The sequence below is a fragment of the Hyperoodon ampullatus genome (assembly GCF_949752795.1).
Source record: "Hyperoodon ampullatus genome assembly, chromosome: 12".
Classification (NCBI taxonomy): Eukaryota; Metazoa; Chordata; class Mammalia; order Artiodactyla; family Ziphiidae; genus Hyperoodon; species Hyperoodon ampullatus.
In genome coordinates, this window is record NC_136925.1 from 13,941,134 (window position 1) to 14,085,312 (window position 144,179).

Here is a 144,179-nt window from a genome sequence, read left to right on the forward strand (position 1 = left end):
CAACTTTGCCTTTATGAGCATCCTTGCAATGTGCCTAGAGCTGGGCAGGAGTATGGCAGAGAAAAATATAAAGTTGACATTCAGTGGCATCTCAACATCTGCTAGTGCATAATCATATTTCTTTTATTTTTAAGAACTAAATTCAGCAAACCACTAATGGAAGGAAGAGAGTGTTGATTTAACTCCTTCCTCTGATTTTCCTCTTTTGGGTTTGTGTTCTGTCCTGTTGATTTGCTGTAGTAATAGTTTGTAGGACAAGGGACAATAGCTGTCTGCATCTTCTTCCCACTTGTTGGTAGTAGTTACACCTCTGCCTAATACTGATGACCTGTCAGTTTCATCTGTGCTACTGACATACAAATGCTGGCAATATAGTGGGGGGGTGCATTTGCTGGGTTTTGTGGGAACTCTTCAAACACTCCTTGCCCATGCAGACACCTGGTGTGAGGGATGAAGGCAAGCTACTTCTTTGCCATCCAAAGCAACCCCAGACTATGATACACCTCATGCAACAGACTCTTAGCTGCAATGCTTTTCCCCTCGTATGGATGATCCCTTTGAAAAGTTGAAAAGGCATTTTAAGATCTGGATGCCTCCCACAGATTCTTCTCAATCCATTTGAACTCATGAAATTTTTGTACGTCAAATGGCATAAATATTCCTTGTTGCCATACATAAAATTTTCTAATTTACACTCTCTAAGTTCTATTGTTTATATGGCCTAGAGATATTCAGATAAGTGACAAATTATAAACTGTAAATTAGAGGGAGGGCAAAAGAGGGAAGGAAAATATTCTAATTCCCTGGCAAGATACTTCGCTCTTTATATAAACAAGGGAGTGATTGAAGATGGTGGGCAGGTATTCAGTTTCTCCTGGAATGCCACTGATTGCAAATCCTCCACTGGGTTTGCTTTCGGTATTTCAAATTAGAAAGTTAGACATATTCTGCTTTTCATATTTTAGCTGTGAGCTAACTACATACTTGTTCTGTATTACTCTGTAACAAGAAAATTTGGGAGGGTTACAAAGTAAGTAAAACAACTCTATGTCTCAAGTTTTTTTAACACAAGTAAACACTTCCATCACCAAATTGCAAAAGTAAACAAAATCTGAATCACCATAGTCTAAAGTAAAATGTAGAGTTAAAATGAAGAAGAATGAGTTTTCACTCATAAAAAGTAGCAGAAAATTATTAATGTATTTTAACATCTTGAGGACACTTTTTGTAATGATTTTAAGAATATTGACTAAAGAAACTAAACATGTTAGATTAGACTGAATTTACCTGTATAGGTACATTTACTAGAAATCCTGTGGTTCCTTATTTATTTTAATTAAAGTAGATTTACAAAATTATGTTAGTTTCAGGTGTACAAAATGGTGATTCAATATTTTTATAAATTTACTATATTTAAAGTTATTATAAAATATTGGCTTTTCCCCATGCTGTAAAATATATCGTAGTACCTTATTTATTTTATGCATATTATTTTGTACCTCTTAATCCTTTACCCTATCTTCCCCTTCCCCCATCTCTTTCATTACTGGTAACCATTAGTTTGTTCTCCAGATCTGTGAGTCTCTTTCCGTTTTATTATATATATTCATTTGTTTTATTTTTTAGATTTAACTTATATGTGATAACATAGAGTATTTGTCTTTCTTTATTTGACATTTCACAAAGCATAATACTCTCTAAGTCCAACCATGTTGTTTCAAATAGCAGAACTTCATTCATTTATTGGCTGAGTAATATTTCATTGTGTGTGTGTGTGTGTGTGTGTGTGTGTGTGTACACATATATGTGAGATATATATATATATATATATATATATAGAGAGAGAGAGAGAGAATCAAATTTTCTTTATCCATTCGTCTGTTGATGGGCATTTAGGTTGTGTCCATATCTTGGCTGTTGTAAATAATGCTTCAATGAACATAGTGGTGCATGTATATTTTTGAATTAGTGTTTTCATTCTCTTCTGATATGTGCCCAGAGTGGAGTTACTGGATTATATGGTAGTTCTATTTTTGTTTTTTTGGGGGGAATTCCATACTGTTTTTCATAATGGCTGCACCAATCTACAATCCCATCAACAGTGCACAAGTGTTACCTTTTCTCCACATCCTCACCAACATTTGTTATTTGTGGTCTTTTTGATGTTAGCCATTCTGAGTGGTGTGAGGTGATATCTCATTGTAGTTTTGATTTGCATTTCCCTGAGGATACATGATGTTGAGCAGGTTTTCATATGTCTGTTGCCCATCTGTATTTCTTCTTTGGAAAAATGTCTATTCAGCTCTTCTGTCCACTTTTAACTGAGTTGTTTGTTTTATTGATATTGAGTTGTATGTGCTGTTTTTAAATTTTGCATATTAACCCCTTATCAGTCATATAATTTGCAAATATTTTCTCCCATTCAGTAGGTTGTCTTTTCCTTTGCTGTGCAAAAGCTTTTAAGTTGAATTAGGTCTCATTTGTTTATTTTTGCTTTTGTTTCATCTGCCTGAGGAGACAGTGCCAAAAAAAATATTGCTATAGCTTATGTAAGAGAGTGTTCTGTCTATATTTTCTTCTAGGAGTTTTAGGGTTTCCAGTCTTACATTTAGGTCTTAAATCCATTTTTGAGTTTTTGTATTTAGTGTGAGAAAATATTCCAATTTCATTCTTTTCCAGGTAGCTCTCCAGTTTTCCCAGCATCATTTATGGAGACAGTCCTTTCCCCAATATATATTTTGGTTTCTTTGTCAATTAGGTTAATTGACCATATATGTGTGGGTTTATTTCTGGGTGCTCTATTTTGTTCCACTGATCTATGTGTCTGTTTTTGTGCCAGTACCTTACTGCTTTGATTACCATAGCTTTGTAGCATAGTCACGGCATGTGATACCTCAAGTTATGTTTAGTTTTCTCAAGACTGTTTTGACTATTTTGGGTATTTTGTGTTTCCATATACATATTAGAACTATTCTAGCTCTGTGAAAAAACATCATGGGTATTTTGATAGGGATTGCATCAAATCTGTAGACTGTTTTGGGTAGTATGGGCATTTTAACAATATTAATTCTTCCAATCCATGAACATGGAATTTCTCTCCATTTCTTTGTATCATCTTCAATTTTCTTCATCAATGTTTTATAGTTTTCATAGTATAGGTATTTTACCTCCTTGGTTAAGTTTATTCCTAGGTATTTTATTCTTTTTGATGGGATTTTAAACAAGATTGTTTTCTTGCTTTCTCTTTCTGACAATTCACTATTAGTGTATAGAAAAATAACAGATTTCTGTATATTAATCTTGTGTCCTCCAACTTTACTGAATTCATTTATTTGTTATAATAGTATTTCGATGGAGACTTTAGGGTTTCTGTATATAATATCATGTGATCTGCAAATAGTAACAGTTTTACTTTCCTATCTATCTGGATGTTTCTATTTGTGTGTGTGTGTGTGTGTGTGTGTGTGTGTGTGTGTGTGTGTGTGCGCTTGATTTCTGGCTGGGTCTTCTCTTACTACGTTAAATAGAAATGGTGAGAGTGGTCATCTTTCTCTTTTTCCTGATTTTAGAGGAAAAGATTTTAGCTTTTCAACATAGAGTAGATGTTAGCTGTGGGTTTGTAATAAATGGTCTTTATTATGTTGAGATATGTTCCCTATATATCCACTATGATGAGAGTTTTTATCGTGAATTGATGTTGAGTTTTGTCAGATGATTTCTGTGAGTCTTTTGACATTATCATGTGGTTTTTGTCTTTCCTTTTGTTAATGTGGTGTATCACATCTATTGATTTGCAATTATTGAACCATCTATATGTCCCTGGAATAAATCACAATTGATCATGGGTATGATCCTTTTTATATATTGTTGAATTGAATTTGCTAATATTTTGTTGAGGAGTTATGTATCTATATTTGTCAGAGACCTTGGCCTCTAATTTTCTTTCTTTGTAGTGTCTTTGCCTGGTTTTGGTATCAGGGTAATGGTGGCCTTGTAGAATGTATTTGGGAGTATTCCCTTCTTTTCAATTATTTGGAATAGTCTGAGAAAGATGGATATTTATATGTCTGGTAGAATTCTCCTGTGAAGCTGTGTGGTCCTGGACTTTTGTTTTCTGGGAGTTTTTCAATTACTCATTCAACTTCACTACTAGTGATTGTTCTGCTCAGATTATATTTTTCTTCTTGATTCAGCCTTGGGAGATTGTATGTTTCTAAGAATTTATCCATTTCTTCTAGGTTTTCCAATTTGCTGGCCTATAACTCTTCATAGTATTATCTTATGAGTTTTTGTATCTTTGTGTTATTTGTTGTACTTTTTTCTCTTTCATTTCTTATTTTGTTTATTTGTGCCCTCTCTCTTTTTTTCTTATAACCTGGCTTATCAATTTTATTTATCTTGCCAAAAAATTAACCCTTGATTTCATTGATCTTTTCTATTGATATATTTGTCTCTATTTAATTTATTTCCCCTGTGATCTTTACTATTTCCTTACCCCTGCTGACTTTGGGCTTTGTTTGTTCTTCTTTTTCTAATTCTTTTAGATGGCATGTTACATTGTCTATTTGAGATTTTTCAATTTTCTTGAGGTAGGTCTTTATAGCTATAAACTTCCCTCTTAGAACTTTTTTTTTACTGTGTTCCTTAGAGATTTTGTTTTTATTCATTTTTCTCAAGATATTTTCTAATTTCCTGGTTGATTTCTTCATTTACCAATTGAGTATTTAGTAGCATGTTTTTTAGTCTTCACATGTTTGTGCTTTTCCTATTTTTCTTCCTGTAATTGATTTCTAGTTTCATATCATTGTGGTTGGAAAAAATGCTTGATATAATTTCTATCCTCTTAAATTTATTGAGACTTGTTTTATGGCTTAGCATATGACCTATCCTGGAGAATGTCCCCAGTGCACTTGAAAATAATATGTATTCTGCTGTTTTTAGATAGAATGTCCTGTAGATATTTATGAAGTCCAGGTGGTATAGTGTGTCACTTAAGGCCACTGTTGTCTTATTGATTTTCTGTCTGGATGATGTGTCCATTGAAGTGGGGTGTTAAAGTTCCCTACTATTATTGTATTATTGTTAATTTCCCTTTATGTGTGTTAATATTTGCTTTATGTATTTAGGTGGTCCTGTATTATATGCACATAAGTTAACCTACAGAGGTTGTAGCATCTTCCTGTATTGATCCCTTTATCATTATTTAATGCTCTTTGTTTTTGTTATAGGTTTTGTTTTAAAGTCTAATTCATATGATACAAGTATCGTTACACTAACTTTCTTTTTGTTTCCGTTTGCATGAAATATATTTCCATTCCCTTCCATTCAGTTTGTGTGTGTCTTTAGCTCTGAAGTGAGTCTCTTGTAGGCAGTATATATATATATATATATATATATATATAATTATTTATCTAATCAGCCACCTTATGTCTTTTCATTGGATTATTTAAAGTGATTACTGATAGGTATGTACTCATTGTCATTTTGTTATTTGTTTTCTGGTTGTTTTTGTAATTCTTCTTTGTTCTTTTCTTCTTTTTTTAGTCTCTTACATTGTGGTTTGATTATTTTCTTATTTTTAATTCCTTGTTAAAATTCTCACTGTGTTCATTTATTCTTTTCCCAAGTTCAGGTAATGTCCTTATTACTAATGCTTTGAACTCTGCATCTGGTAAATTCTTTATCTCTGTTTTTTTCAGGGATTTTTTTGGAGTTCTTTCTTTTTTTTTTTTTTTTGCTTTCATCTGAAACAAATTCCTGTTTCCTTTCATTTTGTTTAACTTTCTGTTTCTATGAAATTAGGTGAAACATTTAACTACCCCAACCTTGAAAGTGTATCCTTGCATGGGAGCATCCCTATGTAGTCTTCATGTGCCCATTGGCTTTCGTGGGAGAGCTAGATCTGAAGTAGTGATCATGGGTCACATCTTTCCCTGGGATGTGCTGGTAGCTATCACCTTGGTGGGAGGTGGGGCTGAAGTTGGAGAGACTAGAGCCAGAACCAGGTCTGAACAGGGGCTTCTCTTCTGCTTAATCACTGTCAGTGCCCTATCAGGGGTGGGGTTGGGCTCAAGGTGCTGGAGCAGAAATCCTGAGGGTTAGGCCAGAGCTTGTTATACTCCCTCTAAGTGCGTGCTCTCCCTCTGGCAATGGCATCTGCACCCTACTGGACAGCCACACTGGGACAAGAGGGGCTAGAGCAGGCACCCGGTGTGGACTGGGCTGTGCACTGGGATAGTCTGAGAAAGCCAGTCAGAGCCCCAGGCTGCTCCCTATCAGCTGCCTTCACATGAGCACTGCCAACGGCTGCCTTCACCCTGCTCAGAGGCAGGTCACGTCCGAGGCTCTGTTTTTTCTAATTGTGCACTATTCCCGTGCAACAGCAGCCTTTGTTCTAGTGGAGAGTTGTGCCAGAGCAAGAGAGGCTGTGGTGTATGCTGAAGCAGGTGTGGTAAACCAGACAGAGCCCCAGGTTTTTTCAATCTGTGTCCTTTGTCTTCTTCCCGGCAGTAAGCCAGGCTTGTGTGCACTCTCTTTATGAGCAGAGTCTCACTTGTCTACAGTCCTCCTGTCAGTCCCACTGTTTTTCAAAGCCTCATAATGGAGCTCTTTTTCCTGGTGTTGGACTCCAGAGCTGAGAGGCCCAATATGTGGTTTGAACCCCTCACTTCCCAGTGAAGATACCCACTCCCGTAATATCCCGTCCCTCTTCTGTGTCTCTGCAAGGAGTGAGAGTCCTGACCCAATCGCTTCTCCCTACTTCCTATCAGACCCTGTGTGGATCTTTCTTTACAGCCTTGGTTGTAAAAGAGCCTTTCTGCCCATCTCCAGATTGTTTTTAGTGAGAGTTGCTCCACATGTAGATGTGGTTTTGAGATGTTTGTGTGGGAAGGGGTGCTCAGGGCCCTCTTACTCCACCATCTTGAGCTCCCTCCATTTTGTGGTTCTTTAGATGACTCAGTTTTCTAGTGTAAACCTGTATACAAATTCAGTGACTAAATAACATTGAACAGACAGAAACCACATGGTAATTGAATATACTGGGATTCAAATTCCAGATTCAGAGAGACTGTGAAATGCTGGATATATTTTAGCATATTAATTGAAAATGCTGCCTGATAATATTCTCTGAGAGGTATTAGAATGAATTTTTTTCACCAAGACCTTTAGGACAAGATCTGCGAGAGAAGCACAGATTTCAAAAAATGCATCCATGAATGATATAGCAAGGAGTTTCAGTTGAAATGGGCTCCCTGATTTTAGTGTGGCTGGATGGATCACAAACATCAGAGTTCAGGTATAAGAAACATAGACATGTTTAAAAAGAAGCAAAGCTGATGTGATTAATATGTGGCAGCAAGAATATCACAGTCATCCAATCTCCAAAAACAGCCTAAACTTGGAAATCTCTGAGAGAATTCAATTAATCATGGATACATATGAAAGAAGTTATTAGGCCACCCTGTAAGAAACTATTTGGTTTATAAATCAAAGTAACTTTCATTATTAGGAGTATTTTTATATTTTATTATATAATATAGTTAACCAAGGCCTGACTTGATACATTACATTACAGAGTCACAATACTTCCCTAATTTCATGTATTTGAGTGATAGCTTATTTCCAAATCCTGAAATGAAGAGCAGTCCCTGCTCAAAAGCCACATGTTCATATTGTGATCTTTTCTTCAAAACTTGTCCAAAAGGACCAATGACCTTGTATTTATTACCTGCCTAATTAAGCTTTGGGGAAAGGAAAAATATACAGAATGGTTGAGAATTATTGGACACTGGGTCTAATCTAGCATTAATTTTTGGGTATCTAGAACTACACTGTGGCCTGCTGGTTTGAGTGGAGCTTATGAGTCTCAAGGGATAAGTGGAATTTACAGGGATGTTGTACTGTAGGCACAGGTGAACCCAAATCTCCATGGTAGCCACTTTACCTTATCTTAACTTCAAAGATAAAATGAATACACTCTCAATTGGTGAAAACTTTAACAATTTTTCTGATCTACAGATAAGATTTATATTTATGACATGTGTTAAATGGTAGGGATGGTACCCTTCTTTAAAAAAAAATAGTTAACTAATAGCCATATCTCATTCCTAAAAGAATTGCTCAGATATTCAACCATCAGAGCAACCTGAAAGATTGATTCCTAACATGCCTCTTTTCAATCCTGTAGTATTCAATATATAGTTCCAACAGAAAAGTCTGATAGTTTGGGGAAAATGACATGTGTTTACCATAAGCTTAATTAAGTTTTGACCTTAATTGAAGTATGTGTTAGAGAAAATAATATATTTCATCAAATTATTTTACTTTCCCCTTGAACATATAGGAAGATTGCTTTACCCTATCTCCCTCATATCCAGGATGGACTGTGTGGCCAACTGAGGGACGATATGAAGCATAATATATTTACGCCTGAATGTAAAACAGTCATTACAATCTCTTATATCCTTCTCTCTGCTTGCAGGGCTGGAGTGAAGTACTCCAAAATGGTGGGGCCACATGATGGAAGAACTTCAGATCCCTGAGTACATCAACTGGAATATAGCCACCTAAAAAATCCACTAAACCAGGATCATCTGCATCAAATTATGTGTGAGCAAGAAATAAATCTTTACCATGTAAAGTCACTGGGATTTGAGGATGTTTGTTAAATTAGATTATGTTGACACATGTAGAGCTACTTCTCAGTTTCTCATTATGGTTACTCAGTTCATCACCTAGTGACATTTTTGCTGCTATTAATTTTTCACCCTACTCATACTGAAAACAGCAAATATTAAAATTTATAGATTCTCAGGAGGGATATTTCCATCTTGCCTCAGAGGGTCGTCAGCTCTCCGGTTTGTTATGTATAATATAAGCATCAAAGAACTTGGCCATCTTACAATTTTAATAAGACATCACAATAGCCCATGTGATTGTTGAAATCATGCTGATGATTCTTAGAGATTGGGAAATAATCGCTACCTTATATGGCTTGGTGATACACAGAGCTTTCAGGAGATGGGGAATAAACCACATACATACACACACACACACACACTCTAAAACTTGCTACCTAAGTGGAGTTTCTCATACTTCAGTGATGTGGAATTTCAATAAAGTGCCACTGAATTGAAGGGAAAAATTAAAAATTTCTACAGTCTTGGACCAAAATTATTATTTTTAGCATACTTAATGAAGCCCTCAGATATTGTAGAAAGCATACACATATTTTTGCTCTCTTGTTTTACCTTATTTGCAGTCAAATAAAAATATACTTACTTTAAGTGCAGCCCAACTTGAGGGAAGACTCACTGGCTGCTTTTGACTGCGGGTCTAGTGGATTTGCCTTTTGACCTTTTAGGACCAGGAGTCCTGGTTAGGAGAACCCAAATCAGAGGACATTCTCATCACCGGTGTGCATTCTTTAAATAAAGCTTCCCTCCTTTTTCTCCGTGCCATGAATTCTGCCTCAGTTGGCCTGCTATGGTGAAGGCATCTCAGTTTATTGTACCAGTGTTTTCACAGTACAAGCTTCACCAGCAGAATTTATATTTCTCAGGGTGAGTCTATGTTACAGCTATAGAGAAAATATAGGGAAAACTAGCACGTGTAACATTGCCCCACAATCTCTCTTTTTCTTATTTCCAGTCTCACAATGGTGTCACTGCTTTTCAGGGAATGGGGATCCATATAAAATAGTGCATTTGTGATGCATAGAGTATTCCAAAGACCACAGTATGCCCATTAGATTTGAAAATACTAATAAAAATTGTCAAAATGTTCTTGTTTTATTTTTTTAGCATGCATATCAGTGTCTATACAATATTTAGGTTTGAATTCATTCTATTATTCAGTATCTGCCTTCCCCAAATGGAAAATAAACATACCTTGAACAGGGTCCTGTTTTATCTTTCTCACCATTCCCCTCATTGTTCTTAGAAAAGTGCCTGAGATATGCTAGGGGCCAATTAATATTTCTTGAATGAAGGTGAGTCGGTCTTCTATGTTTCTGGCAGATATATTTTTTCAAATTTGGTTGCATGTGTAGAAGTATTCTGTAATTTAAATGCTATTCAGTAATTTTCCTTAATTTTTTATCTTTCTTTCTTTTTCTTTCTTCCTTCCCTCCTCCTTACTCTTTACTTCAGCTCTCTCCTGTATATCAGGGGTCCCCAACCCCCAGGCCATGGATCAGTACTGGTCCTCAGTCTGTTAGGATCTGGGCCACACAGCAGGAGATGAGTGGCAGGTGAGCAAGCAAAGCTTCATCTACTGCTCCCCATTGCTCTCTGTCTCTCTCGCATTACCATCTGAACCGTCCCCCACATAGCTCGCATTACTGCCTGAAACATTCTGCTCCCCAATCCGTTGGAAAAATTGTCTTCACTAAACCGGTCCCTGGTGCCAAAAATGTTGGGGACCGTTGCTGTATATCCATTACTGATATGAAACTGTTGCTCGCCTATAGAGTATTCTAATCAGCATCCATTCTAATCAATCATTACCCAAGATGTACCAGTTGTTAAATAATTTTTACATTCTTCCCATGCATATCCAAATCCTTTAACCACATATTCACAACACGGAAATTTGCACAAGCAGCTCAAAATTAGCTTACTCTAAAGAACTTATCACATTTGTCCTAGTGATCTTATTTGGCTTATATTCTCAAATAATAACACCACAGAAATCCCCTCTTTCCAACTCCTTCATACCAAAGCAAGTATGAAATATATTCTATTCTCTTAAAACACTTCTCTGATTGCCCCCTACTCATTTCTTTCCCATTAGTTTAGGCACTGATTCCTCCCTACCTGAAATATTGTAATAGAATTCTTACTAGTTTCCCTGCTCACTGTCATGCAAACCTCTAAACAACCATTTCTCAGTTGAATTTTTCAGAGCTATGGTCCTAGGAAATGGCCTAAAAACTACACCTCTGAGTATTAAAGACTCTGAGATGAAGTGCAGTGAAGAATACCTATAGAATAGTACTAAAGAATAAACAATATATAGCACAATATATGTGCTTAATATATTTGTGGAATTGAAAATTGAATCCAATTATTAGATACATATTATGAAAATATTAAAGTTCTTAAATATTGTTTTCTAATCTTTCAAATCAGCTAATAATGTGTGGAACTACAGTTGCAGAAACTTAACAAAGAATAAAGTAACGGAAGAGCTGGATTACTTCATTCATGTAGAATGCCATCTAGAAGTAGGTACTTTGAAGTTTGACACAGATGGGTCATTATAAGCACAAGCTTCTAGTTTCCTGCTCTTCTATCTAAAAAATGTGTGACATCTCATTTTTGATGAAATCTTATTGCATCTCATCCATTCCCCAGGCAGAAAAATTCAGAGAAAATAAAGTGTAAAAAGATATTCATTTACATCAGGAAAACAGTAGCCTTCTTGGATGCCTCAACTACTAAACTCTGCTTGCTTCTCACTGGCCAGATCTAGGACACATAGTTACACCCAGTGTCAAAGAATCAAGGGAAATAGTATTTTATTAAAGGTACATGTGAATATTTTGCACTAAATTTATCATTCTGTTAGTAAGTTAGAAGAGAATAGACATATATGAGTACATCAACTTTTATTAATAAACCCGGATATTGCAGTTTAAATAATAATCATTTATTTATTGCTCACATGTCTATGGATTAACTAAGTAATTCTGCCTATCTGAACTAGGCCATGCTGAACTCAGACTGGGTCATGTCTTCTGAGGTCTGGATGGCCTGACAGTTGGCTCACTGTCAGCTCTGGTGAAAAAAGGGTGAGGGTGGTGACTGGACCACATATATCTAATTATCCAGCAGGCTAGTCTGGGCTTGTTCACAAGGCAGTAGACAGCATGGTTCTAAGAGCAGCGAGAGGGCAAAACCAATGTGCAAATCATTTTCACATTTTGGCTTGCCTAACTTTGCTACTGTACCTTTTGCCAAATTAAGTCATACAGTCAAGCTCAGAGTTAAGTGGAAAGATATTGCCAAGCAGCACAACTCCAAGGAGGCAGTAACATACTTGGGCCCTTGCTGTAACCAATTCAACATGGGGGACTGTGTCTGCCTTGAGGGAATCCATATGTTCGTTGGGAGAAATAAGTCAGATAACTCAACAAAGTGTTTTGAACATAGTCAGCATTCTATAAGATTTAGTTCTTATAATTAAACATTTCAAATAAGTTTTTTCTTACTTGATAATAGAAACTATTGTTATATGGAAAGATATATCTGACAAAATGCCACTGAGTTCCTCTGAACACTTCAGCCAAAGTAGTCTCTCCAAATGGAAATCTCACCCTGCCTTTCTCCTCACTAAACCCTTCAGTGACTTCCATTGCTTCCTAAAGTGCAAACCACTGGCTTAGCATGGAGGGCTATCTTCTCGACCATAAATATCTGTCAACTGAAAAACAAATGCACAGCCCAAAAGTTGAGAGTTATGTTTTATTTGCTGGACAAAACTGAGGATGTAACCCCAGGACATAGCATCTCCAATAACTCTGAGGGACTTCTCTGAAGAGGCAAGGGAAGGGAGCCAGGGTATACAGGAGTTTTTGCAACAAAGACCAGATAGTCAGAATATCAAAAGATTACTATTAATTAAAGAAAACCAGGCATCTCAAGTTAAGGAATTTAGTGTTTATCTGTGTACGGGAAGATGCAAACTCTGGGGCTCCTTGAAATAATTTCTTTGATATTCACCTCAGCTATCTGGGGCCAGCATCCTGTGCTTCTTATTCTGAGTTTCCTAAGGGTGCACCATCGCAGGTGGCTGCAGCGGCTGACTGCTAGATGGGGGGTGGGTGGCATCTTGACTCCCTCCTGAGTTCCCTCAGGGCTCACCATTAGGGCTGCTGTAATGTGATGGCTTGATGATTGCAAAATCTTTTGCTTACTGATAGGACAGGCAATATTTTTCATTCACATACTCTTCAACATATTAAGTACTTTTGGTATGAACACTTCTGCAATTAATATTTTTTAATTTAAAATTTTGAAACATCTTAATGATACTAACAATCATTAGAATAATATCAGCTTCTCCCTTGCTATCCTTCCAGAAACTAGATAACGTACTTTCTGATAAATATTCCTGCTTTTTTTTTTTTTTTTTTTTTTTTTTTTGCAATACACGAGCCTCTCACTGTTGTGGCCTCTCACATTGCAGAGCACAGGCTCCGGACCTGCAGGTTCAGCGGCCATGGCTCACAGGTCTAGCTGCCCCATGGCATGTGGGATCTTCCCGGACCGGGGCACAAACCCATGTCCCCTGCATCGGCAGGCGGACCCTCAACCACTGCGCCACCAGGGAAGCCCTCTTGGTATCTTAATATCACTAATATGACACATACCATTGAAACAAGATTTACATTGATACATATATATTTTTTATTTTTAATTGAAGTATATACTCATGCCTTTGAATTGATGACATATGTGTCATTTCTAAACTACATCAGGACATTAGTCAACCTAATTAAATGCAAAACAAAATTTTTTGAAAAACAAGTACCATGAACTAATCTCACCAGGGTCAAGATGGTCAAAACCTAGATTTTGAGCACTACCAATGAAAGAATTGCTTACATAGGTCAAGCACTAATAATATACAAAGCTGTCATTTCTCTCTTGGTGGTTAATCCACAGGGTTATGTTGCCTTTGTGACAAACTGTAAAGTGACCTATATGAAGTAAAAATAATTTTACTGTAAGTTTCTTTAGGATGACAGTGTCTTGAATAAAGGCATCTCAAGCAAAGAGACAGTGTTATGGTTTCTAGAGATCTAGAATAATCTTTAAACCACACGTAATAAAAAAAAAACTGTAATTTTCTTTTGTCCATTGAAAATAATACTATGTATATATGTAGTCTTCCTGGTTAAATTAAATCTTTTAAAATGTACATTATTTGAATATATTTGTATAGGTGACTGGGCACTAGTCTCATCCAATTAATACTTTTTATTTCATATTTTTTCATAATTAAGTAGATATATGTTACTTGAAGCACAAACACAGCATTCATGCAATGGCTTTTTGGACAAATGTTTAATTCATTCCACACTCAACAGTTTCTCGCATACAATTTAAAAGTAAAAATTATGCCAGGAAAATGCATATGTATATATTTTAGAAGAGATAAACATAAAAACTGGGATTATAGCACAACTAAAATAAATAAATAAAATTTGACATTTTAACAAAGAATTTTTTATGTAATATATTTGATACAAACTTTAAAAAATAACAAAGCTATATGAAACAATTTCGTTTCAAAATTAAACATGTTTACCATATAATTGTCAATTTTTATATATATATATATATATATATATATATATATATATATATATATATATATAGTCCTATAGTATAACTGATACAAGCATACATTTCAGGAAAAAAAAAAGTACAATTGGGTTTTATTGCTATTTGATGGTGTTTTTGGCTAGATGCAGAAATCTGATGTCCCTCTGATTATTACTCTGCCTCATCTCTGAAGCAAAACTATGTTAAATATTTAGTTTCACCACGAAAAAATTATTTTCACCACCCTAGTAGCACAAATGATTGCCATTTGTTCACCTTTCAACCCCATATTTTACTGGACAAAACTCAATTACATCGTCACACCTAACTGCAAGGGAGGCTGGTATATGTAGTCTAGATGGGTTCTCAGAGGATGACATCATGGTTGGGTGAACATGGTTTCTGCCATATGCAGAGATTTGCATTATCCACTTCCTGTCTAGTTCTCCTGCATCAACTCACATGTTTTCCCTCTGTTGCTCCTACTTGCAGGCATTCTGGTCTGTATTCCTCATACTAGACCAACTCCCACCTCAGGTTTTGATACATTCTGTTCCTTGGGACTTACACATTATCTCTACCTTCCGTCCTTCATCTGTTACCTATTATCTCAAATAGTGTTTACTGAGATAATTCTATTCTTTCCACCAATAGACCAGTTCTCCCTAAAATATTCTTGCATAGCACTTTGTATTTTTACCTGAGGCTTCTCTCCTTGGCTTACAGATGACCACTTACTCTCCATCACATGGTGTTTCCTCTGTGCATGCACACACCTGTTTCTTTCTGTATGTCCACACTTCTTCTTCTGGTACAGACACAGGTCATATTGGATTAGGGTCTATTCTAACAGCCTCATTTTAAGTTAATTACCTCTTTAATGGACCTATCTTGATATATAGTCACATTCTGAAGCACTGGGGTTTTTGGACCTCAACATATTAATTTGTGGGGGACACAATTCGATAAATGATAAACTCCATGATGGTGGAACCAGTGATTGGCTTCCAACTGGGTCTCTAGCACAAGTAGATCACTCAGCATATAGTAGGTACTCAATATACATGTGCCTAATTAATGAATGATGTGGTGCATAAATATTTGTAGTGTTCACCATTTTTAATATTGCACTTTCTTTTCTTTTCCCTTAGGTACTCACCAAAGTCAATACTAGGAATCCCTATTACAAGATACACAGAAAACAATGTTATAAAGTTTGTTAAGGTCAGAGAATTTTATAATTTAGTCACTAAATTGATGTGGCAAAGCAGAATACATATGGATAAAATTCTTTTTTGGAAATCATAGATTATTTTCATTACAAGTGATATCATAAAAGTTCCTGGTATGGTGGTAATTCCAAGGGAAAACAAACAACAAAAAAAACAGTGTGATGGAAAGAATCTCTGTAGCACAACAGGGGCAACAAACTTACTCTGGTAGTAATTGAAACCCTTCACCAAAAATCAGAATTTAGACAGTTGAGTAAAGAGAGCATTTCTGAAAATGAACATGCATTATATAGAAATATAAAATAATTATGTTGAACAGAAGTATTGATAGTGAATATCTTTGTCTCATTCTTGACCATGAGGAGGGAGCTTTCTTATTTTTTTTTATTCGTTCCTGCTTTATAACAAAGTGAATCACTCCTACATATACATCTGTTCCCACATCCCTTCCCTCATGCATCTCCCTCCCTCCCACCCTCCCCATCCCACCCCTCCAGGCGGTCACAAAGCACCGAGCTGATCTCCCTGTGCTCTGCAGCTGCTTCCCACTATATATCTACTTTACGTTTGGTAGTGTATATATGTCCATGCCTCTCTTTCGCTTTGTCACAGCTTACCCTTCCCCCTCCCCATATCCTCAAGTCCATGCTCAAGTAGGTCTGTGTCTTTATTCCCGTTTTACCCCGAGTTTCTTCATGAAATTTTTTTTTTTAATTCCATATATATGTGTTAGCATACGGTATTTGTCTTTCTCTTTCTGACTTACTTCACTCTGTATGACAGACTCTAGGTCTATCCACCTCATTACAAATAGCTCAGTTTCGTTTCTTTTTATGGCTGAGTAATATTCCATTGTATATATGTGCCACATCTTCTTTATCCATTCATCCGATGATGGACACTTAGGTTGTTTCCAGCTCCGGGCTATTGTGAATAGAGATACAATGAATATTTTGGTACATGTCTCTTTTTGAATTATGGTTTTCTCAGGGTATATGCCTAGTAGTGGGATTGCTGGGTCGTATGGTAGTTAAATTTGTAGTTTTTTAAGGAACCTCCATACTGTTCTCCATAGTGGCTGTACCAGTTCACATTCCCACCAGCAGTGCAAGAGTGTTCCCTTTTCTCCACACCCTCTCCAGCATTTATTGTTTCTAGATTTCTTGATGATGGCCATTCTGACTGGTGTGAGATGATATCTCATTGTAGTTTTGATTTACATTTCTCTAATGATTAATGATGTTGAGCATTCTTTCATGTGTATGTTGGCAGTCTGTATATCTTCTTTGGAGAAATGCCTATTTAAGTCTTCTGCCCATTTTTGGATTGGGTTGTTTGTTTTTTTGCTATTGAGCTGCATGAGCTGCTTATAAATTTTGGAGATTAATCCTTTGTCAGTTGCTTCATTTGCAAATATTTTCTCCCATTCTGAGGGTTGTCTTTTGGTCTTGTTTATGGTTTCCTTTGCTGTGCAAAAGCTTTGAAGTTTCATTAGGTCCCATTTGTTTATCTTTGTTTTTATTTCCATTTCTCTAGGAGGTGGGTCCAAAAGGATCTTGCTGTGATTTATGTCATAGAGTGTTCTACCTATGTTTTCCTCTAAGAGTTTGATAGTTTCTGGCCTTACATTTAGGTCTTTAATCCATTTTGAGCTTATTTTTGTGTATGTTGTTAGGGAATGATCTAATCTCAAACTTTTACATGTCCCTGTCCAGTTTTCCAGGCACCACTTATTAAAGAGGCGGTCCGTTCTCCACTGTACATTCCTGCCTCCTTTATCAAAGATAAGGTGACCATATGTGCGTGGGTTTATCTCTGGGCTTTCTATCCTGATCCACTGATCTATCTTTCTGTTTTTATGCCAGTACCACACTGTCTTAATTACTGTAGCTTTGTAGTATAGTCTGAAGTCAGGGAGGCTGATTCCTCCAGCTCCGTTTTTCGTTCTCAAGATTGCTTTGGCTATTCGGGGTCTTTTGTTTTTCCAAACAAATTGTGAAATTTTTTGTTCTAGTTCTGTGAAAAATGCCAGTGGTAGTTTGATAGGGATTGCATTGAATCTGTAGATTGCTTTGGGTAGAAGAGTCATTTTCACAATGTTGATTCTTCCAATCCAGGAGCATGGTATATCTCTCCATCTATTTGTATCATCTTTAATTTCTTTCATCAGTGTCTTATGATTTTCTGCATACAGGTCTTTTGTCTCCTTAGGTAGGTTTATTCCTAGATATTTTATTCTTTTTGTTGCAATGGTAAATGGGAGTGTTTTCTTGATTTCATTTTCAGATTTTTCATCATTAGTGTACAGGAATGCCAGAGATTTCTGTACATTAATTTTGTATCCTGCTACTTTACCAAATTCATTGATTAGCTCTAGTAGTTTTTCGGTAGCATCTTAAGGATTCTCTATGTATAGTATCATGTTATCTGCAAACAGTGACAGCTTTACTTCTTCTTTTCCAATTTGGAATCATTTTTTTTTCCTTTTCTTCTCTGATTGCTGTGGCTAAAACTTCCAAAACTATGTTGAATAAGAGTGGTGAGAGTGTGCAGCCTTGTCTTGTTCCTGATCTTAGTGGAAATGGTTTCAGTTTTTCACCATTGAGGACAATGTTGGCTGTGGCTTTGTCATATATGGCCTTTATTATGTTGAGGAAAGTTCCCTCTATGCCTACTTTCTGCAGGGTTTTTATCATAAATGGGTGTTGAATTTTGTCGAAAGCTTTCTCTGCATCTGTTGAGATGATCATATGGTTTTTCTCCTTCAACTTGTTAATATGGTGGTGTTAATATGGTTAATATGGTTAATAACATTGATTGATTTGCGTATATTGAAGAATCCTTGCATTCCTGGAATAAACCCCACTTGATCATGGTGTATGATCCTTTTAATGTGCTGTTGGATTCTGTTTGCTAGTATTTTGTTGAGGATTTTTGCATCTATGTTCATCAGTGATATTGGCCTGTAGTTTTCTTTCTTTGTGACATCCTTGCCTGGTTATGGTATCAAGGTGATGGTGGCCTCGTAGAATGAGTTTGGGAGTGTTCCTTCCTCTGATATTGTTTGGAAGAGTTTGAGAAGGATGGGTGTTAGCTCTTCTCTAAATGTTTGATAGAATTCGCCTGTGAAGCCATCTGGTCCTGGGCTTTTGTTTAATGGAAGATTATTAATCACAGTTTCAATTTCAGTGCTTGTGATTGGTCTATTCATATTTCTATTTCTTCCTGAGTCAGACTTGGCAGGTTGTGCATTTCTAAGAATTTGTCCATTTCTTCCAGGTTGTCCATTTTATTGGCATAGAGTTGCTGATAGTAATGTCTCATCATCTTTTGTATTTCTGCAGTGTCAGTTGTTACTCCTCCTTTTTCATTTCTAATTCTATTGATTTGAGTCTTCTCCCTTCTTTTCTTGATGAGTTTGGCTAATGGTTTGTCAATTTTGTTTATCTTCTCAAACAACCAGCTTTTAGTTTGGTTGATCTTTGCTATCATTTCCTTCATTTCTTTTTCATTTATTTCTGATCTGATCTTTATGATTTCTTTCCTTCTGCTAACATTGGGGGTTTTTTGTTCTTCTTTCTCTAATTGCTTTAAGTGCAGGGTCAGGTTGTTTACTCGAAATGTTTCCTGTTTCTTAAGGTGGGATTGTATTGCTATAAACTTCCCCCTTAAAACTGCTTTTGCTGCGTCCCATAGGTTTTGGGTCGTCGTGTCTCCATTGTCATTTGTTTCTAGGAATTTTTTAATTTCCTCTTTGATTTCTTTGGTGATCACTTCGTTATTGAGTAGTGTATTGTTTAGCCTCCATGTGTTTGTATTTTTTACAGATCTTTTCCTGTAATTGATGTCTAGTCTCATAGCATTGTGGTCAGAAAAGATACTTGATACAATTTCAATTTTCTTAAATTTACCAAGGCTTGATTTGTGACCCAAGATATGATCTATCCTGGAGAGTGTTCCATGAGCACTTGAGAAAAATGTGTATTCTGTTGTTTTTGGATGGAATGTCCTATAAATATCAACTAAGTCCATCTTGTTTAATGTATCATTTAAAGCTTGTGTTTCCTTATTTATTTTAATTTTGGATGATCTGTCCATTGGTGAAAGTGGGTGTTAAAGTCTCCTACTATGATTGTGTTACTGTCGATTTCCCCTTTTATGGCTGTTAGTATTTGCCTTATGTATTGGGGTGCTCCTATGTTGGGTGCATAAATATTTACAATTGTTATATCTTCTTCTTGGATCGATCCCTTTATCGTTATGTAGTGTCCTTCCTTGTCTCTTCTAGTAGTCTTTATTTTAAAGTCTATTTTGTCTGATATAAGAATTGCTACTCCAGCTTTCTTTTGTTTTCCATTTCCATGGAATATCTTTTTCCATCCCCTTACTTTCAATCTGTATGTGTCTCTAGGTCTGAAGTGGGTCTCTTGTAGACAGCATATATATGGGTCTTGTTTTTGTATCCATTCAGCCACTCTGTGTCTTTTGGTGGGAGCATTTAGTCCATTTACATTTAAGGTAATTATTGTTATGTATGTTCCTATTCCCATTTCCTTGTTTGCTTTGGGTTCGTTATTGTACGTATATTCCTTCTGCTGTGTTTCTTGCCTAGAGAAGTTCCTTTAGCATTGGTTGTAAAGCTGGTTTGGTGGTGCTGAACTCTCTCAGCTTTTGCTTATCTGTAAAGGTTTTAATTTCTCCATCAAATCTGAATGAGATCTTTGCTGGGTAGAGTAATCTTGGTTGCAGGTTTCTCTCCTTCATCACTTTAATTATGTCCTGCCACTCCCTTCTGGCTTGTAGAGTTTCTGCTGAGAGATCAGCTGTTAACCTCATGGGGATTCCCTTGTGTGTTATTTGTTGTTTTTCCCTTGCTGCTTTAATATGATTTCTTTGTGTTTCATTTTTGACAGTTTGATTAATATGTGTCTTGGCGTATTTCTCCTTGGATTTATTCTGTATGGGACTCTCTGTGCCTCCTGGACTTGATTAACTATTTCCTTTCCCATATTAGGGAAGTTTTCAACTATAATCTCTTCAAATATTTTCTCAGTCCCTTTCTTTTTCTCTTCTTCTTCTGGAACCCCTATAATTCAAATGTTTGTGCGTTTAATGTTGTCCCAGAGGTCTCTGAGACTGTCCTCTGTTCTTTTCATTCTTTTTTCTTTATTTTGCTCTGCATCAGTTATTTCCACTATTTTGTCTTCCACCTCACTTATCCATTCTTCTGCCTCAGTTATTCTGCTCTTGATCCCATCTAGAGTATTTTTCATTTCATTTATTGTGTTTTTAATCGATGCTTGATTCATCTTTAGTTCTTCTAGGTCTTTGTTAACTGTTTCTTGCATATTGTCTATTCTATTTCCAGGATTTTGGATCTTGGAAATAGAATCTTGGTTCAGCTTTACTATCATTATTCTGAATTCTTTTTCAGGTAGACTGCCTATTACCTCTTCATTTGTTAGGTCTGGTAGGTTTTTATCTTGCTCCTTCACCTGCTGTGTGTTTTTCTGTCTTCTCATTTTGCTTATGTTACTGTGTTTGGGGTCTCCTTTTTGCAGACTGCAGATTCGTAGTTCCTGTTGTTTTTGGTGTCTGTCCCCAGTGCCTAAGGTTGTTTCAGTAGGTTGTGTAGGCTTCCTGGTGGGGGGGACTAATGCCTGTGTTCTTGTGGTTGAGGCTCAATCTTGTCTTTCTGGTGGACAGGTCCACGTCTGGCGGTGTGTTATGGGGTGCCTATGGCCTTATTATGTTTTTAGGTAGCCTCTCTGCTAATGGTTGGGGTTGTGTTCCTGCCTTACTAGGTGCTTGGCATAGGGTGACCAGCACTGTAGTTTGCTGGTCGTTGACTGAAGCTGGGTGCTGGTGTTGAGATGGAGATCTCTGGGAGATTTTTGCTGCTTGATATTATGTGGAGCTGGGAGGTCTCTTGTGGACCCGTGTCCTGAAGTTGGCTCTCCCACTTCAGAGGCACAGCACTGACTCCTGGCTGCAGCACCAAGAGCCTTTCATCCACCCAGCTCAGAATAACATGGAGAAAAAGTAGAAAGAAAGAATTAGTAGAAGAAAGAAAGAGAGAGGGAAAGAAAGGACGAAGGGAAGAAAGGAAGGAAGAAAGAAAGAAAGGAGGGAGGGAGGGAGGAAGGATGGAAAGAAAGAAGGAAAGAAAGGAGGGAGGGAGGGAGGAATGAAAGCAAAAGGAAGAGTGAATGGAAGAAGGGAGGGAGGGATGGAGGAAGGAAAGAAAGAGAGAAAGACAGGAGGGAGGGAGGAAAGAAAAAGAAAGTGGAAAGAAGAAGGGTGGGAGGGAGGGAGGGAGGGAGGAAAGAAAAAGAAGGAAAGGAGGAGCGGAGGGAGGGAGGGAGGAAGGGAAGGTAGGAAGAAAAGAAAGAGCAGGTAAAGTAAAATAGAATAAAGTATGAAATATAGTAGCGTTATTAAAATTAAAAAGTAATTATTGAAAAAAAACATGGACCGATAGAACCCTGGGACATATGGTGGAAGCAAAGCTATACAGAGAGAATCTTAAACAGAAGATTACACATACACATTCACAAAAAGAGAGCAGGGGGAAAAATAAAAAATCTTGCTCTCCAAGTCCATCTCCTCGATTTGGGATAATTCGTTGTAAAAAGAGGAAAAGGGCGAAAAGTCTGAAATCTTGCTAAGTCCACCTCCTTAATTTGAGATAATTCGTTGTAAAAAGAGGGAAAAAAAGGGGGGGAAAGTCTTAAATCTTGTCCTCAAGGTCCACTTCCTCAATTTGGGATGATTCGCTGTCCATTCATGCACTCCACAGACGCAGGGCACATCAAATGGACCGTGGAGCTTTAATCCGCTGCCTCCGAGGCTGCACAGAGAGATTTCCCTGTCTCTGCTCTCACAACTCCCGGGTCTCAGCCTTGGACCTGGCCCCGCCTCTGGGCGTAGGTTGCCGGGGGGCGTCCGTTCTTCGCTCAGACAGGACGGGTTTAAAGGGGCCGCTGATTCGGGGGCTCTGGCTCACTCAGGCAGAGAGGAGGGAGGGGCGCGCAGTGTGGGGCGGGCCTGCGGCAGCAGAGGCCGGCATGACGTTGCAGCAGCCCGTGGCGCTCCGTGAGCTCTCCCGGGAAAGCCGTCCCTGGGTCCCGGGACCCCGGCAGTGTCGGGGTGCACAGGCCCCCCGGAAGGCGGGGCGGACAGTGACCCGCGCTCCCACACAGGCCCCGCGGCGGCGGCGGAGGCGGCGTCGGCGGTGGCGGTGGCGGCGGCGGCGGCGGCAGCCCTAGCGTCCCACGCCCGTCTCCGAGGTCCACGCCTTCCCTGTGGCTCGCGCCTGTCTCAGGCGCTTCCCCAAGCAGCCCTCTTAATGCCCTCTCCTCACGCACCAGGAAGCAAAAGGGAAAAAAGTCTCTTGCCTCTTCTGTAGCTCCAGACCCTTTCCCCGGACTCCCTCCGGGCTAGCCGTGGTGCACTAACCCCTTCAGGCTCTCTTCCTGCCGCCAGCCCCAGTCCTCTCCCTGCGATCTGACTGAAAGCCGATACCCGAGCCTCAGCTCCCAGCCCCGCCCGCCCCGGCGGCCGAGCAGACAACCCTCTCGGGCTGGTGTGTGCCTGAGGGCACCGATCCTCTGTGCCAGAATCTCTCCACTTTGCCCTCCGCACCCCTGTTGCTGTGCTTTCCTCCGCTACTCCGAAGCTTTCCCCCTCTGCCACCTGCAGTCTCTGCCCGCGAAGGGGCTTGTAGTGTGTGGAAACCTTTCCTCCTTCACGGCTCCCTCCCACTGGTGCAGGTCCCATCCCTATCCTATTGTCTCTGTTTATTCTTTTTTTCTTTTGCCTTACCCAGGTATGTGGGGAGTTTCTTGCCTTTTGGGGGGTCTGAGGTCTTCTGTCAGTGTTCAGTAGGTGTTCTGTAGGAGTTGTTCCACGTGTAGATGAATTTCTGATGTATCTGTGGGGAGGAAGGTGATCTCCGCGTCTTACTCTTCCGCCATCTTCCTCCGGGTCCAAGGTAGCTTTCAATATTTAACATTTAGCATTAAAGATTTTGAAGTTTTTTTTTTCCCCCCTTGGAGACACTTTGTATTTACAATATATACTTTATCATATTAATGATAAATTCTTGAAGTTCATTTTCTTTTTTAAACCATAATCATGTGGTGACTTTTAATCAATGCTTTTTCTATATATGATGATCGTATGCTTTTTTATGTTTGTTTTTATTCTGTTAAGACACTATAACATTGCTTTATCTTTCTAATATTAAGTGAAACTTGAATTTCTGGAATAATGCTGACTTGGTCTTGACATATCATGTTGGGAGATACCTGAGATTTTCTTGGGTTGAAGTTCTTCTTAGTAAACACCCCTTAATATTTATGAGAACATTCAAATTTTATTTTGATTTTTGTAAGTTTGATTAGTCAAGGAATTTGTCCATTTCATTTGACATCATTTTGTTTATAATATCTTAAATATTGTATATTTAATGTCTGTAGAATATTCCTCTCTTAGTTTTTAAATTGGTAATTGATTATTTGTATACTTAATATTGTTTTTCCTTCAGTAGCCATTATTGGAGTGTATACAAACATAAATGCATACATATATTTATATATTCAAAGAATCAACCTTTAGTTTCCTTAAATTTCTTAATATTATCGGTGTTTTCTATTTTGTTATTTTGTATATTTTAAAAATTATTTCCTAGCTTCTTCATATTGTACTTATATTAATGTATTTCATACTTTCCTTTTAGTAGTATTCAATATATACATTAGAGAAGATAAATTTCATTCTAATAGTAGGCTTCACTGCATTCCACAAGTTTTGATATGCTATATTTTATTATCACTCCATTCAAAATATTTTAAAATCTTATTTTGATTTTTCTTCATTGACTCATAGGTTCCTTACAAATGTGTGGATTAATATCAAAACACTTGGGGAATTTTGAACTTGAGAAATTTATAATTGTTTTTAATGTATCACCACATGGTTACCAGTGTGTAAGATTTCAATCACTTGAAATTAGTTGAGACATAATGTTAGTACTCAACATTTTAATTTTGGCACACATGTACATTTGAAAACATATGCAGCTGCAGCTGTTAGATTCAATATTCTATATATGTCATTTAAGTTATGGTTATTCATTGGTTTTCCAAATCTTCAATATTTTTATGGACTTTGTTGTATCTATAATTAAATAACTCTTTTAAACCTAACTCTCTACAATTATTAAATTTAACAATACGCAGTTTCTGCTGCATATATTTTGAGGTTTTGTTATTATGTACAAAAAATGACGGTTACATCATTCATTAGAAAGACTACCTTTCTGTTATGAAATATGCCTATATAACCCTTATCTTTCCTCTATTAAAGTTCACTTGGTTCAATGATTTGGGGGGGTTGATATTTGTTTGATATGTGTCTTTCCATGTTTGGTTTCTGCATTCTTATATTCAAGTATTTTCTCTTATAGGGACTATGTACAATTCTCTATGGATGACTAACAAATCTTTGTAGCAGAAAACAACATATATTTATTATCTCACTTTTTCTGTAGGTCATAAGTCTGGACATGCTCATCTAATTTTTCTACTTAGGACTCACTAGACTACTGTCAAGATTTTTGGCTGAGATGTATTCTAAAGTGAAAATTCAACTGAGAAAGAATCCACTTCCAAGTTCATTCATGTTTTTGATAGAATTCATTTCCTTGCAGCTGTAGGTCACAGGGCCCTAGATACTACCTGGTTGTTGATTGGAGATCACCATCAGCTCCTTGATGCTACCTGCAGTTTGTAGAGGCTGGCCACAATTCCTTGCTAAACTGAATTTCTCAACATGGTTGCTTACATCATCAAGCCAGCAAGAAGAGTGTCTAGAGTGAGTCAGCTAGGATGATGGAGATTTATATAATGAATATAATGAAATCAGGGAATTGTATCAATCACCTTTGTAATAATATGATGGTTAGAAATAAGACACAGGTCCTTACCACACTTGTGGGTGGGTAGAATAATGCAAAATAATAGAGACTAGAGGATCACGAGGCGTGGAACATGGGAGAATAAGTTAGTCTGTCATACAACCCATAGTTCATTTTCTTTTAAAATTTAGTTTGTTGATCACTGTCCTGTAATTGGATTATTTAGTTCATTTATATTTAATGCAATAATTGGTATATCTACAAAGTAATGTTCCATGTTTCTAGGTTTTTTGGCCAAAATTTTTTTATTATTTCCTGCTTTTTTCAGTTCTACTCAAGTTATTCTAATGTTTCTATCTTAATCTTGTTAATTGAACATTGTTTTATTATCCCCTTAATAGATATTCTATGGATTACATCAGGTATATTTGACTTATTAGATTCTACTAAATATTAGTAATTTTCTATTTCTTGGACAAATTAATGACTTTACAACACTAAATTTATTTACCATACTCCATCTTTTGTGGATTTTTTTTCACATTTTATATCTAAATGTATTTTATATATCACATAACAATATTCTTAGTATATATATTTACTATAGTTTATCCAGATGTTTATCTTTTCATTCCTGTTTTAAGGTGATTTTATTTGGAATTATTTTCCTTCTACATGCAAATAATTATCCTTTGGCATATGTTTTTGTGCAAGTTTGCTAGAGATAAATTCTTTACTTTGTGCTTGTGTGAAAGTATATGCTTTTAAATGTGAATTGTATATACAAATAAAAGGTCACACAAATCTGAATTTTACTTATAACAAATTTTACTGTGTAAAGTTTACACCATACATATGAGGAGGTTCATTATTTCTTTTTTATCCTTTTTTTTTTTCTTTGCAGTACGTGGGCCTCTCACAGTCGTGGCCTCTCCCGTTGCAGAGCACAGGCTCTGGACACGCAGGCTCAGTGGTCATGCTCACAGGTCAAGCTGCTCCATGGCATGTGGGATCCTCCCAGACCAGGGCACAAACCCGTGTCCCCTGCATCGGCAGGCAGACTCTCAACCACTGCGCCACCAGGGAAGCCCTCCTTATTTCTTAAAATTATTATGGAAATAATTTTGCTTCTAGTCTTTCTTAATGCAACAAAAACCATTCAAAATTTTATTTCACTTGGCTTATCTCTTGAGGTCTATTTTCATTATAATAAACACCATAAAATTATAGTCATGAACAGTCACCAAAAATATACACCAAGTGAGGAACACTAAGGGAAAGGAGTTAAGATGAGCCCTGGAGGCTATGATTTTTAGTTAAAATAAATTTGGAAAATAGTTGCACTATTCAGGGAGCTCATCACAGAAAGCATGACAGAATGCAAAATAGAAACAATCATTTTAGTGAAAGCCATACTCTTTCTATTACAAAACATTGACAAACTTGGGATAAATAAAATAGAACAAGACTATCCTTCAAAAAAAGAGCATATTATACTTATAATTAAAGTTACATGGCACACTTTAATTTCATATTCGTGCTTCTTCTCTTCTGTTGAAACTAGAGTCTATATTGGTATGGGTTTATAAAATATAAGTAGTTTTAACATTAGATTTATGTCTATGACTCCAACCTGATAGTCATAAAAATTTTTATGCAAATTTACTGGAAACAAATGGATGGATTTAGCAGGTTATTTTAAAATCACATAGTCGAAATTACCAAAGTAAACACCTTACTACTACTAAAAAAGGTAATTTTTAGTAAAATAATAAATGTTAATTGATAGTCTACTATTTGTAAAACATTATGTTGGAGCTTTACATTAATTACATTTTTGAATCTTCACTAAATTTCTATCTAATGAATACTATTAATTGAGTCCATTTAAAAGATGAGAAATAAAGGAGTGAAGTCAGCACCATGGTGGCCTAAGACATTTCTTCTTTTAGTTCCATGAACCAAAGTGCCTTTGTGGGAGCTGTGGGATCCAGCACTATATGCCAAGGGACCTGAGAGGAGTCTTACCCACCTGTGCATCTGGTATTGGGAGACAACCTCTGTTCAGGCTGTGGAATCAGTGGAGAAGCAAACCTCCCCCAACCCCTTTCTCCATGGTTGGAAAAAATCTGGAGAGTTCTAACCTGATGATATGTGAAAAGGACTAGAGAGAATTTGCAGAACTGCCAACTTCTGGAGGGAATTGGAATAAAAAAAATAATACAAATCACAGCAGAGTGGAAACAGTAAGAAGACCTTTATATGTGCTGGCCCTTCCCCAGGGTAACACTGCATGTAGCTGAACTATCAGGCAGTACGGTGCTTTGTGACCACCTAGAGGGGTGGGATAGGGAGGATGGAAGGGAGAGATAAGAGGGAGGGGATATAGGGATGTATGTATATGTATAGCTGATTCATTTTGTTACACAGCAGAAACTAACACAACAATGTAAAGCAATTATACTCCAATAAAGATGTTAAAAAATTAAAATAAATTAAAAAATAAATTAAAAAAAAAGAAGAAGAAGAAGAGCAGTGAGTGAGTGCCTCACAACCCAACTGGTTTAAGACATAGCTGGAGGATCTTTCCAGTTTCTTTCCAGCAGCACCCAGATTACTGAATTGGGCTCTCTATGACTGAGAGTAGGGAGGAGATCAGGAAAGAGGCAGATAAGAATATCGAAGAGTATTAAAGAGACATGGTTCCAATGAGAAAGTAGGTTGAATTGGTAATCAAAAATCTCACTACAGAAAACCCCAGAACCAGATGGCTTACCTGGCAAATTCTACCAAACGTTTAGAGAATTAATGAGAATACTTCTCAAACATTTTTCCAAAAAATTAAAGAAGAGGGAAAACTTTCCAACTTATCTGATGAGTCTGGCATTACTCTGATACCAAAGCCAGATAGGACACTAGAAGAAAAACAAAACAAAACAAAACTATTGATCAGTCTCCCTGACGAATACAGATGCAAAAATTTTCATCAAAATATGAACAATGCAAATTGAACAACACATTAAAAGGATTACACACTATGGCCAAGTGGGATTTATACCTGGGATGCAAAGATGGTTCAATATATGCAAGTCAATAAATGTGATATACCATATCAACACAAGGAAAGATAAAAATCTTATGATAATCTCGATAGATGCGAAAAAAAAAGGATTTGGCAAAATATGACATCTTTTCATGGTAAAAATACTGTCAATAAATTGAGCAGAAAAGAGCATAAATCAACATAATAAAAGATGTATACGACAAACTCCCCGCTAACATAATACTCAGTGGTAAACAACTGAAAGTGTTTTCTCTAAGATCAGTAACAAGGCAAGGGTGCCCACTCTCATCACTCTCATTCAACATAGTAGTGGCAGTTCTAGCAAGAGTAATTAGACAAGACAAAGAAATAAAGTTCATCCAAATTGGAAAGGAAGAAGTAAAGTTGTCATTATTGGCAGGTGATAAGAACTTATATAGAGAAAATCCTTAAAAAAATCATGACAAACACTATTGAAACTAGTAAAAAATATTCAGCAAAGTTGTATGATATAAAATAAACATAGAGAAAGCAGTTGTGTTTCTATACACTAACAAAACTTCTGAAAAAAAAATAAAGAAAATAATCTGATTCACAAATGCATCAAAAACAAACAAAATTTTTGGAATACATTTAACCAAGGAAGTGAAAGATCTATACACTGAAACTTAAAAGACATTGATGAAAGAAACTGAAGAATATACAACCAAATGGAAAGATATTTCATGTTAATGGATCAGAAAAATTAATATTATTAAAATATCTACACTACCCAAAGCCATCTCTAGATTCATTGCAATCCCTATAAAAATTTCAATGGCATTTTTTAAAGAAATAGAAAACAATACTAAAATTTGTATGTAACTACAAGAGGTCTCAAAATATTCAAAGCAATAATGAGAAAAAAGAACAAAATTAGAGGTATCACATTTCCTGATTTCAAACATTACTATAAAGCCATGGTAATTAAAACAGTATGATACTGGCATAATAAAAACACTTAGACCAATGGAACAGAATAGAAAGTCCAGAAATAACTGCTCACCCACTTATGGTTAACTAATATTTGACAAGAGAGCAAAGAGCATTCAGTGGGGAAAGGATCTCTTCAGCAAATGGTGTTGAGAAAACTGGACAACAACTTACAGAAAAATGAAATAGACCATTTTCTTATACCATTCAAACAAATTAACTCAAAGTGGATTAAAGATTTAAACATAAAACCTGAAAAGGTGAAATTCCCAGAAGAAAACAAAGGGAAGAAGTTTCTTGATATTTGTTTTAGCAATTATTACTTTTTTAGATATGACACCAAAAGCACAAGCAAAAAAGTAAAAAAAAAAAATCATTTAGTGGGACTACATCTGACTAAAATGCTTCTGTACAGCAAAAGAAACAATAAAAATAAATAAAAAGGCAACATATGAAATGGGAGAAAATATTTTAAAAGCATATATCGGATAAGGGGTTAATATCCAAAATATATAAATAACTCATAAACTCAATAACAACAACAACAGAAAACACCAATGACCTAGTTAAAAAGGGGGACAGATGAACTAAATAGGCTTTTTCCAGAGAAGATACCCAAGTAGCTAATAGGTCTGTGAAAAGATGCTCAACATTAATAATCCTCAGGAAAATGCTAATTAAAACCACTATGAGATATTACCTCACACCTGTTGGAATGGCTATGATCAAAAAGTGAAGAGATAACAAGGGTTGGTGAGGGTGTTGAGAAAAGGGAACCCTTGTACACTGTTGTTTGGAATGTAAACTGATTTACCCACTATGAAAAAAATATTTAGCTTCCTCAAAAAATTAAAAACAGAACCACCAGATGATCCACCAATCTCACTTGTGGGTATATATTCAAAGGAAATAAAAACATCTTATTGAATAGATACATGCACTCCCATGTTTACTGCAGTGTTATCCACTATAGCCAGATATTGAAACAGGCTAAGCTAAGTATTCATCAATGGACAAAGAAGACCATATATATAGATATAGATATAGACATAGATATAGATATAGATATAGATATAGGCATTATTCAGACATGAGAAAGAAGAAAATTCTTTTTTCAACAAAGTGGCTGGCCTTGAGGACATTATACTAAGTGAAATAAGTCAGACAGAGAAAGATAAATACTGTATGATACCATACCATATATGTGGAATCTAAAAAATGAACTCACAAGAACAGAGAATAGAAAGTTGATTACCAATTTCTGGGGGTGCAGGTATTGGAGAGATGTTGTGTAAGGTTACAAACTGGCAAACAGTAGATAATTCCTGGAGATATAATGCACAGTATAGTGATTATAGACAACAGTACTGCATTATAAACTTTAAAATTGATAAGAGACTAGATCTCAATCATTCTCACTACAAAAAATGATGATGACATGATATGATAGAGGTATTGCTACATGGTAATCATAATACAATATTTAAATGTATCAAATCAACAAGTTGCACACCTTAAACTTACATGATGTTATATATGAATTATATCTCAATAAAAATAGATGTGAAAAAAAAAGATGAGAAAAAGGTGCAGAGAAATATAATTAACTTTCTGGGAATTGCATAGCCAGTAAATTTGGAGTTGGGATTTAATTTCAGGCAATTTGATTTTAGAGGCACTCTATTCTAAATTACTGTGCCAATGTGTGAAAGCAGTAATACAATCTCTTGGGCATATACCCAGAGAAAACCATAATTCAAAAAGTCACATGCACCCCATTGTTCATTGCAGCACTATTTCCAATAGCCAGGTCATGGAAGCAACATAAATTCCCATCAACAGACGAATGAATAAAGAAGATGTGGTACATACATACAATGGAATATTACTCAGTCATAAAAAGGAATGAAATTGGGTCATTTGTAGAGACGTGGATGGACATTGAGACTGTCATACAGAGTGAAGTAAGTCAGAAAGAGAAAAACAAATATCATATATTAACGCATGTATGTGGAATCTAGAAGAATGGTACAGATGAACCGGCTTGCAAGGCAGAAATAGAGACACAGATGTAGAGAGCAAACGTATGGACACCAAGGATGGAAAGCAGGGGTGGTGGTGGTGGTGGGATGAATTGGGAGATTGGGATTGACATATAGACACCAATATGTATAAAATAGATAACTAATAAGAACGTGCTGTATAAAAAAATAAATTAAATTATAAACAAAAGGGAAAGAGAGAATTAAAGTATCTGTGACAGCATACAACAGTGTATTTACATAAAGTTGTATGGGTATTAATTGCACTATTCTTTCAACTTTTGTGTATTTTTAGAAAGTTTTAAAATATAAGTTTGGAAAAAAGTGAAAATAAAATAAACAAAAAATCTTAAAAATCTGATTGATATTTTTTGAGAATATGATTGAAATGGATACAGTACATTTAATATTTAATGATGTTTTGAACTGTGTGCTATATTTTAAAGCCATGTAGATTAGTGAAGCCAGAATCTCTGCCCCTCTGGAGTTCACTGTCTATTAGAGGAAATAGATATGTAACTATAATATAATGTGATGTGGATTTAAATGTAGGCAACTATAAAGTGGAGGAGTAAGTGATTTTCCTGGGAATTAGATAAATTTTGTGAAAATGTACAGTTAATCTTCATTTTGGGAAGATTACTAGAAATTTTGCAGGTAAGCAAAAGGTAGATGACTCTCTCAGAAGTGGGAACAATAATGGTATTTTGGTTTGAATGCCCAAACTATGGTTGAGAATTAGCAGAACATATTACATAACTAACACATAAAGAGAAAAGCCACGTGATAGGAGGAAATGAGAATAAAATTTGCTACATTTTAAATGACTTTGTGAAACATGTTATGATTAGAGTATAATTTCTTGGAATTACTGAATAATTTAATCAAAATATTCTTGTGACTTTGCTATAAATGAATGTCATTTCTCCATACTCACAGTGGAGTGTGAGTAACATCACTGACACAAGATCATTGATTAAGATTATACATTTGCTACGGTGATTGAAGGATACATTAATTTCCTGGATACCTGTATTTAGATATATTTACATTAGGAATCAAAAAGATCACCTGTAAGATTGCGAGAGCTCACCCTTAGCCTAAGGAAGATCATTGGATCTAAACACTGACTCAACAAAGTGTGGAAACCATAATTGATTGTATGATGGGTGGACAAAGATGTGCATATATTGTCAGCAGAAGGCATACTCTAAAATTAATTTAAAATTACATAATACATATTAAAAAAAGTATTCTCAGGAGTAACATAATCTGATTGCTATTCCTAACATTTGTTTTGCAGTTTCATATTGTTGCAATTTAGAATTACACAAGGGACACCATTATTTTCATAGCTCAAACCTCTGAGCACGTTAATACAGCTCCAAGTGAAGAGGCCTGAAGTGGAGGTTAGTCATAAAATCCTTTCTGGATCTTCAGAGGCATGCTTCCCTTGAGCTTCTGCAAAGAAAGTTTAACCAGCTTTTTTCTATAATTATCACTTGAAAGGTCACTGCAGCAACTTATTTGCTCATAGAGAGCTCAGTAGGGCACCACCAGAGACCAGCCCCTAAAGGGTGCCAAGAAATAAACAAGATAGTGATGGTACTCCAGTGACATTGCAAACTATGGAGAAAATCCCAGGAGCACGTACACTGGCATATAAAGAATCCTATTGTTGCAGGGTGGGGTTCTAAAACACCAGGCTATATTGGTCTGGGCACTTGTTCAAAAGATCCAGAAATGAATAGAGCAAAAATCCAATATCTGATTCTGGCAAGGACTGAGTGTAGGGAAGCAAATCCAGAAATGTAGACATCTCAAGCCACAGTGCAAACCTGTAGCCAGACCAAGAAATTAAGCAAGAGTCAGACACTGGTTGCTGATGCCCTAATAAGTTGCTCTAATCAGATGTGATAGTAAGATGTGGTTCATTCTGTGCCTGTGGTATTGTAGGCACATTTTATTATGACCAAATATTTTATTCCAGTGTACTGTCTAAAAAAAAAAAAAACAAAAATCGATGGAAATCACATTTTTTAAGAAACACAGGCTTTGTTTTATAGTCTTTAGATCTGATTAATTTTAGTGAACAGAGTGGGAGAAATATCAAATATTAACTGAAAGATTATCATAGACTTACACTTGAAAAATAAAATTGTGTAATCATATTTTATTGAATATAAGATCAAAATGTTATTAATAAACAAAATTACTTTTTACTTTAATATATGAACTTAATTTATCATTCGATGAAACTTTCTATTTCAGGTTAATATTTTATTGAACGTGCTTATATGAATGTCCTGCTGAGAAAATATAACGCTATTTTTATCATTTGGATTACTCATTTATCATGTTCATTTCCTTAGTAGTTTGATTTCCAATTCTTCAAATTGTTATAATTTTAGAAAACAGAACAATTTTTCATCACATGTATTGATTACTTGAAGTTAGCTGCAGTTTCTGAAAGAGGAAAGTTACATTTTCCATATGAATCAAAGTTTTGTGGAAAAATTACCTGCTCACCTTTGTCCTTTGTTTGGTGTGCTGCATAGAAAACTCATTAATAGTCATCTATGAAGTTTATTATGACAAGACAAAACAGGCCAACTTAGGTGAAACACGGAGACTATGAATGAGGTTCATTTTCAAGTTTCTCTCTTCTATCTGTCCACCAGGAGATCACTTTACATTCATTTAGTTACAGGAAAAAAAAAAAAAAAAAAAAAAAAAAAAAGAATGTTCATGCAAACAGGCCTGGAAGAGGCATTTTGCTCACAGTGGTTGAGATTTTATTCCCCTTTTGTCTTTAGAGACCTCCCTGTTTACAAGTTTTCCAACTCACAGTCAAGGAAGAAAGACGAGAAGGAATTTGAATGTCATGGCTGGAGCTTAGGTGAAAACTCCTAATATGTGTGAAGTGTTTTAACAGATAGAACAGCAAATGCATTATTACTGATGTTACCCAAGATGGATGCCGAGTTCTTGCCCCCAGTAGAGTTAAACCCTGACTAGGATAAGAAAGTAGGAGCTAATTAGTCTCATCAATTCATCAATATACTCAATAAATAATTATTGAGCACTTAGAGCACTCCCAGGTGCATCCTCAAGGTACTTTTTTCTATTCCTGATTGATAGTACTCTATCCAATAATGTTGAGATGATCCAGATGTCTTCCTAACCCCTCTGCATATCAAGGCCAAGGAGCAATTATGGTCTCTTGCACACATACAGACACATAAACACACTGATAATAATAGTAAAGATCATAACAGATGCTGGCACAGCTTCACCCACATCCCTACAGATCCCTTTACTATTTTTGTGTCCACTAGCCCCAGTGTGATTTCACCCCAAATAGCCAACAACCATGTCTCTTTGTTGAAGGTCGTAGTCAGGGATTGTTCATTTATCAAGATCAAATTTTTATTTTTTTAATTTTTTAACATCTTTATTGGAGTATAATTGCTTTACAATGGTGTGTTAGTTCCTGCTGTATAACAAAGTGAATCAGCTGCACATATACTTATATCCCCATATCACCTCCCTCTTGCATCTCCCTCCTACCCTCCCTATCCCACCCCTCTAGGTGGTCACAAAGCACCGAACTGATCTCCCTGTGCTATGTGGCTGCTTCCCACTATTTGGTAGTGTATATATGCCAATGCTACTCTGTCACTTTGTCCCAGTTTACCCTTCCCCCTCCCCATATCCTCAAGCCCATTCTCTACGTCTGTGTCTTTATTCCTGTCCTTCCCCTAAGTTCTTCAGAATGATTTTTCTTTTTTTTTTTTTTCTTAGATGTCATATGTATGTGTTAGCGTATGGCATTTGTTTTTCTCTTTCTGACTTTCTTCACTCTGTATGACAGTCTACATGTCCATCCACCTCACTACAAATAACTCAATTTTGTTTAAATTGTCTTGTTTTCAGATATACCACTAGTGGACTTTACCTATAACCCTCGTTCCTTGTCAGTGATTTTGCTAAAAGTCACTGAAAGTCACATACAAATTTAAGTGTTCAAATTTCTCCTTTTTATTAAAACCTATCATGAGTATACATTTTGAGTTACACATTATAACACACAACAAGTTAAAAATATAGGGGAAAGTGTATGTCAAGGTTCATCCAGCTCTGAATGGGGGACTCCTCACTCCCCTACCTACTCCACTGACTATAACAACGTTTCAGAGTCTGTACATCTGTATCAATTAAAATGGAGGGTTAATTAAGACACTAATTAACTTGTAAAATAAGATGTCCAAGTTTATTCCCTTGTGACATAAGATTCCTCTTTCCAACTGATCAGCCAGATATAAGGTCCTGTGCATCTGACTGATGGATTTTTCACAAATTAAGAAGAATGTTAAGAAAATTTAGAGAAGAGCAAATAAATTGAAAAAATACTTGGTAAAGAGTGATTTGTGATAGCAGTTTCAGTTAAAAACACTTGTAAAGGAGGTTCTTAAAATTTGCTTATTTTAAGGCAGTGAATCATATTACTTCTCAATGTGTTTAACAAAATCTCCTTTCCAAACACTTTCAAATTATAAAGGCTGAAAATACAGAGTGTTTTTAAAAGACTTTCACAAAAAGTTATGACTTATAAAGATACAATAGATTTTTGTGGAAAACAGGAGTTGAGTTTTTATTTTTTTAAATGCTTGAAAACTGAATTTCATGACAAGGGATATTATGCCACAGTCTATCCTATGGGATCCATCTGTGCTAGAGACAACCCATCAAGCTGGATAAACTAGAGGTTCAAACTGGTGAGAAAATTCTTAAATTCCTACTCCTGATGTTTCCAATACTGCCATAGAGATTTTACTTTTACTGCTTCTACTAACCTCTCTGTTATTTTTTGATATATCTTGTTGATTTTCTGCTAAGAGAATAACAAATTATCATGTGCCAGGAAGAGTCTAAACTTTTAAATTGTTCATTAAACACATTTTTCCACCAGTAATTCATACTTGGTTCTTCTTTAGTCAAAGGGAAAACAATAAGATGGAATATTATAATACATGAGGAGCTTCTAACTTATCCCAAAAGAGATGGGGAGTTTGCCTAAGTCTAGGAAATTTACTTATCTTTTCATATGCAAAGAAAGAGGGGGAAGAAGCATGGCTAAATATTCATGACTTTAGGTCCAAAGATATTGCTTGTTTCATCCTCCTCTGTAGATATGATAATAAATAAAATACAATTGGAAGATTGCAAAGTGGTGTTTTCAAGAATCTGTAGTGCTATGTTTATACTAAGGGAAATCAGTTTTCTTAAAATTTGAACATGGATAGAATAATGGAATAATGAATGAGTGTGTGTGCACACGTGTGTGTATGTGTGTGTGTGTTACAGTGATAAAGTTTATTCTTTGTCAGCGTGAACTACATGATGTAGAATATAGCAATGTTTTCAATGTTTATCATTTTTATTAAATTCTTTCTTAAAGGTGTTTTGTCATACCTCTAATTTCCCATCTTTTTCCCATTAAAAACACACAAACTATGGACTATTTAGTTCTTAACTGTAATAATAATTTAAAAGAAAATATACTGGATTTTCTTAAAAATAATTTCAATTTTCAGCATGATATTTTTCTATAACATTTATCTGCAGATTAGCATGGTTCTATTACATCATCAACTAATCTATTTTAAAAGGAACAGATAAATAAAAATAGTTAAATAAGATCAAGGACATATAACTTGACACGTTTTGTAAGAAACATTAATCTAAACTAACCAAACTTTAACATGGTAGATTTTTTTCTCATATAAACAATTAGTAATGTAAGTATTTTGATACATAATGCTGTAAATATAATGGTTTTTAAAAACTGATCAAAGACTTCTGCTCTGGAGTAGAATATGTCAGGTTACAGTAGGCTAACATTCTTTCAGCAAAAACTAGAAAAGAAGGAAAAAATCCCCAAAATCATATTTTTAAAGACAGCAGGAAACACAATTTTGCAAAGATATCTATAGATATCTTACTCTATTAATGAATTTACATTTAACAGGTATAGAATAAATGTTTGAAAATGCAATAAACAACAAGGAAAATTGGCTTCATGCCAACAAATTTTGATTTTAAAAAGAGTAAGAAACGCTTTCATGCCTTTGGGCTTCTCTGGTGGTGCAGCGGTTAAGAATCTGCCTGGCAATGCAGGGGACACGGGTTAGAGCCCTTGTCAGGAAAGATCCCACATGCCGTGGAGCAACTGGGCCCATGAGCAACAACTACTGAGCCTGCAAGCCACAACTACTGAGCTCATGTGTCACAACTACTGAAGCCCGCACACTGCAACAAGAGAAGATACCACAACGAGAAGCTCGCGCACCTCAATGGAGACCCAGTGCAGCCAAAAATAAATAAACAAACAAACAAAAAAGACAAAAACAAACAAACAAAAAACCCAAGAATTTCTACCTATTTTCACTTCAGTAAACCCCAAGTTCTAGGTCATGGTCTGGGCAGGGAGGACCCTTTGTCTCCCTATCCTCTCTCCCCTCGTTCCCTATCCCGCTTAAATAAAAGACTAAACAAAACAACAACAAAAATACACTTTCATGCTTCCTTTTACATCATTAAAACCACCCATGAAAATCATTTAATAATCCGTCCCTTATTGAAACCAAGCAATATGTTAACTCAGAAAAGGAAGGTTTTTTTCTATTATTTCATGACATCAGCTATGATTCCAGCTGTGAAATGATTGTAATAATAATAATATGCTCATTTTCTCTCCAAAATTTAGATATAGTAACACATTCTGTATTCTCCCTTAGCTATAGATCAAAGGACAGGTATACGAAAAAGACTAGTAAATGTGCCAGATCCCGAGTGAATTATTTTATATGCATTTGTCTCATTTGATCCTTGGAGCCACCTGATTGTTAACTGTGAGTATTGCTCTTTAGCTATTAATGATTTTCAAAACCATCAGCAAGGCCATTTTATAGTCTTGATAAAAGTCATAATTGCTACCATTTATTGAGCCCTTATTATGTGCCAGGCAGTCTGCTTAGCATTTTACTTACATTATGTTATTTAAGTCTCAAAACAACTCAATATTCTCATAAAAAATAGAAAAATATACTCAGAGAGGATAACCCCAACTAAGAGAAACTGGGGTTCGTAGTTAGGCTCGTTTGACTTGAAAGATTGCTATTAGCCACTGCCTCTCCCCAGTCTCACTAAAGTCAGTTGTAGCCATGATTAACCATGGAGACATGGGGAATTGATGATGGTCTTACATCAAACGTGCTAGAGCCATGCTTATTTATCTTTTAACCTGAGTATGTTAGGTCACTCGCACACACACATGGTTCTGTGTGTAAATGAGAATTAGATTTTGCAACATGAGAAACTTTTGTTGAGGTGATAAAGGTTGGATGTGGAAGACTGAGAATGGGAAAATTCCAACCACTATAAATTACCCCAGGAAATGTGTTGTCATTCTTTAGAGATTTTATCAAAGATAAAGCATAGTAAGAGTTATTTTCTGTCTCTATATATTTAAATATAGAATCCAATATATATTTGACATATATTTTTTCATTATTAGATTTTATGAGATACTTAGCTGAAGCAGAAGAAATATATAAATATATTATATATAATATATATATATATATTATATATATATGTGTGTGTGTGAGTGTGTGTGTGTATATATATCCATACGTATGTATATATATACATGCACACCATTTATTGAACCCTCATTTTGTGCCATACATGCGTGCACATACACACACACACAGGCACACACAACAAAAGTTTTAATAAACGGGAACCAAGTTTTTAACTTCTATATTCTCATCCTGGTAAAAGAACAATAACATGAGAAAAATGAAACTGTGAAGATGCAAAATATTGTCACTTTCAGAGACACTCTCTAATTTTATAGCCATTGAGTCAGAGACAATGGAGAGAACTAAAATATGTTAAACAACATTTGCAGCCTTATTTTGGAGGAATTGTCCACATTATATTTTCGTCTCATGGATAATGAACTTCAAATGTGGTTTCTGGCACTTACAGCTCATAGCATTGGGCAGGTTATTGTTATTTTACCTCTCTGTGGCTGTTTTACTCCTTATCTATAAAAGCCACTCTATAATATTTCCCTCTATCTATAATAATTTTACCAGTGCCATAGTGTTGTTGTGAAGATTTGGTGAAACAAGCATAGTAAATTGTGCTTAGGACTCTGCCTGACCATATTAAGTGCAGAATTACATAGTGGTGACTGGATTATTTATGTTCACAGATAGAGCATAGCATCTGTTATAGAGCAGATCTGCAATAAATATTTCTTATGTCAGTGATTATAGAATCTATGGACATATTACTCCTTTTATTACTTTCTCTTCTTGTCAAGGTTGTTTCTTTTGGCCCAGGATTGGAGACAGAGGAAGTTATATCTCTATAATCTCTTTTTCCACAATATAAGTTCAAAGAAGTACTTCACATGTGTAAATATAAGCTAGTTAATAAAATGTCAAGTGCTTTAGAAATACAAATATTATTTGTAATTTTCTAAAATAATTAAGTGTTCCATTATGAAATTTCCAGTTACATATATTCCAGAAATGTTCTTTTCTGTAGATGACATGCATGGTTTATTAGTTTATTTAAAGATATTCTATTGGTTTAAATGCATTGTATTGGCTCAGAAAAGAAATTAAATGAAAGTAATCAGCATAAATCATCCCATTCTCTGCCACTGCCCTATTGGAAATTAGTGCAGAGAGGGGCAAAGAGTGTGTTTGATCGTCCCTCATGACTGGCCTGTTGCACCGTGATGGAGCACATGCAACAGAATCAGGCAGGGAGAAATACTCCTGCTTCTTCAATTAACTCTTCAGGAGATACCAATTTTCATATGAAAGGAGCAGTTATTTCAACTCTTTAAAATGTTGTCTTTATAAACCATGTACTCTTTACCCACTTAGCAGAAGTAAAAAGACATCCATATAAAAGACCCTTATGTCAAACCTAATCTCCCAATTTGTCCCACCCTCCCCTTCCCCCACTGTGTCCACATGTCCGTTCTCTACATCTATGTCTCTATTCCTGCCCTACAAATAGATTCATCTGTACCACTTTTTCTAGATTCCAGATATATAAGTTGCTTCCATGTCCTGGTTATTGTAAACAGAGATGCAATGAATATTTTGGTACATGATTCTTTTTGAATTATGGTTTGCTCAGGGTATATTCCCAGTAGTGGGATTGCTAGGTCATACGGTAGTTCTATTTGTAGTTTTTTAAGGAACCTCCATACTGTTCTTCATAGTGGCAGGACCAATTCACATTCCCACCAACAGTGCAAGAGTGCTTCCTTTTGTACACACCCTCTCCAGCATTTACTGTTTCTAGATTTTTTGATGATGTTCATTCTAACTGGTGTGAAATGATATCTCATTGTACTTTTGATTTGAATTTCTCTAATGATTAATGATGTTGAGCATTCTTTCATGTGTTTGTTGGCAATCTGTATATCTTCTTTGGAGAAGTGTCTATTTAGGTCTTCTGCCCATTTTTGGATTCGGTTGTTTGGTTTTCTTGTTATTGAGCTGCATTAGCTGCGTGTAAATTTTGGATATTTATCCTTTGTCATTTGCTTCATTTGCAAATATTTTCTTCCACTCTGAGTGTTGTCTTTTGGTCTTGTTTATCGTTTCCTTTGTTGTGCAAATGCTTTTAAGTTTCATTAGGTCCCATTTGTTTATTTTTGTTTTTATTTCCATTTCTCTAGGAGGTGGTTCAAAAAGGATCTTACTGTGATTTATGTCATAGAGTGTTCTGTGTATGTTTTCCTCTAAGAGTTTGATAGTTTCTGGCCTTACATTTAGGTCTTTAATCCATGTTGAGCTTATTTTTATGGATGGAGTTAGGGAGTGTTCTGATCTCATACTTTTACATGTACCTGCCCAGTTTTCCCAGCACCACTTATTGACGAGGCTGTCTTTTCTCCACTGTATATTCTTGCCAATTTTATCAAAGATAAGGTGACCATATGTGCGTGGATTTATTTCTGGGTTTTCTATCCTGTTCCATTGATCTATATGTCTGTTTTTGTGCCAGTACCATACTGCCTTGATTACTGTAGCTTTATAGTGTTGTCTGAAGTCAGGGAAACAGATTCCTCCAGCTCCATTTTTCATTCTCAAGATTTCTTTGTCTATTCAGTGTCTTTTGTGTTTCTGTACAAATTGTGAATTTTTTTGTTCTAGTTCTGTGAAAAGTGTCAGTGGTAGTTTGATAGGGATTGCATTGAATCTGTAGATTGCTTTGGGTAGTAGAGTCATTTTCACAATATTGGTTCTTCCAATCCAAGAACATGGTATATCTCTCCATCTATTTGTATCAACTTTCATTTCTTTCATCAGTGTCTTATAATTTTCTGCATACAGGTCTTTTGTCTCCTTAGGTAGGTTTATTCCTAGATATTTTATTCTTTTTGTTACAATGGTAAATGGGAGTGTTTTCTTCATTTCACGTTCAGATTTTTCATCATTAGTGTATAGAAATACCAGAGATTTCTGTGCATTAATTTTGTATCCTGCTACTTTATCAAATTCACTGATTAGCTCTAGTAGATTTCTGGTAGCATCATTAGAATTCTCTTCGTAGAGTATCATGTTATCTGCAAACAGGGACAGCTTTACTTCTTCTTTTCCGATTTGGATTCCTTTTATTTCTTTTTCTTCTCTGATTGTTGTGGCTAAAAGTTCCAAAACTATGTTAAATAACAGTGGTGAGAGTGGGCAACTTTGTCTTGTTCCTGATCTTAGTGGAAATGGTTTCAATTTTTCACCATTGAGGACGATGTTGGCTGTGGATTATTCATATATGGCCTTTTTCATGCTTAGGAAAGTTCCCTCTATGCCTACTTTCTGCAGGGTTTTTATGATAAATGGATGTTGAATTTTGTCAAAAGCTTTCTCTGCATCTATTGAGATGATCATATGGTTTTTCTCCTTCAATTTGTTAATATTGTGTATCACATTGACTGATTTGCATATATTGAAAAATCCTTGCATTCTTGGAATAAACCCCACTTGATCATGGTGTATGATCATTTTAATGTACTCTTGGATTCTGTTTGCTGGTATTTTGTTGAGGAATTTTGCATCTATGTTCATCAGTGATATTGGCCTCTAGTTTTCTTTCTTTGTGACATCTTTGTCTGGTTTTGGTATCAGGGTGATGGTGGTTTCGTAGAATGACTTTGTGAGTGCTCCTCCCTCTGCTGTGTTTTGGAAGAGTTTGAGAAGTATAGGAGTTAGTTGTTTTCTAAGTGTTTGATAGAATTTGCATGTGAAGCCATCTGGTCCTGGGCTTTTGTTTCTTGGAAGATTTTTAATCACAGTTTCAATGTCAGTGATTGTGTTTGGTCTGTTCATATTTTCTATTTCTTCCTGGTTCAGTCTCGGTAGTTTGTGCATTTCTATGAATTTGTCCATTTCTTCCAGTTTGCCTGTTTTATTGGTCTAGAGTTGCTTGCAGTAATATCTCATGATCCTTTGTATTTCTGCAATACAGTTGTTAACTTCTCATTTTTCATTTCTAATTCTATTGATTTGAGTCTTCTCCCTTTTTTTCTTGATGAGTCTAGCTAATAGTTTATCAATTTTCTTTATCTTCTCAAAGAACCATCTTTTAGTTTTATTGATCTTTGCTGTCATTCTCCTCATTTTTAATGCTAGATTATATCAGTATTTTATGGAAACATAGCCTACAAAATTAAATATCTTTTTTCAATCATTTCTTCACAAAACACAGAATTGTTTCCAGAGCAAAACTTTAATAGCAATGTTCCATTTTGAAAGTTTGGTTCAAAGAGAATTTTATTCTGAATTACATTATTCTTTTGTTCTTTACAAATATTATTGTTCTGGTCACAGATCGTAAATTAAAACTAGAGTGAGAGTTACATCAATTTCAGTTTTGTACACACTCTACCATCCCTCTCCCTAGTATCTAATAAATTTACAATGCTTGGTTTTTATATTAACTTTTATTTTTCATGCTATAGCAATTTGCTCCCTTTATTCCTGTCTGCTGATCTCTCAGATGGTGGATTTGAGAAGAGCTATGTTATAAAATGTTGGGAGAATCTATGTAGAATTTCAGCACAGGAAAATGGGAAGGAGATAATTTCTGTGTTCACTTAGTAAAAGAGGCATAAGAAAAAAATATATATGTATATGTATATATAAGTGCATGTACCCATGTGCATATGTACATACACACATCACACACTAGCGCATTCAGAGAAAACAAGTGTGCATTTTATACATTTTTGATGAAATAACTTAGCCTTAGGAAATTGTTTCACAATAAATCTTGACAAGATTATCACAAAATGGACCAGATAGCAATGGTTCTAGACAGTGTTGATGTGAAGAAAAGGGCAACTGCGTTACTGACAAAATTAATAAACTCTAATACCTAGCCAAGAAAAATCACTGGACATTTATGAAGAGAAAGATTGTCAACTCTGTTGATGATCATATATCTCTGAAGGTCAGGTGAAGGAAAGATCACAAAAGGACAATTGATACTATTTACTTGAGAAACATATATGACTAGACAGTTAATATTTTTTCACATTAGGCTCTTATTTTGAAATTAATAAGTTCACTTGTGTTGAAGTTAATATCCATGCTGATATATTTCTGTTAGAGGGATGTCAAAACTTTTAAACATCATAGTCCAACATAGAAGACTGAATTCTTGTTAAACAGATTTAGTAAAGAACTATGAATTATTTTACCAATAATTAGCATTAAGTATAGTGACCCTTAAATGATGATTTTAACTAATGCGGGTAGTTGAGTGGAAGCATGTGATACATAGACCACTATGTTTTATTGAGCAGAAATGTAATATCATCTACATTCCAGTGACAGTAAATAAATTGTAGAAAATTTCTATTATGTTTTTATAATGAGACAATTCATAAAAATTTAATCCAATCAGGAAGTGAGGTTTTGTACACTCTTGTTTCAACATTGAAATTACTTAGTCAAAAGTTTGTATTTTTACAACTTCAGATGATTCTTCTTCTATGATAAATGTAAAAGTTACCTATTATAATAAATACAACAAAAGTATTTTATAATAGTAAAATCTTTTCCATAAAATTAATATAAACTAAATTATAAATAAAACTCATATCAAGTCAATCTTTACTGAAGCCTTTGAAATATAAAATACTGGGACAATTAATCTGCCATTTCATTGAATTCACAGTATTAAATTCTAGCCTTGCATTGTAGTTACAATTGACTTGGGAACATTCAGCGTACATACTTATATGTACCACTAGATGACCTCCCCCAGACGGCCACCCTTTACACATCCTATTGATATTCTGACTTACAATATACAGGGAGAAGAAAGAAAAAATGGTCAAATGGGGCATATTCCAGGTCAGAATAAAATTAAGCTCTGTTGCAATAGAGGAGCCAGAATTATCTCACATTATTTTCAATACTTTTGTTTATAGTTTATAATAAACTAGGTATTTGGAGGAAAAACAATTAGGAAATATTCCCCAGTGAATCTTTACCCTTCAAGAACATGTTGACTTAGACTGAGGTTGAATTGACTTAGAGGCTCTGCACACCAAGGTTTGGATCTTAACACTGCCGCCTCAGCAATGTGATCTTAACCTTGTCATTAACACTTTCCATCAATAAGATCGTGATAACAATGATGATTCCTAAAAGGTAAAATGAATGATGTCTCGTGTCTAATTAATGCTTCACTGGTTTCCCATGCTCTAAAAACAAAATTCAAATTCTTATCATGGCCTCTGAGGCGAAAATTTTGCTCTAACCAGCTCCCTCATCATCTGTGTGCCCACTCCCCATGTGACAGTCAAATTGGCATCTTTGGTTCCTTAAACGGTTTCAGCTCTTTCTCATCTATGTCCTTGAACATGATTTCTCCCCTACCTAGAAATCTCTTCCCTACACTCTTGATAATTGTTATCCTGTCATCATTTGATTTGCAGGACAAATCTTCCAAGGCAGGCTTTCCTGACCCATCTTTTTATTTATTTTTAAATTTTTTAACATCTTTATTGGAGTATAATTGCTTTACAATGGTGTGTTAGTTTCTGCTTTATAACAAAGTTAATCAGTTATACATATACATATGTTCCCATATCTCTTCCCTCTTGCTTCTCCCTCCCTCCCACCCTCTCTATCCCACCCTTCTAGGTGGTCAAAAAACACCGAGCTGATATCCTTGTGCTATGCAGCTCCTTCCCACTAGCTATCTATTTTACGTTTGGGAGTGTATATATGCCCGTGCCACTCTCTCACTTTGTCACAGCCTTCCCCCTCCCCGTGTCCTCAAGTCCATTCTCTAGTACGTCTGTGACTTTATTCCTGTCTTACCCCTAGATTCTTCATGACCTTTTTTTTCCCTTTTTATTTTCTTTATTTTCCCTTAGATTCCATATATATGTGTTAGCACACAGTATTTATTTTTCTGTTTCTGACTTACTTCACTCTGTATGACAGACTCTAGGCTCATCCACCTCACTATAAATATCTCAATTTTGATTCCTTTTATGGCTGAGTAATATTCCATTGTATATATATGCCACATCTTCTTTACCCATTCATTGGTCGATGGACCCTTAGGTTGCTTCCATGTCCTGGCTACTGTAAATAGAGCTGCAATGTACATTGTGGTACATGTCACTTTTTGAATTATGGCTTTCTCAGGGTATATGCCCAGTAGTGGGATTGCTGGGTCATATGGTAGTTCTATTTATAGTTTTTTAAGGAGGCTCTATACTCTTCTCCATAGTGACGGTATCAATTTACATTCCTACCAACAGTTCAAGAGGGTTCCCTTTTCTCCACACCCTCTCCAGCATTTATTGTTTCTAAATTTTTTGATGAGGACCATTCTGACCGGTGTGAGATGATATCTCATTTTAATTTTGATTTGCATTTATTTAATGATTAATGATGTTGAGCATTCTTTCATGTGTTCATTGGCAATCTGTATATCTTCTTTGGAGAAATGTCTATTTAGGTCTTCTGCCCATTTTTGTGTTGGGTTGTTTGTTTTTTTGTTATTGAGCTGCATTAGGTGCTTGTAAATTTTGGAGATTTACCCTTTGTCAGTTGATTCATTTGCAAATATTTTCTCCCATTCGGAGGGTTGTCTTTTGGTCTTGTTTATGGTTTCCTTTGCTGGGCAAAAGCTTTGAAGTTTCCTTAGGTCCCATTTGTTTATTTTTGTTTTTATTTGCATTTCTCTAGGAGGTGGGTCTAAAAGGATCTTGCTGTGATTGATGTCATAGAGTGTTCTGCCTATGTTTTCCTCTAAGAGTTTGATAGTTTATGGCCTTACATTTAGATCTTTAATCCATTTTGAGCTTATTTTTGTGTGCGGTGTTACGGAGTGCTCTATTCTCATACTTTTACTGACCCAACTTTTTAAAGAGGTTTTTCTATGCCCAACATTCTTTACCTCAGACATTTTTGTTTCTTTAATAGATTCTAATATAGCTAACACTTTAAAATTTATTTTTCTACTTATAATTTTATTTCTATCAATTCCTCTAGACTGTAAATTTCATCAGGGCAGAGACCATGTCTGTCTTCCACTGGACTTTACTCTCAGCAGCTAGTACAGGGTCTATTCTTATTTCTGGGTGTTATTGAACATGCTTTGATGTGTTTACTGAATTCATAATTTCCTCAGAGACTGTTCTAAAGAATAAATAAGTAAATACATTTAGATAATTTTGCACACAACAAATGCTCTAAAACCACTATGGAGAAGCACCATCAGAGTGATAGGAGGAAGAGTAAAAGGAGGCATGATTGTAATGGTTAGGAATGAGGGTTCAGGAAAAGAGGTTTTAGAATCAGACTTCACCAAATATTGCCTTTTACTACTTATTTGACCTTGGATGGTCACTCAATTTTTCTGTGAATATCATTCTTCCCCAGGAATTGTGGTTTATAATAATAATAATACCCTGTCCAAAGGATTGTTGACAGGGGTAAATGAGAAAAAAAAAAACTGCATGTAAATTCCCTACTACGGGACAGATATAAAATAAATGCTCAAGAAATCTTTATGTTCCTGTGATTTTATTATAATAATGATAAATAATTGGAGCACCTTACCTTTTATGTCAGGACATTTCTATAGTTGACAATGTAATGTCTTTAGAACATATGAATTATTTATGAAAACAAAATAAAATAAAAAGGGGAGAAATTAAATGAAATATCTTAATGATCTGAATGTTTATACTAAAAGGAAACATAAACTGAGGCTAAATCCAAAAGAAATTATATATACAAAAATTGTTTAGAACTTAATTTTTTAAGAGACCAAAATGTTTTTAAAAGTTTTTAAATGCAAAATTACACTCCATATAATTTTATAAAAAATGTTTCCAGTTAGTTTTAAATATTATTTTCCAGAAATGAAAAATTAATTTAACTTAATATAAAATTTTCACTGGAGAATGGCTGTATGCTGCATGGCATGTTGATAAAATGAAACACTATACAATTTTTTTCCCACAACTTTTTATTGACAAAATTTAACATATAATAATAATTGAGTTTTTTGTTATACAGGTTTACTAGTGAGAATAAGGGGATTCTTCTATTGGAGATAATAATTTTGTTTAACTGGAATTCTTCTTTTTTTTTTAACTATTTTTAGTGGGGACCTGCTGTATAGCACAGGGAGCTCAGCTCAGTGCTCTGTGATGACCTAGATGGGTGGAATGGGGGGGCAGCGAGGTCCAAGAGGGAAGTTATATATGTATGCATATAGATGATTCACTTTGTTGTACAGCAAAAGCTAACACAACATTGTAAAGCAACTATACTCCAATTTAAAAAAAACATAAAAAATTAAATTAAGATATAACCTCATTCATCAATGATGATGTCTGTAATAATATGTGAAATTATTGTTTGGGAGTTTTTTGTTCCAGTTAAAATATTTTTGAGTTCACAAATATTTTCTGATTTTTTTTCTCTTTCCTGCACAGGTATAATTTACATGGAGTATCATTTGCTATTTTTAGTATGTGATTGTGTGTGTTTTGATACAGTGCTAAGCCATGTAACCAGCACCACAGTCTTGTTATAGAAAGCTTATCCCCCCACATCTCCTGTGCTCCTGTAGGTTAGCTGTCCTCACAAGCCCTGTGACTACTATGTTTCTTGTTTGCATTGACTTTCTTTTCTCAGAATATTACACACAAACAGAATCATGGAGTCTGGTCTCCTCTACTAGTATAACTTATATGAGATTCACCCATGTTGAGTGATGAATTATAGTTTTTATATTGAACTTATATCTTCCTAACTAGCTAAACTTATTTATTAATTCTAGTGGTGTTTTAGGATTCTTTGTGATTTTATATAAACAATCATTACATCTGAATATAGATATATTTTACATCTCTTTTTACAAACCATACACCTTTTATATCTTTTTAACTTCTTTCTTACACTGGCCAGTATGGGGTTGAATAGAAGTGATAATTTTAGGGAAAAATATTCAGTCTTTCAACATTATGGATGCTGAATGTTTTATAGATATCTTTTATCAGGTAGAGGTTAGACGTCTGTCTAGGATTAGCTAAGGGTGTGGGCTTAATTAAGGGTGTGGGCTATTTTACTAGAGATTTTATCTAAATACATGCTTCACTCTCAGTATTAGATTTTTCATTTTTTGCTCTATCTGAGAGTTCTCTCCATACTCTTGTGCATTTTTCTGTCCTAACAACCTATTGGAATCACTTTTGGTTGATGCTTATTAGCCAGGTAGAAAGGGGTAGAAGAGGATTCTTTGCTATCCTGATTAAGACTCAGTCACACCTAGATCTTCCATCTTTGGGTCTTGAGATTGCTGCCTTGACAGTGATCCTGCCACCATATCTTCTGTTTTGTAACATTCCTCTCTTCCAGACATGCATTACGAGAGATATCATTTCACAGCACGTAGTGACATTTGTGGAAATGGACTAAGCATGGGTGTCAGTTCTTCTTGTGCCTGTGACCTCCACAACTTCATTAGTCCATTAACAATTTGTTAAAATTTTTACATGAATTCTTACCAGTGTCCAGCAGTTTACAACCCAAATAAGAAAGTTCTTCTTGGAGGTGGTGTCCTTAAATTTTAGTTTAGCTTGTTATCATGGGAGCACAGATGACAGATTTCAGAAAAGTTGTGACTCTCAGATTGTCAGTGGTTGTTGTTATTGTTGTTATAAGGATAAGAACAACTTTTTTTCTAGATATGTAAATCTTAAGGTGAAACTATTTTTTTAATTCTTAAACTGTATTTATAGCCTTTACATTTAAGTTTATGATGCATTTTGAATAAAATTTTATATAAGATGTGAGTTATGAATTACTATTATTATATTCAATCGTAGAAGAGTCTATGGTTGAAAGAATTGTCCTCTCCCTGTTGAATTAGGTAGCACTTTTGTCAAAATTCTCTGACCATACATGTGAGGGTCTAATTATAACTCTCTATTATGATCTATTGACTTAGATTTATTTTGCGTTGTCAGTAAAACACTATATTGATTAATATCGATTTTGTGTAGTTGTGATAGTTGTGATAGTGTAGATCTTTTAATTATTGTCCTTTGAAAACTTGTTAACTAGTCTAAGCAATTGAAATTTTCATGTAAATTGCAGCATCAGCTTGAAAATATATATAAAATTTTGTTTTGAGAACTTTTATTAGGATTACACTGAATCTACAGACCATTTGGGGGATAGTGAATATCCTAAAAATAATAAATCTCTGATCAATCTTAAAAATAATAAACCCCAATCAATCTCTGTATATCTCTTCTTATTCAGTCTCTCTAATTTCTTTCAGTGATGCTGTGTAATTTTCAATGTACAATTTGTGTATTATTTTTTAAAGTTATCCCTAAAAATTCTAATTTTTTGATATTATTGCATACAATTTTTAAACTATCAATTCCACATCTTTGGCCAGTATAAAGAAACACAATTGATTTTTGTATATTGACCATGTATCCTGCAATCTTTATAAACTGAGTCAATATTTCTATCAGCTTTTTAATGGATCACTAGGGTTTTACACTTGGATGATCATATCTTGTCTTGTCCAAAGAAAAACAGTTAAGCCTCTTAATTTCCAGCCTATTTTTTTTCTGCTTTATTTAACTGGTATAAAAAACTTGCATTAGATATTGAATAGAAAGGGGAGGCCTTTCCTTATACCCTATCATAGGGAGAAAATATTATATATGTAGGATCTTCAAAAACTCTTTAGATAAATGTGGTTTTTATCTAGAGTATTTTGTTTTGTTGTTAACATCGGATCTTCTATAAACTTGTTTCCCAAATTTTTCTATTTTTTTCTATTTTTACTTCTCTCCTTTTGAAAATATATTTTTTCTTTCCCTTTTTTTCATTTTACATGCTAACAAGAATTACAGATGCTGATATTTTTTTTTTTCCTTTTTTTTTTTTTTTTTTTGCGGTACGCGGGCCTCTCACCGCTGTGGCCTCTCCCGTTGCGGAGCACAGGCTCCGGACGCGCAGGCTCAGCGGCCATGGCTCACGGGCCCAGCCGCTCCGCGGCATGTGGGATCTTCCCGGACCGGGGCATGAACCCGTATCCCCTGCATTGGCAGGCGGACTCTCAACCACTGCGCCACCAGGGAAGCCCAGATGCTGATATTTTGCATTTTAATTTATTTTATTGTATTTTTACATGTCTTATTTCCTTTCTTATCAGTTTCCTTTCCTCTCCTGAAATTCATAATGTCTTCACCTATTATAGCCAAATTTTCCAGTAAATTTTTAACTTATTAATGGGAATTCATTTACATTACTTGTCTGCAACTATAAAAGGTTCAACTAAAATTGCTAATCTATTTCCTATTTTATCTCCTTTTTTGATTACACTCTTTCTTCTTTGCATGTCATATAATCTTTTTTTTTTTATTATTCCAGGCAATTTTTTAAAGGAAAAATGTAATCAAAGTATAGTACCTATGTTTTTTTTCTTTCTTTCTTTCCTTTTCTAATTTTATTTTTAGAAAATTTTATTTATTTAATTTTTTAACACCTTTATTGGAGTATAGTTGCTTTAAAATGGTGACTTAGTTTCTGCTTTATAACAAAGTGAATCAGCTATACATATACATATATCCCCATATCTCCTCCCTCTTGTGTCTCCCTACCACCCACCCTATCCCACCCCTCTAGGTGGTCACAAAGCATCGAGCTGATCTCCGTATGCTATGCAGCTCTTTCCCACTAGTGATCTGTATTACATTTGGTAGTATATATAAGTCCATGCCACTCTCTCACTTTGTCCCAGCTTAAACTTCCCCTTCCCCGGGTCCACAAGTCCATTCTCTATGTCTGCGTCTTTATTCCTGTCTTGCCCTTAGGTTCTTCAGAACCATTTTATTTTATTTTTTTCCCTTAGATTCCATATAAATATGTTAGCATACAGTATTTGTTTTTCTCTTTCTGATTTACTTCACTCTGTATGACAGACTCTAGGTCCATCCACCTCACTACAAATAACTCAATTCCCTTTCTTTTTATGGCTGAGTAATATTCCATTGTATATATGTGCCACATCTTCTTTATCCATTCATCTGTCGATGGACACTTAGGTTGCTTCCATGTACTGGCTATTGTAAATAAAGCTGCAATGAACATTGTGGTACATTACTCTGTTTGAATTATGGTTTTCTCAGGGTATATGCCCAGTAGTGAGATTGCTGGGTCATATGGTAGCTCTATTTGTATATTTTTAAGGAACTTCCATACCATTTTCCATAGATCACTTATCTGTGATTAGTGATCTTTGAAGTTAATACTGTAATTGTTTTGAGACACCATGAATCATGCTCATATAAGATGGTGAACTTAATAAATATATTTGGTGTGTGATCTGACTGCCTCACTGACTAACCATTCCCTATCATCTCTGTCCCTCTCATAATGCCTCCTTTACTCCCTGGCACACAATAGTGAAATTCAGCCAATCAAAAACCCTACAATGTCCTCTAAATGTTTAAATAAAAAGAAGAGTCACAGGTCTTTCACTTTAAATCAAAAGTTAGCAATGATTAAGCTTAGTGAGGAAGGTATGTCAAAAGTCACGATTGGCCTAAAGCTAGGCCTGTTGTGCCAAATAGGTAGCCAAGCTGTAAACGTAAAGACAAAGTTCTTAGAGGAAATTAAAGGTGCTGCTCCAGAGAACACATGAAACGTACGAAAGCAGAACAGCCTTATTGCTGATATGGAGAAGGTTTTTGTCATCTGGAGAGAAGATCAAACTAGCCACAACAATCCCTTAAGCCAAAGCCTAACCCAGAGCAAGACCTGAGTCTCTCCAATTCTAGGAAGGCTGAGAGAGGTGAGAAAGCTGCAGAGAAAAGTTTGAAGTAGCAGAGGTTTGTTCATGAGGTTTAAGAAAAATGAAAGATGAAGCACCAATTGGTGATGTAGAAGCTGCAGCAAGTTATCCATAAGACCAGCTAAGAGAATTCATGAACTTAATGAGTCTTAATGAAGGTGGCTGCACTAAACAACACATTTTCAATGTAGACAAAACAGCCTTCTATTGGAAGAAGGTGTCATCTAGATCTTTCATAGCTAGAGAGAAGTCAATGCCTGGCTTCAAAGGACAGGCTGACTCCCTTGTTAGGAGCTATTGCAGCTGGTGACTTTAAGTTAAAGCCAATGCTCTCACAATTCTGAAAATCCTAAGGCCCTTGAGAATTATTCTAAATCTACTCGGCCTGCACTTTATTAATGTAATGACAAATCCTGTATGACAGCACATCTGTTGACAACGTGGCTTACTGAATACTTCAAGTCCACTGTTGAGAAATACTGATCAGAAAAAAATGATACAAAATCTTACTGCTCATTCACAATGCACCTGGTCACCCAAGAGCTTTGATGGAGATGGACAGTGGGATGAATATTGTTTACGTGCCTGGTAACACAACATCAATTCTGCAGTCCATGGATGGATCAATGAGTATTTTTGAATTTAAAGTCTTATGATTTAAGAAATATATTTTGTAAGGCTATAGCTGCCAGAGATAGTGATTCCTCTGATGGATCTGGGCAAAGTCAATTGAAAACCTTCTGGAAAGAATTCACTCTTCTAAATGCCATTAAAAACATTCCTGATTCATGGGAAGAGGTCCAAATACAGCATTAACAGGAGTTTGGAAGAAGTTGATTCTAACCCTCTTCGATGACTTGAAGGAGTTCAAGACTTCCGTGGAGGAAGTCACTGCAGATGTGGTGGAAGTAGCAAGAGAAATAGAATTAGAAGCAGAGCCTGAGATGTGACTGAATTGATGCAATCTCATGACAAAACTTGAATGGATGAAGAGTTGCTTCTGATGGATGAGGAGAGAAAATGGTTTCTTGAGATGGAATCTACTGTTGGTGAAGATGCTGTGAAGACTGTTGACATGACAATAAAGTATATAGGATATGACATAAACTTATTTGATAAAACAGTGGTATGTTTTGAGAGGATTGACTCCAATTTTCAAATAAGTTCTACTGTGGGTAAAATATTATCAAATAACATTGCATGAAATAGAGAAATCTTTCATGAAAGGAAGAGTCAGTTGATGCAGTAAACATCACTGCTCTCTCATTTTAAGAAATTGCCACATAGAGCCCAGCCTTCAGCAGCTAGCAGCCTGACCAGTTAGCAGCCACCAGCATGGAGGAAAACACTCCACCAGCAAAAAGGTTAAGACTCATTGAAGACTCAGATGGTGGTTAGCATTTCTTAGCAATAAAGTGTTTTGTAATTAAGGTATGCACATTGATTTTTAGATGTAATGCTATTACACACTTAATAGACTATAGTGGAAACATATATGCACTTGGAAACCAAAAAATTTGTGTGACTTGCTTTATTGTGATATTCACTTCATTGTGGTCATATGTAACTAAACCCACAATATCTCAGAGGTGTTCCTGTAAAACAAAAGTCAATTTCTGAACCTGCTTGATGGAGTCACTGAATCTCTGGTCACATCACCACTTCCTCCTCTCTGCCTGTCCATTCTAGGTAATCTCTGCACTTCAACTTGCCAGTCACTGATACCCTCTAACTAAGTGACTAGTAAATAAAAGTTTGTTGCTCCTTATTCCTAGACTGCTACTTAATGGTTGTTACATCACTGGAAAGGATGATTGCAAAGAAATGTGTTCATTTGTAAATGTTTTAAATATATTAAATAATGTGAAATAAGTAATCAATTAATAAAGGAGAGAAAGAAAAGGAGGAAAAGTACATGTACCCTGTACAATTTGACATAGATGTTCAGAAGTATGTAAAGGGAAAATAAAATATATCTCATGGAAAATGGTTCACACTAAATTATCATTCAAACCTGTAATTCATTAGCCATTATGCTACATTTATAACCTGTTATGATACTAATAATTAATGAACATAAATCCTTGTAAAGACTTAGAAGAAGAATATAGTTTTTCAAATTATACAATAAAGTCAGAACATACTACTAACTTCCTAGAATATGGACAGTAAGATGTTTTTTTTTTTTTTTTTTTTTTTTTTTTTTTTTTTTTTTTTTTTTTTTTTTGCATTACGTGGGCTTCTCACTGCTGTGGCCTCTCCCGTTGCGGAGCACAGGCTCTGGACATGCAGGCCCAGCAGCCATGGCTCACGGGCCTAGCCGCTCTGCGGCATGTGGGATCTTCCCAGACCGGGGCACGAACCCGTGTCCCCTGCATCGGCAGGCGGACTCTCAACCACTGCGCCACCAGGGAAGCCCAGTAAGATGTTTTGATGGCAAATTTTTCAAGTGGCTATGAGGTCTCTCCTATTAATAATTTATATTTTTAGTTTAACAAAAAAGTTATGTTTGCTTTCTTAATTTCAATCAAAACTATTAATTTGATCTATTTTTGAAAATTAGAGTACATTATAAAATACAGAAAATGTTTAATTAATTATTTAAAAATAATGTATATTTCTACTAGGTAATATATCACAATTATAAACATAATCATATCACCTTCCTCTTTTTGAGAGGTGGGATTTATCAGAATAGATCTATGAAAAACTTTCAAATATGTGTGTTTTCATACATAAGTATAAATATTCATACACTGTGAAAAGTATTCTGGATAATAGTTTTTCTCTTTAGCCTTCAAAGTGAACATAGTGTTTCTCTTAGTGTATCCATCTTACCCCATCTCTCATTTCATTTCTTGTTTTTATTCATTGATGCTACTAAGACTATAAGTATTTTTCCCCTTATTTTAGAACTATATGTTGTGTCTACATTTGTTTCTCTTTGAGAATCTGCAAACCAAGAAAGTTCAAAGAAATATCTGAGTATCTGACATCAGATGAGTAAGAATGTAATAAAAGGACACCAAAGAAAAAATACTCATACACTTGATATTTCATATTCCATTGATGTCACTAGCTTGCTTTGCTAGTCTTAGCAAAAGCATTCAGGAGCTCTGGACCTATTTATTCATATGAAAATGTGGGATTTCAAGTAATCTGTGATATAAATTCTAACCATCTGCAGACATTTTCATAAGTTTTACCATGTATAAGGCATGCCTTTGATCAGAAGTATAAAAGCATACTACTTTTTGCAATTTTCAATTGATTTTCAGGCTTGAATGACCCCTAATTTTAAAAATAAGGAGAAATAAAAAGTCAAGCTTTAATTAAATAGAACACTATCAATAGTCAATAATCAATGTATTATTTCTAACTCTACTATATTTCTTTCCCTTGATATCACTTTTCTGAAACTTGTAAAATTTGTTAATGAAAGTAGTTATTTAAAATGATACAATTTCATTTATAGTTTTGTAAATAGGTGGCCATAAAGGCCATTAAAAATCCCATTACAGTATTTTGGTGTTATGCTATGACAATTTACTACAATATCGGGCATTAATTTACTTCTTTATAAAAAATAGGACAATTAGATAATATGTTAGAATATGTTATTATATAATGAATACTCTTTCATAATGAAAGAATGCATACTTCAAGTTGATGCAATTATATATTTATTTATTTTTAACATCTTTATTGGAGTATAATTGCTTTAAAATGGTATGCTGGTTTCTGCTTTATAACAAAGTGAATCAGTTATACATATACATATGTTCCCATATCTCTTTCCTCTTGTGTCTACCTCCCACCCTCCTTATCCCACCCCTCTAAGTGGTCACAAATAACAGAGCTGATCTCCCTGTGCTATGCAGCTGATTCCCACTAGCTATCTAATTTACATTTGGTAGTGTATATGTGTCCATTGCACTCTCTCACTTTGTCACAGCTTACCCTTCCCCCTCCCCATATCCTTAAGTCCATTCTCTAGTAGGTCCGTATCTTTATTCCCGTCTTACCCCTAGATTCTTCATGACCTTGTTTTTTTTTTTTCTTAGATTCCATATATATGTGTTAGCATACTGTATTTGTTTTTCTCTTTCTGACTTACTTCACTCTGTATGACAGACTCTAGGTCCATGCACCTCACTATAATATCTCAATTTCGTTTTTTTTTTTATGGCTGAGTAATATTCCATTGTATATATGTGCCACATTTTCTTTATCCATTCATCTGATGATGGACACTTAGGTTGCTTCCATGTCCTGGCTATTGTAAATAGAATGAAATGAACATTTTACTGCATGACTATTTTTGAATTATGGTTTTCTCAGGCTATATGCCCAGTAGTGGGATTGCTGGGTCGTATGGTAGTTCTATTCTTAGTTTTTTAAGGAACCTCCATACAGTTCTACATAGTGGCTGTATCAACTTACATTCCCACCAGCAGTGCAAGAGTGTTCCCTTTTGGCCACACTCTCTCCAGCATTTATTGTTTCTAGAATTTTTGGTGATGACCATTCTGACTGGTGTGAGATGATATCTCTTTGTAGTTTTGATTTGCATTTCTCTAATGATTAATAATGTTGAGCATTCTTTCATGTGTTTGTTGGCAGTCTGAATATCTTCTTTGGAGAAATATCTATTTATGTCTTCTGCCCTTTTTTGGATTGGGTTGTTTGTTTTTTGTTATAGAGCTGCATTAGCTGCTTGTATATTTTGGAGATTAATCCTTTGTAAGTTGCTTCATTTGAAAATATTTTCTCCCATTCTGAAGGTTGTCTTTTGGTCTTGCTTATGGTTTCCTTTGCTGTGCAAAGACATTTAAGTTTCATTAGGTCTCATTTGTTTATTTTTGTTTCTATTTCCATTTCTCTAGGAGGTGGGTCAAAACGTATCTTGCTGTGATTTATGTCATAAAGTGTTCTGCCAATGTTTTCCTCTAAGAGTTTGTTAGTGTCTGGCCTTACATTTAGGTCTTTAATGCACTTTGAGTTTATTTTTCTGTATAGTGTTAGGGAGTGTTCTAATTTCATACTTTTACATGTACCTGTCCCGTTTTCCCAGCTCCACTTACTGAAGACCCTGTCTTTTCTCCAATGTATATTCTTGCCTCCTTTATCAAAGATAAGGTAACCATATGTGCATGGGTTTATCTCTGGGCTTTCTATGCTGTTCCATTGACCTATATTTCTGTTTTTGTGCCAGTACCATACTGTTTTGATTACTGTAGCTTTGTAGTATAGAGACTGATTTCTCCACCTCCATTTTTCTTTCTCAAGATTACTTTGGCTATGCGGTGTCTTTTGTGTTTCCATACAAATTATGAACATTTTTCTTCTAGTTCTGTGAAAATGCCAGTGGTAGTTTGATAGGGATTGCCTTGAATCTGTAGATTGCTTTGGGTAGTAGAGTCATTTTCACAATATTGATTCTTCCAATCCAAGACCATGGTTTATCTCTCCATCTATCTGAATAATCTTTAATTTCTTTCATCAGTGTCTTATAATTTTCTGCATACATATCTTTTGTCTTCTTAGGTAGGTTTATTCCTAGATATATTTTTGTTGTTGTTGCAATAGTAAATGGGAGTGTTTTCTTAATTTCACTTTCAGGTTTTTCATCATTAGTGTATAGGAATGCCAGAGATTGCTGTGCATTAATTTTGTATCATGCTACTTTATCAAATTCATTGATTAGCTCTAGTAGATTTCTGCTAGCATCTTTAGGATTCTCTATGTAGAGTATCACGTTATCTGCAAACAGTGACAGCTTTACTTATTCTATTCCGACTTGGATTCCTTTTATTTCTTTTTCTTCTCTGATTGTTGTGGCTAAAACTTCCAAAACTATGTTGAATAAGAGTGGTGAGAGTGGGTAACCTTGTCTTTTTCCTGATCTTAGTGGAAATTGTTTCAGTTTTTCACCATTGAGGACGATGCTGGCTGTGGGTTTTTCATATATGGCCTTTATTATGTGGAGGAAAGTTCCCTCTATGCCTACTTTCTGCAGGTTTTTTTCATTAATGGGTGTTGAATTTTGTCAAAAGCTTTCTCTGCATCTATTTAGATGATCATATGGTTTTTCTCCTTCAATTTGTTAATATGGTGTATCACATTGATTGTTTTGTGTATATTGTAAAATCCTTGCATTCCTGGAATAAACCCCAGTTGATCATGGTGTATGATCCTTTTAATGTTCTGTTGGATTCTGTTTGCAAGTATTCTGTTGAGGATTTTTGCATCTATATTCATCAGTGATATTCGTCTGTAGTTTTCTTTCTTTGTGACATCTTTGTCTCGTTTTGGAATCAGGGTGATGCTGGTCTCGTAGAATGAGTTTGGGAATGTTCCTCCTTCTACTATATTTTGGAAAATTTTGAGAAGGATAGGTGTTAGCTCCTCTCTAAATGTTTGATAGAATTCTCCTGTGAAGCCATCTCATCCTGGGCTTTGGTTTGCTGGAAGGTTTTTATTCACAGTTTCAAATTCAGTGCTTGTGATTGGTCTATTCATATTTTCTATTTCTTCCTGGTTCAGTCTGGGCAGGTTGTGCATTTCTAAAGATTTGTCCATTTGTTCCAGGTTGTCCATTTTATTGGTATAGAGTTGCTTGTACTAATTTCTCATGATCCTTTGTATTTCTGCAGTGTCACTTGTTACTTCCCCTTTTTCATTTTTAATTCTATTGATTTGAGTCTTCTCCCTTTTTTTCAGTATGAGTCTGGTTAACGGTTTATCAATTTTGTTTATCTTCTCAAATAACCAGCTTTTAGTTTTATTGATCTTTGCTGTTGTTTCCTTCATTTCTTTTTCATTTATTACTGATCTGATCTTTATGATTTCTTTCCTTCCACTCACTTTGTTGTTTTTGTTTTTGTTGTTGTTGTTCTTCTTCTTTCTTTAATTGCTTCACGTGCAAGGTTAGCTTGTTCATTTGAGATGCTTCTTGTTTCTTGAGGTATAATTGTATTGCTATAAACTTCCCTCTTAGAACTGCTTTTGCTGCATCCCATAGGTTTTAGGTTTTCGTGACTCCATTGTCACTTGTTTCTAGGTTTTTTTTGATTTTCTCTTTGATTTTTTCAGTGAGCACTTGTTATTTAGCAGTGTATTGTTTTGCCTCCATGTGTTTGTATATTTTACTGATCTTTTCCTGTAATTGATATCTAGTCTATCTAGTCTCATAGCATTGTGGTCAGAAAAGATACTTGATACAATTTCAATTTTCTTAAATTTACCAAGGCTTGATTTGTGACCCAAGATATGATCTATCCTGGAGAATGTTCCATGAGCACTTGAGAAAAATGTGTATTCTGTTGTTTTTGGATGGAATGTCATGTAAATATCAATTAAGTCCATCTTGTTTAATGTATCATTTAAAACTTTTTTTTCTTTATTTTGATTTTGCATGATCTGTCCATTGGTGAAAGTGGGGTTTTAAAGTCCTCTACTATGATTGTGTTACTGTCGATTTCCCATTTTATGGCTGTTAGTATTTGCCTTATGTATTGAGGTGCTCCTATGTTGGCTGCATAAATATTTACAACTGTTACATCTTCTTCTTGCATCGATCCCTTGATCATTTTTTAGTGTCCTTCTTTGTCTCTTGTAATAGTCTTTATTTTAAAGTCTAAATTGTCTGATATGAGAATTGTTACTCCAGCTTCTTTTGATTTTCATTTGCATAGAGTATCTTTTTCCACCCCCTCACTTTCAATTTGTTTCTGTCCCTAGGTCTGAAGTGGGTCTCTTGTTGACAGCATATATATGGGTCCTGTTTTTGTATCCATTCAGCCAGTGTGTCTTTTGGTGGGAGCCTTTAATGCATTTACATTTAAAGTAATTATCAATATGTATGTTCCTATTTCCATTTTCTTAATTGTTTTGGGTTTGTTACTGTAGGTTTTTTCCTTCTTTTGTATTTCTTGCCTAGAGAAGTTCCTTTAGCATTTGTTGTAAAGCTGGTTTTGTGGTGTTGAACTCTCACAACTTTTGCTTTTCTGTAAAGGTTTTAATTTCTCCATCAAATCTGAATGAGATCCTTGCTGGGTAGAGTAATATTGGTTGTAGGTTTTTCTCCTTCATCACTTTAAATATGTCCTGCCCCTCCATTGTGGCTTGCAGATTTTCTGCTGAAAAATCAGCTGTTAACCTGATGGGGATTCCCTTGTGTGTTATTTGTTATTTTTCCATTGCTGCTTTTAATGTTTCTTTGTATTTAATTTTTGATAGTTCAATTAATATGTGTCTTGGCAAGTTTCTCCTTGGATTTATCCTGTATGGGACTCTCTGTGCTTCCTGAACTTGATTAACTATTTCCTTTCTCATATTAGGAAAGTTTTCAAGTATAGTCTCTTCAGAATTTTTCTCATTCCCTTTCTGTTTCTCTTCTTCTTCTGGGATGCCTATAATTCAAATGTTGGTGCATTTAATGTTGTCCCAGAGGTCTCTGAGAGTGTCCTCAGTTCTTTTCATTCTTTTTTCTTATATTGTGCCTTGCAGTAGCTATTTCCACTATTTTATCTTCCAGGTCATTTTTCCATTCTTCTGCCTCATTCTGTTATTGATCCCTTCTAGAGGATTTTTAATTGCATTTATTGTATTGTTCATCGTTGCTTGTTTCCTCTTTAGTTCTTCTAGGTCCTGGTTAAATATTTCTTGCATTTTCTCTATTCTATTTCCAAGATTTTAGATGATCTTTACTATTATTATTCTGAATTCTTTTTCAAGTAGACTGCCTATTTCCTCTTCATTTGTTAGGTCTGGTTGGTTTTTATCTTGCTCCTTCATCTGCTGTGTGTTTTTCTGTGTTCTCATTTTGCTTATCTTACTGTGTTTTGAGTCTCCTTTTTGCAGGCTGCAGGTTGGTAGTTCCCATTGTTTTTGGTGTCTGTTCCCAGTGGCTAAGGTTGGTTCAGTGGGTTGTGTAGGCTCCCTGGTGGGGGGGGGGACTAGTGCCTGTGTTCTGGTGGATGAGGCTGGATCTTGTGTTTCTGGTGGGAAGGTCCACGTCTGGTGTTGTGTTTTGTGGTGTCTGTGGCCTTATTATGATTTTAGTCAGCCTCTCTGCTCATGGGTGTTTTTGTGTTGCTGTCTTGCTATTTGTCTGACATAGGGTGTCCAGCACTGTAGCTTGCTGGTCATTGAGTGAAGTTGGATGCTGGTGTTGAGATGGAGATCTCTGGGAGATATTCACCATTTGATATTACATGGAGCTGGGAGGTCTCTTGTGGACCAGTGTCCTGAACTTGGCTCTCGCACCTCAGAGGCACAGCATGGACTCATGGCTGCAGCACCAAGAGCATTTCATCCACACGGCTCAGAAGAAAAGGGAGAAAAACTAGAAAGAAAGAGGATAAAATAAAATAAAGTTATTAATATAAAAAATTAAAAAAATAATTATTAAGAATAATTTTTTAAGTAAAAAACAAACAAACAAACAAACAAAAAAAACGGACTGACAGAACCCTAAGACAAATGGTGAAAGCAAAGCTATAGAGACAAAATCTCACACACAAGCATACACATACACATTCACAAAAAGAGGAAAATAGGAAAAAATATATATATCATTACTTCCAAAGTCCACCTCCTCAATTTGGGATGAGTCATTGTCTATTCAGGTATTCCACAGATGCAGGGTACATCAAGTTGATTGTGGAGCTTTAATCCACTGCCCCTAAGGCTGCTGGGAGAGATTTCCCTTTCTCCTTTTTCACACAGTTCCTGGGGTTCATATTTGGGTTTGGCTCAGCCTCTGTGTGTAGGTCGCCGGAGGGTGTCTGTTCTTCGCTCAGACAGGACGGGGTTAATGGAACTGCTGATTCGAGGGCTATGGCTCAGGCTGGGGGGAGGAAGGGGTATGGAGGTGGGCTGAGCCTGCGGCAGCAGAGGCCAGCGTGATGTTGCACCAGCTCGAGGCTGCCGTGCATTCTCCTGGGGAAGTTGTCCCTGGATCCTGGGACCCTGGCAGTGGCCGCTGCACAGGCTCCCGGGAGGGGAGGGGAGGAGAGTGACATGTGCTCGCACACAGGCTTCTTGGTGGCAGCAGCCGCTGCCTTAGTGTCTCATGCCCATCTCTGTGGTCTGCCCTGTTAGCTGTGGCTCTCACCCGTCTCTGGAGCTCCTTTAAGCAGTGCTCTTCATCCCCTCTCCTCGAACACCAGGAAAGAAAGAGGGAAGAAAAAGTCTCTTGCCTCTTTGGCAGGTCCAGACTTTTCCCGGACTCCCTCCTGGCCAGCCGTGGTGCACTAACCCCTTCAGGCTGTGTTCACACCACCAACCCCAGTCCTCTCCCTGCGCTCCAACTGAACCCCGAGCCTCAGCTCCCAGCCCTGTCTGCCCCAGCAGCTGAGCAGACAAACCTCTCGGTCTTGTGAGTGCTGGTCGGTACCGATCCTCTGTGAGGGAATCTCTACACTTTGCCCTCTACACTGCTGTTGCTGCGCTCTCCTCTTTGACTCCAAAACTTCCCCCTACGCCACCCACAGTCTCTGCCTGTGAAGGGGCTTCTAGTGTGTGGAAACCTTTCCTCCTTCACGGCTCCCTCCCACTGGTGCAGGTCCCGTCCCTATTCTTTGTCTCTGTTGTTTCCTTTTTCTTTTGCCCTCCCCAGGTAAGCGGGGAGTTTCTTGCCTTTTGAGAGGTCTGAGGTCTTCTGCTAGTGTTCAGTGGTTGTTCTATAGGAGCAGTTGCACGTGTAGAGGTATTTCTGATGTATCTGTGGGGAGGAAGGTGATCTCTGCGTTTTACTCTTCTGCCATCTTCAACTCCTCTGATGAAATCATTAAACATTAAAAATATAAGTTCAGCTATTAAGAGTTACATAACCCTATAAATGGTTTTCACCTATTGGATGCAATAATAAATGTAGAACACTATATATTCAGTATTATATCTAATTTAATGATATTAATAATTCTATGGGTTTAGTATTATAATCCTCCTTTTATAAAAGAAAGTTATATGTAATTAACTGAAATAAATTTTCAATGTTACATTACTAGAAATTTCATAGCTGAAATATGAAACCAAGTCTACATGATTTCACAGTATGAACTCAGCCTTCATCTATAATTTCTCTAAGCATCACAAGAATGTAGGAAAGTTAAGACTGTACAAATTCTCCATTTTAGGGTTGAGAAGTCTGGCTGTTGCCTAGAGAAGTCAGAAGGTTAGCTCAAGGCCACGCTGTGAGTAATTCCAATATTTAAAGAAAGTAGATTACTCATTTAATGCAACCCATGTGCTATTTCATCTACATAATGCTTCTTTTATTGTATTTATTCATAGTAATTATATCATTAATCAGATTTATAAAAGAAAGCAGTAGCAATAATTCAAGCCAAAGTTCCATAGGGGCCTTTTTTTAAATAATAAAGAAATTATAACTCATAAAGAAAAGTTATGTTCAAATAAATCAATGCAGCCAGATATGCCATGTGGTTATAACTTTGGTTGTTCCAATCTTATAAGACAGTGAAGTTCAAAATGTTACTAAACAAAGGTACTATTTCAGCAGTCTGTTCTATTCCTAAAGTATTGTAACAAACCTAGTAAGCTGTCATCAGTTTAGAATTTGGTTTGGGATATAGCCACAGTAAATTGTGCCCCATTGTCCCTCTTCTCTCCCTATGTCTTTTTTTTTTTTTTTTTTTTTTTTTTTTTTTAGTGGGCTCTGCTGTCTCTTATTACAGCCAAACATCAGTTCTATTTTATTTTCTTCTCAAGTCTTTATTTCTCACCATTACTGTATTTCCAAATAGAAAGCTCAGGTCTCTTTTCCTTTTTTATTTTATTTTATTTTTCAATTTTCATATATTACAATTGAAAGTGTACCTTTATTCTCTTTTAAACTGTCAGTCCTTTAGAATTTGCCTTCTTCTCTACTGGCATCAAAATCTTTTTTAATCATTGTATCGGTTAAGTTTCTGTTAGGAACAATAAGGACTTTGAGTAGAAAAGAACTTCTTACCTGACATTAGTTTGCTTACCACATAACTGGAAGGAAGGAAATAATTACAGACAAGACTTCTAAAACATCTTTCCCCAAATTACACTGCCGCTGCTAAGATTACAAAAGCTGCTCATTAGTGAGTGAAAATGTGAGTCAGTAACTTGGCCATGGCTTAGCAAAGAAATGTGAATGTTACCGCTGCTGATGCAGGAAATGGCAACAGCATGAAGCCGGGAACCACAGAACCATCTTTCCTCTGCAAATATCTACACCAGAAAAATACTTGATGTACTTAATCCAGTTCTGAATGTCAGTAGTGCCTGGTAAAACTCAGTAGTATTACCTAAGTCATATTAAGAATTTCAACTGCAAGGAGCTGAGATACGCACTTTAAAGTTTTCTGGGAGCTTTTGTGGAGAAAAGCACACTGGTAAGAATTCGGAAGGAAGCCTAAGTCAATTCATAACACCCATCAAAGTTCTCCTTATTTCAGCGTTAGAATCATTCCTGACCACTTCCTCCTCTCGCTATCCCTCTTTGTCCTACAAGGCACTAAGTCTTACATATTCTTCCCTTATCACATCTCACACATCTGCCAGTTTCTTCCATTTCTACTACATCTCTGTAAGTCCTTTTGAACCAATTCCTATACTATTGCAAAAGCATCTTTACAGGGCTTTCACAATCTAGGATTTTCTCCATCTAGTAATTTCACTAAAATGCCTCTAAAGAATCTTTAATGATTGGCCATTTCCAAAGAAATCCAACTCTGGGAACGGCAGTTTGACCCCACCCTTCCCATCATCAGGCTCTGGTGTTATTCCTGGGCTACAGTACACACATACCCAACTGTCTGAGTCTCCCAAATACATAGCACCCTTGTTCCTTAAGTCTGAGGAGTTACAGAGTTACAAACTGTTCTCTTTGGTTTAATTAACTACACCTATGAGAAACCTATAAGACTGAATGATGATGAAAGAGTAAGATGTGGTATATATACACAATGGAATGTTACTCAACGATAAAAAAAGAATAAAATAATGCCATTTGCAGCAACATGGATTGACCTAGAGGTAATCACACTAAGTGAAGTAAGCCAGAAAGAAAAAGACAAATATATGATAGCCCTTATATGTGGGATCTAAAATACAACACAAATTAACTTATGTATGAAGCAGAAACAAACTCACAGACATAGAAAAAAAAAAACTTATGGTTACCAAAGGGTAAAGGGGGTGGGGAGGAATGAATTAGGAGTTTGGGATTAACATATACACACTATTATATGTAAAGTAGATAAACAACAAGTTCTACTGTATAGCCCAGGGAACAATGTTCGATATTCTATAATAAACCATAATTGAAAAGAATATGAAAAGCAATACATAATATGTATAACTGAATCTCTTTGCTGTACACCAGAAACTAACAAACACATCATAGTAAATCAATTGTACTTCAATAATTAAAAAAAAAATGTTTGGATCATAGGGCTTTGAACTTTACACATTCATTTTTTTTATGTGTGGCGTACTCAAAAGTATACAAAAATTGTCTATGGAGAAGTGTCCATAAATACACAGCACTGATAATCTTGCAATATTTTCCTAAAATGTGACAGCAAAATCTTAAACCATAATATTTGTAAAGACCATTACACACATTAAATTTACAGATTTCTGCATAAAGAACTTTATGTCTTTGTGCATTTGCCCTTTATATATTTTATTAAAAGATGATTTTTTCAAGACATAAATATAGAAATCATCTTATGTCACCAAATAAATGTTTTCGATTTTACATTTTAAGAACTCTATAGTAACTGTGCATTGCTATCCTATGTAAGCTTTTGCCTTATTCTCATTTAGCTCAGAAATTTTTGTGATACATCTTCCTAGATAGTTTTCTATTATATATATTTCAGTCTTATAATTTTAGTGATTTTAAATGGGCTTTATTAGACTGCACCTTTGTAATCAGTGAATTGTGCTTTGTGTCTCAAATAAGGTAGCCAGTTATTTGACTAGTGGTATTGTACACAACTGAGTCAAAGATTTTGATTTTCACAATAATAAGCTATAGCAAAATACCCTAGGCTGCGTGACTTGTCAGACATTTCTTTCTCACAGTTCTGCAGACTGGAAATTGCAAGATCCAGGTACTGGCCAGTTCAGTTGCTGATGATGGTCCTCTTTCTGGCTGGCAGCTGCATCCTCACTGTGGACTCACATGACTGTCCTCATATCTGAGAGACCTGGTCTCTCCTCTTCTTATCCAGCTTCCAGTCCCATTATGGGGGCCTCACACTCATGACCTAATTACTTCCCAAAGCCCCAGCTCAAAATGTTATCACTCTGGTGGCTAGGGCTTCAAGACCTTAATTTTGGAGGAGCACAAACATTCAATCTATAACATCTCCCCAGTGTTGACTTTTCCTGGACGTGGGACTTTCACTCCTGCTTATGTCAGAAAGTATTGGAATAAAGGAGAGGATGGTTCATATAGATTCTCACATCTCACTAATATTAATAAAAGTGCACTTTTGGTGCACTCCTCTGTCTTCAGAATAGCTGTTTTTGGTCCCCCTGCTTCACTGTTTCACTTCACTATTCTGCTCCCTGTGGAGTCCACTCTTCCCACTCAAGTCACCCATGCCCTAGCCCCTGCCGAATTTCACACACCCTGCCTCTCCTCTTTCCATGTTTCTTCTTTTTGATCTATATTGAATTTTGTCACAACTTATAGCTATATTTTTTATCAACTGGACTTTTGCCTTATTTTGGCTTTGAAAACCTAGCTTGAAAATATTTCTGTCTTAAATTCATTTTAGAGAACCCATGGAAATATATTTATTACAATAATTTGACTATCGTGCCAGACACTAGGAACTTATGGGAAAAAAACAGTTTCCTCCTTCAAGAAGTTTACAAGCTATTGTCAAAGTCTAACCTCAAATAAGAAACTCCATTCATTAATTGTGGGGTCTGGAAGCACATGCCCACCTGTATCCCACCTAGGTGGTGCAGAAGGGGAAATTTTCTGGAGAAAATCTATCTGGAGAAAAGCTAAAATTTTGCTTTATAGAAGATAGAGAAGCTGAAACTAAAATGAAGAAAACAAGAAACTTGAAGGGATACATAGGTGAGGAACAAAGGTGCCAGTAGGGGAAAGAGAAAAAGTGAGAAAAGAGTGAGTGTGGTACATTCAGAATATATAGTTGCATGTGTATGACTGTCAGGGTATGAGACTAAAAATTTAGGGGAGAATTGGACATTGAATTTATTGACATGTTATTCTAAAGTGTTTGTATTTATCCTGGAAATTTAAGTACAGCATTTTGAAGATCTTTATCTTGGAGAGGGGGAATGACACGATCATATTTGTGCAGTTGTCGGTAGATTAAGTTTAAAATAAATGCCTTGCAATATCTAAAGGACAGGTTATTTTGATATATGTCTCTGGGGCTGAGGTCTGGGCTAATGGCATATGTTTACTATTCATTAGCATACATGCTCTGTTGAAGCTAAAGATATCTATAAATGTGTACTGGAAAACATCTTAGGATAAAAAAAGGACAGACAGCATAAACTGTAGGGAAAATCAATGTCATGGACCATTGTCCCATAGCATAAAATGAAAAATTTATCCAAGAATTTACTCACAATTTTATGCAAATGTTAATTTTGTTTTTGATACCATAAATAGAATGTAACCTCTCCTTCAAGATATTCCCTTTAAATTATTTTTCTAAAAAAAATTTTTTAAGAAAAATATCAAAATTATGTCTTTCTTTATAAAATCTTACTTTTTCTCTTGCTGTACTTTTTCTTATTTATGTCACTGTATTTGGCTTCTGATTAGTACAGAATTTCTATCTTTGCCAGACCTTACTGTTCTGATACAGGAAATTTTATTTCCTGTTCTAATCATTAATTGAATTCAAATTATCCAGTCTGTAGACAGTATAGTATACTGTCTACATTACCAAGACAGTAGTCAAAATCTTATAAAAAAAAAAAAAAAAGAAGGACCCAGAAGTGACACAGAAGTCAGGGCTGCTTGAACTAAAGGGACTGGCGAACAAATTTGGTCCTTCAGAAAGGTTGACCAAGGGAAATAATGCTTAAGACTCCATGGATAAGGATACTTGGAGGTCACTAATGAGAGTCCCTTCAGTGGAGTCTTAATGGACAAGGGCAGACTGTGGTGGTTTGAGAAGTGAACTGTATAAGGCAGTGAAGATACTTAATATAGACCAATCTCATAACAAACTTACTTGTGTGTGAAAAGGTGAAGAGAGATGGCAGAGTGGGGAGGATTTTAAGGAGTAATTGTTCAAAATTTTGTTTGCTATGTTTGAATTTAGTGGGTTTTGTTTCTTTGCTCATTTACTTGTTCATTTTTTTTTTTTAATATGGGAAGATACTTGAACATGTTAGTGGTGTCCAGTTGTTGTGGGTGGCTCAGAGAGAGTTTATTTGTATTTCAAGATGTTTGAGTTGCTTTTTGGTAATTTCCAGTTCCATAAACGGTTTTTGGATGTCCAAGATTTATAGAATAAGTGCATCTTTAGACAATAGTTTATTTTTTGTTCTGTCCATTTTGCACTTTTGTTAGGCTGATGTTGCCCTTTAAACTATCCACAATCCTGAAGTTTTCAAACATACATTATTAATTTTTTTTTTTTTTTTTTTTTTTTTTGCGGTAAGTGAGCCTCTCACTGTTGTGGCCTCTCCCGTTGCAGAGCCCAGGCTCCGGACGTGCAGGCTCAGTGGCCATGGCTCATGGGCCCAGCCACTCCACGGCATGTGGGATCTTCCCGGACCGGGACACGAACCCGTGTCCCCTGCATCGGCAGGAGGACTCTCAACCACTCTGCCACCAGGGAAGCCCCATCATTAATATTAATTAAAATTCCACCATAGTAATTACAGTTCCATGAAAAAGAATTGCTGAAATTCCTTTGGGGAGGGGTTGCCCAGACATATTATACAATAATATATACCAGTTTTGAAATGCATGCATAATACATGGGTATGAACAAAGTTTGCTTAAATGCTAATATACATCTGCATGCACAATATACTTCTGAATCAACATACAAAACATCCAATTTAGCAGGTTTGCAAAACATTTACAAACTGAGAAAAAAAAAGATGGCTAGTAAATTTGAATGTTCTTTTTAATATTATTAGAGTATGATGATTTTAGAAATAAGACTTCTGACAAAAATTGTAGCAATTGAACATTATGCATAGTAATTTGTTTCATTATAAGACATTGTCTGTTTTATTGCACATGTTAAAATCTAGCAAATTAAAATGATCTTGCTTCTTTGAAAAATATCTACTGATTAGTACTCATGTTCAGATTCCAAGTGCTCATCATTATTGCATTACTTGATGAACACAGATTTGAAATGCAAAGTGATAGTTTGTTTGAAATGATGAAATGAGGAAGGTACTTGTATTCATATTTACTAATATGGTTTTGCATATTATGCAATAAACTACATAGAAAATTTTGTTATTTTGCATTTTGTCAAGAGTATTTTCTAGGTTTTTATGTGGCTACTAATTATATTCTAGAAAAGAGTACAATTAATTTTAGGAATTTTGGTAAATCTGCTTATCTTTATGGTGAAAATCAGATATAATTAAACTTCAAAATTGCCATGTCCCTTCCAGTTATGGTTGAAAACCGTGTAGTATTCATGCATAGTCAATAAACATTGACAGAGACTTGGGAATAATCAGAAAAAAATAGCATATGCTCCCTACTTTAGGAGAATTTGTTCTATTAGAAGAGAAAGATCTGGAAACAAGTAATTACTACTGTACTGTGCAATGAAAAAGTGCTGTGAAAGCCCAAAGAAGGGAAAAGTTCTGCCTGAGTCAGAAGGTGGGAGGAGTTAGTGAGACAGGGTTTATAAGGAGAAATATTTTAATTGGGTTATAAAGATGAATAGGAATTTGCCTAAAGTGAAGAAAGGGGAGAACATTACATATATAGAAGTGAACACTGATTCTTATCCTAATATAAAGAATAGAAATCAACTTTTGGGAAGACCTAATAAGCATTTTATTTTATCCCATTTTTCAAAGTGATATAAACAAATTTGGATGGAGATGTTTCATCTACACAATCACTTTCTCTTTCTAAAAGAAAGAAAATGAAGCAAAGACAGAAGGGGGTTAGGGAGGGAAGGAGGAAGAATGGAAGAAAGAAAAGAAAGAAATCATGTGTTTGGTTGTTTCTATGAATTGAGAATTATTGTTGGGGCTTTATAAACACTGTCTGAATTGACATTCCCACACTGGTAGATATTATCAGCACCTCGGTGGTGTAAGTCAATGCAAGATGGTAAAACCAACCTCTCTGATTTTGAAGCCAATATTCTCAATTACTCTGTGTGTGTGTGTGTGTGTGTGTTTGTGTGTATGTCTATATGTGTGTGTTTGTTGCCGTATATGCTGGTATATTTGTTACCGATTAGTCACCAAATTCTAATTAATAAAGATGGCTTAATAAAAATTAATAAAATTGGAGACATAGGTGGAATGATGAAATATGAAATGACCTAGTTACTATGACTTGAAGGACATAGAAAACATCTCCACAGCCATAAGATATCTTATGAAATCAACAGTCTGCCATGGTAACCAAAATTTCAAAATTTATATCCCTTATAAAATATCATTATTTTTTAAACTTATGTTAAAAATTATGTTCTAGATTTTTGAGACATGTAATATATCATTTTCTTTAACTATTTAGTAAGAGTGTTTTTTATCAACTTAATAAGAACAGTGGAACAGTTAAGATACCAGATCTGATTTATCAAAGATGCCACCCTGTTAAGGAAAAGATTATAAAGTACAAAGGTAGTTATTTTTTCTGCAGATATTCATCAACTAGGGTAGCAACAAATTATTGTTTACAAATCTAGGAACCATAAATTCAAATTTAACTAAAATATTTATAAGAAATGCATCACAGGAGTAGTTCTTTTATTTTAAAAGTTAAGTCTGAAAAGTTGTGACATTGCCACCAAAATCTAGCTTAAGTGAATATTCAGTATTGTAATATAAAATTATATTTTCAAAAGATCTGTCATCTGAAACTTAAAATTATGGATCAAAGTAACGCAGTTCCAAATTATGTTAAAAATAAATTACATAACCTACCTTAAAACATGGCTCTATAGTACTAAAATCAATCTGTGTTTTTAAGTGAATCAGTGCTTATAAAATGAGCACTGCATACATAGCATCTATAATTATTCTATATTCATTTACCAACTATCTTGTTTTAAATTAATAGTAAAATAATCAAATTTTAATTTTCCTCCAAAATGAAAGCTTCTTTCATAAACATCAGAAGTGTTTTCTTTTGCAACATATATAGAAGTATGTAAGAAATACCATACACAATTGGACTAATTATCCAGCTAGGCTGGAATTCTGAATATGACCTCCATGATAGCCATATCATATATTTTTTATTACAATCTCAATTATTAGTGGTATTTTATTAAGTACATTATTATCTTAGCAACATGTTCCCATTATTTTATATAATCACATATATATATATATACATAGATATAAAATATGTGAATACAGATATATAGCATTGGGAATGATCTAATTTATCATCCAATGTTAGTTGCATAATAAATTATATATAAAATGTGAAAACACATTTGATAATGAAGAGTCCCTATTAATAGTTATGCCAGTTAAATTTATGAAGTTTGAAAGGGATGGTCTTATAACTCCCTTTCTTAATTAAATGGGAAACACGATATGACATATTATTAGGCTACACCTTTTTTATATTAGTGATAAATCTTAAGTAGTTTCACAGGCTTAGTCATGTAGAAATAGCAAGATTTGAAGTACATATTATGAAATTTAATAGTGTAAAATGTATCATCCCTCGTTTAAAGACATGGAAAAAAGATGGTATATGTTGCAAAACTTAAAAAGAGGTAGAATAGTATCAAATTGTTCATAGATATATTTTTAAATAGGTCACTTTACAATATCCGTTATGTGTACTTTCAGATACTGTGAATCCAAGAATCATGTGTGTGTGTTTGCACATGTGAGCATGCACTTGGGCTAGAGTTTATGGTAAAGATAGTTTTAGGTAAACTTTTACCTAAAGTTGGAGTGACTCTAGCTTATACACTCTTTTGTGGCTTTCTAGGAGCAGGGAGCTGCATACCACACAACCAACAAAAGACATAGAAACAAGTAAGGCTTTATGAAAGTTGAGGGGATTCCAGGGGAACAGACAGAAAGGTAACTCTGACATTCACTATTCTTTTCATATAAAGTTACTTTAGACACACATTGGAAGGTGAAATCGTTGACTCTATTTCCCTTTTTTTTTTTTTTTTTGCGGTATGCAGGCCTCTCACTGCTGTGGCCTCTCCCGTTGCGGAGCACAGGCTCTGGACACGCAGGCTCAGCGGCCATGCCTCACGGGCCTAGCTGCTCTGCAGCATGTAGGATCTTCCCGGACCGGGGCACGAACCCGTGTCCCCTACATTGGCAGGCGGACTCTCAACCACTGTGCCACCAGGAAAAGCCCCTCTATTTCCCTTTTAATTAAGGTTAATAATTCTAATCATAATAGATGTATTATCTTAATAGAAGAAATGTTTAAAATATGGATTATGCAACTGTGATCATAACATTATCCAGAAGCCCTTGGAATGCATTAAGAAGTCTTTCAGGGCTTCCCTGATGGTGCAGTGTTTGAGGGTCCGCCTGCCAATGCAGGGAACATGGGTTCATACCCCGGTCGGGGAGGATCCCAGATGCCGCAGAGCGGCTGGGCCCGTGAGCCATGGCTGCTGAGCCTGTGCATCCGGAGCCTGTGTTCCACAACGGGAGAGGCCACAATGTTGAGAGGCATGCGTACAGCTAAAAAACAAAAAAACAACAACAACAAAAAAACAAGTCTTTCAGAAGTAAGAAGAAACTTTCACACTTCATAATTTTTACTAATAGCCATTATTTTTTATTCCTTGAACTCTCCAAATTGGTTTTCCCTTGGATCTTGAAAAATCACTTAAAAATGAGATCAGAGTTTCAAATGATGTTGTTTAATGTGGAAGGGCATGGGGAAATTTACATGGCATGCTGTTATTTATAACATTAAAAACAAAAATAATTATGTTGCATAATATTCCTTGCCTTCTATTATAATGGAAATGTGGCCCTGCTTCTACAAAAGACAAACCTTCATACTTGTGTCTTGGAATCCACTTGATGTTGCATCAAAAGGCATGGTTTCCTACAGTTACCCCCTCCTTCAACTGCAATGTTAATTCCTTTCCTCGGGCTCATTTCTATCAGCATTCAAGTGTACTTTACAAGAACAATCTTGACAAGATTGCATCCATTACATGTACTCTTGAATCTATCCAGCCCATCTTCTCATTCCACTACTCTGCTAAAAGTACTTCTGTTAGGTCACCAGCTGCAATCTTGCACAACATTGTGCTTGGCTATGTACTTTTCTTAACTGCCTTTCTCTCACATTCTCATTTACTATTTTCTTCTCTTCTAACAAACCTCAGTAATGTTGGCGTGCCTGGGAGCAGACCTAAATTTTCTAACATATCTCTTCCCTGTTCTTAGGTGATTACATCCACTCCAACAACTTTAAATAATATCTATTTGCTAATGAATGTTAATTTTCAATTCCAGTCTTGATCTCTCTTCTTATCTTGAGTTTCTTATCTCCAACATCCAACTTAAAAAAAAATCACTCTGAATATCAAAAAGAATATTAAGCATAATAGATTCATATTAGAACTCTTTCCTCCTACCCAAACCTGCTCTTCTCTTTTTCTTCCTGTCGAGTGGTCTAAGTCAGACTGAAGCCGAAGACTATGAATCATTCTTGATTCAACCTTTTCCCTCCTTAACATCTTCTTGAAATTCACATCAAACCCAACAATGAGGACAGTTGCATGTTATAAATTTTATCACTTTTTGTCTTTGGATTTTTCTAGCAACCTCAACTCTCACTTGTTCTGCTATAACAATAATTTAACTCTTATTCCTGATTCTAAGTTTTCCTCCCTATCAACCTAGCAGCCAAAATGTGCTTTTAGAATTATAAACCAGATCACGTGAGCCCTCTGTTTAAAAAGAAATAAACAGAAATAGACTCACAGACATAGAAAAGAGACTTATGGTTACCAAAAGAGGGGGAAGGATAAATTAGGTGTTTGAGATTAAAATATGCACACAACTATATACAAAATAGATAAATAACAAGGACCTCCTGTATGGCACAGGGAACCATACTCACTATCTTGTAATAACCCCTAATGGAAAAGGACCTAAAAATAATATGTATAAAATATATATATAATATACATATATATATAACTGAATCACTTTTATAAAATATCACTTATATAAAATATGTATAATTGAACTCTATGTATAACTGTATGATATATATATATATATAGATATATATACATATAAACGGAATCACTTATATAAAAATATCTATTTATAGTATATATATAATATATAACTGAATCACTTTGTTGTGTGCCTGAAACTAATACAATGTAAATCAACTATATTTCAATAAAAATTAAAACAACAAATAAACACATCAAATCAAAATGATTTTCCACAACCTTCATGACTATTAATGTCTGTGTGCAACCTACCTCTCCAGACTCTCCTTTCTGTCCTTCCTTGGTGAATGCTCAACGATTCCATAAGACTGCTCCTTCCTGTATTTGTTACAGCCATTTAGGAAATCTTTTTCCCAGGCTCATGCCATGATTAGTTCTTTCTCTTCATCTATATCTCATCTCATAGAAGATCTGCATGTTCTTCTTATCCACATTCTCTAAGAGCCTTTTCATATCTTCCTACTTTGATCACTCTCTAGCACACACTTGTGACTTATTTCCTCCTTCCCACCCACACTAACATTGCTTACTTAATTGGCCTTCTATATATTAATAAACTATCTGTATTCTCCCTCCTCTCAACAAAGTTTGTCTCATGAGAGTAAGAACTTGGTAGTCTTGCTCTTGTACTGTCCTTTGTTCTAGAACAGCATGTCACATGCAGCAAATGCTCTGAAGGTGTTATCAAGAGAATAGATAAATTATAAATTCAACTTGCTTAACTTCATAAAAGCCTAGTAAACACTGAAACAATATATAAATAATTGTCATAATTGTTATTTTATTAGGGATATCATGAGCCTCTGATGTTTTGTTTTTTACAACTCTTGAAATTTTACACAATAAAATTACGTTCATACAATTTAATAAAAATAAATATTAAAAGTTAATGCTAGAGGATATTTTTAATAAAAGAGTTAAATGATAAAGACCTTTTCCAGGTCTGATATATGGTATAACATGAATAAACCATTCTGGAGGACAGTCTGGCAGTTTTTTAAAAAACCAGCCATACACATACCATACTAATCAGCCATCACACTCCTACATACTTACCTGAGAGAAATAAAATTGTGTGCTCACACAAAAAAATGTACACGAATTATCACAGAAATTTTATTTGTAGTAATTAAAAACTGAAACAGACTAAATTTCCATTATCAATCGAATGGATGAACAAAATTTTGCATATCCATAAATGGATTCTTACTCAACAATACAAACAATGAATCACAATACCAATGAGTATTAAAATCTAGCCAAATATATATATATATATATATATATATATATATATATATATATATATATATATATATATATATATATATATATTTAGTTCCACTTATATAAATGTCTAAAAAATACAAACTAATCGGCAATGACAGTAAGCCAATCAGTGCTTGCATAGGGACAGAATGAGAAATGATGAGGAAGGCTTTGAGTGTTATAGAAATGTATCCTGATTGTGATTTTTGTTCCATGAGCATATACACATGTCAAAACTCACTTAATTGTACAATTTAAATCTGTACAGCTTATTTTACACAAAATAGTCTATAAAATGCAAAAAATAGATGAAATCCTACTGTAAAAATTATTTACCTCCTTGATCTTTCATTATGAAGCTCTTGAACTGAAAGTAAACTTCAACAGAAACCTCTTCATTATTAGTGCTAATGCAAGTACTAAAAAGCATGGTGGTAAGTATTTTTGATCCAATACACGTTTTGTGTGTGTTAGGCGTATATTCCCATGTTTATATGATGATTGTTCTATTCCAATATTTTTTTCTCTGTCAAATGGATCAGACCTTTATGCAGTAATAGTAACTTATTTGTCAGTCAGTAGAAAAGTATATTTTCTATTTAAAGTGTAGTTTTCCTGCCCTCTGTGCAATTTACATTAATTTCTTTTGAAACCTTGATTCCAGCTTCCATCATCAATTCCAAAGAGAAATTATTTAGATATGAGAACTCCAGCTATATAACTATTTTAAAAATTATAACAATTTAAAAACTCTGATATATCTGGATAAACAAAATATATATTCAGTATTTTCTCAACACATCACAGTTTTTTATTGAAGTATTTGCTTAGTACATGTTGCTCTAACATAATTCTTCATATATGATTTTTTTAAATTAAATTTGTTTTAATATTTTTCAATACCACGATAGACAAAAACATTGAAGTAGAATCCTTACTGTAAAGAATAGTTGAAATAGAAGAAATAATATAACCAAAAAATTAAAAAGATAACACTCATTTGTAAGCTGATTTACGAGGTCATATTTACCTATTCATCAGATAGTATTCAGGATTTCTCTTTGCTGAACATTATGCAAGGCAATAGGAATACAAAGATGAAATCACAGAACCTCTGTCTTTTTCGATGGCAAAAGAGCTCATATAAAGTTACTTATAATAATAAATGTGAACAAAGTCTATGAGAAAATAGCTGAGCATAATAGTTTAAAATGCAGGGTTTTTTTTTTTTTTTTTTTTTTTTTGAATAAGAAAAATCTGAATTTCTATCCCTGACTTAATATTTTGGGTAAGTTACTTAACATGTCAAGAATCAGTTCCCTACCTTAAAAATGTGATTAACATTACCTTCCTCAAATCTAAGTACTAGTGAGGAAATGTTCTCCAGCTGCTACCAAGTTCTTGGCACACTTGAAAAGATGAATACATTTTATCCCTTTTTGCCTCTAAGCTCTCAGAGAGGAGAAATTTTTTAATATCTTTTCCACAGTACTTAAAACATCCCTGTCAAATGGGCTCCATGAGTACCTGTGTCATAAATTATAGAACTTGTTTGTCTGTTCATTTGTATATTTGCTTGTTTTTGATTGTAGTTGTTGCTGTTTCCTTGTTTTTGTCTTTACTATTTGTCTTGGGTTTTGTTTGTTTTCATTTGTTTTCCTCTCACCCTGTTTTTTATTTTTTTCTCTTTCTTTTCCTTTTTTTTCCCCTATTTTTTGAGCTGTGTGGCTTGTGGGATCTTCATTCCCAGACCAGGGGTCAGCCCTGAGCTTCTGGGGTGAGAGTGCCAAGTCCAGGACACTGGGATGCCAGAGAAATCCCAGCACCAGTGAATATTAATCAGTGAGAGCTCTCCCAGAGGTCTCCATCTCAACTCCTAGACCTAGTTCCACCCAACTGCCTGCACACTCAAGTGCTGAATGTCCCATGCCAAATAAGAAGCAAAACAGGAACACAAACCCACCCATCAGCAGGCAGGCTGCCTAAAGTTGTACTAAGCCTACAGACACTCCAAAACACACATCCTGATATGACCCACCCATCAGAGGGAAAAGATCTAGCTTCACCTGCCAGAATGCAGGCTCCAGTCTCTCCCACCAGGAAGCATACACAAGCCAGTGGACTAAATTCACCTACTGTGGGCAGGCACCAGAAGCAAGAGGAAATACTACTCTGCAGCCTGCTGAAAAGAGACCTCAAACCGTGAGTTAGACAAAATGAGAAGTCAGAGAAATATGTTGCAGATGAAGGACAAAGGTAAAAACCTACAAGACCACATATATAGAAAGAAAATAGGCAATCCATCTGAAAAAGAATTCAGAGTAATGATAGTAAAGATGACTCAAAATCTTGGGAATAGAATGGAGAAAATACAAGAAACATTTAACTAGGAGCTAGAAGAACTAAAGAACATAAAAAAAGTGATGAAAAACACAATAACTGAAATTAAAAATACACTAGAAGGAATCAATAGCAGAATAACTGAGGCAGAGAACGGATAAGTGAGCTAGAAAAAAGAATGGGGGAAGTAACTGCTGCAGAGCAGAATAAAGAAAAAAAAACTGAAAAGAATTAAGGACAGTCTAAGAGAACTTAACAGCAAACACACCAACATTTGAATTATAGAGGTCCCAGAATAAGAAGAGAAAGAGAAAGGGTCTGAGAAACTATTTAAAGAGATTATAGTAGAAAACTTCCCTAACATAGGAAAGGAAATAGTCAATCAAGTCCAGGAAGCACAGAGAGTCCCATACAGGAAAAACCCAAAGAGAAACATGCCAGGACACAACTTAATCACACTATCAAAAATTAAATACAAAGAAAAACTATTAAAAAAAAGAAAGGCAAAGCAACAAATAACATACAAGGGAACCCCCGTAAGGTTATCAGCTGAACTTTCAGCAGAAACTCTGCAAGCCAGAAAGGAGTGGCAGGATACATTTAAAGTAATGAAAGGGAAAAATGTACAGCCAAGATTATTGTACCCAGCAAGTCTCTCATTCAGATTTGATGGAGAAATCAAAAGCTTTAGAGACAAGCAAAAGCTAAGAGAATTCAGCACCACCAAACCAGCTTTACAAAAAAATTCTAAAGGAATTTCTCTAAGAAGGAAACACAAGATAAGGAAAAGATCTACTAAAAGAAACCCAAAACAATTAAGAAAATGGTAATAGGAACATATATACCAATAATTAACTTAAATGTAAGTGTATTAAATATTCCAACCAAAATACACAGAATAGCTGAATGGATACAAAAACAAGACCCATATCTATGTTGTCTACAAGAGAGCCACTTCAGACCCAGGGACACATACAGACTGAAAGTGAGAGGATGGAAAAAGATAGTCCATGCAAAGGGAAAACAAAAGAGAACTGGTGTAGCAATACTCACAGGAGACAAAATCGACTTTAAAATAAAGAATGTTACAAAATACAAGGAAGGACAGTAGATAATGATCAAGGGAACAATCCAAGAAGAAGATATAACAATTGTAAATGTTTGTGCACCCAACATAGGTTCACCTCAATACATAAGACTAATGCTAACAGCCATAAAACGGGAAACTGACAGTAACACAATAATAGTGATGACTTTAACATGCCACTTACAACAATGGATAGATCATCCAGAAAGAAAATTAATAAGGAAACACAAGCCTTAAAAGACACATTAGACCAGATAGACTTAATTGATATTCATAATACATTTCATCTGAAAGCAGCAGAACACAGCTTCTTCTGAAATGCACACGAAAATTTCTAAAGGATAAATCACATGTTGGGTCACAAATCAAGCCTTGGTAAATTTAAGCAAACTGAAATTATACCAATCATCTTTTCCAACCACAAGGCTCTGAGATTAGAAATAAGTATAGGAAAAGAGAACTGTAAAACACACACACACGGAGGCTAAAAATATGCCACTAAATATCAAGAGATCACTAAAGAAATCAAGGAGGAAATCAAAAACACCTAGAAAAAAATGACGAATGATAGCAATAAGATCCTACCTCAAGAAACAAGAAAAATCTTAAATAAACAACTTAACCTTACACTTAAAGCAACTAGAGAAAGAAGAGCAAAGAAAACCCAAAGTTAGTAGAAGGAAAGAAATCACAAAATCAGAGCAGAAATAAATGAAATAGAAATGAAGAAAACAATAGTAAAGATCAATAACAATAAAAGCTGGTCCTTTGAGAAGATAAACAAAATTGATAAACCTTCAGCCAGACTCATCAAGAAAAAAAGAGAGAGGACTCAAATCAATAAAATTAGAGATGATAAAGGAGAAGTTACAACTGACAACACAGAAATACAAACGATCATAGAGACTACTATAGGCAAATATGTGCCAATAAAATGGAAGACCTGGAAGAAATGGAAAAATTCTTAGAAATGTACAACCTTCCAATACAGACCCAGAAAAAATAGAAAATATGAACAGACAAATCAAAAACACTGAAATGAAACTGTGATTAAAAATGTTCCAACATGGCTTCCCTGGTGGCGCAGTGGTAGAGAGTCCGCCTGCCAATGCAGGGGACATGGGTTCGTGCCCTGGTCTGGGAGGATCCCACATGCCATGGAGCGGCTGGGCCCATGAGCCATGGCCGCTGAGCCTTTGCGTCCGGAGCCTGTGCTCCACAACGGGAGAGGCCACAGCAGTGAGAGGCCCGTGTATCGCAAAAAAAAAAAAAGTTCCAACAAACAAAAGTCCAGGACCAGAAGGCTTCACAGGTGAATTCTGTTAAATATTTAGAAAAGAGCCAACACCTGTCCTTCTGAAATTCTTCCAAAATATAACAGAGGGAGAAACACTCCAAACTCACACTCCAAACTGATTTTACAAAACCACCAACATCCTGATACCAAAACAAGACAAAGATATCACAAAAAAAGAAAATTACAGGCCAATATCACTGATGAACATAGATGCAAAAATCCTTAACAAAATATTAGCAAACAGTATACAACAACACAATAAGAAAATTAAACACCATGATCAAGTAGGGTTTATCCCAAGAATGCAAGGATTCTTCAATATACACAATTCAATCAATGTGATACACTATATTAACAAACTGAAGGATAAACACCATATGATCTTATCAGTAGATGCAGAAAAAGTGTTTGGCAAAATCCAACACTCATTTATGATAAAAACTCTACAGAAAGTGGGCATAGAGGAAACATACCTCACCATAATAAAGGCCGTATACAACAAACCCACAGCAAGCATTATTCCCAATGGTGAAAAACTGAAATAATTTCCTCTAAAATAGGGAACATGTGTGCCCACTCTCACCATTATTATTCAGCATAGATTTGGAAGTCCCAGCCATGGCAATCAGAGAAGAAAAAGAAACAAAAGAATATAAATTGGAAAAGAAGACATAAAACTGCCACTATTTGCAGATGATATAATACTATACATAGAAAATACTAAAGATTCCACAAGAAAACTACTAGAGCTAATCAATGAATTTAGTAGAGTCACATGATATAAAATTAATACACAGAAATCTCTTGCATTCCTATACACTAACAACAAAATATCAGAAAGAGAAATTAAAGGAAAAATCCCATTTACCATTGCAACAAAAAGAATAAAATACTTAGGAATAAACCTACCTAAGGGGGCAAAAGACCTCTATGAAGAAAAGTATAAGATACTGATGAAAGAAATCAAAGACAACACAAACACATGGGGAGATATACCATTTTCTTGGATAAGAATAATCAATATTGTGAAAATGACTGTACTACACAAAGCAATCTATAGATTCAATGAAATGCCTACCAAATTACCAATGACATTTTTCACAGAACTAGAACAAAAAATTTTTACATTTTGTAGGGAAACACAAAAGACCTCAAATAGCAAAAGCAATCTTGAGAAAACAAACAAAACAAAACAAAAAAAACATAAAACAGAGCTGGTAGAATCAGGCTGTCTGACTTCAGACTATACTACAGGGCTACAGAAATCAAAACAGTATAGTACTGGCACAAAAACAGAAATGTAGATCAATGGAACAGGATAGAAAGCCCAGAGACAACCAACACACCCATGGTCACCGAATCTATGACAAAGAAGGCCAGAATATACAATAGAGCAAAGACAGCCTCTTCAATACATGGTGCTGGGAAAATTGGACAGCTACATGTAAAAGAATGAAATTAGAACACTCACTAACACAATACACAAAAATAAACACAAAATGGATTAAAAACCTAAATGTAAGACTGGACACTATAAAACTCTTAGAGGAAACCATAGGAAGAACACTCTTTGACATAAATCACAGCAAGATATTTTTGGACCCACTTCCTGGAATAATGGAAATAAAAACAAAAATAAACAAATGGGACCTAATGAAACTTAAAAGCTTTTGCATAGCAAGGAAACCATAAACAAGATGAAAAGACAACGCTCAGAATGGGAGAAAATATTTGCAAATGAATCAATGACAAGGGATTATTCTCAAAAATATGTAAACAGCTCATATAGCTCAATATCAAAAAAACAAACAATGCAATCAAAAATGGGCAGAAGGGGCTTCCCTGGTGGCGCAGTGGTTGAGAGTCCGCCTGCTGATGCAGGAGACACGGGTTCGTGCCCCGGTCTGGGAAGATCCCACATGCCGCGGAGCGGCTGGGCCCGTGAGCCATGGCCGCTGAGCCTGCGCGTCCGGAGCCTGTGCTCCGCAACGGGAGAGGCCACAACAGTGAGAGGCCCACGTACCGCAAAAAAAAAAAAAAAAAAAAAAAAAAAAAAAATGGGCAGAAGGGTCTTCCCTGGTGACGCAGTGGTTGAGAGTCCGCCTGCCAATGCTGGGGACATGGATTCATGCCCCGGTCTGGGAAGATCCCACATCCCATGTAGTGGTTGGGCCCATGAGCCATGGCCACTGTTCCTGCATGTTTTGAGCCTGTGCTCTGCAACAGGAGAGGTCACAGCAGTGAGAGGCCCGAGTACCAAAAAAAAAAAAAAAAAGAAAAAAGGCAGAAGACCTAAATAGACATTTTTCCAAAGAAGACATACAAATGGCCAAGATGCACATGAAAAGCTACGCAACATCACTAATTATTAGAGAAATGCAAATCAAAACTACAATAAGATATCCCCTCACACCAGTCAGAATGGTCACCATCACAAATTCACAGCAAACATTAAATGATGGAGAGGTGGAGAATGTGAAGAAAAGGGAACTCTCTTGCACTGTTGGTGGGAATGTAAATTGATACAGTCACTATGGAGAGCAGTATGGAGGTTCCTTAAAAAAAACTAAAAATAGAACTACCACTACTGGTCATATACCCAGGAAAATCCATAGCAGCTGCATCATAATGTTCATTGCAGCACTATATACCATAGCCAGAACATGGAAACAACCTAAATATCCATCAACAGAGGAATGCATAAAGAAGATGTGGCACATACATATGATGGAGTATTACTCAACCATAAAAAGCAATGAAATTGGGTCATTTGTAGAAATGTGGATGGGCTTAGAGACTGTCACACAGCGTGAAGTAAGACAGAAAGAGGAAAACAAATATTGTATATTAAAGCATATATGTGGAAACTGAAAAAATTCATATAGACGATCTTATTTACAAAGCAGAAATAGACACAGGCATAGAGAACATACGTATGGATACCAAGGGGGAAAGGAGGGATGAGGTGGGATGAATTGGGAGATTGGGATTGACCTATATACACTATTGATAGTATGTATCAAATACATAACTAATGAGAACCTACTGTATAGCATAGGTAACTATACTCAGTGCTCTGTGGTAACCTAGATGGGAAGGAAATCCAAAAATAGGGTATATATGTATATGTATAGCTGATTCACTTTGCTGTACAGCAGAAACTAACACAGCATTGCAGAGCAACTATAGTGTAATAAAAATTTAAAAATAAATAAATAAAATAAACCCAGCATTTGCCTAAGTCCAAAATTTCCCCCAGAAAGCTAGTGGGAGAAAAAATATGATTTTAAAATCATAGATACTTAGAGCTGAGAAATCAGGACCCAGAAGTCAAGGTGTGGCTGGAGTGATTGGGTCCTGGCCACCACCACCACTATCAGCATCTATAACCAGGGCAGCTTTGCTTCATTCCTTTTTTTTTCTTTATTATTCATAAGATTTTCTGCTTTGTTCCTTATAAGAAAACTCCATTTGTATAAAGAAGTCCCTGGCTGAGAGGAAAAGAAAAATGAAATTAAGAAAGGGAATATAAAGAGCAAATTTAAAAAGCTATTTAAAAAATAACAAAGTCAAAGCCAGTGAGCAAGGCACAATTGTGAGGGAATTCCAACTAAAACTAAGAAATGTGATTTGCCCAAAATTCCCTAAACTGAAAAACAACAGGTTAAAAAAAAAAAAAAAAAAAAAAAAAAAACTAGATATTTTATGTGACAATGACACACAATTCCCCAATCATCACACAAAGCAACCTTAAATTCTGCTTCTAGATTCTGCCATCATTCTTCCTAAAGACCATCACTCCTCTTTACCCAAAGAAGAAACAAAACCAGTTGCATCTTAAACCAATTATTTTAAACAATTTTGTATGTAATATGTCCTATAACACAAATTAATTTTTTTTAGTTTAAGTTTAAAGTAATTTTTAGTTGGATAATTTAAATGGTTAAGTAAATGTACCAAACTAATCTAAATAAAACAAAAAATCAAACCTAAAAAAAAGTAAAAGAGGTTTATGCAGAGATATCTAGCTGACCTGAAATATTTTTGGTCCATATCACACTGTAGAGTTGATTCTAGGGAGAAGCAACCCAGAAAGAGCATAAGTAATCCTGACCATGAGCATGTAAGCAGAAATGGCATGTGACATCTCTGTGATGGGAAAATTAAATGCCTTGTATACATTACCCACCTATCTTTCTCTTGTTTAGTTAGCATGGAAGCCATACATAGAGCATGATAGTCATACAGCATGATAAGTTGAAAAGAGTCTATCTACATCGCTGAGTCATAGCTTGGAGGAAAGCTGCCCAAAAGAGCCACTCAAGCAGCAACGTCTACAATGGATTTTTCCATGAGTGAAAAAAACAAACAAACAAACAACAAAAAACACCTTGTATTTAGCAGCTAAGATTTTGAAATTACATTTAAGCATCAGGTGCTATGATTTTTATTTCTTTCTTTCATTAAGAAAGAGTTCAACAAATTTCAGAAAGATAATCGAATAATATTGTTTGTGAGCATTGGTGAGAAGTGCTTCAAAGAACTTGAAGAAGATGCATGCTATTAAAAACGTATGATACCCAAAATTAATAATTCACTGGAAGCTCATGATAAATGGGGCAGATTTTAAATGTACAGGTTTTCAATGAGCACTCAACAAGGGCATGTGTGTGTGTGTGTAAAAGACAGAGAGAAAGAGAGACAGACTGCAGGATGAATGAATAAATTAATGCATAGTGAAAAGGGGGATTTGGAGACACTTATATAAAAAAAAAAAAAACTCTGAGAGAAAGTTAAATAAAAAGATACCAGAGGGATACAGACACAGGAAGAAAAATTGAGAAAGTCATAAAAGACAAATCAGGCAATAATGGAATTGAAAATAAAACTGGATAGTTAGGATTTTAGGCTTAAGGATATGCCCATTTCTTTTTAATATTTTGAGAATTGGGAATGTTGTGTTCCTTAGGGAAATATATTTAAATTCAATGTCTTTTTCTCTTAAATGAGGAATGAAAGTGTGTGTCCTCACCTTGTTAATATTCTATAGCTTATGACTTGTGAAACTTCTAAATACACACACATAATTTTAACCAAGGAATTGCATTTGCCATGATAAAACAGTTCTTGAACTCCTGTATTATTTTTCTCACTAACTTAAATAAGTTTAACACATTATAATGTACAAAGCTCCAGTCAGAAAATAAGTATTACCTCTCGAGCTTTGTCTTAGTCTTTCTGGAGTTATTGCATTTCAGCACCTCTAATGACAGCAAGCAGAAAAAAAACAAGCTTAAGATTTCACTTTGGAAATTCAAAAATAAAGATTGCTTTCATCCACCATTTATTTCTATAGTAAGAATAAAATATCACCACACTTCCTAGATGAAAATTCGAAGAGTGGCACTAAATAAGACCGATGATCAAGTGACTGACAGTGTAACTATCCTGACTGAGCAAGATTTAGATGTGTGCCATTGTAATTCATATTCAGAAATGGCAGAGTTGATAGAGTTTCTATCCTTAAGTGAAAAGGTACTGTTGTGGGCAGAGACACTTCCACTCCTAAGCTATTGAATTATTTCCTAACTTTTCCAAATCATTTCTGACCTGAATTCCTTCAAGTTCTAAGCTTCCAATCCCCCAAACTATATTACTATCATCTTAGCTTGGGTTCCCCAGAAGCAGGTCCTGAGACAAAGCTTCACTAGAAGTAGTTTATGTGGAAGCTGAAGAATAAACCAATAAGGGCACAGGAAATAAGACAAGGAAAGAACTAACATAGATTCATTATCAAGCCAGTCATACTGGGAAAAATTCAGACTCAGAGTCATGTCACTGAGGGGCAAATAGAGAGATGCTTAAACACCAGCTCCTGTGAAGTATCATTTGAAGGTCGAACTTGAGCATTTCAATGTTTCATTTGTGAGAAAGTGACTTCCAGCAAGAAAGCTCTCAAAGAGATAATGGGACTGGAAGTTGCGGGTGAGGCCAGTGTCCCCTGATTTTTTAGGCTAAGGGGACATCATGTGCACCTTAATAAATTCTTCCAAACCTAAGATGTATTTTCAAAAGTTACCTTCATAATAGCACTATTTTAGGACAGAGTGCTTTCAATTTCCTTCCAAATATTTTAGGAGATACTACAGAGTGGTGTGGAGGATGGTGGCTGATATTTCTCAATTTTGGTGGTTCCATAAAGTTACTACAAAGGATAGCCTATAGATATGAAAGAAAAAGTGCAGGATTTGAATCATCCATCTTCTCAAGTGGGTTACAGAACAGATCTAACAGGTAAAGCTCTTTATTCATAGAATATAACATCAAGTGCTTTAGAAGTTTTCATTGAAGAGATGGGTGAGTTGATCCATGAGAAAATGGTGGCACTTTAATCAGAGCTATGAAAATCCTGATGATGTTGGAAGTGAGGTGGAGGGGAATGATGTGTACCATTTATTAACTCCATGCCTTTGTGGTATGATTCACTTATCTTTAAGAAAAATTTCACAGGATTCTAATTAGGATTAAACATTAAAATATTAAATATATGAGAAATTACCATACTGCATAATTATTTTATAACCATTTTTCACCATAAATCATTTATTTCCAAACATAAATATAAATGTAATTTTGCCATTCCACTATTGAGCCCAGATAACAAGTTTTATTTGTTTATAAGCATTTTATTTAAATAAAAAAATGTGCCTTTACTTTTAATATATGAAACAAACATGTTTAGGTACAAATGAGTCTAAAGCAGAAAATGATAAATCTTGATTGCTCCATGATTCTGCAGAGATTTCAATGGATGAACCTAGTATGTCCATCAATGACCCTGAACCCTCTTCCCTGGGAATCCCATTAACAACTCCAGGTGAGGCTTAGGAACATGGCTTGTCTTTGCTCCGTGCTGTTCTGTCAGCAGTGCCAGAATAATTGCTGTTAGAGGACTAGGAGTATTTTCACCATATGGCAAGAAGCTCAGCAGCATTGGTTAAGAAGAAGATAAACAGGTGTTTTCATGCTAAACTGCACTTTTACTGCCATATAGTTATTCAGGCTGCAGGGTACCACTGAGAAAGGCAGGGAAATAATCTATGCAGATGTGCTGCAGGGTTTCAATTCTGAAGTAACAGGTGCTTCAGAATCTAGATATAAGTTTCTCAGAAGAAGCCAAGAGACACTGAATTGTCTAAGGACTGGTACAAATGGGTAAGTTCCTTCAAGCTGAAATAATGCATAGAGAACTTAGAGCATGTAGGATCATTAACAGAATATTTAATTAGACACCACCTTAATCAGATATTTCTATAAGCATATGGAAGACTAAGATGAAGAGATGGAAGGTTAAAATTCCAAACTGGCAAAAAGCATAAAAAAAACTAAAGTAACTTTTTTTAACTGGCCTGTGGTACTCTTGCCCCAGGATATTTCCCATAGGGTAGACAGTGGTCGGACTTGGTACAGTCATCAAATTGAGAACTTTTCCAGTAAAGACCTCAACAAGAGAGGTCAGTAAGGTCTAGAGATAATTCATACCATCTAAGATCTAGTTATAAGTATGTTTTATCGGCAGTGGGAGAGAAGACATTCACTTGTTTCCAGAAATTATTAGAGAGGTTTTCTTAATTGAATGCAGGTGTTTTCTCTGTTGAATATATTTTTTTTATTCATTTACTCAACAATTAATTATTGAGTACCAATGATATGTCCATCTCTAGGAATAAAAGAAACACACCATCCATCCATGCTTTTTGTGGGCTGATGTCAAGACATTATGAGGAAAGAAAACCATTAAAGTAGTTACTTGTTAGTTAATAAGTCCAGTTGTGATTAAAATGTCAAAACACAGGCATAGAGTACATGAAAACTCTCACTAAAATGGCCTATGCTAATTTCTGTGTTTCTAGAAGTCTTCCACGAAAATATATTTCAACTGACATTTAAGCCATCTGAGGTATGATGGTTGGTTGGTGAGGTGAAGTGGAATGTATAGAAACTACATCATGTTCAAAGTGCCTGAGAAGGGAAAGTTTGGTACATTCTGAAAACCTAAAGAAGGTAAGTTTGACTACATTACAGTCAACCCAAGATTCCAAATATGGTGAAGGAGGCAGAAGAGATAGGAAGACAGCTTGTAATTCAGCCTTGTAAGGTATGCTAAGGTTTTGCATGTTTTCCTAAGAATAATGAGGAAAACACGGATAATTTTGACCTGAAACAGTGATTCTTGAGGGATTTCGGTGTTGTCCTCAGTAGGCATTTGACAATGACTAGAAATGTCTTTGTCTGATATGGGAAAAGGGGGCTACTAACATCTGGTGGCTAGAGGAGAGGGGTGTTGCTAAATATCCTGCAATGCACATGACACAGCCCTCACAAAATATTATCTGGCCCCAAATTTTATAGTGCCAATGTAATGGTGCCAATGTAGAGAAACAGTGACTTCCTAGAGAAATGCACTTTTGGATTTAAAATCACACTGTTTGGAAGAGGGTGAATTTAAGGGGAGTGACACAAGATGTGAATAAACAGTTAGGAAGCTGTTGAAGTGATATAGGAAAGAGGTACTTGTAACTTGGATTGAATTGGTAAAACGATTGCAAAATTTAAAAAGTGATTAAAAGGGGAGAGCAGACACTCTTGCTGCTTATATATATTATCATGGATTTGTTGGTTCACCATTTTGGTATAAGGCAGCAACCTGGGCCACAACTCCTCCAGATGCTGCTGGAAATCTCCTTTAACATCTTCAGTTATTGGGCCAGATTCATATTTAGCTCCGTGATGATTACTTACTTTTCCTACTGGTCATTCTCTAATATTATCAAGGTTGGAGATGTGCCAGTGATGAGAGAACAATGTGAGTTCTTGTTTATCCTTGTGAACTCACAAGTTCTAGTTCAGTTATTAGACAATACGTACTTCCTCTTTGTCTTTGATTCCTGACAGCCAACCTTGCTCCGGCGACCTGAAATCAGATGCAAATGAACAGCTTTGTATAAACTATTTACGTCTCCACCTTCCCAAATTGTGTAATGTCAAATTCCTCACACAGTTGTTCTACACTGTTTTTGGTAGTTGTATATTTCTAATCAAATCCTGGCTGATACATTTGGGAGCTTTCAATTTAAATCTTTTTTTTTTTTTTTTTTTTTTTTTTTTGCGTTACACAGGCCTCTCACTGTTGTGACCGCTCCCGTTGTGGAACACAGGCGCCGGACGCGCAGGCCCAGCGGCCATGGCTCACGGGTCCAGCCGCTCTGTGGTATGTGGGATCTTCCTGGTCCAGGGCACGAACCCGTGTCCCCTGCATTGGCAGGCGGACTCTCAACCACTGCGCCACAAGGGAAGCCCACAATTTAAATCTTTTAAAGGCTGGAGAAAATTTGGAGTTCAACCAAGGAGTGAAGGTCTGACTTGTAGTTAGGACACAAGAAGAGTAAACCATTGTGCTAGTCGTAATTGGAAATAGAGATGTCTTCACAAGGACTGAAGCATAGTCTTGAATAAGTCAATCTTGGATTTTATCAAAGTCGTCTGTTCCCACCCTAGCTGGTTTCTGGCAAGGAAAATAAATCTCCTCTTGGAAGAAGAAAATATCATACAGAATCTCAAATAATCTTACAATTTTAAAATTTGTGTTTGTTCATAGCAACATGTCTTGGACAACTTTTGTTTTATTTTAAATTTTGTACTATATTTTTCTTCAAAAATGTTTTGGCTATTTTTGAGAGCTTCTCTTTCAATAGGAACTGTAGGATGAACTTTCTGATGGGTTAGTTTATTATGATTATTAATGGAATTCCATTAAATTTGCATAGATCAAGGTATACATAACTAAATGTATAAGATTATATCTTTATAAGGTTATATCTGTCTATATCCATGGAGATTTAATATGCACTTCAAAATATATATTTACTTTTACTATATATGTGTAGCACATATTTTTATAGAATATCTCTAGTTATATAGATTTTGCAATTGTGAAGAGGATTTTACTACATTTTGTTACTAGTTATTTTCTAGATTTTAAAATTGCTGTTTTCTGAATCTGAAGGCAAACGTTGACAGGGTCTTGTTTCTAGGATAATGACAAAGATGAAAATTATTTTAAAATAGTGAACAAAACATAGATCCCTTCTTAAGGCCCAGGGCTGTGTAGATTACTGTTCACACAGTAAATATGACGAGAAAATAAAAAGTGACTCTCAAACATGGGAATGGGATATTTCCCCTGGGAGCTTCAGACTTACGGAGACAGCAAACACAAAGTATTAGAAAATTTATTTATTAAAATATAGTACCCAAATATGGATAGTAATATCTTACTTTACTCTTCACCTTATAGAACTCATGTAATCTAAAATATTCTTATATGAGCACCATGATTTAAGTGAATATTAATTAAAAGATTGTAGCAAGAAACAAACAGAATTCTAAGGAATCAGAAACCATGCCTTTATTGTTCATTTAATTTATAACTAGAGTTTGCCATGACCAAGGCTATCATTTTATTTATGGGAAGAATTAAAGCAAAGAGCTTAAAGATTTAAGACGTCTATAGTTAAAAAGATAAAATTTAAAAAAATAAAATTTTTAGCTTGAAGACATGAAGGCTATTTCCCCCAAATATTTTAGGGAAAGTTACTTAGCAAAAATAATAAATTTATGGAATCATTACGATTATTTGGAAGTTATAATGAGGAAGATTTTTGCCTGTGTATATGAAGAATTGTTTTTTTTTTCTAAAAGCTAGAGTTATTCATCACACGATTTAGTTCATAAGATGCCTAGTATAGAACGTAAGTACCTTTCACAGATTAAATAGAAAAGGAAATTGTGCAGAGGATGATGAGACTAAATTAGTGCTTGCCACCCACCGGCATCCTTTAGAGATCCTTTAGATTTGGATTGTGGTTTGGGAATCTATTTTTACAATATTCTCAACTGAATATAATGGAGAATCAAGTTTGGATATCATTATTTTAAATGGCCTCTAAATTCCAAATAAAAGATTCTATGTTTCAACTATTAAAGAAAATATAGAAAAGAGTTATTTGTTTTGCTATCATTGTATTAAAAAAAATCCCAAAACAGTGTCTTAAGAAAAATAAGTATTAATTTAGCTCATGTTTCTTCTTTGAGCCAGATTTGCCTGATCCTTGCTGGGTTCATTCATGACCTTAAATCAGCTGGTTGGTTAGCTTGGGGCTGACTGGTCTATGGCGACCTCACTCACCTATGTAGCACTGGCCCGGTTAGTGTGCTACTCACCTATGTAGCACTGGCCTGGTTAGTGAGACAGTGACCACTGGGCCACAAATCTCTCATCTTCCACCAAGCAAGTACCTGGACTTATTCACATGGCAGTTCCAAAAGAGAGAAGGGAATCACCTTAGACCTCTTAAGGCCTAGTTTCAGATTTGGGGTACTGTCACTTCTGCTGTATTTGATTATTAAAAGCCAACTGCAAGACCAGTCTATACTTAAGGAAGTTAGGTAAACTCCATTTCTTCATGGAAAATTGTATAGCAAAGGTTATGATACCAAAACGTGTAAAGATTTGTGGATATTTACAACGAATCTACCAAAAATTGAGAATAACCAAAGATACACATAAACTTAGCATACTTATTATAGTGTATCTGTTGTCTCTGCTTTAAAGGAATTGGCTTTGATGCTATTTCATAATTCTATAATTTATGCTGACTCCTGTACTGCCTGGCATGCTTACTTTACGTCTATGTCATAAAAAATGGTTTAGCTGAAATATGACAATATGAATGTAGCTCTGATGCTTGTTGAATTCAGTGCTTAGAAATAAATAAGTAAAGGATGTAAGACTTCTTCATCTGAAACTTAAATAAGAAAAAAAATTATATGAGCCTGAAAAGAAACTGTCTATATGGTTCTATCTATAGTGTGACAAAATTTGAAAGATTTTTACTTTTATTCTTTTAAGAGAAAAATTGAAAAGTCACTAAATGACAACCATTGCTATTCTATTTCCATGAATTTATAGATACTGACGTGAAGCTAAAGTAGATTATCACTAACATGCAAAGAATAGTAATGCAAGTTCTGATCCTCATCATTAAAATCTCTGAGGACAGACAATTCTTTTAAGTCACAGATCTGGATGTATATGGTGGTTAGTTATTTTCTCCATCATGATAAATGTTTATAAAGTACATATTTGGAAGAAATATGCCTGACTTTATATGTTGTTATCATCTTCTACATGCTTCCAGGGAGTACATAACTAAGAATTATGCTCATTTTTTAAAAATTTTTGTTTAAATCACATATTTTCTGATATATTCAGTCTTCTCAGGCTAAACACTTCATCTTATTTGAGCTAACTTAATTTTTCTTCAGCTTATTGAACATATTTTTTTGTTGTTGTTTTGCTTTAGATTTAGCTTATTCAAATCATATCTGGAAATACTTCTGTGAACTAAAATATCAAAGGAAAATAATTACAAATTTCTCTGTCACAATATTTATCTTCACCTATGTGGGAATAATTATTATACAAATTTTTGCTAGAGATAATGAAGCAAATAATGTATTTTTTATGAGAAATAGTCCCAGATTTAGATTGTAAAATAAATTGCCTCAGGCAAGGTCTTAACCCCAATTACTTCAATTAGGTGTTTCATGGAATTCATTAGAGTGAATTAATATTTGTTGAATTTATCCTGTATTCATAACACTTTGATGAATACTGTAAAGACGTGTAAAGTGAACTCAAAGACTCTATTCTTGAAAGTTTGCTTTGAAACATAGCTATTCGTATGTCTATAGTGACTAATAAATATTTTATAGGCTCAAATTTTTAATGTATACATTTATAATTTCTTTCAGATGTTTGGTTTTACTGTGTTGCTATTTCAATTGTGCTAGAATCTTCCTATTATAAACTAATAGTTATTCATAAGTGGATCCTAACCACTCCACCCAAAATTCATATTATCTGGTCTCAAGTTTTGGTACCACTCAAAATTCTTTCCATTCTCTTTTTATATGACTTCTGGGCATGTCAAAGCATCTGGATCTGAAGTGTTCATTTTGAAAAAAAAAAAGTTTTCTCAAAAACTAGGTTTTAATGTTGTAAACAATTACATGCAGTCATTTTCCTGTAGTTTTATTAATTGGAATTTACAAGTAAAATATATTGTTTGCACTATTAGCTGACAACTAGTGGTGACACCATAGGAAGAAGCAGTGGAGGAGAAATTTATTCCATAATTTTACATAGAAAGAAACTGAAAGTCAAAAAGTTTGAATAACTATTCTAAATGAAAGAACTAGTACGTGGAAAAGTCACCAGTTTTGGACTCTCTCATCCCAAGACTACATAACATATTTCTTCACATCATTCTGAGAGGATTTACCAAGGAAGTGTTCCTCCTCCAAAAGGCATTAATTTAAGTGTATTAACTTGCCTCTCTGATATACAATTCACTGATCTATAAAACAAGTCAGCTGTCATTAGGGACAATAGAAATCCCTAGCTCTCAGAATCGTGGTTTAATCTACCTAAATCTGTCAGAAACCTGGTGAGAATCATATGGTAAGTGGAAGAGTTTTAATATTTAGTTGTTAAGACTCCCTAGCTGCCCATCGATTTATCTGATGCAGTCAAGAAAAGGAGATGACTGTGTAATTTATTGACATGGCTCCATATCTTCCATATTTTGATTTTTCACTTGGAAAAACATACGATTATAACCTTAGTTTTCATAGTTGCCTATGCATTGATAATAAATATATATATTTGTTTAAAATATCATGTTTTTCAGTATATTCCAGTATATTCAGTATATTGATGACTTTTCAAATAAATGTCAATTATTCTATAATCTTAATATTTAAACTGAAGCCATAATTGTTTTCTATGAATTGATGCAATAACCATGTAAACTTATATTTGCCTATGTATTTGCTGACACAGGAGATGATCAGGACACTTTCTCTGTCCATATCTCTGTCTCTGTCTCTCCCTGTCTCTCTGGCTCTATCTGACTGTGTATATATCAATCTCATTTTTATGAGTAAAATAAGTAAAATGTGTATAGTATGATTTTTAGTCTAAAATTTAAAAATATATATATATTATGAGTAATAGCTTAAAATTTAAATATATATATATTATGAGATTAGATATTCCAATTTCCTTTAAAAAGTTGCTATAAATCTGTTACATCATATCTCCCCCAAAAGTAGAAAATGAAAAAATATTCAAACAACATGTTTTCTTTTTTGTTTTTTTCGTGAAATTCAAATAACGGAATTATACAAATGGAATTAAAAAAATTATAGTAATCAGAGTGCCACACCTAACAGCATCTAGGAAGCAGATCCCACTGTATTTGGGGCTATTCCTCAGAAATTTAAACTGCCCTTTTGGATTCCCTTCTGCTACCCGGAGACCAGGGATCTCAGTGTGTGGTATCTAGACCATTCCAAGGAGTACAAAAGGTAAAGGTATTTTCATAATGATACTGTGGCATTGTTTTCCCTTTTGTCTCTGTTGATATTTTTTTCTGCTGATTCCAAAACAATGATAGGTACAATCACTGGGACCTTATCCTGAATAAAACAGGGGAACACAGGCTTCCCTGGTGGTGCAGTGGTTGAGAGTCTGCCTGCCGATGCAGGGGACACGGGTTCGTGCCCCGGTCCTGGAGGATCCCACATGCTGCGGAGCGTGAGCCATGAGCCATGGCCGCTGTCCGTGCATGTCCGGAACCTGTGCTCCACAGCGGGAGAGGCCACAACAGTGAGAGGCCCATGTACCCCAAAAAAGAAACAAACAAACAAGGCAACAAATTTTATTCATAGTCCTTTGTTCTTCATACACTCATGCACACACACACACACACACAAACAAAGTCTTGCTGAAAGATGTCCTTGATGCAGCAGTGAAAATATTACATTTATTTTATCTTAGCTCTTCGGTACAAGGAACTACTCTATGTGACAATAAGGGAAGGACCTGTAGAACATTCTGCTGCCTTTAAAGTTATAAGGATTGTCTTCAGAAAGGAAGCAGTGTAATTGCTCAAGCTGTGAACTGAAATAGCCAATATCTGTCATAGAACACCATTTATACTTGAAAGAATGTCTGAGTAATAATTTGTAATTATTCAAACTTGAATAATTGTTAGACATTTTTCTCAAGAAGGATCAAAGGGAGACTTACTTCAAGGAAAGAATTGACAGTGTTTTTGACTGGAAATGAGATCTGAGTTTTCAAATAAAAGTTAGATTTCTTAAAAACTTGTATCTGCCACTGTGAATTTTACAGTTACCCAGTACTTTAAGACCTTTATGATGAAATAGGTATATTAGTGAAAGTGATTTTTTCATAAAATGTAATGTGTCAAAAATTGGAATATCTGCATAACTCAGTGAAACATTTCCAAATGACCAATGCTTGATATTAAAAGATTCTTTATGGATAAGTGTTCATTCAAGTTCAGGACAATAGATTTTCATATAACAAATTACAAAAACTTTGTCCATATGACTTGAAATTGCAAATTGTAACTAATGTTCAAGATAATACCAGTTGCTGAATTTGAGTAGAGAATCAAAGAAGAATATCCACAAGTATCTGAAAATGTTGTTAAAATACTCTTTCTTTTTCTGATTACATAAGCTATGAGGCCAAATTTTCTTCATTTACATTGACCAAAACAAGATAGAACAGTAGATTAAATGTAGAAGCAGGTGAAATTCAAGCTGTCTTCTTTTAAACCAGAGATTAGTTTTGTCAAAGCATAAAATGATTTCTTTCAGCACATTAATTTTTAAATAGAAAATTTACTTATTTTCCTTAAAAAATATTTGTGCTAATAATGGTTTTATTATTAATTTAAATTGAATTAATAACTAAGGTTATTTTTCAGTCTTAATTCATATGTCAAATATTGAAAGATAAAAATAATATAAACCAAAGTTCTCTCAAGTATAATAATTTTTGTTTAAACTTTTCAATTTTTTAAGTTCACATAATATTTGTATTGTAATTTTTAATGTTTTAATTTTTAATTCTTACACATTTAAAACCATTAAATATTTAATTTTAATTTCTATTATTTTAAATTTTAATTTATTTTTAAAAATATATTTTAATATTTTAAGTAAAGTTTTAAAAAAATTTAAAATATTTTTTCTTTTTAAGTTTTTGAGCTTTTTAACTTTGTAATTTATTTACTTTAAACTTTTTCATTGTACATAGAAGTTGCAAAGAGAGAACATAGTGTTCTCATATAACACTCTCATAATTTTCTGTAATATAATGTTGTTCATAATTATGGTACAAAGAAATTGATATTTGCTCAGAAGTATAGACTGAACTGCAGGTATTTGTTTTTATTTCTCCAGTTTTGCACTAATGTCCTTTTTTTTTTTTTTTGCTGAAGGAGAGGAAAATATATTTTAACAGAAAATATGTCAGTAGTGTACAGAGATGGGCTTTGTTATTTCCTTATTAGTTATTGACTAACCAATCATGATGGATGGAACGTTCTTCCCTTTACAGAACATTACATGGTTAGAGGAACCCATAATTCACAGTTACTTCTGAGGTTTTTTTTTTCTTAAATAAGTATTCTAAATATTATCACTCTGTGAAATTTCTCCGATATCACTTTCAAGTCAATTAATCACAAGGAAAACAAAGACACAGTTTTATTCTTTTTTTCTGGTTTAAAGGCAGTGTTCTTAACAGGCAACTCACAATGATACAAGAACATTTTGTTGACTCTAATTTGAAACTTTGCATTTGTTTGTGAAATGTTTTTTATCTTAGTCAGAAGAATAGATTTCTGAATCATTTGAGATGAAACTGCTTATGACATGTTAAATACAAGCAGGGTAAATGTTGTGTCATAAAGTAGACTGCTTTCCTTTTTTCCCTCATCTTACCTTAGTTTTCTAGTTGAATCTATGAATACACAGCTAGACACCTATTTATTTCTTTGCTTGTGTCCATTTTCTGCCAGGCAGACAGAACTGACAAGACTTTGATAAAAGAAATTGAAGAAGACACAAACAAATGGAAAGATATCTTGTGTTCATGGATTATAGGAATTAATATTATTAAAATATGCAGACTACCCAGAGCCAACTAATGTCCTTTTAAAATTTCTGGGTCAGAATCCAATCCAGAACACCAAGTTACATTTTAATGCTGTATCTAATTACTCTCCTCCAATCTACAAGAGTATCTTAGAATTTTCTTGTCTTTCACAAACTTGCCAGTTTTGGATAGTGTTTGGCAGAATGTTCCTCAGTTTGAGTTTGTCTGATGTTTTCTCAGGAGTACGCTGAGGCTATGGATTTTGTGAAGAATAGCGCAGAGGCATGTGTGCCTTCTCAATACATATATCAGGGGGACATGACACCAACATGATGGTCTTGATCACTGTAGTTACAATCTTCCCCTTTTAATACACCTTTCTTAAAGAGAATCACTAAGTTAAGCCTGGCCTCCAGTGGAGGGGATATGATATCCCTCTCTTAGAAATAAGTGAGTCAAATGTCCTGTTTCACATACAATTTCATCACTAATTTTAACATTCTCCAGTGAATCTCACCTGCAGCAACTATGATCATGGTTCTATTGGTGATTTTCTATTTTCCTGATTCTTTACCATTTGGAATTTTTCTTCAAGGAATATTTGTTCCATTTTTAAAATTTTATTTATTTAGTAATTTATGTAAAAATCTCTTGAGCTACATGTTTTATTTTATCCTTTGGTTTATAATCCAATACTACTGTTATTCATTATTTCTGCCTTTCACCATTACGAGTTTTTTCAGTTTGGTTCCTGTGTACATTTATCATGACCCCATTCCTTTATTATGTGAGCACTTCCTTCATTTCTCTTACTACAAGATGCTTTAGCTTACGTTGTATTTTCCCTGCCCTGACCCTCGAATAAAACATTTCTCCAAAGAGTTCTAATCCCTTAGGTTGGAGAATGTCATTGGAAACCAAGACCTGAGTAGTAGCTGTGCTCAGTGCTACTCAGGTGTCAGTACTACTCAGAGGTCATTGATTGTTCTTCTGTCAACTCAGATCTGCTATTGAGCCCCTCTAGTAAAATTTCTTTTAAGTTGTTGCATTTTTCATTTCTAGAATTTCTATTGGTTCTTTTATATAATTTCTATCTCTTTATTGTGATATGTAATGAGATATAGTTGTCTTCAGAGGTGTTTTTATTTAGTTCCTTGAGCATATTTATTATGACCAATTTAAATTATTTGTCTTCTAAATCCAATATCCAAGTCCCTTCACAGACAGCTTCTATTGAATGCTTATTTTCCTTTGTATGGACAACAGTTTTCTATTTATTTGCAAGTCTCCTAAATTTTTATTTAAACCTAGACATTTTAGATAACATGGGATAGCAGTTCCGGAATCAGATCCCTCAGTGGTTGCTGTTGCTGTTTCTGTTGTTGCTAATGTTGGTATATGTTTATTTACTTTTCTAGACTATTTCTCTATAACTTTTATTCCCTGCAGTGTGCAGCCACTAAATCCTCTGTTGTTGTTTGTTTGTTTTGCTTCATTAATTATTATCCTTGCTTTAGTCCATTTGGGCTTTTAGAACAACATAAACTTGGTGACTTATAGACTATAGAAATATATTTCTCATAGTTATAAAGGTCAGGAAACCCAAGATGTAGGTGCCAGTAGATCTCTGTCTGGTGGAAGCCTGTTTCCTGGTTCACTGGTGCCCTTTCTGCTGGGCCCTCACATGACAGAAGGCAAAGGGAGCTGTCTGGGCTCTCATTTATAAGAGCGCTAATCCCAATAATCAGGGTTCCACACTCATGAACTAATCACCTCCCAAAGGCCCCACCTCCATTGGGGGGACTACACTGGGGATTAGGTGTCAATATATGAATTTCAAAGTACACAAACTTCCATTCTACACCCTTCATGTTTATTTTAAAACTTGACTTCCTACTAGTTGGACCTGGGTCAGCAGTCAGCATAGCTTAGTGGTCAGCCAATGATTTCCTTAAGTTCGTTTAGACAGTAAGTCTTCTATCCTTAGAAGAGAATATGTGTGCACGTTTTAGAAGGGATTACTTTCAACATACAGGTAGTGTTAATGCTGCCTTTTGCTTCCCTTGCTGCTTGTACATTGCTTCTGGAACAGCCAAGGTGAATAACTGCAGCCCTTTCCAGTCTCTCCTGGGCTTGCTTGCAAATTTATCTATCACCAGGAATGTGACAGAGCTTTTCCAACCCCTCTGTATATTTCCTGTTCCCTAAACATTACTTTAAATTTTTGGCTATGATCTTGTTTGCCCAAATTAATATTGTATTGATAGCTTTAGGTGGCTTCTATTACATGTTAAATAATTGCCGCTGGTTGTTTTCAGTGCCTGAGGATAAAGGTTTTTTGTTTTTGTTTTGTTTTGTTTTGTTTTTTTCTTTTTCTCCTGAGCTGAGCTCTGAGTCAGGTCAAATACTCATCAAAGCCTGGGGATAAGACTTTTCCTGGGAGTTCCATGTTGGGTCAAATAGTGGCAATATGCTGGTGATGGGACTTTCAATGGGTTCCATACATATGCTCCTTCTGATAGCTGAGATGCTGGTGGGTTTTTGGCCAGAGTTTTGTCCTAAAACTCTTCAAATTGAGACCTAGAATTTTTTTCTTGAATAAACATTTTTGCTTATTAGCCTTTTGATAATTTCCAGAGTTCAATGTTTGTAAAATACATCTTGAATAAATTCTATTCTCTTGAATGGAAATTATTGGGGTTTAGTTTCAAATATATTTCTAGTCAAAATTCTAGCCATTTAATTTTTTTCTTTTTTTTTTTTTTTTGAATTACAGAATGATTCTAGAATTCATCTGGAAGTAAACGCAAGTGCAACTTGACATATTTAGATAAAAATATAGCTATAAATAATTTGTATAACACTATCACTAAATGGTGCAAAAATTAAAGCCTTATGATACTGGCAGCAAATTATGTTTTAGTGAATATTACAAATTTTATTGGAATCTGGTCCTTGTTAAAATAATCAATATAAATTACCCATATTTCTAACAGATACATTTTTTCTAATGTTTTATAAAATATTCTTGAGATAAATAATAAATTAGAAATTGGAATATTTTACTATTGTACCTTATGCAACTTTTCTATATACTTTATTACCTCTTAATTATGCCTTGATACAAATATATCTTTTACATTTTGATGTAATACGCACACAATATTATGGAACTAAATCTGATATCTTCTCCATTTATTACTTCCTTCAGTGATTGAATGCTGTTACATTCCAAGTAGTATACTGAATAATGGGAACATAGGATTAAATAAGATGAACAGGATCCCTACCCTCACAGAATTTTATTATTGGAACGAGACATAGATAAAACAAACTAAATATATGTAACACAGGGGCAATCAGAATTCCCAACATCAACCAAACACTGAAAATATAAACTTGTTTGCTCTTAGGACACAGGCGACACATTTTTAAAGCATTGTGATGTTGTCACTTTATCCAGCTAGAGCAAAACAGAACTTACTATGTCATAAGAGATAATATTGACCAGGGGCAGAATTTGTCACTTCTAGTTCCCCATCTTTCATTAGACACTTAAAGGCTTAACTTCAGAAGACTCCTGATGTGAGGAATAATTCTGATGAAAACCCAAATAGATACTCTGTTGGGTGCTCTAATTAAAATAGTATTATAAATATTGATATCAACAAAGATATTGTCTTAAAAAAAGTTGTAAATAGCCTTGAATTTTCCTGCAAAAGATGGAGATGAAGAGGGTTAAGATAATCATACAAGTAGCTCATCTGGACTCTGGAATTAATAAACTATAACAGGTTAAGAAGTAAAGAGTATATACACTCTATTTCCATATCTATGAAATAAATAGCTTCCAGAACTTTGGTCATGTCACTGAACGTCTCTGAGAAGACCTCAGAGAAAAAAGGTAAAACATATTTTAATTGAATTACAGCACACTGTGAGGCTGTCAGGAAAAAAAAATATATATATATATATATATATGTACGTGTGTATATATTTACATACCTGTATATGCGCCTTCTGTTTATATGTATGTATGGGTGTGTGTGTATACACCTATTGAAGATGTACAAAGACAGACACACATACACACATTTTAGGGGGCTTTTCCCCACTATTACCTTCTTAATAGTTTATTGAGAATATTATCATTGTTTATTAAAATATTATTGATTTTTCTAGGAGTTAGTAAACGATCATTTGAATAAGATTTGTGCCATGAAATATGCACTCTGCATATCATACACATATGATATTTTATTGGGAGTATATTATTTTACAATGTTGTGTTAGTTTCTACTGTACAGGGGAGTTCCCTGTGCTATACAGCGGGTTCTTATTTGTTATCCAATTTATACATGTTAGTGTATATTTGTCACTCCCAATTCATCCCAGACCCCCTTTCCCCCCTTGGTCTCCATACATTTGTTCTCTACATCTGTGTCTCTATTTCTACCTTGCAAACCAGTTCATCTGTACCATTTTTCTAGATTCCACATATATGCATTAATGTAAGATATTTGCTTTTCTCTTTCTGACTTACTTCACTCTGTATGATGGTCTCTAGTTCCATCCACGTCTCTACAATGATCTAATTTCATTCATTTTTATGCCTAATATTCCATTGTATATATGTACCACATCTTCTTTATCCATTCATCTGTCAATGCACATTTACATTACATCCATGACCTGGCTATTGTATTAGTGCTACAGTGAATATTGGAATGCATGTGTCTTTTTCAATTATGGTTCTCCCTGGGTATATGCCCTGTAGTGGGATTGCTGGGCCATATGGTAATTCTGTTTTTAGCTTTTTAAGGAACCTCCATACTGTTTGCCATAGTGGATATATCAATTTACATTCTCACCAACTGTGCAGGAGGGTTCCCTTTTCTCCACACTCTCTCCAGCACATAATGTTTGTAGATTTTCTGATGATGCCCATTCTAACAAGTGTGAGGTGATAACTCATTGTAGTTTTGATTTGCATTTATCTAATAATTAGTGATATTGAGCAGCTTTTCATGTGCTTCTTGGCCATCTGTATGTCTTATTTCGAGAAATCTCTGTTTAGGTCTTCTGCCCATTATTGAATTGTGTTGTTTGTTTTTTTGATATTGAGCTGCATGAGCTGTTTATATATTTTGGAGATTAATCCTTTGTCCATTGATTTGTTTTGCAAATATTTTCTCCCATTCTGAGGGTTACCTTTTCATCTTGTTTAGAGTTTTCTTTGCAGTGCCAAAGCTTTTAAGTTTCATTAGATCTTATTTGTTTATTTTTGTTTTTATTTTCATTACTCTAGGAGGTGGGTCAAAAAAGATCTTGTTATGATTTATGTCAGAGTGTTCCTCCTATGTTTTCCTCTAAGAGTTTGATAGTGTCCAGTCTTACGTTAGGTCTTTAATCCATTTTGAGTTTATTTTTGTGTATGGTGTTAGGGAGTGTTTTAATTTCATTCTTTTACATGTAGCTGTCCAGTTTTCCCAGCACCACATATTGAAGAGACTGTCTTTTCTCAATTGTACACACTGACCCACTTTGTCATAGATTAGTTGACTATATGTGCGTGAGTTTTTCTCTGGGTTTTCTATCCTGTTCTATTGATCTATATTTTTGTTTTTGTGCCAATACCATATTGTCTGGATTACTGTAGGTTTGTAGTATAGTTTGAAGCCAGGGGGCCTGATTCCTCCAGCTCCATTTTTTTTTTCTTAAGATTCTTTTGGCTATTTGGGGTCTTTTGTGTCTCCAAACAAATTTTAAGATTGCTTGTTCTAGTTCTGTAAAAAATATCATTGGTAATTTGATAGGGATTGCATTGAACCAGTAGATTGCTTTGGAAAGTATAGTTATTTTCACAATATTGATTCTTCCAATCCAAGAACATGGTATATCTCTCCATCTGTTGTGTCATCTTTGATTTCTTTTATCAGTATCCTATAGTTTTCCGAGTACATGTATTTTTCCTCCTTAAGTAGGTTTATTCCTAGGTATTTTATTCTTTTTGATGCAATGGTAAATGGGATTATTCCTTTATTTCTATTTCTGGTCTTTCATTGTTAGTGTATAGGAATGCAAGAGATTTCTGTGCATTGATTTTGTATCCTGCAACATTATCAAATTCATTGATTATCTGTAGTAGTTTTCTGGTGGCATCTTTAGGATTTTCTATGTAACGTATCAGGTCATCTGCAAAGACAGTTTTACTTCCTCTTTTCCAATTTGTATTACTTTTATTTCTTTTCCTTCTCTGATTGCCATGTCTAGGACTTCCAATTCTATGTGAATAATAGTGGCGAGAGTGGGCATCCTTGTCTTGTTCCTGAGCTTAGTGCAAATACTTTCAGTTTTTCACCATTGAGAATGATGTTTTCTGTGGGTTTGTCATATATGGTCTTTATTATATTGAGGTAGGTTCCCTCTATATCCACTTTATGGAGAGATTTTATCATAAATGGGTGTTGAATTTTGTCAAAAGCTTTTTTCTGCATCTATTGAGATGATCATATGGTTTTTATTCTTCAGTTTGTTAATATGGTTTATCATATTGATTTATTTGCATATATTGAATAATCCTTGCATTACTTGGATAAATCCCACTTGATCATGGTGTATGATCCTTTTAATGTGTTGTTGGATTCTCTTTTCTACTATTTTTGGGGATTTTTACATCTATATTCATCAGTGATATTGGTTTGTAATTTTATTTTTTTGTAGTATCTTTGGTGTTGGTATCAGGTTGATGGTGGCCTTCTAGAATGAGCTTGGGAATCTTCCTTCCTCTGCAACTTTTTGGAAGAATATGAGAAGGATTTGGTGTTAGGTCTTCTCTAAATGTTTGATAGAATTCACCTGTGAAGCCATCTGGTCCTGGAGTTTTGTTTGCTGGAAGATTTTTAATCACAGTTTCAACTTCATTATTTGTGATTGGTCAGTTCATATTTTCTATTTCTTCCTGGTTCAGTCTTGGAAGGTTATATCACATATGACTTTTTAAATTTTGCTCTTAGAACAAAATGAGATTTGGAACTAGATGCATGTTGCATAAAGATTGTGTAAATAACCATTTAAATAGATGAGTCTGTGTGTCTCTATGGCTCAAGACATGGAGAGTGTTTTCACAGTTAAAGTGTGAATACAGTGACTGGATCTTCCTTCTTATTTTATACCTTAAGATCAACAGAACTTTCTTGCTCATCTAATATATTCACTGGAATAACTTAATATGACTTTTGTTTCAGGTAGGGAATTGTTATTGGTTGTTTTCTTACATGACACTTCACTTGTCTTCTCAGACTATTTGGGAGGATAAAAATGCAGATGACGTTTTTGAAAAAAAATGAGTCAAATATTTATATTTATTCAATATGATGAATTGAATACATTAAAATCTATCTAGTGGGATATTCAGCTTACAATCCATTGTATTTTGTGGCTGCTGTAGGATACTGGCTAACATCCAGTTTCTGAAGCCAGACTTGCTTAGCCATGTGTTAGCTGTCTAATGCTAAACAGATTTTGTAAAATTGGAATAAAGAAGTGCCTACTTTTTAAAGTAGTTAATAAAAATTAAATGAATTAATACATATAAAACATTTACAGTGCCAGGCACCTGGTCAGTACTCTATATGTGCTGGCTGGTACTGTTCCCAAGTAGTAAAAGGAAGAGGTCTGTTTTCTGGTGAAAAGTTCTGGGGTGATATTTCTAATTTGCAAGGAGTAATTTTTTAAAATGAATTTTCCATTCATAGATAAATGAAAGGGTGAAAAGGAGACACAACTAATCATATTCTTAAATTGCTTTTTTGAATAACCTTCTGGCACAGACCCAAACTCAAATTCATTTCCATTTTCTCTGAGGATAAACATCTCATCTCCAAGTCACTACTTTTAATGCAGCTTCAGGCTCTTTCTAGCTTTAAGACACTTTGTAGCTTCAATCAAAGATGACTCAAAGGGTTGACTCGTAGGACTTGAAAGCTCTAGTTCTTTACACATTTCTCTGATACAGGCGATTCCTTCATCCCTTCCCGTTTCCTTCTAGGTAACAGGCCTTGGTGTTACCTTAACCCTTAGTTAACACTCTGATTTAAACCTGACATCTGTTTCTTAGAATTTCCTAGGAAAACTATATGTCATGTACAAGAGACCCTATAGTTCTCTCATTCCTCTCTCCAAAGCCATATTTATAAAGTTTGGGAAAATGTAGGGAATTCCCTGGTTATCCAGTGGTTAGGACACGGCACTTTTACTGCCAGAGCCCCGGGTTCAATCCTTGTTCTGGGAACTAGGATCCTGCAAGCCTCACAGCACGGCCAAAAAAAAAAAAAATGTTTGGACAAATGTAGTAGACAATCCCATAAATTCACATTTATACAATTGTGTTCCTTTTCATTGCAACCAGGATACACTGTTACATTTTCAATATGTTTTTCATAATATCTGTGTTTCATGATGTACCTACACTTTAGAGTCGCCTTGCCAGATTTAATGGAACCACAACTTAGGTAAATTTGCCGATAAGTCCAGTTACATTATATTATTATTTAAAAAGAAGAAAATATTATTATTTCAGAATTATATACATATTGCAGCATAGTTTAAAAGCAACAAGTACTCACAATGTGACTACTGTAACATTTAAAATATATTATCTTGTGTCACAGTTTCTTTTATTAAGAAAAAGAACCCATATTATTTGAAGTAAAAACAAAATATAAAAATGTAATGTAGGACTTCCATGGGGGCTCAGTGGTTGAGAGTCTGCCTGCCAATGCAGGGGACATGGGTTCATGCCCCGGTCCAGGAAGATCCCACATGCCGTGGAGCAGCTGGGCCTGTGAGCCATGGCTGCAGAGCCTGCACGTCTGGAGCCTGTGCTCTGAAACGGGAGAGGACACAACAGTGAGAGGCCTGCATACCACAAAAAAAAAAAAAAAGAAAAAAATATATATAAATATATATAATGTAGATGGAAAAGAATGCAAATTTCCAGTGTACAGAGATAACTACTGTTAACTCTAATAACATAGTTAACATATAAAGTATTTATGACTTATTTTAAACATCATTCATTGTATATCTTACAATAAATATGGCAACATGTTAAGATTGTATATATTATTTTCTTAAAAAAACTTGTATTCTATGACTTGTACTCTGTTATGACCTTCTTTATACAATGAACAGTATATATTTACCTTTTCCCATATTACAGAATACTCTTTGAGAAAATTATTTAATTATACTTATGTTCCATATGTTTCTTAACCATTTCTCTATCATGAAATATTTAAATTTCTTTCAATATTACACTACTACTATAAGTGATGTTTCAATAAATATTTTCACCCATAACTTTTATATGCCTCTTTTTATTTTGCAGTAAGAAATTTCCTAAAAGTAGACATTTAAGTCAAAAATCCTAGACTTTTTAACAATTTGATTAAGTGGTAAAATATTATGATTTTGAAGTGAGATTTATTTCTTTGGATGTGTGAAAATAATAGTGATTGTAGAGCATTTGGAAATTATTGAAATATATAAGGAAAATTAAATCACTTATAATCTGGTCATCTAAAATGTATTCAAAAATTTTAATATATGTAGTAATTGTTACATGTGTGTATATATCTGTGTTTCTGTGTTTGTATGTGCATATATATGTGTGTGTATATATATATATATATATATATATATATATATAGAGAGAGAGAGAGAGAGAGAGAGAGAGAAAGAGATATGAAGATACAGATGCAACCTTTCCATATTATATATATATTTCATTCTTATTATTCATTGTAGCTATGTCTTATACAATTACAATGAACACTGAATTAATGAATACTGAACAATTGCTCCTGGACATAATTAGGTCTCTGTGAGCCTCTGCTCGTAACATTTTTATTAACTGATCAATACATAATATTGTTTTACCTCTGTTTCTTTAAAATACATTTTGTTTAATATATATTGTTGATTCATGAACATTGAACTCAACAGCACTATTGCTCATGCTTGAATGAAGCTTGTCTAACACACATATTTTCTCAGTGAAATAGATCATAGCCCTCTTGCACTTAGGAACAATGCACAGCACTTCAGCGCTATACTTGACAGCTATTTTAAACAGCAAAATCACCAGCAAAAAGAGTGAAAAGGTGACACTACATAGGAAAAAAATAATAGTTTTTTACAGTATGAGAACTGAAACAAGAAGGCAGAATGTGGTCTTATCTGCCTCAGCTGGGAACCTGAGTTTCAGGCAACTTAATTTTTTTGCTACACAGCACATGTCTGAGTTACTGTGAAAGTATCTGAATATTGATTTGGTGTTTAAAATAAATTTAACGAGTAAGCAGATGGCAAATATAGAATCCATAAATAATGTGAATTGACCATAGATATTTATATCAATAGAGAGAGAGAGAAGTGACTTTATGTCTAAATGTGGCATAGCTACTCCATAACCGGAAATAATATAACCTCACTTGTAGCAGAAATATAGTCACACTTTGTTCCAGGGGCTAAAAGTAAAATATGTGCTGATTTTGACCATTAGATTGCCTCTTTGATTATATCAGAGAGATGGAAGCACCAAAGTTCTTTCCTTTTGATCTTCACTCCTACATTTCCAAGCTCAGTCAATCTCACACACCTCTTGCACTAGGGTATTTGGGCTCTTGCCTCTTAAGGTCAAATTGATTTACCATATGGCCAAGCTCAGTAAAAGTGCCTACATCTTCAGTCTTCAGGTTTGACCATGAGTCTAGCCAATACCAACCACTTTTCTCTGCATAACTATAACATCCTATTTGACAAATTACCCACTGGTGACTAGCACTGATGATCCAGAAGTAGCATAAGTAAGCAAAAGGACAACAAACTCCATTTTGATCTACATGATTAATACTCACATTCTGATTAGTTTTACTGAGATCTCCCAGATGTAAATTTCTGGGGAGGAAGTCATTACAAGATATGAACATGTTTAAAGCACTAAGTATGTATTGACTTGACAAATTAACTTCCAGACAGTTGGCAGAAGTGTACATTTCCATTAGTGGTCTATGAGAATATATTTCTTTTTCCATTGCATTCTTACTAAAATGCTTAACTTTGCAATTTTGTAATCAAACACATTAAAATTCGTTTTCTTATAAATAGTGAGTTTGAATTTACTTTTAATTAATTATTAGATTTTACATTTTTTTCTATGAATTATTATTTTTTGGTCTCCCTATTTTATTGGAATATGTGTTTTATTTATAGATTTCCATTAGCACATTGCTGATTGAGACTATTAAATTTGGTCTGCTTCTTTATGCTACAACCCTGAATTTTACTTCCTCTAAATATTTTCTGAATTGATCTATGAAATTAGAAACAAATGTACACTTAATATACATTATCATCTCTAACTAAGAAACAATTTTGAGTATGATTTTATATGTCAATCCCTCTACCTACCTCACCCCAATTCTGTCCTATGAAAAAAAACTTTCCAATCATTTACTATAGTAACAAGCAGAACACCATTCTGACATTTACATAAAGTATAAAACATAAAAAACATAAAACATATATGAAAATTAAGAAAGGTAAGGAAAATGAATCAAAGGTGATTTATTTCTTTAACTATTTTTACAATCTTTTGATTTTATGGGGACATAACTCTTTGTTCTCAGACTAATTCCTGCCAGTTCCTTTCCTGCCACATTGCTAGCAAGAAGTTCTATACCATTTAAAGTTTTATCTCTACCCAGTCTCTAAAGCAATATTAAACCTGTATGGTTGTATACTTAACAGTACCTTCACTAGATGTAGAGTGCAAAACTGAATTTCTCTTCAATCACTGTTAGTGTGCTTACTGACCCATGCCCTGGTATTTCCCCAGCAGACCAGAACTGTTCCCCAGAAGCTTGTACTTTCTTGTATAGGATCCTATTTGTATTAAAGCTGACCTCATTCCATAATCCTTGCCTTACCCGTGAAGGTCATCTTGAGTCATGATCTTCAGAACATTATTTTCTAATAACTCCAGCCTAAACTCAGATGTTTCACTGAAGTGATTTCATACATTTTCTTAGCTTAATAATACAAATATTTTATATATTTAAAATATTGTCACCATAATACTGTACAATTTGCTACTTTATTTTATTAGTTATACAATGACTGCATGCATTACTATTTTACTTACTATTTGATTCCTGTATTATTATATTGGGAATAATCCTATTCAGCATTTATTCTTGTATTAGTATCTATCAAATACAATTATAAATATAGGTGCCCAGAGAAAAATCTTGCTCACAGTTCAGCACGTTTATGTACAAACACATTAGTGACAATTTTGCTCTGGACTATCTTTTAAAAAGCATTTCATCCATGCAGCGTACAGTGTCTCTCTCTGGAGCAGATGTGTATAATGTCCAGGGAAATAAGATATCTCCTTCCATGGCAATTTGGTCATGTGTGCTATCAGCCCCATATATAAGACCAGGGTTTCCTAATCTGAGGGTATCTTCTCTGTAACACATTCTCCTGAATGTGTAGGTCACTTGGCACTCATCACATTAACACTGAAGATTGGGGTTTAAGGATCCATCACAGTAAAGTTGCTCTGACTATTACCACTGCTGTTAGTAATAAATTGTCTTTTGTCTCCAACCCAAGAATCCAACCTAATATCTATGAAACTGGAAAGATAATTTGTCATCTTGCAAGTATGGTAAAATTTCAGGCCCTTCACAGTTCCCCAAAATAGGCTGTATACAAGATTGCCAGACTCTTCAAAATAATGATACCCTAAATTTGTAGATTGTTTTTGTATAGATAATTTCATTTAATATTTACAACACCTCTGAAATGTAAAACTAATGTTGTTAGTTTTTAATCATGATATAGAGAGACTTAGTTAACCTCATTGAAATTTAATTTTTTATTTGTAAAAATAATAAAATTACTACCTCATGAGATCTTTATGAAAAGTAAAATGGTTGATGAACATAAAGTGCTTAGTACTGTACCTGCCACAGAGTTAGTCATCGGTATCTGTAAAATTGCATCTCTCCTTCCATTATTCTGAGACATTCTAATCATCCAATTTCTTTTTCAAAGTGGTTCTCCTTGATAACACTTTCTATTGTGCTTTCTCATTTCTTTATGCCATCAATGTATTACTTATAAATTAGTAACATGCTTTTTTATATGTCACTTTCTTAAATCTGCATGTAGATTATAAGCACTTTCAGAGCTGAGTTTAAATCACATGCATTCTATTTTTCTATCAGAACATCTAATAGAATCAAGTCCACATTGGAGATTAACATCTGATAAGTATACCCTAAAAGCTCAATGTATTAAGCCAGGACATATTGGACCAGTGAATAAATAATTTTGGACATACTTATTTTAAATTGTTTCATAGATCAATTTTTGTAATTGTTTGTGTTTTCTTCTTTTATCATTTTAGAAAAAAACTATGGATATTTATTTCTAGAAATGTACAAAGAATGTTACCTTACATTAGGAAAACTTCCACAAAGTAATTGTTCTTGTGATACATATGGTATGAAAGATGTCCACAAATCTGGGCACCTTGCCAATGGTGTATGGTTGACTTTCCCAAATGTAGTATCATAGAACAGTAAGTTAGTAATTATGAGCACAAGAGAGTTCTTTATGTTATAATGTAAGCACCATCAATGTAATTACAACTAGGAAACAGTTTCCTTGGAAATGGCACAAATCTTTATCTAATTTGATTTATGCTTCTATTCACCTGTCTGAGTCCTAAAATTTTATTTGAGATATTTGTGTTTACAACAGACAAAGTGTTCAGAGTACTTTTAAAACTCAAGAACATATATTATTAGATATGCAAATATAGATAGTTTAGATCTAGATATTCTGTGTTTTGGAAGTTTCCAGAACAATGCCAAATAATATTAAAATATTAAAATAGAGAACTACTAATTGTGTTGTCATTGTTCCAAGTAAGTAGAAAATAGGTACACTAGGGTAAAAACCAGAATGGAAATAAAGTTTAATCAACCTTTAAGCAGAAACATCTGAAATTAGTCCACCAAAAATAAGTAGGTTAGTAAGAAGTGTCATAGAGCATAACAATTGAACACAGTTTTTGTAAATTAACCTTGAAATTAAGTTGATATTAAAATTAACCTTTTGTTCAGAAGACATATCAGTTTTGAAGAAAATGTATCTTCCTTTATTTTGACATGGTGGAAATTATCAAAATCAGAATAGTGTTTACAATACGATTCCAATATAAGTGGAATAAATAATTATTAAGTAAGTAATTAATTTGCATGTCATATAGCAATTTTATAGTTTTTCTACTTTTTTCAAAAATTGCAAAATAATTTAGATATTCAATTTAATATCATGTACTATATAAACAAACTAAAATATTGAATTTGAATGATACATTAACACTGTATGATGATAAAATGAGCACTATGTCAAAGAACAAACTATTAGTATCTATAAAAATTATAGCATAAATTTCGATATTTATTCTTTTAAGTCCATTTTTTTGTGAATTACACAAGAGTAATACTTGGAAAGAAAATGGAGAGACCATTTTAAACCATATAAAAACAAATTGAATTAATTGGCATGGAATTACTATTTTTGAATAAGTATCTATAATTAGTTTTGGGGATAATTATCGTGCAAATAGGTGACACTATTTAATTGATAGTTTTGGTGTGTCACTACTAGATAATGAATAGTCCATGATATCTTGTTTCTTGGATAACAAAGAAAATGTGCAGTTTTAGAGAAAACAAATCACAATTAATTGTAAAATGTGCAACAGATGGTGGAACTTATAATCACTCTATCAGACTAATAGTTTACTGTCTGCATTTTGGAATTGCTCTTCCCAGAAGAAGATGTTGGGTTGAAGCCATATTGACAGCTGGTACATTCCTAATGTAGTTAGTTTTATATACTCCATCTATTAAATCCTGTACATTCTCCAAAATAACAGATGACAATTGCATTGACCACCTGGGAAAAGGCAATTCCAATAGAAAGAGAAAATTTATCCTCTCTTTTGGTGATTGTAGAGTTGCTTGCTGCTATTTCTATTTTTGGTGACATTATTAACCACCAGCACATTATTTGCTTTAAAAAAGTACACATTTTTGACCATGATTAAGAATAATCTATGGACAGCTAACAGATACATTACCTATCATAATTCTTAAACATGTAAAAATGCTTTGTAGAATATCAATTAGAATGAATATTTACAATATATGTTTTATAGATGCTACATTGAAAGATCAATTAGATAAAGAATTTCTGTAATATAAACAGAAACGTATCTCACAGGCAGTTGAATAGTGTATTATCGTTTGTATAAATCTGATTAATTTTTGCAGAAAGTGAAGTTATTCTTTGTAATAAAACATAATATCTGATACTATCAGGTTGAATAAAATGTATTATGACATTTCTTTGTTTTTAGTAAAGCAAGAGATAATAGTTAATTAAGACAAGAGGATAATAAACTATAATGGTATGAAAAACAGGTGCTACAAACTATGATTTTAACTTGTTTGCATCACTGAAAATTGCATATCTTTCTAAGAAAATCTGCCATAATAAAATGTCAGTGTATAGCTATTCATAAGAATCATATGTATTTAGAGATTTGTAAAAACTCAAGGTCTAGTACAAAATTATTAGCTAATAAAATAGTTCTATTTCTTACACAGAAATATTATTTCTTTTCAATTTTTTCAAAAATAGGTAAAATGCATTTTAATCTTAAATGGCTCACAAGACAACAGTATAGACACTTTCAAACAATAGGAGACTTTAATTAATAGTGCAATATTTTCATTTATATCAGATATATGCTCAAAATAATTGATTTTAAAATATGCAAAATGAAAGGTTTTGAGAGGGATAAGGTTGTTTAACTGATTAATATTACTATTATGGGCATATTTATATATGAAGCTAAAATATTACATTTATTTTTGCAACTTAACTAAATTATAACATTTGAGCTTTATGTTAGTTATCAATTATCAGAACATTAGTGCTTAAATCATATGAAATACCAAATAAAATGGCAATAAAAACTCCTTTAAATAAGCCATAAAATATGGATAATAATGAAAGATAATCAGGAATATCATATATGGTACATATCTACAATGGAATATTAGCCATAAAGGGAATGAAACTGTGTCATTTGTAGAGACGTGGATGGACCTAGAGACTGTCATATAGAGTGAAGTAAGTCAGAAAGAGAAAAGCAAATATTGTATATTAGCACATATATGTGGAATCTAGAAAAATGGGACAGATTAACAGGTTTGCAAGGCAGAAATAGAGACACAGATGTAGAGAATAAATGTATGGACACCAAGGGGGGGAAAGTGGGGGCAGGTGGTGGTGGTGGTGGGATGAATTGGGAGATTGGGATTGACATATAGGCACTAATATGTATAAAATGGATAACTAATAAGAACCTGCTGTATAAAAAAAAATGATGGGTGCTAATGGTCAGTAAAACAATTAATTCATACAAGAATATACCTACTTCTCCAGGTTTTTCAATTAAGTAGCTGTAATCAAAATGTGACTAAAACACCAGATATATTACACAATCTTTAATCATTCCAATTCAGCTTTTTCTTCAATGTTTAAAACTCTATTTAAATATAATACCAAGTTTACTTTATGATAGCATATTAAATCAAATATTAATTTTAAAAGCATTAATAATATTTAAGCATGTGTGCAATTAGTTTTTCTCACCTCTACAGCAAAATTACTTGGAACTAAAATGATACCTTATAATTAATGTACAATTATCATTTTATATCATATTTTAATATATGATTGGGTATATAACTAAAATAACTTATATTAAAGTCAGAATTATGTCCTGTACATTATACTTCAATGTACAAAATAATGTGTAAGAACCTGTGAAATTCAAAAATGATAAACAAAGATAATTACAATATGCATACAATGAATTGTAAAAAAGAGGCAGATGTAGGATGCTACATCTCAGAATACTTGCAGTTATCTAAGTGAATTATCATAAAATTCTCATAAACTTATTATTCTACATAGTCTATATAGGAATGAGAAGGCAGGACTTTGAAACGAAATAATATGATTCTAGGTAGTGGGTCAGATAATCACTGTTGCTGACAAAAGGCTGTCTTTACATTTACAGTTTAAATAATTTGTCAGTTTAATAGTCTGTAGGAAGAGTTCCTCTGTCATTGAGAGGAAAATCTACTAAAGTTTATATTTCTCACTAACTTTAACTAAAAATTCCAGACAACATGTAAAAAAGAACTACTAAAGATAAAGCTGAATAGTAGAAGGGAATGAAAACTTAGAGAATGACCCACAAAGTATGTGTTTCCCACATTTCCCCTCTTTTCTTTGAAGAATTTACCCTGAAGGCAGTACTAGTCTCAGAGCTATGGGGAAGGCAGATGACTAAGAGGGAGAGAGGTCCAGTTTATTGGTCAGAGGAACCAGAGATAAAGGCAGCAATAAGCCAGGTAGTGGGGGGAGGGGAAAACTCAGAGAGTAAAGTGTGCACAAAGCAGCATAACAAACACACTGAAAACTGAACTTGTATTTAATCTGTCCCAAGTATCAGATTAAACCCTGAGTGACAAGCATATGGAACTGATCCAAAGCAGATTTTAAAATAGAATCTATATTTAAACCATAGTTCATTTTCGGACTAAAGGAGTGAAATATGTAGAAAACAAACAAACAAACAAAAAACAGTGTGGTAAAACCTTTGGGAAATGAGCTGAAATTGGAACCCACTAAGGAGATGTAGATAATGATGAAAAAAAAAAAAAAAGAAAGAAAAAACAGCTGAGTTGATTGACACTATAACATTAAAATGCAGAAAAATAAAACAGTTGTAACAAGACTGGAATCTCTACAACATAACATTCAAGATATCCTGGATGTAATACAAGATTACTTAACATACAAAGAATTTAGCAAATATCATCAACTCCCAAAGAAAGGATAATCAATAGATGCTAGCCCTAAAATGACCCAGATGTTGGAATTATCAGAAAAATAATTTAAACTAGCTATTATAACTAAATTCTATTATATAAGTGTAAATATGCTGGAAATAAATGGAAAGAGAAATGCTGTCAAGGGAAAAGTCTGTAAAATGTTTAGTAATAATGGAATTGGAAAATACCAATATTGGAAATAAAATATCCTTCAGATGTTTATAGCAAAATACAGATGGCAGTGGGAGGAATCAGATAATTTTAAAATAGATGAAAAAGAATTTTCCAAGTTCAAGTACAGAAAGAGAGAGGCAATGAAAGAGGAAAATTAAATGAACAAAACTTCAGAAAAATGTAAAATTAAAGAAGAGAAAAATTAAGGTATTAAAATATATTTGAAGAAGTGATAGCTAAAAAAATTCTAATTTGATGAAAGATAAATTTACAGATTCAGGAAGCTCACTAAATTCAAATAAAGGTAAACTCAAAGAAAGCCAGACCCATATATGTCATGACCAAATGACTGAAAACCAATGATAAATTTAAAAATCTTAAAAGCCACTGGAGGAAAATAAAAAGACAGGAAAGCTGATAGAAAACATTTAAATGAAATGATAACAACATCAAATAATTCAGAAGCAAATAAGAATGAAGTAACAGAGAAAATAAGAATAGATAAGATGAAAATACAAATAATCAAGTAATAAACCTAAGTATACATTTGACAATTTAGGAGGAGAACTAGTCTTTCTAACAAATGGTGTTAAGCCAATTGAATATTAACATGCAAAACAATAAACTTGAACACTTACTGCCCTCAAAGACCTAAATTTAAGAGATGAAACTCTACAATTTTAGAAGAAAGCTTAGAGTAAATCTTTGTGCCATTTTTTAAGGTGTACTTCAAAATGAAAAACAGCCCAAAAAATTATGTACATGTTATGTGTGCCTGTGTGTGTGTATTGAATAATGAGTATTTGGACTGTGTGTAGAACTCTTACAGCTCATCAATAAGATGACAAGTAATCCAATTTAAAATGGACAAAGGACTTGAATACACATTTCCTCAAAGAGTATATGGAAATAATCAATAAGCATATGCATAGTTGCTTAACATAATTAGTCACTAGGGAAACACAAACCAAAATCATGAGATAACACTTCACACGTACTAGGATGGCTCCCAGCAAAAATATAGACAATAGTACATTTTCACAAGGCTATGGATAAACTGGAACCCTCATATACTGCTGGTAGGAATGTAAAATGGTGCTGCCTCTTTGAAAAGCAGTCTGGCAGTTCCTCAAAAAGTTAAACATAAAATTACCATATGATCCAGCAGTTCCCCTTCTAGGTATATAACCAAGAAAATAGTATATGTCTACACAAAAACTTGTACATGAATGTTCACAAAAGCTTTATGCATACTAGCCACAAAGTAGAAGCACCCCAATGTCCATCAACAGATGCATGGATAAACAGAAAGTGGAATATCCATACAATGAGATATTTTCCAGTCCAAAAATGGAATAGAGTACTGATACATGCTACAACATGGATAAACTTTGAAAACACACTGAATATATAAGGCAGGCACAAAATCTCACGGATTTTATGGTTCCATTTATACGAAATGTCCAAATGGGAAAATTCATAGAGGCAAGAAGTATATAAGTATTTCCCAGGGGCTGGGGTAAAGGGAAGTAGGAGTGACTGCCCATAGATATCTGGTTTCTTATCAGGGTGATGAAAGTATTCTGGAATAAAAAAGTGGTAATCATTCCTCAACTTTGTGAATAAACTAAAAACCTGAATTGTACACTTAAAAAAATGTTATATGTGACATATACATCAATAAAAATGAAAATGAAATAAGCACAACAATTAGAGATGAAGATTATATTAAATAAACTAGTCCAAACTATATACTGTCTATAAGAAACCTTAAATAAAGAAAATTACATTAAATAAAGAGCATTCTTAAATTAAATGGAAAAGAATGGAAAAAACTAAACTGGACAAAAAATAATCAAAATAAAGCAGGAGGAGTGGCCAAATTAATCTCAGAACAAGTAGACTTCAGAAAAATGAATATTCTTAGCAGTTAAGAAGAACATGACATAGTGAAAAAAGATAAATTTCATGAAGAAACATAAAAATCTTAAATGTTATGTACATAACAATATACACTGCTCTTTATCTTTATTTCCAGATTTAGATAACAAATCTGTGCCAGAATGTTTGGCATGAGAAAGCCAGAAATAATTTAGAAGTCGGTTGTGAGATTTTGTGTTTAGTCCTGTGGGAAATATCCGGTTTATTGACTGGAGGAATCATTGAATATCCTTGAGGTAGAAATCAAGAAACTTCCATATTCTGATGTTTATTCTTGATAGCTGAGCATGGGATGAAGGAAATGGAAGTGATACTCAAGAATTCATGTTGAGTACTATGAGCTGTTTTAAATATTTTCTGTCAATTCTCAAATAAAGTGAACCATGGGATTATCCTACCTAGCTGGCTGATATCTGAAAAAAAAATATGCAACTACATTAAAAATACAATAAAGGAAATCAAAACAGTTTTCTTTACATGAGGCTTCAAAGAATAGTGCATTATGCCATCTTCAGGATGAAAGAAAGGATGGCAGAGTTTTAAATTTTCAAGATATTTGTATGACATCATATTTTCTCCAGGCCTAATTTCTAACAGTTTTCTTTTTTTAATTTAAATGTAATTGACTTACAATATAACACTAGTTTCAGGTTTAGAAAATAGTCATCTGATATATTTATACATTACAAAATAATCACCACAGTAAGTTTAATTACCATCACTCTAAAAATTTATTATAATATATTGACCATATTCCCTATGTTTTACATTAGATTCCCATAACATATTTATTTTGAAAATGGAAGTTTGTACCTTTTAATCTCCCTCATCTATTTCACTCATTCCTCTATCACCAACCCTCTGGCAAACTCTACTTATTTCTCTGTACCTATAAGTCTGTTTCTTTTTTGTTATGATTGTCCTTTAGTTCTGCTTTTTTTAGAGTCCACATGTAAGTGAAATCATATGATATTTGTCTTTCTCTGTCTGACTTATTTCACATAGCATGCTACTCTCTAGGTCTGTTCATGTTGCCACAAATGGCATGGTTTCATTCTTTTTTATGGCTGAGTAATATTCCATTACAGATAGACAGATGATAGATAGATATCACATCTTCTTTATCATTCATCTGTTGATGGACACTCAGGTTGCTTCCATATCTTAGCTATTGTAAATAATCCTCAATTGAACATAGGAGTGTATATATATCTTCACATTAGTGTTTTTGTTTTCTTCAGAAAAATTACCAGAAGTGGAATTGCTGGATTGTATGACAGTTCTGTTTTTAATTTTTTGAGGAAACTTCATACTGTTTTTTATAGTGGTTGAACCAATTAACATTCCAAACAAGACTACAGAAAGATTCCCTTTTTTCCATGTTCTTATCAACACATTATCTTCTTTTTGATGATATCCATTCTAAAAGGTGTAAGGTGGCATCTCACTGAGGTTTTGACTTGTATTTTCCTGGTGATTAGTGATTTTAAGAATCTTTACATCTGTCAGTTGGTGATATGTGACTCTTCTTTGGAAAAATGTCTATTCAGATACTCTGCCCTTTTGAAAATCTGCTTGTTTGTTATTAGGTGTTGAGTTCTATGAGTTCTCTGTATATTTTGGATAGTAACCACTTATCATTATGTCATTTGCAAATATAGTCTCTGACTCAATAAGCTGTCTTTTCATTTTAATAGGCTACTTCACAGTGCAAACACTTTTAATTTGATGTAGTCCCATTTGTTTATTTTTGCTTTTTTTCCCCTTGCCCCTGTAGGAAATGTATTGCCTACATTTTCTTCTAGGAGTTTTATGGTTTCAGGTCTTACATTTAAGTCTTTAATCCATTTTAAATTTATTTTTGTATATGGTGTGAGAAAGTAGAGCAGTTTGATTATTTTGAATTTATCTGTCCAGTTATCTCAACACCAATTATTAAAGAGGTTGTGTATTCTTCATTGTATATTCTTTCCTCCTTTGTCATATATTAATTGCCCAGTAAGTGTGAATTCATTTCTGGGCTCTCTATTCTGTGCCTTTAATCTATGTGTCTGTTTTTGTGGAGGTACCATACTGTTTTGATTACTGTAGCTTTGTAGTATAATTTGATTCAGGGAGTGTGCAATCTCCAGAGTTGGTCTTTCTCATGATTTTGTTGGGTATTTGAGGTCTTGTGTTTCCAAACAAATTTTAGCTTTCTTTGCTCTTGTTCTGTGAAAAAATGGTATTGGTATTTTGATAAGGATTGAATTATATCTGTAGATTGCCTTGAGTAGTATGGTAATTTTAACAATATTAATTCTTCCAATCTATGAGGTCACAGTATATCTTTAATTTGTTTATGTCATCATCAATTACTTTCATTAATGTCTTATAGTTTTCCAAGTACAGAACTTTTTTCCTCCATAGTTACATTTATTCTTAGGTAATTTATTCTTTTTGATACACTTGTAATTGGGATTGTTTTCTTAATTTATCTTTCTGATAATTTGTTACTAGTGTATAGAAACACAACAGATTTCTTTATATTAATTTTGTATCTTACAACTTTACTGAATTCATCTATTAGTTTAAAACATTTTTATGGCATCTGTAGAATTTTCTACATATAGTATTGTGTCATCTTCAAACAGTGACAGTTTTACTCCTTCCTATCCAATTTGGATGAATTTTAATCATTTTTCTGGTCTGATTATTGTGGCTATGACTTCCAATGCTATATTAAATAAAAATGGTGAGAGTGGCATCCTTGTCTTTAGAGGAAAAGCTTATACCTTTTCAACATTGAGCATGATATTGGCTGTAAGGGTACCATCTAAAGTCTTTATTATGTTGACAGAGGTTCCCTCTATACCCACAGTGTTGAGAATTTTTATCATCAATGGATGCTAAATATTTTCAAAAGGTTTTTCTGCATCATTTAGATGATCATGTGATTTTTATTCTTTGCTTTGTTAATGTGGTATATCACATTGAATCATCCTGAATTCCGTGGGATAAATCCCACTTGATCATGGCATATGATTCTTTTAATATTTTTTGAATTTTGTTTGCTAATATTTTGTTGAAGAGTTTTTCATCTATGTTCATCAGTGTTATTGGCTGTAATTTTCTTTTTTTTTTTTGTTTGTGTTGTCTTTTCCTGGTTTTGATATCAGGGTAATGTTGATGTCACAAAATGAGTTTAGCATGATTTCTTCCTCTTCAATATTTTGGAATAGTTTGAGAGGAATAAATGTTAACTTTTCTTTAATGTTTGGTAGAATTCACCTGTGAAGACATCTGGTCCTGGATTTTTGTTTGTTGGGAGATTTTTAAATTGCTGATTAAATTTCATTATTGGTATTCAGTCTGTTCACATTTTCTATTACTTCCTGATTCAATAATGAGAGATTGTACATATACATTTGTACATTTCTTCTAAGTTGCCCATTTTATTGGCATATAATTGTTCATAGATATTTAATGATTCTTTTTGTATTTCTGTGATGATAATTGCAACTTTGCATATTTAATTTCTGATTTTATATATTTGGTCTCCCTCTCTTTTTTTCTTGTTGAGACTGGCTAATGGTGTATCTATATTCTTTATCTTTTTGAAGAACCAATTCTTAGTTTCATTGATCTTTTCTATTACTTCCTCAGTATCTATTTCATTTATTTCTGCTCTGATTTTTATTATTTATTTTCTTCTACTAACCTTGTGTAGTGTCCATTTTACCTCCTCGTTCTTTACATGGAAATTTAGATTGTTTATTTTTTTCTTGTTTCCTGAGTTAGACTTGTATTGGTAAGAACTTCCATCTTGAACTGAACTTGCTATGTCCCATAGAGTTTGAATAATTGTATTTCCATTTGTCTCCAGGTATTTTTTAATTTTGTTTTTTTGGTTTCTTTAGTGACCCATTCGTTGTGTAGTATATTTTTCAGCCCCCACATGTTTATGTTTTTTTCAGTTATTTTTTTCTTACAGTTGAATTCTAGTCTTATATTGTTGTAGTCAGAAAAGATGCTTGATTTGATTTCAATCTTCTTAAATTTATTGAGTCTTGTTTTGTGGACTAGTATGTAATTTTTCCTAGAGAATATTTCATGTGCACTTGAAAAGTGCATAATGTGTAAGTGGGATGTTGAAGTCTCCTACTGTTATTTTGTTAGTGTCAAGGTCTCCTTTTGTTTTGGTCGATATTTGCTATGAATAGTTATGTGCCCCTATGTTGGGGGCATATATATTTACAACAGTTATATCTTATATAGTTCTCTTAAATATTGTGTAATCTCCTTTGTCTCTTGTTACTTTCTTCGCTTTAAATTCTATTTTGTCTGATATAAGTATTGCTACCCCAGCTTTCTTTTCCTTTATTTGTATGGAATATATTTTCTCATCCCCTCACTTTCAGTCTGTGTGTCTTTAGATCTCAAATGAGTCTCTCATAGGAAACATTTATATGAATATTTTAAATTTTTATCCATTCAGCCACTCTATATCTTTTCATTGAAACATTTAGTCCATTTATTTTTAAAATGATTATTGATAGGTATTGCCATTTTTTAAATTATTTTCTGGTTGGTTTTGTAGTTCTTTTTTTGTCACTTTTTTCTTTTGCTCTTCTCCCTGTGATTTGATGATTCTTTAATACTATGTGTGGATTCCTTTTCCTTTTTTTTTTTCTTGTGTATACATTATTGGTTTGTGGTTACCATGACATTCATATAGAACTAAGTTCAAATATATACATAAATATTTTTAGGTTGATTATCTTAAGTTCAATTGCACTCTAACAACCCTGTATTTTTACTACCACCTACCATGGTTAAAGTTTTTGACATCATATTTTACATCATTTTTTGGATGTATCCCTTAAGTATGTATTGGAGATATGGATGAATTTACTATTTTTATCTTTTAACCTTTCTACTAGTTTTAAAAGTGGTTGATCTACTACCATTACTATATTTTGCCTTTACCACTGAGATTTTTCCTATCATAATCTTCATATTTTTAGTTGTGATTTTTCTGCTTGGAGAAGTCCCTTTAGCTTTCTTATAAAACTGGTTTAGGGTGCTTAACTCACAGCTTTTGCTTGTCTGTAAGACACTTTTTCTCTTCTTCAAAGTAGAGTAGTCTTGTTTATAGTTTTTGTTTGTTTGTTTGTTTGTTTTTCCTATAATCACTTTAAATAGATTGTGACAATACCCCTGGCCTGCAAAGTTTCTGACTAAAAGTCAGCTGATGGGACTTCCCTGGTGGTGCAGTGGTTGAGAGTCCGCCTGCCAATGCAGGGGACACAGGTTCGTGTCCTGGTCCAGGAGGATCCCACATGCTGTGGAGTGGCTGGGCCCGTGAGCCATGGCCGCTGAGCCTGTGTGTCTGGAGACTGTGTTCCACAATGGGAGAGACCACAACAGTGAGAGGCCCGCATACTGCAAAAAAAAAAAAAAAAAAAAAAGGCAGCTGATGGCCTTATGGGAATTCCCTTGTATGTAACTAGTTGCTTTTTTCTTGCTGTTTTTAAGATTTTATTTTGATCTTTAACATTTTCCATTTTAATTACAATGATTCTTCATGTGGACTTCCTTGCCTTGATCTTGTTTGGGACTCTCTATCCTTCCTAAACCTGGGTGTCTGTTTCCTCTCCCAGGTTAGGAAAATTTTGCTATTATTTCTTCAACTAAGTCTCTGCCTCCTTCTCTCTCTCTTCTTTTTCTGAGACCCATATAATGTCCATTTTAGTATCCTTGTTGTTGTTCCAGAGGTATCTTAAACTACACTCAGTTTTAAAAATTCAATTTTCTGTTCGGCTTGGATGATTTCCACTATTTTGTCTTCCAGTTTGCTGACACATTCCTCTGTTTTATGTAATATATTGTTGATTTTTTCTTGTGTATTTTTTTTTTTTTTTTACTTTAGGTTATTGTATTCTTTAGCCCCTTTTGTTTTTTCTTCTTTATTCTCGGAATCTTTGTTAAAATTCTCATTGCATTCACTCAATCTTCTCATGAATTCTTTAAGCATTTTGTGATCATTAGCTTGAACTCTTTATTGGGTTTATTGCTTATCTCCACTGTGCTTAGTTCTTCTGGAAATTTGTTTTATTTTTTATTTGGAAAGTATTCCTCTGTCCCCTTGTTTTGCCTAACTCTGTTTGTTTATTTCTATGTATTAGGAAGGTCAGTTACATTTTTTGATATTGGACAAATGACTTTATGTAGAAGATGTTCTACAGGCCCCAGCAGTATATGCCCTTCTAGTCACCAGAAGTATATACTCTAGTGGTGCCTTCGATGTGAGCTCTGTGAGCACTTCTATTGAGGTGTTGCCAACTACTGTGGGCACACTGGTAGGTAAGGGTGGCCCTCAGCCCTGTTGGCTGCTGGCCCTCTGCTGGGCAGTGGTGAGTCCTGGCACAGCATGCTGCATAGCCCAGGGAGTCCTGGGTCTGGTAATGGCCCACTGCTGATTTGGGCTGTAGGGCTTTGGGGGTCCTCATGTTAGGGCTCTCTTGCTGGTGGGTGGTTAAGCCCCTAGAACTTATAGGCTAGAGGGGAGAACTCCAAAATAACACTTTCCACCACCAGATCCTCATGGTGGAATGAGCTCCCAAAATGGCTGCCACCGGTGTCTATTTCCCCAAGGGGGGTTCCCGTTGCATCCTACTTCTCTGGGAGACTCTCTAAGACCAGGAAGTGGGAGTGACCCAGGCTCCTTTCAAATTATTGTCCATGCACTTGGACTTGAAGTTTGTGAGATTTTGCATTTGCCTTTTAAGAGAGGATTATCTGTTTTCTACAGCCCTCTGGCTCTCCTGTATACAAGCCCTCTGGCTTTCAAGGTCAGATGTTTGGGTGCTTGTCCTCCCAGTGCAGGATCTCAGGCTGGAGAGCCTGATGAAAGGTTTGGATCCCTTGCTTCTTAGGGAGAACCTCTGCAATTGTGATCATCATCCTGTTTATGGGTTACCTACCTGGGGGTTTTGATCTTGACTATACCATGTCTGTGCCCCTCCAACCTATCTTGTGGTGGTTCCTTCCTTATACCTTTATTTGTAGAAAATATTTTTTCTGCTAGTTATCAGGTTTTTCTCATAGATAGTTGCTCTGTGAGAGTTGTTATTTTGATGCACCCATGAAAGAAGGGGAAATCATACTCCTTCTACTCTGTCACGTTGACCACACTCCTGCCCTAATTTCTACCATTTTTATCATTACATACCACACCTTTTCAAATGTTAAAATTAGTTTCTGGAAAGGAGACATAGTTTTTGGCATTCAAGTGCTTGCTAAAGTAGAGCCTTACTTGCAAGATACATGCAGAACATAGGGAACAGCAGAATGTCTAAGTGGATGATCTGTTCTGAGAAGAAAAAGAGGACAGTCCCAAACAAGGAGGAGAGACAAAATACAGAAAATACTGAAGCACAACATCTTACAGTGAATCCAATTTAGATTGATATAAATCAGCTATGAAAAATAGACAAATCTTGAATGCATCCTTTAAGAATATGGAAGTTCATTTTTCTCCAAGTGGACTATTTGAAAAAAACAGCTACAAATGGCAACCGGTAATAGATTCAGCAACTATAGACACAAATGAAAAGATTGCCTTTCCTTATGTTAAGTTAGCTCATCAGACCTCTGTCTGTGTGTGTGAGAGTGTGTGTGTGTGTGTGTGTGTGTGTGTGCATTCATTGACAGGTATGGACGTCAGGAGTTGTTGGTGGTATATTGGGAAGTGACAGAATTCAGATGGGAAGCTAATTCAACAGATCCTGAAGTGTCTTTACCTGCACTACTTGCATATAATAAATACTGACATCACTGAGCCCTTGCAACAAAAAGACAATGCTAGAGTGCGACATTATTATTGAGGCAAATTGCACGGGCTCAAGTCTTCATTATTCAATCCTATTATCTTGTAAGGCACACCCTTGGAAGTTTGATCCTTAAAGTTTGAATTTTAAATACAGAATTTTTGTATAACTATGAAAATCCATCTCTCAGAGATCTTTCTGAACTTTCAGTTTAAAATGGCATTTGCCTGGAGAATTCCCTTGTGGTCCAATGGTTAGGACTCTGCACTTCTACTGCAAGAGGCACGGGTTCAATCTGTCGTGGGGGAACTAAGATCCTGTAAACTGTGAGGTGCAGCCAAAATTTTATTTTTTAAATAAATTAATACATAAATAAAATGTCATTTGCCTGAGTGCACCCTCCCTTAATACTCTACCTGTGTGAGTTGATAGCAATTCTTTATTTTTATTATTATTTTTTTTTGTGGTATGCGGGCCTCTCACTGTCGTGGCCTCTCCCATTGCGGAGCACAGGCTCTGCACATGCAGGCTCAGCAGCCATGGCTCACGGACTGAGCTGCACCGTGGCATGTGGGATCTTCCTGGACCGGGGCACGAACCCATGTCCCCTGCATTGGCAGGCGTACTCTCAAACACTGTGCCACCAGGGAAACCCGATAACAATTCTTAAAAGAAGTTAATTCTAAGAATCAAGACATTGCACTTAAATATAACTACTTAAATTACGATTTGTTTGAAAGCAATTAGTTTGACGCCTGATAATTCCAGAAAGTTCTTAGTTTCCTTAAGACCACTGCCACCACCATCTCTGGCTGACCAGATGGTTAATTCTTTTTGAAAACTTGAGGTGTGCTGCTCAGATCATTTTTCATGTCTCTGTGTTTCTGAGCTGTTTTTCTGCCTAATTCCTCTTCTCTGTTAATGTGCCTCAGAAATTTCAGCTGCCGTAACATCCTTTACTCTGCTTCCTCAACTTAGCAGGATGGATGCCACTGAATCAGGAAGCCATGTTGGTGGCAGAGCTCTTCTTATGAGTTCTCTTCTCTGAGAAATAACAGTCCTGCATTTCTTGACATAACCGTGTCCAAAAGTATCTGCTTCATGTATTTTGTTTATTTTTGTATTTGTTTATTGTTATTATAATTAGTGCTGTACTGTATGGTTTGCCATGGCTAGAGGTAGACAACTCTGGCTGTTATTTTCCAGAAAAAAAAAATTACCTACCAGGTAATTCCAAAATACATCTGGACCTAGATGCATTTTTATCTCACAGAAATCTTTGCCTGATGGCTGTGCAGTCTCTCCCTAGTAACTTTATGACTCTCACAATAATGTAATATCACTATTTTACATGATTTTATTTTTTGGACTCATCACATTTTTTCCAGGGCTTCACTGCATTTTGCATCTAATATGTGCCAAAAATTTCATTTATTCTATTATGTGTAATATTCAATATTATGGTATGAGTTTAATAGTATTGTATCTTCTTGGTTATATAGTTCCCATATTTCATATATTAGTAATGTTGAAATAATGTATTACCTCAAAAATCTATTGCAATTTATAACACCTGTTGGCCAGGTGGTGGTCATGTCAAAGCTGTCATTGCCTGGCATGTAAGAACTTAGTTGTTACTGTACGGTTGGACAACTATAACCCCTCAGTACTTCAGTTCTCAAGTCATTAAGGGGCCATTTGAGTGATTACTCTATCTACTACTTGTTACCTGAAAATTTATTAGTAGCTTCTGGTAGGTTTATGAAAGCCTTACATACAACTTGGAGAACTGATGTCATCAGTTCAGAGGAAATTCCTGGAGAAGACAGCAGAACACCGTTTTAAGTAATGCTGCATTGTCTACATTCTTAATGGCCTGGGAAAAGCAGTATGTGTATGAAAAATTATAGACATCTATTTCTCTGAGATGGAAATGATCCAGAGGAGTCAGACTCTGAAAAAAAAGTTTGAACAACTTTACCCAATATGTCATTTATATTTCCTTATTTACATATGCACAAGGGCACTACTTATTTTTAAATTTATTGTTAAATAAGCCTAAAATAACTTCCAATGAGTATGAAATGACAGTGATAATATATTTAATTCATTATTTTATGTCAGTGCTATTTTCTTCTTTTTTCTAAGTGGTACCAAAATCATATTCAGTTGCATTTTAAAGATTTTAAATATGCTATATCTGTGTGTTTACACGTGAGGAAACTTAGGATCAATGTGGGTCCTTATTTAACATAGCTGTTCTCTCCATTCTCTGCCAATGGTGTTCTCAAGGCGTTCCCCAGCAGACAAGGATAAAAAAGGCCTGTAAATATATTTTCAAGTGGCCAAAAAAATTTTGAAAATTAAACCTGACTACAAAAGTTTTCCATAATAAAGTGAAAATCTGAGAAGGTAAACATTTTAAAATGAAGCAATGAAATTAAAGCCACCATTCATGCCTATATGAAATCAGATATTAAATTTATTAATATAAGGATATTAATTCCCACTGCACAGTCATTGAAATCCCTCACTTCTCAAAATACTATCTCAATACTTATTTGTTCTTTCAGCACCTTTACACATAAATCAACATCGTTGTCATCTTTTCTGTACATCTGACTGATTTCACACACCATATTGAAGATTTCCTTAAAATGATATCTTTTAACTTGTTTAACAGCTGCCTTCAAGTCTTTATTTTTTTCATAGTACCTGCTTGTCCTTTGAATAAATAAGAACTGGGAGAATAAAACATTAATATTCTCCCCTGTAGGCATTATTTTTAAAATACAGTATATGGGGCTTCCCTGGTGGCGCAGTGGTTGAGAATCTGCCTGCCGATGCAGGGGGCGCAGGTTCAAGCCCTGGTCTGGGAAGATCCCACATGCTGCGGAGCAACTGGGCCCGTGAGCCACAACTACTGAGCCTGCGCGTATGGAGCCTGTGCTCTACAACAAGAGAGGCTGCGACAGTGAGAAGCCCGCACACGGCGATGAAGAGTGGCCCCCGCTTGCCACAACTAGAGAAAGCCCTCGCACAGAAACGAAGACCCAACACAGCCAAAAATAAATAAATAAATTAATTTAAAATACAGTATATGGAGTTTGTGCCTATGAAACCAAGGACTTCTTCTTAACAGAGTAAATGGGGGTTATACCTTGAACTGAATGAAAACACTTGTGTACACATGCAAGCATTCACATACAAACAGACTTTAGAATAATTGAGGTATGGGAAGTACTATCCTTAATGTGCAAATAGATATCATATATTCAACTAGAAGTTTCAGTGAAACCTGTTGTATGCTCTCAGGCAAACATTTAGAGAAGATAAATTGTTCTCAAACAGATTTTCTGTCTTTTATGATGATGCATCTAAATCAAGGAATGATTCACTCCTTTTTCTAATTCTCTGCTCATTTTATTTTTTGGTTTTGCATTTTCACAGTTTGATATCAGATATGCTATTATAAACGTAAAAATGCCTAACTCTATACGTATTAATACTCAAGTGTTTGAGTCTTTCACATGCTTTCCACAGGTAATATATTTTTATGGACCTAGATATAGATATATATATTGAGAGAGATAAAAATATAGTTTTTTAAGACATTGATCTATGCAAATGCAGGATCTTCCAGAATCTCACTTTTCTCTATATAAGTGTATTCCACAAATGCTGTCCAAGTGTATTCCACTAAAAAGTCTGCTACAGTCACCATAAGGATAGAATTATAGAACACACTGAATTTTTGTGAAAAATGATAATTTACTATTTGGGCATTTATCTGATAGAAACCCCCTGTGTCATAAGGACTTTACTTCAAATTTGTTTCCTGTCTTCCTCTATCATGTGTTTTTGGACTCCTCTATCTGGGGTAAGTCTACCTACCAATTTCTTTGGTGAGGTTTCACCTAAATGTTTAATTATCACTTATAGTGGAATTAAAAACATATATATTGTTAATGAATAAAATCATATCCAATAGTGGGATCCAACAAATGAATTTATATTTGCTTTACAATGAGCTTTAATATGTTTTAGTTTGATCTTTCTGAATTTTGGATGTTCGGAATTCTTTAAGATAAAGCCATGAGAAATAATTCAGTCTCATGAAGAGACAAAAAGCCCTCCAATATCTTGATCACCTGCCTACATTATTTTTATTTTATTTAATATTATTAACAGTATTCTCATAATTCAGTAAAATTTCTTATCCTCATGATGAAAATCATTATCTAAAACAACCACACTTTAGGACACTATTTGCTAATTCTCACTCTATTTTGATTATAAGAATTGTAAAATAAATTATTTGTGTTGTAGTATTAAAATGTTTAGTATAAATCTTTCTGAACTTGCATAAACCAAATTTTATTTATGTCAATAGAACTATGTTGTAGCCTACGTGATGCTGGTGTTCATATGAATTAGAAAATAAGGCTTAAATTAAACAAGTTAAGATTAAAATATTTAAATGTGAGTCACTAGATTTAATTAATGATATTCAAAATAAAAAGTTGAACTATGCCCATTTGGTATGACCTTCCATACTAGAATAGCTTTTTCTAAGTATTCTCCCCACCCCCAAAAACCCCTATGTCATCATTTGTCATTTTATACATGAAATGCATTCATATAATCTACACACAAGCTATAAATAGCTAATCTAGCTAAGATTTTGTTATTTGTGTTAGCATTGGTATAGTAGTTCTAATTTTATCATTGTATTTTGTTGTTATAGTTTCCCACTTAGCTATTGTTTTATTACCTTTTCACAATTTACCAAAATTATTAGACAAAAACTTATCATTTGAAAAATATGAAAAAAATGGCATATATATATAGCATAGATAATATTATAATGTTTTCCACAATATGACAATATTTCTTTATTTAAGTTTTGAATTAATTTTTCAGAGTTACTAAATATACAAATAAGCTTTCAGAACTTATTAAAGCATTTGCCAATATCAGTTTGTGCCTGTTGCCAAATTTAAAAAGCCAGTAAAGTACAGTGAGGCAACCAGGAAAATAATAATAAACAGAAAACTAAAGTCCACAGTTATTATCTGTCATGCAAAAGTATTTTATTTAATACACTTTAAAGTATTTTATTTAAAATAATCATAAATGGAAAACTAAATTCCACAGTTATTATCTGTCATGCAAAAGTATTTTATTTAATACACTTTAAAGGTTTGAGTCAAACTATTTTTTTAATGAAAAAAGAATCATGGGAGACACTAATTAGATTAATGAGCTTAATGTGCATCTAGCACTTAGACCCTTTGTCCTCTAAAGGACTTGAAATGCTGCACTCATTAGTATAATAAAGATTTTTATTTTTTTTGCTTCTCTACTGGTATGCATAAATAGAGAGAATAGTACCTTCCATAATTTACTAATGGGCAAATTGAGGAAATCAAAGTTTCAATGACCTATCTGGGACCAGTATGAGGCCCATTGACATAAACTCTTCAGAAGAATGATTCTAAATCACATACCTGTGTGATGGTTCTTAGTGATGCAGCTTTTTGTCTTAGTTTTGCATATCATATACATTGTATCTGTGAAAATTAAAACTAAAAGAACTTTTTAAAAGTGGAATTCTCTAGCATAAAATTGTAAATTTTGTATTTTATGTTCCACGTTGGCTGGGAGATTATAAGAATATTTTGTTTATCTGATATATATTTTTAAAAATATTTTTCTTATTTATTTATTTTTGGCTGTGTTGGATCTTCGTTGCTGCACGTGGGCTTTCTCTAGTTGCGGTGAGTGGGGCCTACTCTTCGTTGAGGTGTTCAGGCTTCTCATTGTGGTGGATTCTCTTGTTGCAGAGCACGGGTTCTAGGCATGCAGGCTTCATTAGTTGTGGCACGTAGGCTCAGCAGTTGTGGCTCACAGTCTCTAGAGCACAGGCTCAGTAGTTGTGGCACATGGGCTTAGTTGCTCCGTGGCATGTGGGATCTTCCCAGACCAGGGCTCTAACCCGTGTCCCTTGTATTGGCAGGTGGACTCTTAACCATTGCACTACCAAGGAAGTCCTATCTGATATACTTTTAACCACAAGTAATAAAATATCTGTACTTTAAAGTCCTAGCAATTTAGCCATGCATTGCATTTTGGTCAGATGTATTTTTTATCTGGGTTAAACATGTAGCTATAGATACAGATACAGTTATGGATATAAAAATTTAGCTATAGATACTCAGTCAATATACTTACTATACTTTTAGTATAGTCTATCTCTGAGTAGTTTAGCAGTCTGTATTTTATTTCTAAAAGAGCTTATGTTCAAAATTATCTTCCCTATTTGACTGGCCTTCTGTTATTCAACTCATCTGCCTCAACAGGCCTTGTTTTGAACAAGGAAATTCAGTTTTTTTTTATTTGTTCACTTGAGTAATTGAAAAGAAGATATGTTCCTAAGGAAAACGACTCTTATACAAGTTGTGGCTTAAGATAATATAGTATTGGGTTAAAAGAAGAAAAAAAAAGACTATCAATTTTATAAAATGAATAGCATATTATTTAAACAAGGATTTTTAAAATGTGGACGTAACTTAGTGAAGTTTCAGCAAAAACAAGCATTTGGTGTACTAGACATTTTAAAGCATAAGAGCTAATAATTAGAGAAATGCAAATCAAAACCACAAAAAGATCACCTCACACTGGTCAGAATGGCCTTCATCACAAATCTACAAACAGTAAATGCTGGAGAGGGTGTGGTGAAAAGGGAATGCTCTTGCCCTGTTGGTGGGAATGTAAATTAATACAGCCAGTATGAAGAACAGTATCAAGGTTCCTTAAAAATTCTAAAAATAGAACTACCATATGACCCAGCAATCCCACTACTGGGCGTATACCCTAAGGAAACTTTAATTCAAAAATAGACATGTACCACAATGTTCATTGCAGTTTTATTTACAATGGCCAAGATATGGAAGCAACCTAAGTGTCCATCAACAGATGAATGGATAAAGAAGATGTGGCACATATATACAATGGAATATTACTCAGCCATAAAAAGAAATGAAATTGAGGTATTTGTAGTGAGGTGGATGGACCTAGGGTCTGTCATAAAGAGTGAAGTAAGTCAGAAAGAGAAAAACAAATATTATATGTTAACACATATACATGGAATCTAAAAACAAACAAAAAAATGGTTCTGAAGAACTTAGGGGCAGAACAGGAATAAAGACGCAGACATAGAGAATGGACTTGAGGACATCAGGAGGGGGAAGTGTAAGCTGGGACGAAGTGAGAGAGTGGCATGGACACATATACACTACCAAATGTAAAATAGCTAGCTAATGGGAAGCAGCTGCATAGCACAGGGAGATCAGCTCGGTGCTTTGTGACCCCCTAGAGGGGTGGGATAGGGAGGGTGGGAGGGAAACACAAGAGGGAGAGGATATAGGGATAGAGGTATATGTATAACTGACTCACTTTGTTATACAGCAGAAACTAACACAACACGGTAAAGCAATTATACTCCAATAAAGATGGTAAAAAAAAAAGCATAATAGCTTCATTTAGTTGAGGTTATTTGGATGGACACAAAAATGAAAGAAGTGGAGGAGTGATTCATGTTTCTAAAGTGTTCTAGAGAAAGCAGAGTAGGAGTCTCAAAACCTGCCTGCTCTTTCTGAGGATGAACATGGCTGGGGACGTACAGAGGTAATATTAATGAATCCTCTCCATGCATACCTTGGATGTATTGCCCCTATTTATTGATGCTTGATATGTTCTTTTAAAAATTCATGAAGATTTATACTGGGTCTATGGTTATCCCCTGAAGAAAGAATACATTTACATCAGTAGTATCACCCTCTTATGGGGGCTCAATTCTCTTTTTCATCCCCTGACACTCAACTCCTATTGATCAAAAGACTCTGAGATATCACCTTCTACTTCTCCTCTAAGACTATTATATTCAATGTCTGTAAATGCAATGTAATATCCTGGTTTAGATATTTGAACAGAAAGAGGATATCTGTGAATATTTTGTTAAACATGAAAAAAGTCTGGAATTCAATTAATACTCTTGTAATTATATAAAGTAACTTAGTCTTAACAAATGTGCAATTGTTATATGTTAACATTAGGGTACACTGAGTGAAAGATACACAAAAACTCTCTATAGTATTTTGCAACTTTTCTGTAACTCTAATATTATTCCAAAATGAAAGGATTATTTAAAAAATCATTGAAGTTCTTAACATTCTTTTGGCTTATTCAAAGTCAAGACTGAGACAAAGGAGCAGGGCTTAACTATTCTGTCTCTAGGAATCAAATAAAAGGAAAGATGTAATCAAAATATTTGGGGGTCAGATAATGAAAATTGTTTGGCTTTGTTCATATTATTTTTAAAAACAATTAACTATGCTAACCTTAAATTTGTCTATATAGCATTTTTTGTTTAAAAGAGAGTTATCCTTACATTTGAAAATAGCAGAGAATGACTTAAAAATGTAAACCAACAAAAGCTGTTGGACCATTCTTTAGCCAGGTGTACCAGAGACTACCTGGTTAGCCTTTTCTGGTGATTATTTCTGTTTTCAATATTGTATGTTTGTAGCATTAGCATTTATGTAATTATTTATATAAGTAATTTTACCTGACTTGAAAATCACAGCCAATTCCCTTCTTTCCTTTCCCTAATAAAGTTATACAATGTCCTCACATTCTTCACTAGACACTTCAATAATTTCTTGCTCCCCCCGATAGACTACACATCTGGTCACCACTATGCAAAATGATACGTCAGCACTCCTTTTAATATTTTCCCACTCCTCATTTTTCCTGAACCAAAATGTATTTTTACATTTTTCATGTTAATGTGCATATTCTGTTTGTAACCATGATAACATTACCAACATTCTGTCTATAGGTTCATTATAAAATAAGAAATCCATGTCCTGGCTATTGTAAATAGAGCTGGAATGAACATTTTGGTACATGACTGTTTTTGAATTATGGCTTTCTCAGGGTATATGCCCAGTAGTGGTATTGCTGGGTCATATGGTAGTTCTATTTTTAGTTTATTAAGGAACTTCCATACTGTTCTCCATAGTGGCTGTATCAATTTACATTCCCACCAACAGCGCAAGAAGGTTGATTTTTCTCCACACCATCTCCAGCATTTATTGTTTGTAGATTTTTTGATGATGGCCATTCTGACCAGTGTGAGGTGATACTTCATAGTAGTTTTGATTTGCATTTCTCTGATGAATAGTGATTCTGAGAATCCTTTCATGTGGTTGTTGGCAATCTGTATATCTTCTTTGGAGAAATGTGTATTTAGGTCCCCTGCCCATTTTTGGATTGGGTTGTTTGTTTTTCTATATTGGGCTGCATGAGCTACTTGTAAATTTGGAGATTAATCCTTTGTCAGTTGCTTCATTTACAAATATTTTCTCCCATTCTGAGGGCTATCTTGTTTATGGTTGCCTTTTTTGTGCAAAAGATTTTAAGTTTCATTAGGTCCCATTTGTTTATTTTTGTTTTTATTTCCATTTCTCTAGGAGGTGGATCAAAAGGATCTTGCTGTGATTTATGTCATAGAGTGTTCTGCCTATGTTTTCCTCTAAGAGTTTTATAGTGTCTAGACTTACATTTAGGTCTTTAATCCATTTTGAGTTTATTTTCGTGTATGGTGTTAGGGAGTGTTCTAATTTACATGTAGCTGTCCAGTTTTCCCAGCACCACTTACTGAAGAGGCTGTCCTTTCTCCATTGTATATTATTGCCTCTGTTATCAAAGATAAGGTGACCATATGGGTGTGGGTTTATCTCTGGGCTTTCTATCTTATTCCATTGATATATATTTCTGTTTTTTTGTCAGTACCATACTGTCTTGATTACTGTAGCTTTGTAGTATAGTCTGACATCAGGGTGCCTGATTCCTCCAGCTCCATTTTTCTTTCTCAAGATTGCTTTGGCTCTTCGGGTTATTTTGTGTTTCCATACAAATTGTGAAACTTTTTGTTCTACCTCTGTGAACAAATGCCATTGGTAGTTTGATAGGGATTGTATTGAATCTGTAGATTGTTTTGGATAGTATAGTCATTTTCACAGTGTTGATTCTTCCAATCCAAGAACATGGTCTATCTCTCTGTTTGTATCATGTTTAATTTCTTTCATCGGTGTCTTATTATTTTCTACATAGAGGACTTTTGTCTCCTTAGGTAGGTTTATTCCTAGGTATTTTATTATTTTTGGTACAATGGTTAATGGGAGTGTTTCCTTAATTTCTCTTTCAGATTTTTCATCATTAGTGTATAGGAATTCAAAAGATTTTGTTGCATTACTTTAGTATCCTGCTACTGTACCAAGTTCATTAAGTAGTTCTAGTAGTTTTCTGGTAACATCTTTAGGATTCTCTATGTATAGTATCATGTCATATGCAAACAGTAACAGTTTTACTTCTTCTTTTCCAATTTGGATTCCTTTTATTCCTTTTTCTTCTCTGCTTGCTTGACTGAAACTTCCAAAATTATTTTGAGTAATAGTGGTGAGAGTCAACAACTTTCTTTTGTTCCTGATCTTAGTGGAAATGGTTTCAGATCCTCACCATTGAGAGCAATGTTGGCTGTGTGTTTGTCATATATGGCCTTTATTATGTTGAAGTGAGTTCCCTCTATACCTGCTTTCTCTAGGGTTTTTATCATAAATTGGTGTTGAATTTTGTCAAAAGATTTTTCTGCATCTATTGAGATAATTACATGGTTTTTCTCCTTCCATTTGTTAATATGGTGTAACACATTGTTTGATTTGCATATATCGAATAATCCTTGTGCTACTGGGATAAAACCCACTTGATCATTGTGTATGATCCTTTTAATGTGCTGTTGGATTCTGTTTGCTAGTATTTTGTTGAGGATTTTTGCATCTATATTCATCAGTGATATTGGCCTGTAGTTTTCTTTCTTTGTGTCATCTTTGTTCAGTTTTGGTATCAGGGTGATGATGGCCTCGTAGAATGAGTTTGGAAGTGTTCCTCCCTCTGCTATATTTTGGAAGAGTTTGAGAAGGATAGGTTTTAGCTCTTCTGTAAATGTTTGATAGAATTAGCCTGAGAAGATATCTGGTACTGGGCTTTTGTTTGTTGGAAGATTTTTAATCACAGTTTCAATTTTCATTCATGTGATTGGTCTGTTTCTATTTTCTATTTCTTCCTGGTTCAGTTTCAAAAGGTAGTTCTTTTTTTAAGAATTTGTCCGTTTCTTCCAGGTTGTCCATTTTATTGGCATATAGTTGCTTGTAGTAATCTCTCATGCTCCTGTGTGTTTCTGCAGTGTCAGTTGTTACTTCTTGGATTTCATTTCTAATTCTGTTGATTTGAGTCTTCATCCTTGTTTCTTTATGATTCTGGCTAATGGTTTATCATTGTTGTTTATCTTCTCAAAGAACAAGCTTTTAGTTTTATTGATTTTTGCTATCATTCCATTCATTTATTTTTCATTTATTTCTGATCTGATCTTTATGATTTCTTTCCTTCTGCCAACATAGTTTCTTTTGTTGTTGTTGTTGTTGTTCTTCTTCTTCTTCTTTCTCTAATTGCTTCAGGAATAAGGTTAGGTTGTTTATTTGAGATATTACTTGTTTCTTGAAATAGGATTGTATTGCAATAAATTTCCCTCTTAGAATTTCTGCATCCCTTATATTTTTGTTCATTGTGTTTTCATTGTCATTTTTTTCTAAGTATTTTTTTTTAATTCCTCTTTGATTTCTTCAGTGATCTCTTGGTTATTCAGTAACGTATTGTTTAGCCTCCATATGTCTGTGTTTTCTACAATTTTTCCCTGTAATTGATATCTAGTCTCATAGCATTGTGGTAGGAAAATATACTTGATACAATTTCAGTTTTCTTAAATTTACCAAGGGTTGATTCGTGACCAAAAATAGATCTATCCCAGATAATGTTCCATGAGCACCTGAGAAGAAAGTGTATTCTGTTGTTTTTGGATGAAATGTCCTATAAATATCAAGTAAGTCCACATGGTTTAATGTATCATTTAAACCTTGTGTTTCCTTATTTATTTTCATTTTTGATGACCTGTCCATTTGTGAAAGTAAGGTGTTAAAATCCCCTACTATGATTGTGTTACTATCAACTTCCCCTTTAATGGCTGTTAGCATTTGCTCTATGTATTGAGGTGCTCCTATGTTGGGTGCATAAATATTTACAATTGTTATATCTTCTTCTTGGATCGATCACTTGATCACTATGTGGTGTCCTTCTTTGTCTCTTGTAATAGTCTTTATTTTAAAGTCTATTTTCTCTGATATGAGAATAGCTACTCCAGCTTTGTTTTGATTTCCATTTGCATGGAATATCATTTTTCCAGCCCCTACTTTCAGTCTGTATGTGTCCCTAGGTCTGATGAGGGTGACTTGTAGACAGCTTTAATACAGGTCTTCTTTTTGTATCCATTCAGCTAGTCTATGTCTTTTGTTTCAAACATTTAATCCATTTACCTTTAAGGTAATTATCGATCTGTATGTTCCTATTACCAGTTTCTTAATTTTTTTGTGTGTTTGTTATTATAGGTCTTTTCCTTCTCTGTGTTTTCTGCCTAGAAAAATTGCTTTAGCATTTGTTTTAAATGTGGTTTGTGGTGTTGAAATCTCTTAGCTTATGCTTATTTGTAAAGGTTTTAATTTCTTTGTCTAAACTGAATGAGATCCTTACTGGGTAGTGTAATCTTGGTTCCAAGTTTTTCCCTTTCATCACTTTAAGTATGTCCTGCCACTCCCTTCTGGCTTGCAGAGTTTCTGCTGAAAGATCAGCTGTTAAATTCATGGGGATTCCCTTTTATGTTATTTGTTGCTTTTCCCTTGCTGCTTTTAATATTTTTTCTTTGTATTTAATTTTTAATAGTTTGATTAATATATGTCTTTGCATGTTTCTCCTTGGATTTAAGCTATATTGGACTCTCTGCACTTCCTGGACTTGATTGAATATTTCCTTTCCCATATTAGGGAAGTTTTCAACTATAATCTCTTCAAATCTTTTCTCAGTGCCTTTCTTTTCGTATTCTTCTTCTGTGACCCCTATAATTCAAATGTTAGTATGTTTAATGTTGTCCCAGAGGTCTCCGAGATTGTCCTCAATTATTTTCATTATTTTTTTCCTTATTCTGCCCTGTGGCAGTTATTTCCACTATTTTATCTTCCATGTCACTTATCTGTTCTTCTGCCTCAGTTATTCTGCTATTGCTTCCTTCTAGAGGATTTTAAATTTCATTTATTGTGTTGTTCATCATTGTTTGTTTGCTCTTTAGTTCTTCTAAGTCCTTGTTAAATGTTTCTTGTATTTTCTCCATAGTATTTCCCAGATTTTAGATCATCTTTATTATCATTACTCTGAATTCTTTTTCAGGTAGACTGCCTATTTCTTCTTCATTTGTTTGGTCTGGTGATATTTTATCCTGCTCTTCATCTGCTGTGTATTTTCCTGTCTTCTAATTTTGCTTAACTTACTATGTTTGGGCTCTACTTTTCACAGGCTGCTGGTTCGTAGTTCCTGTTGCTTTTGGTGTCTACCCCCAGTGGATAAGGTTTGTTCAGTGTGTTGTGTAGGCTTCCTGGTGTAGGGGACTGGTGCCTGTGTTCTGGTGGATGAAGCTGGATCTTGTCTTTCTGGTGGGCAGGACCACATTTGGTGGTGTGTTTTGGGGTGTCTATGAACTTATTATGATTTTAGGCATCCTCTCTGCTAATGGGTAGAGTTGCACTCTTGTCTTGTTAGTTGTTTGGCATAGGGTGTTCAGCTTTCTGGTCATTCAGTGGAGCTGGGTCTTAGCATTGGGATGGAGATATCAGTGAGAGTTTTGGCTGTTTGATATTACATGGGGTTGGGAGATCTCTGGTGGACTAATATCCTGAACTCAGCTCTCCCACTTCAGAGGCTCAGATGTGACACCTGGCTGGAGCATCAGAACCCTGTCAGCCACATGGCTCAGAACAAAAGGGAGAAAAAGAAAGAAAGAAAGAAAGAAAGAAGAAATAAATATAAAATAAATTTATTAAAATAAACCAGTTTAAAAAATAAAAAAGTAAAAAAAAAAAATAAAGAAAGAAGAGAGCAAGCAAACCAAAAACAAATCCAGCAATGATAATGAGTGCTAAAAGCTACTAAAAAAAATAAATAAATAAATAAATAAAAGCTGACATTTCCCTAGGACAAATGGTAAAATCAAAAGTATACAAAGAAACTCAGACAAAGAAGAGTACACACACACACTCACAAAAATAGAAAAAGGAAATATATATATATATATATTAAAAAAAGGAAGAAAGCAACAAAATCAATAAACAAATCTACCAATGATAATAAGCTCTTAATTCTAAACCAAGATAAACATTAAACCAGAAACAAATTAGATGCAGTGAGTAAATCCCAAGTATACATTTGGTCCCCAAGTCCACTGCCTCAATTTTTGAATGATTCGTTGTCTATTCAGGTACTCCAGAGATGCAGGGTACATCAAGTTGATTTTGGAGATTTAATCTGCTGCTCCTGAGGCTGGTGGGAGAGATTTCCCTTTCTCTTCTTTGTTTGCACAGCTCCTGGGGTTTAGCTTTGGATTTGGCTCCGCCTTTCCATGTAGGTCACCTGAGGGTGTCTGTTCCCCACCAAGACAGGACAGGGTTAAAGTAGCAGCTGTTTAGAGACCTCTGGCTCACTCAAGCCAGGAAGAGGGAGGGGTATAGAATGCGGGGTAAGCCAGCGGTGGCAGAGGCTGATGTGACGTTGCATCAGCCTGAGGCATGCCGTGTGTTCTCCCGGGGAAGTTGTCCCTGGATCACAGGACACTGGCAGTGGCAGGCTGCACAGGCTTCCGGGAGTGGAGGTGTGGAGAGTGACCTGTGTTTGCACATAGGCTTTTTGGTGGCAGCAGCAGCAGCCTTAGTATCTCATGCCTGTCTCTTGTATCTGTGCTGATAGCCATGGTCCATGCCCATCTCTAGAGTTCATTTAGGCAGTGTTTCAAATCCCCTCTCCTTGCAAACACCAAAACAATGTTCTCTTGCTCTTTGGCAGTTCCAGACTTTTTCCTGGACTCCCTCCCAGCTAGCTGTGGCACACTATCCCCTTTCAGGCTGTGTTCATGCAGACGACCCCAGTCCTTTCCCTCTGATCTGACCTCTGAAGCTGGAGCCTCATCTCCCAGCTCCCACCCGCCCTGGTGGGTGAGCAGACAAGCCTTTCAGGCTGGTGAGTGCTGGTCAGTACCGATCCTCTCTGCGGGAATCTCTCTGCTTTGCCCTTTGCACCCCTGTTGCTACACTCTCCTCTGACTCTGAAGCTTCCTCCCCCCCACACACACCCCATCTCTGTCCACAAAGGGGCTTCCTAGTGTGTGGAAACTTTTCCTCCTACACATCTTCCTCTCAGAGGTTCAGATCCCATCCCTATTCTTTTGTTTCTATTTTTTCTTTTTCCTTTTGCCCAACCCAGGTACGTGTGGAATTTCTTGCCTTTTGGGAGGTCTGAGGTCTTTTGCCAGCATTCAGTAGGTGTTCTGTAGTAGTTTTTCCACATGTAGATGTATTTTTCATGTATTTGTGGGGAGGAAGGTGATCTCCACGTCTTACTCCTCCACCATCTTGAAGGTTCCTACTACATATTTATTTTTATCATATGGTTAGTTTTTTAATCAAGATCCTTTAGACGGTAAGTCTCATAAGGGTAAGTAATTATTGCTAAGCACGTGGTAGGCACAAAGATATTTCTTTAATGGATATTTTTATAACAATCAATATTTTAGTGTAACAATTTAATATATGCATTATATATTTTTAAAAAATAATCTACTAGACTTCAAAATATAAAATCTTTCCCAAGATATCATATTTTATACATTCTTAGTATCTCTACCTTTTATTTTTCTTTGAGCTCCTATCCATATATGTGTCAATACTTATAAAAAAAACTATCATCTATTTTCATTATTTTTAAAATCAGATTCCTTAGTTAACATCTCCTTTAGGATTTTAAGTATTCATAATCTGGCAGGGAATTTTTTACATGTAAATGTTTAAATCTTATATTTCTGCTTTTAACTATTAATAGAATATGCAGCCCTCCTTTGTCCTTCCCATTCTGAGAATATTTGCATACTTTTATCTCTGTTTCTATTTTATATTCCATTTTAAATAAATAACTCACCTATTCTTCCAACAAACGATCATTGAATATCTACCATGTGACAGATGCCAGCTATGCATTGGGTATAGAATTATGCATTAGATAAAAATATCTTACCTCAACAACTCAGTCGAGTTGGAAAACAATATTTCCTACTTCTATATGATTTCATAAAGTGAACCCCACTACACTGAAACTGACTATGTAACATGGGCAAAGCATAAATTTTATTAGGGTAAGCTACTGAAATTTAGATACATAATGTAGTGCATTCTAATACAAAATTTCCCATTTCTCTTCTAACTTTACTATTTTTATACAAAATATCTCATTTAAAAATATGTAAGTTTATCCTATTAATAGGAATATAAAAATTGATATAATATTATTGAATGCTTAGATCAAAAGATGAAGCAAACATCTTATTATAGTATAGAAGATTTGGGCCATACACTGGAAGCATTATAAATGACTGAATTTGGTTGAATCCTCAGATACGGAGCCACCAGTGTGGAAAGCTGACTGTACTACACCAATTTGTATAAGGGACTTGAGCATCCACACACTTTATTATACAATGGGGTGGGGGTGGGGGTGGGGGTGGAGGTGGTCCTGGAAGCAATTTCCTATGGACATGAGGGATGACTGTATTCTATAATACCATAAGTATTTAAATGTTCAAGATGGTGTTGGGCTTATAGGATAAATGGGAAATTGGTGGTGATGAAAATACGATTATATGGCTAAGAACTGGAAGGAAGTATATCCATCTTAATGACTATTTTGTAGAAGAATTTAGATCAGCTTCCCTAGCAACATCAAAAGAGATTATACAGATAGTCTCTGCTAAATGTTTTCTTATTTTCTTTTCAGAATCTCGAACACAACTGAAGAAAATATATCACCTTATTCTAAAATTAATCAATCTAGCACCTAAATTTCTAGCAATAATCAAAACAAACATGTAACACACACACACAAAAAAATATATTTGCTAGTCAGATAAAGACTTACATAGCATACACTCTCAAAACAAAGACAAGTCCTAAATTTTAATTAGGTTTCTACTAATTGTAAGTGAGTCAAGTCCAAGTTTCAGTGAGATAATTATTTACTTATGAAACTGGAGAGCACATGTGTGGTGCTTAATTCAGAAAAAAATCCTTTGATTATTGGAATCTTTTTCCAATAATTAATTCAGTACTATTTCTTTACCTCCATTTTTCAATTCTGCTTTTATTTGTTAGCTACAACTTCTTGTATTGCTGACATAGATAAACTATGATGGAATGTTTACTGATCTTGAAATCTAGTATTAAAAATTTTTTAATAGAGATAATATTCTAATAAAGATTTGAACATGCAAAATGTACAGTCTTTAAATGTATCATACCAAGAGGTTATAAAAATCAATGTTTTATTAATTGCATCTGTGCTCATCTAAATGCCTCTAAAAATTAAATATTTTTATTATTGCTACAGACAAAAGTCTTATATAAGCTTTGG